The sequence below is a fragment of the Rhea pennata genome, chromosome 1 (genome assembly GCF_028389875.1).
Source record: "Rhea pennata isolate bPtePen1 chromosome 1, bPtePen1.pri, whole genome shotgun sequence".
Lineage (NCBI taxonomy): Eukaryota > Metazoa > Chordata > Aves > Rheiformes > Rheidae > Rhea > Rhea pennata.
In genome coordinates, this window is record NC_084663.1 from 194612819 (window position 1) to 194756997 (window position 144179).

At 39.3% G+C, this 144179-nt stretch overlaps 2 protein-coding genes across 4 annotated transcripts; one reads left to right on the forward strand and one right to left on the reverse strand.

Annotated features, from left to right (window-relative positions):
* The first annotated feature begins 2729 nt into the window (after positions 1 to 2729).
* GPR12 (G protein-coupled receptor 12) lies at positions 2730 to 3734 on the forward strand. The gene has a single exon (XM_062577068.1). The coding sequence runs from the start codon at positions 2730 to 2732 to the stop codon at positions 3732 to 3734; it is 1005 nt and encodes a 334-aa protein (XP_062433052.1).
* A 37896-nt stretch (positions 3735 to 41630) lies between these two features.
* WASF3 (WASP family member 3) lies at positions 41631 to 112016 on the reverse strand. Of its 3 annotated transcripts, none has more exons than XM_062577089.1 (10): positions 111925 to 112016; positions 91810 to 91903; positions 65988 to 66130; positions 57896 to 58030; positions 54893 to 55046; positions 52490 to 52607; positions 48668 to 48843; positions 45407 to 45670; positions 43624 to 43994; positions 41631 to 43000 (listed from the first exon to the last, which is right to left on the reverse strand). In XM_062577089.1, exons 3-10 carry the CDS (start codon positions 66118 to 66120, stop codon positions 42843 to 42845), a joined length of 1509 nt encoding a protein of 502 aa, XP_062433073.1. In that variant the 5' UTR covers positions 66121 to 66130; positions 91810 to 91903; positions 111925 to 112016; the 3' UTR covers positions 41631 to 42842. The 3 variants fall into 3 exon arrangements, with proteins under 3 accessions (XP_062433073.1, XP_062433082.1, XP_062433064.1); XM_062577098.1 differs by lacking the exons at positions 48668 to 48843; positions 111925 to 112016 and adding exons at positions 46558 to 46724; positions 102912 to 102986; XM_062577080.1 differs by lacking the exon at positions 111925 to 112016 and adding an exon at positions 102912 to 102986.
* Between the last annotated feature and the right edge of the window lie 32163 nt (positions 112017 to 144179).

The following is a 144179-nucleotide window of genomic DNA, read 5'->3' on the forward strand; positions in this document are numbered from 1 at the left end:
GAGTGAAACCTGTGCCAATGCTGTCTGCCCTGATGACCAAGACAGTTAACCATTTCACTAAGAAAAGTGACAAACTGGCAATCCCAGTGATACAGGATACAAATGTTAGCTTGTTTTCAATGTATTTTAATTGGAATAGTAATCATTCACAAATTAATTAAGTGAATAAACACAGGTCTTTGAAGTCCTAAATTATTTAATTGAAAAGCTGGTCTTCCCCATTTGTGGAACAAATGTTAAAACAGGAGGAAAAATAGCTTTTGCATTTTTTAATGCAACTGTTCTAAATGATTGACAGATGAAACACATCAGACACATTCAGTTTAGATCATAGCAAAGCATTTGTTGCATTGTCACAGAAGAAATCAGCAGATAAATCAAGAAGATAATAATCAGCAACACAGCAATATCCATTTTTAATCCTTGTTATAGCACAGGAGGGCCACTAGAAATAAGAATAAATCACCTTGAATCATCACCTTGAGCAAGACCTCACAAGGCTTAGTACAATGACTGAGGTAGATCTGAATGAAGCATGTGTGCCATGCGCTCACTGAGTAAGTTACTCAACAAGGAAGGAGTTCTTCTCTCCAGACTTTGGGTCCCCAGGGCCTGATTTTCCTAAGTATTTTAGGTATCCAGTGGTGCAAACAAGGACAAAATATGATCTTTTAAAATTGATCAGGCTCTTCCACAGACCATTTTAGCCCACCTAGCTCATGCCACTACTTTGTAAAAGGCCTGGAGGACACCTCTCTCCATTGACAGTATAGGGCATCTACAGAGACCAGCTTTTGCATTCAAAAACCTGGTTGCAGTGTGGACCCTCTGTCGCAATGGCTTCTATGGTTTTTCAGTACCTAATCAACTAAAAATCCTACTGATCGACCTGTACTATACAACATATAGCAGCTTTGTGAATCTGGCCATGTGTCCCTAGTATCTTCACCCTCTGCAGATGGTAGGCTTGCCTGCTCGTCTGTCTGCTCTCTGCATGCTGGCAGGTGCCAGTTGCTCTAGCCACAGGGTTGGTATCATGCAGTTGACTTCATGGTTCCTTTGTTATCTTTGTATTATATATTCATTTTCCTATAGTTGTATGATACAAAATGAGAGGATCGTTGAGGTTGGAAGGGACATCTGAAGATCATCTAGTCCAACCCTGTTGCTCAAAAGTCAGTTAGAGTACCCATGACCACATCCAGAGGGGCTTTGAGCATCTCCAAGGATGGAGACACCACAACCTCTCTGGGCAACCTGTGCCTGTGTTTTACCACCCTCACCGTAAGGATACTTTTCACTTTAACTGTTTTCAGAAGGAGACTTGTCTCCTTCTAAGAAGGAAAGAAAAAGGTCAAGACTTCACATCTAGTAGCTGTATGACCAGGAAGGGATATGTTGGGCTCAGTCTCAAATCATCAAATCTCCAAAGACCTCTGAGCGTCGCTCTCCGTGAGGTGCTCCAGTCCTGTGGAAAACACACAACACAAAGTAAAAGGAAACAAGGGCACGAGGCTCGGTAGAGAGATCCAAGTCGACACCGGGGAGATCGGCGGCGAAGAGGAATAGCCACAACGGCGTTTCTAGTAGCTCGCCTCGAAAGGGGGGGGGGCGGCGAAGGGCGGCATCGCCTCAGGGCAGGGGCAGGTGCAGGGGCAGAGGCGGCGGCCGCGCCGCTACCTCAGGGGCGCGCGAGCAGGTGCCGCCCCGGCGCGCGCGGGGAGGGGGGGGAAGAGGGGCGGGGAGGAGCGGGGGGCGCCCGCCCCTGCGCGCGCGCTCGCTCGCTCGCTCGAAGGCAACGGCCGTTCCCGCGCGCGCTGCCCACGTGGCCCCGCGCGCACCGCCCCTCCCCCTCGCGCCCGCCCGGCGCGGGCGCGCGCGCGCGGATGGGCGCGCACCTGCGCTGCCCCCCTCGGCCCTGCTCAGCTCCGCGCCGCGCCGCGCCGCGCCGGCGGGAGAGCGCGGCCGGCCCCGCTGCCGCCTCGAAGCGACCCTCCCTCTTCCTCCTCCTCCTCCTCCTCCTCCTCCTCCTCCTCCTCGCCAGGAAGCCCAGGTGACCCGCTGCCGCGTGTGTGCGGGGGCGTCCGCGTTTCGCTCCGCGCCTGCATAGAGTTTGTAAGTGCTCAGCGGAGATCGCGGCTCCCTCTCCCTTCCCCCCCCCCCCCCGCCCCCCACTCCAGGGAGGTTTCTCAGGGAAGGGGTCGGCAGGGCGGTGCTGGTGAAAGACCCCCCCCTTCCCTCCCACACAGAGCCCGCCTCGCCTCACCCCTGGCCAAAAGAAAAACAACAGCAACAAAAAGAAAAACCGCTGCGAACCTGCAGCTCCGGATGCTGAATAACGGTTTTTATTCCGTGCCACAACCCGCTCCCTCCCCCTGCCTTCCCCCCACGAGCTGCCGTGCTGTGGGGTTCGGGCTGATTTAGTGCGGTGTCGTGTCTCCGTGCCTTCCGTCTTCTCAGTGCAGGTGAAGGAACCGCTTTGTGGCCGTGTCGGTCCCCCCCGCAAATAATTTGGGGGCAGTTTTAACGGTTTGGGGGTTTTTTTTGTTTTGGTTCCCCCCCCCCCCCCCCCCCCCCGTATTTATTGCCACCTTTATGTAACAAGTGCCTGCCTGCGTATATGAGGTTGGTGTTGCTGTCTTAAGGTGTTGCATGTTCTTGGGTTTGGTGAGTGCTTGTGTCCGAACATTAAAAAAAATGTCTTTCCATTGAAGAAGACAGAGGTTAAAATGAATGAAGATCTGAAGGTTAATTTGAGCTGGCTGCCTCAGGACCATGTAGAAGCCAGCTCCACAGAGAATGTCTCAGCCGCAGGCTCCTCCCTGGTTCCTGTCATAGACCCAGAGCCAGAGCTCTTGGTCAACCCCTGGGACATTGTTTTGTGTACTTCAGGAACCCTTATCTCCTGCGAAAATGCCGTTGTGGTTCTTATCATTTTCCATAATCCCAGTCTGCGTGCCCCCATGTTCCTCCTAATAGGCAGCCTGGCACTTGCAGATCTCTTAGCGGGAATCGGATTGATCATCAATTTTGTTTTTGCCTACCTTCTGCAGTCAGAAGCAACCAAACTGGTTACAATTGGACTGATCGTTGCCTCTTTCTCTGCCTCTGTCGGCAGCTTGCTGGCTATTACTGTTGATCGTTACCTCTCGTTGTATTATGCTTTGACTTATAATTCAGAAAGGACTGTCACTTTTACCTATGTCATGCTTATACTGCTCTGGGGAGCATCTATCTGTATTGGACTGCTGCCTGTAATGGGCTGGAACTGCCTCAGAGATGAATCCACCTGCAGTGTTATCAGACCACTCACTAAAAATAATGCAGCTGTCCTTTCAGTTTCTTTCCTGCTTATGTTTGCCCTCATGCTGCAGCTCTACATTCAAATCTGTAAAATCGTGATGCGCCATGCCCATCAGATTGCCTTGCAACACCATTTCCTGGCCACTTCCCACTATGTGACCACCCGAAAAGGAGTGTCTACTTTGGCCATTATTTTGGGGACTTTTGCTGCTTGCTGGATGCCTTTTACACTCTATTCCTTAATAGCAGATTACACCTATCCTTCTATATATACCTATGCCACCCTCCTGCCAGCTACGTACAATTCCATCATCAATCCTGTAATATATGCTTTTAGGAACCAGGAGATACAAAAAGCACTTTGGCTCATCTGTTGTGGCTGTATACCTTCTAACCTGTCTCAGAGAGCAAGATCACCCAGTGATGTCTGATTGACAGCTAGGAGGACGCTCGTTGTCATATTGTTTTCCAGACGTTCTTGCGGACCTGTTTTTGGTTTAGATGCATTCATTAAATGGTATGTGTTGGGTTCGTATAAAAACCACAGGATGCACTGACCTTTTTGTCTTTCCATTCTGTAAACAGAAAACCCCAGTGACCAAAATGAATCAAGTGGTTTAAGGGAGATTTCCATAATCAAAATAATCAGTGTTCTTACAGAGTTCTAATGTTGCTCAGGGTCTTTTGTTATAATAAAAGTATTTAACCCAGGTTTTGCCATGTTTGCCATGGTTTTACATTAATTTTGCTAATTAAAATTAGATTGAAATAGCATACCTGCTTTGAAATTGTGATTGTGTTCAGTCATAGTCCATGTTTTATTTTGTTGTCAGAGTTCTCTTGCCCACTTTAATCCTTATTAAAACAGTAAAAAAAAAGTTTTTTTTTAACCTGTTAGCCTGTTACCACAAACTCCTTTGCATATCATCAGAATACTCTTCAAAATAATGGCCAATAGTGCTGATTTATATGATATTTATGGTAATAATCTCAGCGTAGCAAATATGCTCTAAGTGAGGAAGTACCTGCATAGCTTTTTATTTTAGGTCTCAGCATGAATTAGCTTGATCATTATTTTAAAGTGTTACCTGTTCTCTCTTGAGTTCTGACTAAATGTTAAAATGGAAGATATGCTTTGCCTTCTTGTTCAAAAGTCAGGCTTATGTTTTCACTTAGATATGGGACATCAGAGCTCATTATAATGTTAATTTTAAAAAGAATTCCCCACTGAATTCAATGGAGAGTTTTGAAATTGATGAAACAATATGGCTTCTTCTGGCTGTGCATTTGTAATAGATACAGAACGTTAAGCTTCTCAGACAAGTTAATCTTTTCAGAAGTGTACAAGGGAATATCTAATGAAATAACCTACAAAAAACTTAGAACACATATTTAGCATCTACGTTAAATGGTTCCCCTTAACTTTGCTGTCAAGTCACAACTATTATTGCTTATTTTTCTGCTATACTTTAAAATTCTGAAGTTTTGTAAATTCTCAGAGCATATCTGGTTCGTAATTGCATGCAACCAAAATTGCAACATGAAACAGTATTTTCTCCTTTTCTGACAGTTTCATCCATCACAGATCATGATTCTTCACACTGTGTGTGTATCATTTCACTTCATTATAGGATAATAGTGCTGGTCTAAAAGACTGAGCTTCCTCTCATGAATGGTTACATTTAAAACTGTTTCTAAACTTCTAAACTGAAGCAACATTAGTGCACAGTAGAAGTAAAACATTGTTTTCTAATAAGAATACTTGATTAGCAGAGTGAAAATCTTCCTGAAAATCTTCTTCATGAAACTTAAAGTGTATCCTAATGTTAGTGCATGGGAGTTATTATTACCACTTCCATTAGTGTTAATGGGAACAATATGTGTTAATGCCCTGGCATCAGTATGAGGTTATATTCCTTTGAATGTCAAAGTCAGTATACTGTATTGTTGCTTCAGTATCTTCCATTGCAGTTTTTCAAAAAAAAGTCACAAGTGTAAAAATAGCAATATTTGAAGTTCAATGAAAAAATATACCTGTATTATAGACAGTAGAGACAACTGTATTGCTGATATGGATTTTTTCAAATGGAATCTTTCCTTTTCACATGGATGTTTGGATGACTGTAGCTTTTTGTGGCAGAATTTCTGTGACGTTAAGAATCATATGGTATACACAAAGCTGAATCTCAAATGTGAATGAATTTTCTGTAAACAAAGCTCTGTAGAGATTTTATCAATCAGCAATAATTAATTTAGTTGCAATGCTGGGTTCAAATTCCATTGTTCACTTGGTTCAATCTTTATGATATTTGGCTCTTTCTTTGTAATTTGATTAGTTTAAAAATTGCATGGCCTAATCCAGTAGAGCTGTGAACTTGCAGCTCCCTTGGCTTAACTGCAATTTATAGATCCTCAGTGCAGTTAGAGTATGGTCCCTACACTGTAGGATATTGGTGTTCTTTATCTACTTAAGAATGCTAATGAAACTCTAGTCATTACCATGTTCCTATTTTGTTATGATTTTTTGTATAAGAAATAATCACTTCATAAATATCCATGCTGTGTATGCATGCAGTTTGCAAGTATGCAAAAAAATGGTAATAAATGATAGAAGTCACGAACTGAATAATACAGAGAGGCTGAGAATAGCACCTTTCAAAAGAACAAATAAGAATTGTTAAAATCATACAATGGGTACCTCTCTCTATACAATTGTTCTTCTGTATCAGATTGCTACAAAGTGTGATGAGAATGAGCTGCTACAACTGTGACCATAATTCAGTCCTGAGAGTGACTGTGTTGCTGCTTGTGCAGACCTGTTCTCTTCCTGGTGGTCACCTCATAAACGCTAATGTTTTTCTCTCTGCAGCACCTGGGTGGTAGGGAAGCCAGAAGAAAAACAGTGCAGGGGGAGGTAATGTTGTCCCCTATTTTCATGCTGGTTCACCTAGTGTCCTTGTCATCTTCCCCGCTCCACAGGCTGCCTCAGTCCCCAGAGGCTCTCCAGAGTTCTGAGGGAGCCGACCTTTTCCTTGTGCCAGAGCAGAGAGATTTGTAATCGGAAGCTTCTCTCCTGAGGAGCAATCTGAATCAGATGGAGGAAATAAGGATTAATTATAGAAGTCACACAAAGCTATCTCGTAAGGATGTGATTTGCCCTCGTTTGAGGAGTAACACATGTCTACCTTTTGGGACAAACAGAAGAGAAACACAATTTTGCTGCTAGAGCTACTACTGTGACCTCTAGTGAGGATGATGTATTTTACAGAAATGTTCTTAAATTGAGACAGTGCAGCATAGGCCAGAAAGTCTGTCTGGAAGTCAGTGACATTGGTTTGTTTACAGCTGCCAGACCAAGCTTTAAAATGATTTACGATTTACAGTATTGGAGAAATGCTATATAATACATCTGTGAGCAAACTCTTGTCTTCTGAGGGAGGAGGGGCAGAGCTATGAGTGCAAAGCTACCTGCCTCCCTTCTGCAAGAAGGTAGCTGCTTCTCAGACCCTGCATAATTAAACAATTCTCTGCTCTCTGCTTGGAGTATGTGGGCAGTTGCATTGTAGGCCCCAGTCCCCTATGGGAAGATGCCAGTATCCGTTCAAAATCCCTCTGAAACTGGTGGAACTCCAGCCAGCTTGCAGGATTACATCATTTTATTGTCATATTAAGCAACACCTGTGCATAAGATTAGGGGTGTTAAATTACTCTTTAAAGTCCAGTGAAGTACCTTTCCTATCTACATCATAATGACATCTTTTTTTTAAAAAAAAAAAAAAAAAGCATAATTTAAGGAATTTTGAATTTGTTTTTCATGCTTGACATATAGTGAGTGACAGGTTATATCTTGATAGGCAACATATACTCTAGACAGTTTTTTCATATACTCAAACCTCAAAGCTTATGTGTGTGTTTTTCTTTTTTTTTTAACCATTTCTCCTAATAGTAGGAATTTCAGCAATAAGGGAAAAAATGCTTTTATCATAACAGCAATAAAATCCTCCCTGTTGCAGGTACTATAAATTGCTGAGTAAACTCAGAGCAATAGAGAGGAAGCAATATATTCTTTAGACAAAAAAAATAGTAACTTGCATAAGGACTTTAAGCAGATGTCTTCCTTTGTTAAACAGTTGCTGTAGGACTGATGTGATGCATTATTTCTGGTTGGCTTATGTTACTATCGTTTGAGTTACTGAATATAATTACTCAGCAATAACCATTTACCTTAGTTTTTGGATCCTGAGTGCTATTTGCGAGAAAATTATGTACTGCAGGAGGGGTTTTTTTTGTTTTTTTTTTTTTGTTTTTTTTTTTAACTCTTTTCATTGTTTGTCATTTAGTCGTACAGCGATACTTGGATAAATTCATTGTGTTCAGAATTTCTGGTTGTAACTTAATACTGAGAATACCCTTCACCAAACAAAACAAAACAAAACCCCAACCTGAGAATACCCAAATTTGTGATGTCCATCAAGCTGGATATAATAGGTGGGGTTAACCAGTTCCAAAGATGATTTGACTTTTGAAAGATGATGATTGTGGCATCATTGAAGAAAACACCTACCAATACCCAGGATATTTGGAAGCAAGCTGAAAGGTCTGTTGCAGCTGCTGTCCATTCCCACCATGGCTGTTCAAGTGACATAAGGAGCTTCATCTGTCCATCACGTTCAGGGGCCTCACTCAAAGGATCTTGAAGCCACTGAAGCCTCTCTACAGGCAAGCAATGAGCTTTGGTTTGGGCTAGCAGCCATTCTGTCCTTTAAAAGTTGTATTTCTGTTGCCTTATTTTTTAGGAGTTATTTAGCTGTTAAGCATACCTATCCTATGTTAAACATAGGACACCTATGGATTCATTTCTCAAAAGTACTGAGCATCTGCAATATCAGTGGAAATTGGGATAAACTACCATCACTAATAATTAGGCTACTGAAACATAATTGCATATTTTTGATCTAAAAAATGGAGGTTCTGTAACATTAAGACCCATATTTTGAAAGTGTTGACTTTGAGCTTTCATGCAGAGAGACCTGTTTGACCTGTTTTTGTATGTACAATAAACAAAAATAGAGGTGGGGAGAGTGGTCACCATTTAAAAAACAGCAGCTATTCTATCATTTTATTTTGGATACTAAATGGTTCCCTATCCTTGCAGTAGAAATCAACTCAAGCAATATCCAGAAGAACCTGAATGCCCACAAGTAAATGTAAAAGCATGGTAGAAAAGTAGGAGATCAAGCATGACTGGCAGTGCAGTTTGAAACCACAGCTCTGTCTTTAGTAGGTATAAGAATGGTATACCTAGACCCAAACCATAAACAGATCAAGTCCTAGGTGTATAGAATAGCATCAGAAACAGCTGAACAACATCTCATTAAGTCTTACTGCTGCAAGAAAAGAGTATCTGGGAGAATCTCACTGGAAACAAATTGTGAATCGTAAGAATTTTGAGCGTATTATAAAGTGTTACTGGCCACCTATTCAGAAAAAGATTTCAAAGCGTACTTTGCTGGGGATAGGAGTGCAGCTAGACCTTTGAAAGGAGTGAAAAGGGGGGATGATAAATGCCTGCATGCAGACTGATCACATCTCTTTTGGAAAGGGTTTGAGAATCATTTCGATGTATTACTTGGCTGCCTTCTGGAGCAGCTGGTTTGAGAGCAAGAGGTTTCTCCCACAAGAAATTTGGGAAGTACCTATAATTGGTGCATTACAGACATTGAATACAGTAAATAATCTGTGTCTCTTTACATATTTATCAAAAGAAACAAATAACTATTTGCAGTGAGAAATGTTTGCAAATAGACAGTGCCTTTTTAATAGGACAATAACACAGGAAGCCACTTTAGGAAAACAGTTTGATAATGTCAGTGATAAATTTGAAAAAACAAAATTTCAAGACATAAGGTATTGCATACTATAAAATTAAGCCCTAATACAGGGGATCATTGCCTGTTAGCAAGAAGTCCTGTAACTAAAATGGCATTAGGCAACAGGGCTGCTCAAAAAGCGTGTGAAATTCAATGTTTAAAAATAGGTTACTACAGATAATGGTGCATTACTATTATTGTGAAGGATAATTTTAAATAATTTTTGAATTTTGTGAATTTTTGAATGCCATTTTGAAAGCAGTGATTTACCATCTCTAGACTACCACTAAGCCAAACTAAATGTGGCATTGAAAGAGATGTGCAATGAAAATAGATAAGACCTCTCAATCTCTACTTATAAAGAAGACTAGAAGGAAGGAATGTGCTTTATATATAATAATAAAAACTAATTTAGGGAAGATAAGCCAGGCATACTTATCTCCCTCTACCTCACAGTACAAGAAGAATGGGACACCAAAGAAACTTGAAAGGCAGTATGTTTCAAAATACTTTTTTTTTTTTTTTTTTTTTTTTTTTTTTTACAAAAGGAGATTATGCCATACAACTGGCTGCTCCTGGTTTCTTGAAACCAAGAGTATGTGGGTCCTTTTAATGGATCAGAAATATGAATGAACAGTGAGGATGTCTATTTTAGGGTTAGGTGGATGATGAAAGATGAGGCGATGCAAGTCTTCATGGTTTGGGGAATCAGCCAGGTGTGTGATGCTTGAGCTCAGATAGGATGGGTGCTCAAATAAAAGCATCCTCTGTGATGCTTTTATTCTGAACCACCCCTTTTGAAGGTTAGTGAGCCTTCCCTGATACACGTGGGGCACCTGAGTGGATGCTGTAGGGTTGCAGGCATTCGTGAGCTCTATGGAGCAGTCCCAGGCCATGGAGCCTCACTATGTTGCTGTTACTGTGAAGTGGTGTCTGGTGAGCAAAAAGCAGGAGATCTGCAGTAAGAAATATGATCAGAAGTCACGTATTCCTCCCATGAAAATATGACCGCATAAGTTTTAATCAGATCATTACTTGTCTCAGCAGCACAGTCTTATATAGCCCCAGTTGAAATCACACATGACTTTTTTCTGAATACAGGCTGAAATTATGAAAGTAGAGCCATCAGCAGTTTATTTTACCTAAGTTATATATTCTTTTTTCTTCTGAGAAGTAGCTGGACCATTAACATCACAGTAACTGTTTCTTTGAAACCAAGATGCCATTGCACTGAAAATGTCCTTACTGAGGTTTACTTACAAAATTGTTTTAGATCTTCTAAACCTGACAAGCGGAAGAAACAAATACATGTTTTGCTGTGTTACACAGACCTCCTGTAGAAGAGAAGAAAAAAATACTGAAAATAGGTTAGGTGAAACTATATTACAATTAATTAGTGTGAAACTGCTGTTATGCAAGCTAATTCAGTTTGCATTCTATTCTAAGGCAATTTTTACAAATTCTTATTGATGCACTAAGTATTTAACTGGACAAGATAGTGGTAGGACTTTCCATTAATTAATTTTAAAGTTCAGTTTCAAGGTAACTCAGGTGGAGAAGACTTTTATGTCCTGGAACTAGTCAAGCTGTTTGGTTTTTATCTGTTTAGTTAGTTTAGTTTTCAACTGATATAAAAATCTTAGGAACAGCTGCACATTTAAGGGCTTCATCAAATTACTAGTGTAGAGTAATTCTGATGATCACCACAAGGTTACTTTTTTTTCCTCAGTAGTAAGATAAGTAAATCTGGCACAGTCCTCTGTTTAAACAACTTACCTTTCAGCAATAGTATTCTGTCATAAGTACAGTGTTGCATTCTTATAAGTAAGCTTATATACTAATATTTTAAAAGATTATAGTTAGTAGACAAAAAGAGGAAAAAATGCTTTAAAATGAATTCTTAGCTTTCTGCAAGCTCCCTACATATGTCTCTTAACTAAGAACATCTAGAAAGTCTTCAGTAACTCCATGTGACTTTATAGTTTGTTATAGCTGTTTCAAAAAGACCTGCAATTTTTTTTTTTATTTATTTAACTTCTTCAGTGAGCACTGAAAATCTATCTCATTTATTTGCAGGAAAGAAAAAGAAAAAGGAAAAGCTGCTGGTATATCAATGATATCTTCTATCCTCAAATCATTTAGTCCCAGCCATGGGATATACCATCGTGTTTAGGTACAAACCTAGTCCTGGTTTCTCAAGGAGAAGGCAAGCCAATACTAATTGCAAGTGCCGAAGACTCCATCCTGCAGAGATGGAGGAGCTTTATACTTTTGAGGAATAGACTGCAACAAATAAGATTTAAAATAACATGTATAAACTGTTATCATAACTAGACTAGTTCTTAAAAGGAAATAGATTTAAGTTAGAGAACTTAGGTAGTTCTAGGCATTCTAAGCATATTACATGCTAAGTGGAGAGAAAAAGTGTCCTAGAACTGTTCAATATCCCATCAATTTAAGTATTACAAAATACATAATTAAATATCATACATAATTATGATTATTTAATACATATGTAGTAAATATGAAGTGTTGAATATCATACTCCAAGTGTTCAGTGTTATGATCCAAGTGCAGCTACTTTGCTGAGGCAGAGTGAGCGAAAGACGAATTCTTGTATCTTTGATTTGGACAAATCTCACTACTAGCTTTGAAATTACAGGAGCATCTGATATAGGCACATTTCAGAATATGAAAAAGATAGATATCACTAACATGAGCCAATATAATAATCATATGTTCCTATGCACACTGTTCTCATTTCTCTCTCTCTGTCTCTCAGGTTCTTTGATAACAAGACTCCACAGATCATGGCCTCCTAACCAGGAGTCCACATACGCCTATAAAGCAGGTGCACATCTTGCACTGGCTATTGCTAATCTGGAGGATATTGCAGTATCTAAGAATTCCTATACATTTAAAAGGCATGCCAAATATTCATTTGCTTCAGGGAACACTAGGGAAAGGGAGAGGACCTGTCAGATTTGGGGTCAAGAGATAGAGATTTTAATGTATGAATTTACACCTGGTGCATAAAGAGAAGATTCATCTTAAAAGCTCAACATTTGCTAAGATTAAACCCACCAAAACAATAGGGAATTCAGTTTCTGCTGCTTTCAGGGAAGAGAGAATTTTCAGCATGTAAATGGATGCAGCATGACCTGGCCCTCTTAAAATGGAGATATCCATGCCCTGAAAGGGATGTTGTGTGGCATCCCCGTGGGAGCGCAGTGAGTCTGGGTGCTCCATCCATGGAATTTTAGGCTGCTTTTTGGTCCCTTCTGATATCTTAGCTTATTCGCTTGATAACTGAGCAGCCCTCAGTCCCCCCCACCTCACGAGCTGACAAGGAAATGTCAGCACTCAGGTAAGGAGCAACATGGAAGTCAGGCTTTTGTAACAGTATTAATCCCAGGGTCAAAGCATGGGGGCTTTGGAAGGAAGCTCTGCTCTCAGCAGGGAACTTCCTGCAAACTAGGTAGAAAATTACAAGCCTGCTTCAGTCATGTTTCAAGTGAATTTCTACACCTTTGTTTTTCAATTCCCTGTTGATGTTAGCAGAGGCTGCCTTTAGGCCTTGGAGGAGGGGGTAACTTGTTGATACATTCAAGTATGCAGGCTTTTGCACAGCAGCTGTTCCAGACCATAGTGGTTGAACATACAGTTGTCTGCTTCTGAGCTCAGCTTGGTCTCACAGGTTAAAATATATAAGAACGAGATGTGATTTTCCAGAACTTGAAAACAATGTGAGTGATTTGTGCCATAAGTGTGAAATGGATGTTGCAGCTGAAGAGGCGGGTCATTTGTGTAGATTACATATACATCAAAATGTTCATGCAGTCTCTAGTCCTGCTTGCCTATGCTCAAATATATTTTGGATTGAAGCTGATAGCAGCCCATGTATGTGCTGAGGAGGAGAATATGGGCTCTTCTGTTCGGCCTCAGCCAGAGCCCACTGAAGGAAATGGACTTTCTTCTTTTTCTCATCATTAGAAGTAGCTGCATTAGACCTCTATCCGTTTTGTATGCCTGCATCTCTTTAAGTAATTTGGGGCTAAAATCTACAGTACTGTTGTCCTTTGTTTGGTCTCAGCTTTATTGTCACAGCCAAACCTACAAAAGTTGATTGTGAACATGCTTATAAATGAAAAGAAATTCAGTAGAATAAAAATGTTACAACTGTGCCTCTGAAATAAAGCTATAAAATAGTGTATTTAGCTCCAGACCATGAAATCAGAATACCATGGTCTAGTAGGACAATTCATAATTTTCTAGATTTACTAACCAGACCCTTACTTTCTTTTTATTGCCAGATAAGTTAGGTATAACCTATGATTTATCATGCTCATCTCCTCATGAAGTTCTTGGAGAGAACTTTTCCTAGGAGGCATCATACAGTTCATATTAACTCCTGATACTGCTGACTGCTGTGTGGTCCCATCCTGAATTCCAAAATGTTTAGCAAAAGCAGCTGCATGGGGATAATTTTCACTCTATATGTCTCATTAGAAGCCAGACAGCTTTAAACTAGGAATTTGAACTCTGCATGTAGTGCTTTTCAAATAAGAACCAATTACCAATTAGTAGATAAAGGCCTGTGGTTATTTCTTATACTAACTATTTAGGTTTTTTTTCACTTAAGTGGGTTGGAGTTTGAACCATATACCAGTATATAAAGTAATTTTAAAAGAAAGTGAAATATCTTTGCCTCAGTTTCCCTTAAGATTAAAGCTTTGGATTGCAACTACAGAGCTTCTTGTTGTATACAAGATTGTCATATAATGCACTTTATTTGAAAAAGGCACAAATTATTGTGTTTATAAAATGTTAAAATTGCACTATGCTGTAAGAATCGGTTACTAAATATGAACTGTACAGTTTTGTAGTCAACATTGTGTTTCATCATAAATGATTGAAACAATTACATGTTTCAGTTAAATATGAATTTTATATGTGGTATATGTAACTATAAATAAATTTTCCTTTCTAAAGAAGAATGATTGTCCATTTCATTCCATCGACCTTCACATTCTATTTCAAATAACAAAACAGTATTCTTTTTTTTTTTAAAAAAAAAAAAATATGTTTCAGTGCAAAGAAGAGATAGAAGATGCTAACTAAACTCAGGGGATTAAATTCACATATGCAAGTTCAGCTGAACTTCTGTAGGTCTGCTGCATCCTCTAACACCACAGAAGGATTTCCCAGGCAGTATAATTTTCTGCTAAAAGTCTGAAGGAAGAGTTAACGCAAATTCTTGAATGTACAATTGTAAGTGAAAGTTAGAGTGCTCTTTTAAATCTATATTTTTTATCCAAATTAATTTTCCTCCACTGTACTTCTCTTCTGACACATTATCATGGGGGCAGGTTTAGCTTAGTGGATTAGAGCATGGTGCTGCTAATGCCAAGGTCGCAGGTTCAATCCCCGTACGGGCCATGCTGAGGGTTGGACTAGATGATCTCCAGAGGTCCCTTCCAACCTTACCATTCTATGATTCTGTGATCATGCGTTGTCACTGTATATGCTTATATTTGGTGAACAGATTTCAAGGGGGATATACAAGAGGGTCTGAGATGGGTCTTGGAAAATATTAATGCTTGAGTTTGAGTTGATCATATCTACTGGGAGAGGTAAAAGTCTAAAGAAACTGTTAACTTAAGTCCTTTTCTTGGCTAAGTTTGGTTCTCATCCTACAATTAAGTAACTGCAAAATCAGTTGCATGATCAGAGTTCTGTGTTTCAAATTTGACTGTTAAACTAAATTTTAATTCTTTTGAATGATTTTCTTGAATACTCAGCTTATTTTCTAGGCATATTAGTTGATGAGAGTGCTACATTTTTATGTAACCCTAAAACTGACAGTTCTGTACTGTAGTCAGTGAAAACATGACTTCTGAAAGAAGTTGGCCAGTGACTGACAGATACTCCAGTAAGTAATGGAGATCAAGGCTTGTTTCCTTTGTAACTGTAGTCCTGCAGCTCAGGTGTATGCTGTGAATACTTAGCTGGAGGAGATCTTCATGACCTTCACCCAGATACAGCTCTCCTCTCCAACTCTCACATCAGACTTACAGGCACCAGCTGCTTAATCTAGAGACAAAGAAAGTGGTGGTATCAGTCAGGGGTAGTGCCCCAGTTTGTCTTTCTGCAATAAAACTACAACCAAAAGGCTATACAATGGACTTGGTGATCAGGATGTACTTCATACAGTATATACCCTTAAAATCTACCAGTCATCCAATCTGCCAAACAGGAAATTGAATAAGAAATAATGGGAAGAAATACCAAAGAAGGGGGAGAGATGCTCCATCAAAGAAGTCACAACATGTTATAAAGCACATTAGAGAAACTAGAAAAAACAATATACTAATATAGTAAACTGAATTTGCTACTCCCATATCCCATGCATTCTGTAAAGGTTGGGTCCTTGATAATTTCATGCTGCTTTGCAATTTTTGTCTCTCATAATGCAAACAGAGACAGCAGGACAGGGGAAAAGGCTGTGATTTAGCATATGACTACAAATGCTTTGTAGTAATGACTATTATTTATTCAAATTCAGCACTGTCGTAAGAGAAGAAAAGCTGTAATACCCACTACAACATTAGTAACATTAGAAAGGGTAACAACAAAAAGATGATGATTGCTTCCATTAAAAGGAGCAGCTAAAAGGGTGAAATACTGGCAAGCAGCAAGGATATTCTTTAAGGAGCCCTGCCAATAAGATATGCAAAATAAATGTACTTCTCCCATCAAAAAAAAAAAAAAAAAAAAAAAAAAAAAAAAAACTGAAAGGATCTCAGAAAGAGTGAGAGATTAGATAGAGATGAAGAAGATTATTAGAAACAAAGAGAGAAATTATGTCCAAAATGAAAAGGCCTTTGACTAGTTAAATATATAGTCATCATAAGGCAAATCAGAGAATGCTTTGAGGAGCAGTTTGTGAAAGTGTAAAAAGCCCCTGATACAAACTGCCACAAGCAGGAAACTTGTTTTGAAATGATCTAGGACCATATGGATCTAAATAATTTTTTTCTCTAGAATTGCTTTTAAATCTAGCGGCTCAAACTCAGTTCTTTGTTTTGTTTTGTTTAGAATTGAAACTTCATCCTCAGATTAAAAAACAGTGCCCCTGGGGTTGTTACTCTTTGCATTTCACTGACTTAGATCAAAGCTGAGCAAACTCAGTGCTGGAAAGCATATAACATCCAACACCTTAATGGTACTTTGTTACTGAATACAGTAACAAATCAGGTCTTCAGCATCCACTTCTGGTTAGGGATTTTATTGGGTTTTTGTTTTTTCATATCTGCCAAACTCTTTCATCCCACCCTACCAGTTTGTGCTAAACGTTAAGATAGCACCCTTTAAACTCTGGGCATCCTTTATCTGAGAATAAAGAAGGTTGTTCATGTGCCAGGACAGTGTCTTCCCATCTGTGGCCTAGCAGAGCTAGTTTCATCTTTATAATGATGTATGGCTCTGAATGATGCCTGAGAGAGACTCTATATAAATATGTTTTTGAGATGCCTCAAACTAACCTGATACTCATGTCTCACATCTCTGGGTGTTGTTACTCTTTCCCCTTAACAGAAGAGAGGTGGCAAGGCAGTTGAACTGGTGTTTAGGAAGCCTTAAGGTTTCCCCCATTCTCTCTTAAATACCTCCATCACTGCAGTTTCCAGTTCCCTTTTACCTCTTTCAGAGCATTGGCCTTTATTGGTGGTGCTGCTGGCTGTACAGAACAAGCATGCCCCTACAAATTGCTATGGCCTAAATTCCCATCCTATTAACTGAATCTTGCATCTCAAAAGATGTCAGGCAGGGGACAGAAACATTTGCTATCTGCTAATTTGACCCAAAGAACAAATAGTTCCTTCTTGACACCAAAGGAAGCAGTCAGAGAGACACACTGCTCTAGAGAGAAAGAAACAAGATCAAGCTCCTGCTTTGATTGCAGTGACTGATAAGAAGGGGATACTATCAGAAAGGAGGAGCCAGTCCCTGCATGCCTGTGGGGCCCTCCATTGGCACTGATATGTTGCAGATGTGGTCGAGTTTACTGCCTGGCAAGGTAGTATATGCTATACTGAGCCAGGGCCATGCAGCAACAGATCCTGTCTTGATGCTTTGGCTCTGTCTGCAGCCTAATTTCGTATTGAAATGGATTCCAGGATTTACTACTAATACTGGATTCCCAATCCCTTCAGATGGCTTTCTATGCGAATTAATATATATATATATATGATTTCATTTTTTTAAAAAAAAATGGTATTTGAAGTTCTCTGCACTACAGTTTTGGGTTTTTTCCTTCTAGGGAGAAGTTACAGAAAAATGTTATGGCTTCTTTATGCTGGGTCCATTTCATTCATCATAGTCTTTCTGGGCAGTGTTAGTTTGCCTTCAGTGCAGCATTGCTTTTACAGGACTACAGCCACCCTTGCCAATAGATGTACGTGGCCTTAGATCACTGCAGACCCCTGTGCCTTCTGCCACAGCTTTTACAGAATAGTTCAGGCTGGCCCCATTTCAGTAACTGCATGGGCTGCATGTCAGTTTGGGGACCTCTTTCAAGCTGCCTGCTCCCCCGGAACAGCAGCACTCCACTGGCAGCAGCAACCTCCCTCTACCATCTGCAGAGACTTTGCTGAACTTGGCCTTTTCTATGAGCAGAGTGGGGCTGAGAGGATGTTCCTGGAGCGGGGGTTACTGGCACTGTGGTTACCGCTCGCGTCCTGCCCAGGGAGCATGGGGCAGAGAGGCTGATCTTCCTTCCTTCCTTTGCGACACCAAGTTGTGAAAGAGTGCAGGAACAGTCATTCACCTGCCCGTGTTGTGTTTGTTACTCAGACAGCCATTTTGTATGTCCTGGAGGGAAAAGTTGTCAGGCTATATGGACATGTGTCATAGGCTTTTCTCATGGATATGCAGCCAGGCTATGCAGGCAGGAGTACGTACACTGAAGACCCTCAGCTGCTTTTCCATTTCTGACTCTAGTCAATTCAATATCATCTTCACATTTACACTTTTCTTACTGGGAATGTTGTCTTCTTCAGAAATGAGATAAAGAAATGAGTTAGTCAGAGCCCAGTAATTTTCCATATCCTGTTCAGCATTTTTGTGCTTCTACTTGATTCTATTAAAGGTTGTTTAATGAGCACTCATTAAATATATGCGTCTCTCTCCAGAGATCTAAGCAGCAGAACCTCCATCGTTTCTGCTGCTTCACAAAATGATACAACACTTTATTTTAGTTAAGTTAAAAACAGAACAAAATGCTGCTGTTTCTCTTTCAACCATCTTACCTTCAGTAGTGATTTTCAAAAAGACTTGCTTTTTCTCCACATAAAAGTTATTTTTACATCATTTAAATGACAGATTAATCATATGATAAAGGACTTTCCTAAGTGCAGGTCTTTTTCTGTGTCAAAATATCTGTGGATGCTGTATTTAACATCAGACACAGCTGTGTTGCAGCAGTAGGCGAAGTTTCCCCTGTGAGTAGCTTGCCTGATAGTGTATCGCTCTGGAGAGCACTTCCTTTTAGAAAGCTGTTCTGAGATAAAAGTCAGCAGGGCTCTGATCCCCACAGTGTAATCAGCAGCAAAAATCCTAAATAGCATCTCAGCACCTTTAAGGATGTCAGTGTATTTATAGAAAGGTGAGGCCATATTTAGAACAGTTCATTTATGATAAGGTAGCAATATTGTTTTCAAAGATATGGAAGCCCTAGTAGGTATATGTATAATACTTGGTAGCAAATGGTGATGTGACTGGAAAGAGGTCATGTCAAGTGTGCAGGAAATACTGGTATCTTCTGTTCTTCTTTCTTGCTTGCCTGCATAAATGCTCACTGTGAGAATGGCAGGTGAGATTAGTACTCTGTCACTGTGCGTTTGTGGCATGAGTGCCTAAGAGAAACTATCATCACATTGAATTTTATTTTAAAATTCAAAGCTATTTTAAAGCTTTGACTCATTTCCAGTCCTGCAAAAAAGACAGGTTTCATCACATTACCTTTATGCCTCCCTGTCAGTAGCTTACATAATTTAGCAGGGCACATCAACATGTCGTAGTCATAAAACTTAACAACTTACAATTACTATGTTGTCAAGCTTACAGTGTAAAATAGGCTGGCATCAACCTTCTGGTGATGCAGAAGCAGATGTCGGTGTAAAAAAGTGTCAGTAACTTGAAAGGCTTCCAGTAATAACGTTTGAGAAAAATACTGATGTTTCACAGATTCTGTAAAGTTTGGGGGGTGGGGAGGAGAGAGAGGCTCTGTGCACCATATTCCACTGTGAACTAGACATGCCTCAAGTCTGAGCTAGCGAAAATCCAAGTGAAGTCACAGCAGTTGAGAGTTTCTAGTCAGTGTGTCAGGTTAAAGACTCTAAGCGACCTGTGGTTTACATTGACCAATTAATTTATATAAACATTACAACAAGCCATGTCTCCAGTAAGGTTTTGCCAGATGCTTGCTAAAGCAGATGAGGAATGGCTTAATTTTTTCCTGGTGAGCCCAAGACATGTCTTGCAAACAATTGATTCATCTGCAGCAGAAGTAACATTTCCAGTAGAAAGGTCACAGGCCATTTACAGCTTTCTGAGTCAAAAATAATCCCTAAAATCCAACTAGCAACTGCGTAAAATGCTGTAATTGCACCTGGCTTGCAAGAGCTAACTATAGGAACTGGAGCTGGAAACAAAACCCTGCTCAGGAGAGTATGGGTTTGTGTCTCATGGTTAAACCAAAAGTCCAGAACCTGACCTCAGGCTATTTTTGGCTCAGTGAAATTCCACTGCTGTTCAGAGAGCAGCTGTGTGAGTGGAAGGGCAGGACTGTACCAAAATGTCTACATTATTGTGGCTATACTTTTATAATACGGAGTTCAGAAATAAATAGGGTTATTAGACAGTGTGTGTATTATGTGAGAGCCGGTGCTCTCAAGAGAAAACATCACAAAAGAAATCAGGAAATAACTTGGAAACCTCTTGAAAGCTCTGCTTTTACTGTAGTTCTCCATCTGGAGGCACAGAGGTCTGGGTAGCTTATAAAGTATGATGATGGCATTTGAACTGGCTGAGGTGAGAAGATGGGAAGTTGCCAGAGCAGCTGGCAGGAGCAGGAGCCAGCTTGGACTGGAGGAGAGGAGTTTGACCTTGACACCTATGCTTTGAGCTGGGGAGGGCAGAGGGATGATGAAAAGGGGGCACAGTCCTGGAGGTGCCAGTAGCTCCAAGGCACCATCTTATAAGTGTATAGAATCAAATTTAGCAGCAGAGAGAAATAAGGAGGAAGTGATGGAAAGCTTTGGCATTTGTATAAAATATACAGACCTCTGTGCTTTAGTATACAAGGGCTTTATTACACCTGAATTTTCACCAAGATAGTTGAGATCAGAATCTGATCAATAAATAAACATCTCATTGTACTGTCTTTTTGTGTGAAGGAGTTCATTTTGTAAATACACAAACATACAAGAAGTTTAACAGTACAGGTGAGTTACAAGTGGTTCCTCAATAGGCTGTGAGCAGTGGCTGAGGGAGGTGGGTTTCATAGAATCATAGAATCAGTTTGGCTCAGTTGGTTAGAGCATGGTGCTGCTAATGCCAAGGTCACAGGTTCAATCCCTGTATGGGCTATGCTGAGGGTTGGACTAGATGATCTCCAGAGGTCCCTTCCGACCTTACCATTCTATGATTCTATGATCATCTAGTCCAAGCCCCCTGTTCAAGCAGGGTCACCTAGAGCATGTTAGACAGGATCACGTCCAGGTGGATTTTGAATATCTCCAGAGAAGGAGACTCCACAACCTCTCTGAGCAACCTGTTCCAGTGCTCTGTCACTCTCACAGTGAAGAAATTTCCCCTCACGTTCGGGTGGAACTTCCTGTGGGTTTGTTCACCAGGAAGGTAACAGGCACAAGTGAAAGAAGACAGTGTCAGACTAGACATAAAGGAGAAGATTAGTTAAGCATTGGCACAGTTTGCCTAGAGAGGTTGTTCAGTCTCTATCCTTGGAGTTATTCAAGACCTGACAAGATCAAGCCCTGAGTAACTTTATCAGATCTTATAGGTGACTTAGTTTGAGCAGAGCTAGAGACCTCCAGAGGTCCTTCCAACCTAAACTATCGTATGGTTCTTATGGAAAGTGAGGCACACCTGTGGCTGTCCAACCATCTGACCCATCAGGCTGTGATAGCCAGATTGAAGTATAAAATGGGAGAGGAGGCATCCTGAGTTATCTTTTGTTGGGCAAATCTGATCCAAGTTGTGCCACAGTGCACTAGTAATCATGAGTCAGAGACCCAGAAGGTCTAGACCATGACAGAGCAGTAGTTCATAACAAGGAGGAAGAGAGCAAGTATGTCCAAGAGTCAACCTCAATAGTCCTGGCTACAGCATCATAGAAAAACTTAGATTGGAAGGGGCCTGTGGAGGTCCTCTAGTCTAACCTCTTGCTTCAAAGTATGACCTAAGTCAGGTTGCTCAGGGATATTCCCATTTGTTTTGAGGTACTGATATACTGGAGCGAGCCGAGGCCCTTGCTGGAGAGCCAGCAAGGTGGTTGAGGGTTGGAGCACAGGACAACAAGGAAAGGCAGAGAGAGGTGAGTTTATTTAACCTGGAAAACACGAGGCCAAGGGAATGTCTGCTTGCTGTCTTCGACAGCCCAAAGGAGGTTGAGAAGATGGAGCCAGACACCTCTTGGAGGTGGATAGTAGGATGAGAGGCAACACACACAAGCTGGAACACAGAAAATTTCAACTTGATGATACAAGAAAAAATTTTTTTTAGAGTGAAGAGCTTTGAGCAGAGATTGAGCTAGATACCTCCAGAGGGCCTTTCCAACCAATGTGATTCTGTGAAAATCACCAAGAATAGACCCCACAGGCTGTCAGGATGGCCAGTTCCAGTAAAATTATTTTCCCTTTACCCAGTCAGAATTTCCCTTGTTACAACTTGTGACCATTGCTTCTTGACCTTTTCCTCTGCACCTCTGAGAAGAGTTTGACTCTTCTCTGTAACACTGCTTTTCACAGTGACAGCAAGCAGTTAGATCCTCCCTTATCCCTTTCTTCAGGCTGAACAAATCCAATTTTCTTGGCCTCTTTCTATGCATCCTGCAGCCCTCTGAACATCTTAGTGGCCCTCTGCTGGCCCATCTCCAGTCTGTCAGCCAGTCTTATCTGGACAGCCCAGGGCTGGATGTAGTACTTCAGATGCATTTTCATGCATGCTAAATAGAAGAGAATAATCATTGCTCTCAGCCTGCTGGCTATGCTCTTTCTAATGTGGCCTGCTGTGTTGTTAACTTTCATCACTTCAACTTGCTGTCCACTGAGACCTCCTCTGCAGAGCTGCTTTCCAGCCAGTGAGCCCTACAGCATGTACTGATACATGGGGCTGTTATACCCCCGTACATGTAGGACTTTGCATGTATCTTTGGTGAGCCTCCTGAGGTTTCTGTCAGCCTATTCTTCCAGCTTACCAGGATCTCTGTGAATGGTAGACCTGTCCTCCAGCATATCCATTCCTCCTCCCAACTCAGTATCAGCTGAGAGCTTGTATGTATCCTGTCCCATCATCCAGGGCGCTGATGAAGATGCTATATGTACTTCCTCTCAACCTCTGAGAAAAAAACACTTGTCATTAGCTGCAAGCTGGACTTTGATCAATGACTCTTTGAGCCTGATGATATTCTTCCTGGTTTTTTTACCTACCTTTCACCCACCCTTCATCCCTCCTAGTGAGGCTACTATTATCCCATTGGGAAACTGCATAGAAAGCCTTACTGAAGTCAAGGTAAACAACACCCACTGCTCTTCCGTGGCCACAGAGCCAATTATTTCATCACATCACAGGTCAGGCACTATTTGACCTTGGAAAATATGTGCAGGCTTTTCCCAGTCACCTTCTTGTCCTTCATGGGCCTGGAAATGGCTTGCAGGAGGACCTGTTTCATAACATTCCTGGGGCATGAGCCTGTAGCTCCCCAGATTCTTGCCCTTTTTGAAGATGTGCATAACAATTGTCTTTTTGTAGTCGCTGGAAACCTCCCTTGATTATCATGGCTTTACAAAGGTGGTATGGAGAAGCCTCACAGCAGCAATGGCCAGCTTCCTTGGCACCCTTGGTTGCCTGCTGTCTTGTCCCACAGCTTTCTGTATAATTAACCTACTTAAGGAGTCTCTTAATTCAGAGTCAGTGTGAGCATGGCAAATACAAATGGTGCCACTGGGCACAGAGTGCCACATCAATAACATGCAGGTGACTAGCAAATTTCTGTGCTACCCGTATGACTGCAGGGTGTGTGCTAGTTCATGGCCCATGTCTGCCTTCTGAAGACCATGAGTAGCCTGAGAAGTAAAGCTTGCAATGCCTGCAGGTTCCCCTGGGGTGCCTGATTGATTGATAGACACATCTGATCAGACCCCACTCTTCCCACCGTGCTTTGAAGTCAGGTTTCCCTGAAAGTGTGAAGATGCAGAAACTAGCCCTGGCTTTTATCTTGAAGCCACATTTTGAAATTAAAAGAACCCCATGGACTCATAATAGAGTAGTGCTTTGGTCTGATCAGATACTCATTTTCCAGACAAATGCAAAGAACCTCTTCCCCATAAACTAGCTGAAGTGATCACCAGTGAGCAATATAGCATCACCAGACTCTGCCAGATAGGCTGCAGCCCTATCAAAGCTGCCATATATAATAGCATCAGCTGCATAACACCTTCTGGCCCGCATTCTAAAAGTCAACTCTTTGAAGCTGTCTATAATACAGAGCCTTTCACAGAGGTTTTATAATCTGAGAGTGACCTTTAGCATAAATCTCTCTTCTGTCTTTCTCTTTTTCCAGCACAGCTACCCAGCTTTGACAGGAGGTGTTTCTGGTTAAGGTGACCCCGAGTCTGCACATTTGGTACAGTTCTCTTGCTCCTGTAGGGCAAAATTCAATAAGGCTTTTAAAGAATTTTATTGCCTCAAATCAGAAATTCAGTAAAATTTTGAACAAGGTGTCTCGACAAAAATACAGGAAGGGAGGGTTGGCCCATTTACTTCTATCCTGTTCATCACCAGGCTGCCAGGCCACCCTCACGTAGTGATGCTTTGGGCTGTCTGGTTAACATTCACCAGCACCTCTGGCTTGCTTTCCATTTCACCAACAGAGGAGACCTCAGTTTGGGTCCGTAAGTCTAATTCATACAGCAATATTCAAAGAAGGACAAACCTTGGGAATTCTTGGCTTGGGAGTTCAGACTGCTTTTTCATAAATTTAATCCTAAAATGAGAGGTGCAGCAAGTGGAGCTGGGAGATGATTTTTACCTTTCTCTACATGTGAGGTGGGATCAGCACAGAACATTGCATGTCAGTCTATTTTCATGCTTATAGAGGTATGTTGAAGAACTGAGGAGGACACAGAAAAGAGTCTGGAAAAGAATGCTTATCGACAATGGGAGGCTTAAAAGTTATTTTGCTTACCCAAGGAAAGTTAAAAGATGAAGTAGCAACTCATATTTCAGTGTCCAGATTATTGTGTTAAATCATTTGCTAGGAACCATATTCACAAAATGCTTCCCCCCCCCCCCAAATTTTAGGCATTTGTACTGTTGAACAGTTTCTTTGAAAGCCTTGAACCTGCAACGAGAAATAGCTTGTGACTTACTTACACTTTAGATGCATTCTTTAAATTTTCACACTCAAAAAATCCCGATTGAAGTCTCTATATAAGCCATCTGGGTTGATTACAATAGACCCACTACCACCTTGCCTGGCCAAAACCTGTTCACACAGAGCAGCTTCTATTCCCATCACCTTGGAGAAAAAAAATTTCCCAGTTATTTTACCCAGTCTCAGGCACGGGAAACCCTAAATATTAACTCCTGAACAACATAATAGATCATTTTTATCCCTTCACCAAAGTCTAAGCAACTTGCTTGTGGAAAGGTATGTGGCTGCTGGTACAGGTTTACCAGTTCACTAGCTTAGTGTGAATAAAGCCAGAGGAAAGCTTGTCTGAAGGAGAATATGGATTATAAACGATGTGAAGTTTCACTTTAAAAGAAAAATATTTCCTCACTTCTTATGTTACCTCCCTTAGGAAATAATGCAGGAACTGGTTGACACAGATCACTTCCCTTTCTGAGGATAAGGAAATGGGTCAGACCAAGGCATGCTCCCTGAGATGCCAGCATATTGCTTGGGTCAGGTTGTCCATGTGCAGGAAAGCATTGCATGTAGGAGAGCAAACAGTGAACTTGATGGTATCTTGGCCACAAAATTGAATTATTGTGCCCAACTGTTACTCCTCTTGCTCTCCTATTACTACTCTACTATTTTCAAAAGTACCATTGCCAACATAGTTTGATGATCAGCAATGCTTTTTGGCCTTCCTGCGATTACATTTAATTAGAAGACACAATTGTTTGCTTTGTTTCCATTCTCCTGCATGACAGAGTGATTTGAATTTCACAGGCAATTCTCAGACCTTGTTGTATCTCTTCTACCTGAAGTGTGCAGCACATCAAACTACTTGACGGCGGCAGCTGTGGCACAGCCAGAGTCTACAGCTGGAGCATCACCTAGAAGGCCCACAGGATGATTAAAGAATTAACAAAAAAGGCAAAATAACAAATGTATTGCTTATAAAGATCTAAGCTTGAGCTGTCAAATGTCAGTTCAGATCCGGAGAGCATTGTGACTAGGTGGCACATATTCTGAGAGGTGCACAGTCTCACACTAAGATATGGTAAAGATGGGGACTTTTTCAGTTCCTTTAAAATCTCCTGACACCACTCATCAGCAGTAGTATTTGCTCTTTCAAAGCACTAGACACTACTAACTTCTCTGTGGGAGGCTTGAGTTTGAGCCACACTGGCATTTGGACATATATGGATATGCTGAATGCACAGCTGTCCCATCCACATGTTTCACACTGTGCTCACTGTTCAAGGTCCCATATATGGTCTTCAAGCCAGCCAAATCCCTCAACTCCTCTCCAGTTTAGAGCAATAAGACTTTCATACGAGTTGTACACACCTATGGTCTATGCTCACTATTATATATATCCTTGAAATAACAATTGACAGAGAATATGGTTTTTAAATGATCTTTTCTTCTTTGAAGAGAGCAGCAGTTGGACAATAATTCAATATCCCTGCCCCTTCGTTTTCGAGCTTCACACACTGTTGGTAATCAGAGTGAGACCTACTACCAGGTCTAGTGTCGGCCTTTCACATGTGGCTGTATGGCTGCTACAAGTGTACACCAAGGAGGCATCAACCCTGTTTTCTAGTAAAAAATATTAGGCATTGAAGATAAGTCTGCTCTGTGAAAGTGGAAAAAGACTTTTAAAAAATAAGAAAAAAGTCAACCATTATTATACGTATGTGTAATGATCCAACCTGAAAACACCAGTCATGAATCTAAGGCGGGTTAGACTCTTTCATTGACTATAGTGGTCCTTTAGAACAATCTAGTTTTGTTTGGTTTCATCATGGAAGATCAAAGTGGCAACTTCATTTCTATTCATGAACCTACATGAGTATTAAAAAATACTGTTCTTTCTTTTTATCTTTGTTTAGTATGTGCATCACCAACATCATAACAAATCTTATGCTCTTAGAGACCTGATAGTTTTGCAGTATCACGCCCCTTAAAGGGAAGTTAATAACACAGCAACTATTATGTCCTCAAATGAAGAAGATAATTGAAAAGCTCTTGTAACATATGAAGTGAATCTGATTTTTCATAAGTATTTAGCTTGTCAGTAGATATTGGATGCTAAGTGCTTTTCAGATCTTCACTGTAACAGTGCAGATTATGTTGTATAATTTGAGATTTCTCCTGACTTCATTCTTATTCTAAAGCCATGTTTCCATGACTCAGAAACTTCTAATTTTAGCAGTTATAAGTGATGCAAGATTTATAGAAAAAGGTGACATTTTACTAAACAGACATGTCTGGAAAAAAAAAACAGATAAGCTTTGATGTACATATGCTTTTCTTCTGGTTCATTCTTAAATCAGTCCTGAACTATAAAGATTACTACCAGGCCAGGAACAATTGCTATGGATGTGTAAAACGCACTCTGCGCTAACCAAGCGTACATGCGTATATGCAGTGTCCAGCACAGGGAAGCCTCTCTCATCGGAGAGGGTGGATTTTCTCTAGAAAGTAATGAAAATGCACCAAAGCATGTACACTCTTGACAGCAGCAAACCCTAAAAAGGATCCATTATTGGCAAGATAACATAGAAACAGAATGATGAAAAATAGTCCTTTTTTGCATTTTTTGCCACCTGTCCACACGGGGATTTTGGTCTATTTCGCTTAAAGGAAGTGCAATTATCTCACAGAACTGAAATGCAAACATAAATTAAAATGTCAGCACTTTAATTTGTTTTGGCTAAAGATGTACAAAGATAGGAAGATACGATAATTGTACAATTTACACAGTCTAAGCACTCAATGGAATTATCTGTGAGTAAAATGAAGTAAATTGCTTTGAAAGAAATCATTCATTGAAGTAAGTAATTAAATGGGCTGCATCCTTTAAAAATATATCAGAATCCACTCACTTTCCTGCAAAACGTTGATCTGTTTAATGGCATTTGCAATAACTAAAGTTTTTTTCTGTATTTTATTTGTCCAGATATAGAGCACAAACAAAGAAATCAGAAAACTTTCCCATAACAGCATGAGAAACCAGGATTGCAAAGTAGAAAAATAGACTTTAAATGCTGCAGAATGGAAAGTTTTACACAAGAAATAGCCTGCCTATACACATACCTACTGCAAATGCAAAAGCTGTATTTCAGAGGGTTATTAACTGAGCTGGCTCAATACTGTAATTTCTGTTTGACAAGAAATTCTGGAGAGAAAACTATAGTCCAGAAAGGTCATAATTTTGAGTACTTTATTTGACAACCATTATAATGTACTCTGAAATAGGTAATTTTTCAAGCTGTTAAAACAGCCAGCATTTTTCCTTTGCCTGCCTTTTCCCAATCATGCTTGCTCCACTTGGGGCTTGTTCCTAAGTTGACTATTTCACTACATTTCTCCACTTCTGATACCAGCAATCCTACCTTCATCCTTTCAGACTGCCCAGGCACTCCTCTGCCAGCTGCAGTCCTCTTGCCTAGCTGTTCCTCATCTCTGTCTTCTTGAGCAAACAACCCTCTTTCTCCCATCGTATCATGGCTTCTCAATGCATTTTCTCCTATTTGCCTTTCACATTTGTTATCTTCCTCCATCCTTCACTGTTCTTGCACCTGCTGGTTCTTCTTTCATCCGTGTACACTAAAGTATGGCAGATTAAGACACACCTAATTTGGTCGTGCAAAGCTGACCAAAATGAGAGGAGCAAAAAGTGATATAGAGTCCAGATACAGTTCATGCTGGCTATTTGTATTGTATTCAGATGATATAAAGTCAGAGAGAGTGTCTGGTGAAAAATAAAAAGTGAACTGGAACAGCAACTCTGACTTGGGCAATGTGCAGAGCTTCATTCACAGGGTGGCAATACTCTGCCACACCGTGTTCACTCTGCTCTGCTATTGAGAATCATCACAAACGGCACCGCACACGATTCTATGTACCTACTGTGGGTGTTCAGTCAATTTTAATTGTATTTCATGTTGTGACTAGCCTTTGCAAAGAGACGTTGTTCTGATGAAAATGTTTTCTTTCATTTTCACCTTTTACTTCTATTCAAGATCAAAGCAAATTGGTGGAAAACAGAGCCTGAAGAACAGAACCATTGAAGCAGATTGTTATATGGTTCCTATCAGCTGTAAAGCAAAGAACAACAAAATCAAGAGAAAGCAATTCTTTTCCAAGCCATGGTGGAAACTAATGCTGTGGTTACTCTGTGGTCAGATCTAGACCAGACTCTGCTGGGAATCACACATTATGCTATATGAATGCTTTGACAATATGGTCTTTGTGGAAATGAATTTGTTTTAATCTGAATCCACCCCCTACTCAATATTATTATACCATTTGGTATAGTTTGATCTATGGCAGATCTCTGTTCCTAGAGTTAAGAAATGGCCAATGCTCTTGTTGAAATAACTGTCAGTTATCTCCAATTCAAGTTAGATTGCCAGGATCATTTTTTATTTCTGTGTTTATACAATACCTGGCATCACAAGCTGCTAGCCATATCACAGAATCACAGAGTCATAGAATGGTTGAGGTTGGAAGGGACCTCTGGAGATCATCTAGTCCAAACCCCTGCTCAAGCAGGGTCACCTAGAGCACATTGCACAGGATCGTGGCCGGGGCGGTTGGGGGGGGGGGAGGGTTGAATATCTCTAGAGGAGACTCCACAACATCTCAGCAACTTGTTCCAGTGCTCTGTCATCTGCACAGAAAATAAATTTTTGCTTATATTCAGGTGGTGCTTCTTGTATTTCAGTTTGTGCCTGTTGCCTCTTGTCCTGTCGCATGGCACTACTGAAGAGTCCAGCCCCATCCCCTGAACACCCTCCCTTCAGATACTTTTAGATATTAATAAGATCCCCTCTCAGTTTTCTCTTCAGGCTAAACAGGCCCAGCTCTCACAGCCTTTTCCTCACAGGGCAGATGTTCCAGACCTCTGATCATCTTTACACTGGACTCTTTCCAGTAGTGCCACGTCTCTCTTGTCCTGGGGAGCCCAGCATTGGACACTACTCTAGATGTGGCCTCAGCAGGGCTGATTAGAGGGGCAGGATCACCTCCCTCGACCTGCTGGCATCACTCTTCCTAATGCACCCCAGGAGACCATTGGCCTTCTTGGCCACAAGGGCACATTGGTGGCTCATGGTCAACTTGTCCACCAGCACTCCCAGGCCCTTCTCCACAGAGTTGCTTTCCAGCAGGTCAGCCCCCAGCTTGTACTGGTAGATGAGGTTATTCCTCCCTAGGTGCTGGACCCTGCATTTCCCTTTGTTGAACTTTATGAGGTTCCTCTCTGCCCAGCTCTTCAGCCTGTCCAGGTCTCTCTGAATGGCAGCACAGCCCTCAGGTATATCAGACACTCCTCCCAGTTTGGGATCATCAGCAAAACTGCTGAGGAGGCACTCTGTCCCCTCATCCAGGTCAGTGATGAAGAAGTTGAACAGGATGGGATCCAGTACTGAGCCCTGGGGGACGCCACTAGCCACAGGCCTCCAACTAGACTCCACGCCACTGATGACGACCCTCTGAGCTCTGCCTTTCAGCCAGTTCTCAATCCACCTCACTGTCCACTCATCTAGCCCACCCTTCCTGAGCTTACTTACAATGATGTTATGGGAGACAGCATTGAAAACCTTGCTGAAGTCAACACAATGTCCACTGTTCTCCCCCTCATCTACCCAGCCAGTCATTCTATCAGAGACTATCAGATTGGTTAAGCAGGATTTCTCCTTGGCTGACTACTCCTTACCACCTTCTTTTCCTCCACATGCTTGCAGATGACATCCAGAATGAGCTGTTCCATCACCTTTCCAGGGATGGAGATGAGTCTGACCAGCCTATAGTTGCTTGGGTCCTCCTCCTTGCCCTTTCTGAAGACTGGAGTGACACTGGCTTTCTTCCAGTTCTCAGGCACCTCTCCTGTTCTCCATGACCTTTCCAAGATGATGGACAGTGGCCTAGCCATAACTTCAAATACTAATAAAAACTGTAGATATGTTAAATTTATTGACAAAGGAAAACCTGATCTTTTTTACGCTGTTAGCACTATTGGTTTGTAATCTCTTGATGCAGCTTAGTTATTACGGAGTTCCAGATTTAATATTCTGCCCAGAGGATGATATAAAAGCCACTATTGATTTCCATTCACTCTAAGCAGGCTTCATCTCTATGTAAATTAAAAATTCTATAATATATTTTACAATATAGACTAGCTGTCATTCAAGTGCTGATCTATTCTTATAGCAAAAGGCTGATTTACTGACAACCTCCAGACAGTAACACAACTAAGTCAAGCCTTTGTGCATTAACATATGCACCTATGGACACATCATCAAATATCCTAGGGAAAATGTGTGACAGATTTTTGACCAGAGAAAATGTGATGTACATTCTGATGCTACAAATAGCATAAATCACCTTCATTGTTTCAGGCTATGATGTATCCTCTTTCAACGGGAGGTAGGGGAAAGATGCCCATATGTCTTCATCTACCAACTTTTCAAGTCCTTTGAATATTTGGAAAAATTCCAGAAAAGAAAGATTAAATACACTAGGATCTTTCACACAAAACAAATGATGATATGCTTTAGAAGAGAACATACCAACTGGCTTCAATGGTGGCAGCATGGCCTAGAGAGCAGGAAACAGTCACTCTGCCAGAAGTTCTGAGCACCCCTGAGAGACAGTTTCCCATATGCACTGCCTTTGGAGACCCTGAAACATTCTGCTCTTTTTCAGGATGATGGTGGGGACAGTGGCAGGATACAGAGGCATCCACAACTAATCCACAACTTTGGGAAAGGAAAGCTCAGACCCATCTTGAAGATCCTTGTGACACTGGAAAAAAATTCTTATTGGAGGCACCACAGATGGGCTCAAGCCCTGAGCACCCTGGTCTGATCTCACATCTGACCCTGCTGTGAGCAGGAGTTGGACTAGATACCTCCAACCTGAATTCTTCTGTGACCTGATGAAAGAGGAAAGGCTCTCTGCTAGGACTCACTCCCACCACACAAAGAGATACTGGAATTGAAGGGAACAGAAAACATTAACTCCTGCTGTTAGACATAGCTCCTTTCTTGGCTAAGAGATGAGTTCCCAACTACTGCTCCCTCCAAAACTGTGCTTGCTCAGTAAAGAAATGGGAAATTAGACTAGCCAAAACTTCACTCTGTTCCTCAAATCATTTTCTAAAAGGCATCCATGGAACTCTCTCTTCTTTCCTTCCTGAAAAATGGTCTTGTCAAGTTGAACAAAGCCCCTCAGGATATTTCTCAACAGGCTGCCAATGGGAATCAGATCTCTCAGCATGGCAAGACTCACAACTTATTTCCCAAGTCATGCTGGAAAGGAGTAACGAAGGTTTTCACATTTAGGCATCTTAGGCTCAAGCATAAGCCCATCAGAAGTCTGACAATGAGACCTGCTCTGCAAATGTAGTCTGTACAACAGTAATTATTTTAATGAGAATTGTGATTTTTTATTACTTGGTAGCTGAGAAGCAGAACAACATATCCATTGCCAGCAATACAGATTTCCCCTGTTAGAAAGAGAGATTTCTACCATTTCTAACTCAAGCACCATGTTTATGGCAACACAGGCTGTGAACATAGATGCTCAACTTCCCTAGGGATCAGACACACGAATGAATGAAAAGCTTAAAATGTTCAACACTAAGCTGTTGTAGTTAAGCCCACTCTCACCCCCAACTCTGAGATTTAGCTTAAGCTTTAGCTTAAGTCCCCTTTATGGGGGTCTTCTCTTCATATGTGGCCAAAGTCACATCACATCACAACCAGGGCAGGCTCAGAGTATTTGTAAAAACATCTACTCGCAGGAGCTCAGCAGAGGTGCAGTAATTTCTTTAGCTGCCATATCTTGTCACTTCAGAGCCTTTAGCTTCATTCTTCGTTTACATTTCAGAGATGGCCTCCTGCTTGTGCCAGCTTCATCACAGACCGGAGGATCCTGAGCCTGCAGAAGCCAGCACAGCTGCACGTGCACTGAGATTTTGCCATTTCTTTGCGTGCACGCTTTTACCACAATACCTACTCAGTTACTGACTGAGGATCAAACAGTTAAAATCATCTCCCGATGACAGTTCCCAGTGACAAATTGTTTCTTTATCCTCTTAGAGCTATCAAATTAGTTGAGCATAGCTCACATTAGAGTATGTCTTAATAGCTGTATTTCTTTTACTTCAGAAAGCTTTTCTGCACTGGTCAGTGCTTCCACAAAAGACAGAGTTCCTCAGAGGAAAAGAAATTAAAGAGATGCTGTTTTCTTGAGACAACCGGCAATTTTGAAGACACTGAAATCTCACCAAGTTATGTAGGAATATGTAGTGTCTGGTTGTATAATAAAATTCAATAAAGACATTGAGAATCTGGGGAGTCTGTGAAGTACATGGATCTCTATCTTTAATTTCTTTGCCTCTTTTCTGGATTCTCACATTAATTAGAATAAACTTTTATGATTGCCCCATTTGTCCACTGGAGGTCAGTATGTTTCTATAGAAATACAGTTCCTCTCACCTGCCTATTGCAGGGGACAGTCTTCTTACAGCAGCACCTGATTTTTCTGTCACAGAATTAAAGGCTTCTGGTACAAAGGGCTGAAGACAGATGACAGGCCACCACAATCCAAGGAAGATCTACCATTGCACGTCCATTCCCAACTAAGCTAAGGACTTAATGAGATCATATGAATAATTGAAAGAGCCTCAAGTTCAGTGTTTTCCCAAACATTAAGCAAGCTCCAGCAAGCGGAGCAAAGACTCCTGGGGCCTCTCCCTTAGCCTTCCTGCCTCTGTTTTAGAGCTGTAAATATCCTTCAGGAGTCAAATATCTAGCTCCACTCTCAGGTAACACAAAATCTAGTCGGACAAGAAATTCCGTAAGTGATGAATAAATGTGCTCAAGTATTTTCGATGCCTACCACAATATTCAGCCTTGTATTTTAATCAAATACTAAAGTGTAATTGCTAGATGTTCGATTTTTCCTATCTAGTTAATCCTGCTTGGCTCATTTGCTAGGATTACCTCCAGAGAAGCTGCCTGTTTAGGCTGCTACACAAATTGTGTAGCAGAGCTGTGCTGCACTGCTCTGCTTTTGGAAACACTCATTAGTAATATTTCTTCACCAAATGCCAGTTTGCTAGACACCCAGTACATCATCTACAGCTCTGTGCCTCTCCCTAGTGACATATAATGGCCAAAGAATGACATACAAGTGGATGAGTGAATGAGTGATTGTGTAGGCAGAAGGGTAAGCATGCAAAATCAGAGGTATTTGGTAAAGTCACACATTCATCATGGTTTAATTATTCTTACTAATCAGTGTCCATATCAGCATTTAAGTTCAGATCAGAACTGCACCTTTGAAACAATTTCCTGCACATTCCCGCTTGCCATGCTTTAATTTGCATCATGGAGCAACCTCAGAGTGCCTGAACTAGTTTTCTTTCAGAAGAAACTAAATGGAAGATACGTTCTCACTGTGAACAGGCATTTAGTTCCAGGACAGATTTAGGACCAGATTAAAGCCAGCACAACGCATAACCCCTGAAATATGGAGAGTAGCGATCAACACTCATTGCTGTGTTCGACAGACCCTCTCTCTCTGAGGTGCACTTCTTGCTAACACAGTCATGGTCTGACCTACTGATACCATGGCTGTGTAGATAGCAGTTTCACCTATTTCCAGTAGTACACTGGTCTTGCACAGATCTCAGAGCAATTCCAGTGGAAGGAAAATAACATTATACACAAATCTTTTTGCCTTTGTTTCTCCAGGTTGGGTACAAAATGGAAAACTTGAGGTATGAAGTCTGATTAGGTGACACAGAGCACTGGAGCAGATTGCACAGGGAGGTTGTGGAGTCTCCTTCTTTGGAGATGTTCATGGCCTGCCTGGATGCAACCCTGTCTACCATGCTCTAGGTGACCCTGCTGAGCAGGGAGGTTGGACTAGATGATCTCCAGAGGTCCCTTCCAGCCTTACTGATTCTATGAGACAGTCCCCATGACACATATCTAAAGACCTGAGACTTTCCAAATCTACATTATTTTCCTTAGCTTCTGTGGTAACAAATTAGTGATGACACCAGTATCTTCAGTTCTGTCCTGCCAAAAAGACAGATATTCTAGGGGATAAATTTTGCTCTTAGCTTCCCGTAACATTTCTGTTTCCATTCCACATATGCCTCTTGAGTCAACTAATTTTCCTACATTTTCTCTCTTATACAGCATCTTGTTAGCATTCAGTAAACAGATGGCTGAGAATAAATGGTTGCCCCAAAAACTAGGGAGAAAGAATACCTGCAGCAGGCTGGTAGTTACAGCAACTCTGCAATGCTCACACTTGGAAGCTTAAAATAGAACTGCAGTTTGCAAGTATCCTTTACCCATATATTCCTTAAGTCTTCCACTATCCTGAATATCCATGCTTTATTTTCTGAGCAGAAAACATTCTCAGTTCTCCAATTTCCTTTTTAAAATTCATGAATACAAGAAATATTAACAAGATCAATGTGCTATTTAAATGTCAACATAAGTCTATTCATCCTTATCAGGTAGCAAGCTCAGCAGCACTGCCAGTGCTGTTTGTACTCTCATGTCTCTTCTGATCAGTGAAGGAAATACCAGCTGAAACACTGAATAGAAAAGAAAGGCCATTACATACTGGAACTGTTAAGGTGAAGAGAATAATATAGCGAAGACTATCTTCAGGAAGAAGGCTAAAACTTAGCCTCACCACTCAGAGGGTATCTCTATATACAGATAAAATAAAGCATAAATACAAAGTGAAGTATCATCAATTATTCACTGAAACACTTTATCCTATTGTTTAGCACAGTAAAAAAAAACCCTAGTCTTTCTCATCTTTCCCATTTCTGTCCTAAAGCCGCTATTTTCCTACCTCTCATGTATTAAAGAGACAAAAGAACTCCACGGATATGTGCTGTTATTCTCTCCATTTAAGTGAGGTATCCTGTACTTAAATGGCTTTTCTCAGGTAACACAATAAGCAAGAAGCAATGTTACAGCTAGGCAAGCCCTGTATCTCTTATTTCACATAATGCTAGTGGTTAGCAGCTGCCTCACAATTTGGTGTGTTTTAACTAGCTTTGAATATCCCCAAAGTGAGGATTTATTATCTCTCTCAGCAAAGTACAAAGTAAATGTATCACGCCATATAAATAATTCACATAAATCCTAGAAACATAGCAAGCAATATAGGTCAAGAGGGGCACCACAGGAGAGGGATGGAACATCCTTTACTTAAAGCACATGGTGGACTTGAATTCCATTTCTTAGACAAACTATGTCAATTTAAAGAATGAAGATGACTCTTTAAATCATTTATAAAACAAAGAGTGACTTGACAATCACTGGAGGTTTTGAACAGAATACAGATCAGATGACCCAAAACAAGTTTTTATTTTTTTTTTTTTTTCAGATAAGAATGTCTTACATAAGTCATTTGGATACAAAAAAGGGGAAAAATAAAGGGCAAGATAAAAAGAAAACAAATTTGTGAAAAGAAACATAGTAGTGATTTTCAGCAATGAAGGCAAATCAGTCATCCACTACTGGGAGAAACAATGAGCTAGAAGCAGGATCTATAGATTTAAGTAAACTCCAAATATTCCCAGGAACTGTTGACATTTTAGAAATAATCAAGAGCTGGGTATACGTCAGTATTTCAATGTAAACGTTGAAACAGCACATACCTGAACGCAGAGAAGTTCTGTAGTCATAGTCAGATTAAATATTTTGATGAACCTATTCCAGAGATCTCAGCAAACTAAAAATTCACTAACTGCTGAAAGCATACTTCCAAACCTCTATTATGGCAAAATTTGCTATAAACAGAAATCACATTAAAATAATTTGAGGGAGCTTCTCTAGCCAGCCTAGAAAGTATTACTTTGATGGTCATTCTAAGAGTATGAAGCACACAGGAGAACATCCTTCATACTCAAATCAGCAAACGATATAATGGACATCAGAAGTAGTTTGAAGGGATCTTAAGAAATTTTGCAAAAGTACTCCAAATTTGGAAGGAAAACCAAGAACAGAAAACGGAGCACATCCAGGTTAGGAAACATCACCAAAACAGGACAGAGGAAAAGAATACAAAGAAATCTGAAAGACTGTCCCAGGTGAAGTCAGTGTAAGGCCTTACATTGCTGGAATAAGCAGTAACTCTGGAAAGATTTATGTTTCATCGCTTAGCCTGGGCTAATTTATCCTACTACTACAGAAATCATCCTTGCCAGTGGAGGAAAAAGGCCCTTATAGCTGGAGAGGGCACTCCTTGTAACATCCACTGTTACCAGCACAGCCACCGAACAAGAACCCATTCAAGGGCAGAAACCACAGCCAACCAACCAACCACACTAAACTGAAAATCCTGCTGAAGCGGTAAATGGGAAAATCCTTCGGTGGTAACATGCAAATTATCTATTAAAAGAAAGGAAAGTTTTTTTTAAAAAAAAGAAAAAAAGGAAGTAAGAGAACCAAAAGAGATTAATGTAACAGGACAGGCTACAGCTGATGAAAATCAGCATTGGGTTATTGACTTCAGAAGGCGTTTTTACAGTGACTGGTGACTGCATCCAATTTGTAAAGAGAAAAAGCAACGGACCCAGGCAATTTAACAAATTAGAAAAGGGTCATTAATAAAGAACTAAGAAGTTATATTTGCTAGAGAAGTAGAACATTAACAGTAACATTACTCATAAACTGAATAAGGAAGTCAACACTTATTGACACTAAGAGACTGTCCGTTTTTTAAGAGAAATGGAGAAGACCTATTTAGATGAGTTCTGCCATCTCCCTCAGTAATACTTAGTAGGGTTCCAGTTTACTAGCGTTCTCTCAAAGACAGACTGACAGACTGCCTAAAATTAGCATTAGGGTAACTTTGACAGATCTTTAGCCCTCTCTTCCTTCCTCTAACACCTACATTGCACTGGCACGAGCGACTGCTGAATGTGGCAGACAGATGTGCTGCCCTTCCAAGTCACTCAGCGTTTTCAATCACTGCCATGCTGTCATACTGCATAAAAACAGAGACGAGCTGTTGAGACATCTCAGGAACAGTTGCCCTTGGCTCTAATCTCCAAAGCACTTTGCATATGACCTCTCACCAAGAGAAAAGCAAGTACTCCCAGCTCCAGCTAATCAGATAAGAACTTCCTTATTTAACTCCAACATTAAGAATTAATCTCCAAAGAGACTACTATATTTAGCTAAGAACCTCCTACCACTTGTTTTTGAGGCTACTTGTTTTCTTAAGTAACTGAAAAAAAGCCCAGTCCAGCATAAACATACGAGAGGGCTTTCCACAGCTACGGGCATTTACCTACGTCACCCACAGACAAGAACACATTTCTCCAAAGAAATCTACAGATATTTGAAAGAACATGCAAAACCGCCCTTTGCTTCTTCCTATTACTAGAGAAGGCAAAACACAAGACTCCTTCTCCCTGTTTTGTACTTAAAGGACATTTTTCTTCAGGGTTCCTATTATTTCTGCTCTCCTCTCTAATAAAAGACAATGGCTGAGTGGGAACCTAAAGTCCTTCCAGGGTTCCCACACTTCTTTAAAAGACCAAGAGAATAGAGCTTGTCATTGAACAATCTTCACAAATCACTCCTGTTTTGTGGCAGATGCCACGGCCCGAGGGATTTTAGCAGGGATTGTCATTTATTTTCATTCCCTGTATATCACTGAGCACATTGATGGAGCTTAGGAACGTGAGCACAAAGCTGCTTCAAGCTGCTGAAATCCTTGGACTTCTGTGCACTGTTTTATACATATAAAACTACTAGTACAAAAGGTACTTAAAAATTCACACTTAAGATTAACAATGCAGTCAGGTTGGCTGCCCTCCACGGGATAAAAAACTCTTCCCCAAAGATGATCAAGTTGAATTCTTGTTTGCTTCCTTGTTTTAAGGAGGAGGAAGTACAATTCCATCTTTAAAAGCCTCTGTCAAAGACATCTTTGGATAAGTTGTTCTGATATTTATTTTACACAACTGCTAGGAAATAGTATCTGAGTTCAAGACTGAATCTGCATAAACTTCAGCTTCTAGTCACAACATTTTCATAAAATTTCCATTATTATCATATTTATATTCAGTGCAGTTTAATAGTGACATTTTAAATATTTTTAGAAGTTAAATTACACATTTGTCATAACTTTAGCTGCATAGCTTCAAGTGGAAGGCAACATTTCTTCATTATTAGCATACAATGCCTAGCACAACAGAGAAATAACCCCTGCAACATGCATCACAAGAACAGATTTCCAGCAGAGTAATTTCCCGTCCTCTCAACCTCATTTGCAAAGTGCAAAACCTAGTTCAATTTTGAGCTTGTTCTAAACAGCATACCTCTCTTGTTAACAGTAAGACTTTTTTTCTCCTTCATTTGGTTCATCTTAGTTAATAAGGAAAAATCTGAAAGACCTAAAAATCCAACTGATACGTCAGTGTAGATTCTTTAACATTCAAGAAAATAATCATTAAAGCTGTAGAAGGTAGTATGCTGAGTGATGTCTTCAGTATAATCACCAATCCTAACTCCAAGCCCAAATGATGAACGAGCATTTACATTGCTAAAAAGAAGAGACCAGCTTGCTTTACTATAAAATAGCCTTTGAAAAAAATTGCCAATTCATTTATTCAGTCGGTATTTAGAATTGGTGTCTTTGTTCTAACTACCTGAATTACGTTCATATCACAGATGGAAAATTTCAGTGAAAAAAAAAAGAGCTGCATGCGAGAGAGACAGACATTTTCAGCTTAACAAAATAAAGATGAATTCATTTTCCCAGGGAACAACCCAGCCTGCCTAAGGTGCGTTAAGTAACCGTGTTTAAGTTACAGTTAGGCTGCTACATTTCGCCGCTGATCTGTGAGTTCTTCCCAGTAGGATGAAAAGTCTGTCCTATTACCACATGAAGTTTTAGCCTAAGCTTTGGCACTATTGTCACATTTTGCAAATAAGGTTAATTAAGAGATTTTTGTAGTGAATAGATAGATAGACATGAGCTTGCATTTTACAAAACTATGCTTGGTGTCATTAACCTACAAACATCTCTTTCTTTAAAAAAGGCTTATCAGCTAATACAGCTGATAAATAATTTTCAAGTGAAACATATTAAGGAAGTATGTAGGCTACGAGGAGAGCTATAGAAGTCTGGTTATGCAGACCAGTCTATTCCACAGTAAAATGGTGTTTCCTGGGGTCACAGATAACATTTGGAAGTGTTAAATTTTCAATTCTCTTATTATTCAATAAGGGGTAAAGAGTAATAGCACAATCTTACTAATCTAAGAAAAGAAAGACAGGTTCAAAAGTGAGTTTTTATTCATATTTGTTACTTATTCACAACCCAAAGTAAGATTAAACTGATAAAATGGCCTAGAATAATGTTAGTTTACATCACTAAATTCAATTCACATTTTTATTGATAAAATACTGAAAGGAAAATGACAACAATCCAGGTTCAGAAAAACAGATTGGCTACTATGACTGAAAAATCTACACTATTTTAGCTGGTCACAACTGATCACTTATGTTTATTATTTAAAATTAATGCAGATTACAAAATTTCAGACACACTCAGCTTCTATGTTCATAAAATATATTTTCTATCATATCAAATTTCAGTAGAATGGAAAGGGTTTTCTGCTGAGATATTTCATTTCAGCATGTATCAAAAGGATACTGAGAGTACTCTCCCCATTTATATAGCAATGTAACACTGTAGTCCGAGTTGCACTTTTATCTGACTTATCCAACAAATCCTTTTGGAAGCCAGTGTGTGAGTGTATCCTTATAACCAAAGCAAACCACCCCTCATACATTAATGAAAGCCACCATCAAGCTCTAGCCTAAATTCTGTCCTTTGCTGTGGATACACAAATCTCAGACTCCAGTGCACAAAATAAAGCAGAATTTAGCTCTGTATTTTAAGGCAAAGACAAAAACAGATCAAACTGAAAAGGAGATGAGTACCTCTAGCTGGCACTCATTAATGAGAGCTGCAGTTGCTCACCATTATGCAGAGATCAGTTACACTTCATATGATAGATCTTTAACACAAATATGAGGTAAGCATTTTGCCACACTACCAGAATAACAACTGTCATAGACTGAAATAACATATGCAGATTAAACAGCAATAAGTAGCCAACAGTTTGCATGCAAATATTGCATTAGACTGGTTTTATTCTCAGGACTAAAACGGTTTACTGTGTAAACGCAGGTTAAATCTTCCATTCCTTTTTAAATTTAATACATTTTTTAAAAACAGACAGGTCATACAGAACAAAGGAGCTTTACCAAATGTTAGACCTGGAATTATATAGACTTCTGTTACAAAGATTAAAACTGTAATCTGGTAGGGAAAGAACTCTTCTCCCTCTTATGAATACATTTTAAAAAGCCTCATTAGGCAAAGCAGCAGCCTGACTCACAGTCGAGAAGAAAAAAGAACATTTTAATACTGCACTGTGAAAAAATTCTGAGTTATTTTTAAAGAAAATAGAGATAGCAAACTGGATGGCAGCAACTTTTGCTGGAGAAAGAGAAACAACTGTGTGTATACCTACATATGTGTATGTGTATACATATATATATGTATATATGTACACCCACACACATTTTATTCATATATATATATATATATATATGGAGATATATGGATATATATATATATATATATATATATGGAGACATATACATATATATATATATGGCACAGAACCTAAACAGCTGGTAAACTGTTTTAATTGCAAATATTACATAAATGGGAAGTACTGGCAGAGAAAAATGTTCAAAGTAACAGTAATTCGAGTAAGTGTGCTACAGCAAACTGAAAATGATCTTTCATGAATGTGTGAATATACACAAATCAATCAAAAACTTATTCATATCATTTATACCTACAAGCATAAAAACCAAGTTTAATACTTGCGAAATGTATCTCACCGCTAGAAGTGTACTGACCTGAATTAATTCTTTAGTAATTGCAGAGACACTTGTCTACACTGCTACTATGGTATGGCTTCAATCAGATCTACTGTGAAGTCTCTGAATCTAGCTGATCCCTATCATAAAACTGAAAAGCTGTACAGGGATTTTAACTTTCATTTGTAATATGGACATATATTTACTACCTACCTGAGACCTCTTGGGATTCTACCCAATAAGCAGCCAGCAACTGAGAGCTATTACTGCTACAAACTTTTCCAATCTGGTCAAAAAATTAACTATGGGATCACATGGATTCAGTCCTCAAAGCATACATTTCATCATCTGCTACCTTCTTAAGGAAAAAAGAAAGGTTAAATTCTACAAATCCAAACCTGTTTGCTAAGCTAAGCTAAAATTCTAAGACCAGATGTGATCTAAAATAGACTAAATAGATATTTAGTTGCTATCTACCGTATTTTAAGGTGGACACAAGTAGCATCTAAAAAAATAAAGCTAAAAATCATGTATTTATGAATCTCAACATTTCACCCAGTCATACAGTTAACTCTCCTCAAAGACTAACAACTGGACCACTTCACAAGTAACCTAAGTTGTTTGAAAAACTAAAACAGTAAGATGCAAAGTCAAAAAAATATATCCTTTACACCTTATAGACCAGGAAAGTAAAATAAAATGCTGGTTCTGTAACAGTGCAACAACTGCAGCATATTTTGCATGCAGCACATGATTTGCTACATTTAGTGGCACTTAAGTATGTGGTAAATACTGAAAGTAATCAAGTTTCAGATCGGCACAAGCATAATCACATCATTATTACCAGAGTTGCTAAGCTACAGCATTCTGAATAATACCAACTCAATTTTAATGCTTCAATTACTAGCCTTAATGTGTACCAACGTCCTGCTTTTACATCTTGCTAAGAAAGTGATCATTGAAGCCACGTGTTTCATGAATTTGCCACTGTGCTTGTCCTAGGCTTCAATCTGACCAATCATTTTCATCAAATTCTGAGTCATCATCAGAATCACTGTATTCCACAGCAATGCGTCTTGAAAGGATGGTTGCCACATCATTTCCAACAGGTTCTCGCTTTGCTTCTTGCTCACGTTGCTCTTGCACCTTTTTCAGCTGAATTCCTGTAGAGACAGTTATTGTCAAAGTTCTCTGTACAAAAAAAATTTCAATCCACATTGTTGTGAGTTTTATATTCTAGTAATATACCCAGGAAGAAAAAAAGAAATTGCTAAGTTAGCCTTCCTGAGCAATGAAGTGTGGTAAAGAGAAATGGACAAAAAAAAAAGTAGATTGAAATTCATAATCAGAGACTAAGTGCTTTTAGTCTTCTAAAACTACCAGCAATAGTTAAAACTAAATATTGAAGACTGTACAATTTCTTTTGAGCTGAAGGAGTACTTGAAAATTGTGTCCAGAAACACTATAAAAACTACAGCTTTAGAGTCTGTGCAAAGTAAGAGATAGGCATTAGTCTCTGGTTAAGAGAGCTACCTTTCAAAGCTACGTCCACTGGGCTGAAACCTGCTTTTGGACAACTCAGTTCTTCTGAAGAAACTAAGAACCCATGTTCTTCTAATGTACTCCATTAGATAAAATGTTAGAATACATCTGTGATACCTGTGGTTAACTAATTCTCAGGCTGGAATTCTGCCTACCTGGGGACAGGACCCCTGAACTCAGATCTCTGGAAAATATAGTTCTTACACTGAAGAAAAGGACTTGCTAAAACTCCAAGTCCACTTACCCATACGAATGGCTGCAAGAAGATCGCTTCGTGCATCACTTATTGGTTGCTGTGCAGCTTCATGACGCTTCGCCTCAGCAGCTGGAGGAGCATGCATTGGGGAGGAAGAGAGGGATGAACCTGCAGCAGGGGGGCCAGGAGGGGGAGGAGGTGGGCCAGGAGGAGGAGGAGCCGTGACAACAAGCCCACTAGAAGGAGGAGGATGAGTAGCAGCATATGTGGAGCCAGTCACCAGTCCAGAATGGGAAGCTGGCACAGGGAGCTGGAGGGGACTGACAAATGCAGTTTGTGCTGAAGGAATCATAGGAGGAGGGGGAGGAGGAGGAGGACCTGTAGGATTGTAATATTCCACCATCTGAGCTGGAAGCATCCTAGGTAAAAGAGAATATAGAAAATTGTTGCACTGAAAGTTAGGACTTACAGAAACCATCCTTTTAAACAGTTCTCCAACCTCAGCTAAAACAAAAAAAAAAGGAAGAAATTTAAACTACTGCATTAAAAACAAAAATGATCACAAATATATGAAATACCAAATACTGAGGTACATATTCTGATTTAAGGCAGATGAAATATTTAAGGACAATCCCTTTTCAGCCCTATTCATATCAAACCATTCCACAATCAAAGTAAGATTCATCTTACTATTCCTATCCAGTTAATTATACAGCCATATGTTACTAAACACTACTGTGTAAGCATATAAGCACAATGCCTATGATTTGAAAGGGAGCAATAAAACTATTAGACTATGAGCATCACTTCCACAGAACACAGGGCTTTAGAACAAATGTTAATAAATAAAAAAAGATACTAAGTTACTAATGATATTCAGTGATATAAAGTGAACAGTCAGGTACCTGGGGATTAATCACAAGAATTTCTGGTATTACTTGAGAAATGACTAGCTGGAAATAACCAAAAGAAAAAACAGACTGGCACAGTCCATTGTAACATAACTTTGAGTCATCGACAGCATGATACAGTCATGAAAAGGGCAAATACTACCCAGCATGTACCATGTGAAGGTGAAAATGTTTGGCTAGCCTAGCTTAACAAAACACAGCCAAGAATGGATGCAACTGCACTAGGGTTACAACTGGAAAGTTTAAGCTATTTAAGCAAAAGGACGATCTTGGCACAAGAATGAATACGTACGGACTGGTTAGAAATAGATTCAGGATGGAAGAGAAATGTTTTCTTCCTATCAACAAACCAATGCTATGGAGCAAACCTTCCTTCAAAATTTCAGGCAAAACATCTACATAGTAATCTGACAAATTTGTAAATGGAATTATGGAGATGTCTGTGACAGCAGGGAATTAGATTTAGTGTCTGAGGAGATCCCTTCCTATCCCATTATAAGCTCCTTTCCAAACATTTCAAGGATGCAACATAGAGACTGCCACGTCAATCACACTCAAAGATCCTTTTTCTACACCTTTTTTGCAGTTTGAAATATTATTCAATTAACTATGCTGTAACTACTTTTCATTACAAAGGAAAAATGTCCCTTTTTAGTATTATATTAGGAACCTTTAATATTTTACAAGCATATTAATTTCACTGCATTCAATAGCCAGTTCATGACTTCTGCTTTCATCGTTATCTCATCCAAGTTCAGTTCATACTTAAAGATCATATTAAATTTCCTCTGAGCTCCTCAGTGAGATAACTAGAGGGATTTGTTATTTTTGTACAATGTATGCACTGCATGTTGTGATGGCTATGATAAAACGCATCCCTCTAATTTTGTCAAGAATGTGCTGGAGTAAATCAATTTTACCCATATTCTGCTGGAACCACAGGTACTGAACTATGCTGGCCATCTGAAGGCTGCGGTGGAGGTGGAGGTGGCTGCTGAGGTCTGTTTAAAGTAGCATGTCGTACTGTGGTAGAAGGTGGCCTGTATTCAGGCTCATGGCTTTGGGGTACTCCCATATACTGTGGACCGTCTCCTGTTCCATATGAAGGCATTGCTATCTGCTGATGGAGGGAATGATTCGGAGTAGCAGGATAAGAATAATCTGTAACATCAGATGCATGGGACCTAAAATTAAAGTAAACGGATGCAAAAGAACACATTATATCGAGTGTGGCAGAATATTCTCTGAATAGCTCACCAGTTAAGCTAAAAATGGGATCACTTTTCTTGCAACATGACTCCCCAATTACGAAGCACCATCCCCTTGTCAGCCCATGGAAGACACAACAACAAAAAAAACATGGTTCAGTTTCACTGGACTTGAAATTAAACTAGTCTGATAAACTAGCATAGGAAGACTAAAATTGAATCGTGCAACACTTCGGCACGTTAACTCTGCAGCAGAATGTCCTCTTACAGCACAAACTTTAAAAAGGGGAAAAAATATATAAATAAAGAGTTTTCTCTGGGTTTTAGAGTTCTTTAGTAGCCATGAGGAAACATATTGTTTTGGAGGACGGTTTTGACAGACCATTGTTTGAAATGATGATATTTATCAGGTTGACCTTAAATTAACGATGACTGCAGAAAAATAAAAGCTACATCGCAAGCATTCACAATTACAAAGAAGATCATATTTCACCAAAGCAGAGAGAACCAATTCCACCAAAGCAGAGAGAACCAATTTCAAAAGTTAGAAAATGCTTTTTATTTTGTTTGCACAAATAGTTTTGTTGGAAAAGCTTAAGAGAAACTGAGAAATGTAAATATTAGTTGAGCAGAGAGTTCATAAAGATACAAAGTTTAGGATGCTCTGTCAAATAAGCCCAAGAGAGGGAGCAAAAGGATCTCTTCATCCCATTACTGCACAAAGCTGTATTGTATTAGTAATGAACAATCGTGCAGCCTGGCTTTTAGTGAACGGAGTAAGTAAACTGATGCACTTATCTGTAAGACTGGAAGCAAGGCAAGCAACAAAAAGCCAGGGCTTTGAGTAAAACAAAATGACAAACCCTTTGGGCATTTTGTCCTCTTTCATGCTTCCTGCCTGCTCCATTTTCTTTGCGTCACTCATGAACTCAATGCCCATTTTCCTTCTCTCCCACTCTTCTTTTCTTGTTCTTACTTTTCTCACATTAATTTGCTGGTTTCTGTTTGGATTCAGCTTGTGTTTCTCTCTCTGAAGTGCAATAAGTATAACAAATACATTGTAAATGCCAGTCTAGAAACTTAGGATTTCAATCTTTAATGCTTAAGTCCTACAATTATCAAACTAGGAGGAATATGAGCATTTTTTGATTTGAACATAAAAAATCATGATGTAACTGCAGATATTTCCTTAAGACCTTATTTAAAACACAGTGCTCACACAGTAACTGTCAGTGTAAGAATGTCTCTGAAAACAAGACTTACTGCTACACACACCACACTCTTCAGGCTTTTTATAGCTTAGCTCGTACAATTAAGACTGCACTAAGACAAAAATAGAAAATCTTCTCTCCACTAGTCGTAAAATTAAAAATTCTTGATGCATATAAAATACAGAGTTCAGGGTTCAGTCTCTGGTATTTGATCCATTGAGATTTAAAATTCTTCACATGTATAAACCTTTGAAGTTTTGTAATAAGTACAGTATGTCTGTCATACCATAAAATTCATAACCGACACAATTACACATCTTTACAATTTCTGCTTAATGAAATGTTACACATTGCTATTATTATGGGTATCTGCAAATAACCAAACACATTTTGACACTGCAGGGAGATAAAAAGACAAATTGCTTCAGTGTGACTATTTACACACAGGAATCCTGGAAGTAAGGTGTTAAGGCCAGAAAAATGCCTTGAAATGTTTTAAAGGCAGAGATCAGAGATGAAAAAAAAAATCCACATCTGGCATTTCATAGCTGGACACCAATGTCATCTTAGCAGATCAACCTTTGGAAAGCAGTCTTAATGAGACATTACAGACTGACAAAGAGGAGATTTGCATTAAAAAGTATAGCTCACTAAAAAAAACTGCTAGTGAAGTACTTTAGGCAGAGAGGGGAGGGTCTGGACTATTTCTATTGAAACAGCAGCAGCAATTTCCTTTAAAATTTATGTTTCAACTACAAAACAATTACTGTTCACAGAGACTGAACCATTAATTATACAAAGTTCTCAACAGATTTTTTCATTAATCTTGACTGGACGGTAGACTGAAAATATCAGTCCTCCCTTTTGCCATGGTGGTTGTTTCCTTACCCTAACTATTCAACAATTTTAATACAAACTAAATTGTGAAACAGTTTTTCAACAGATTCTGTTTATTCCTTACCCTTCAGCTAGCAATTAATAAATAGAAAAAAAAAAAAAAAACAAGAGGGAAAATTTTCCAGTGAGATCAGCTTAGTGAACAGACTCAGATGTGCTGTGTAGAGTGTATCTCCTACTGAGCTCAGAGAGAATCAGTAGGATTCTTGGAGCAGAACGATGAGGATCAATTCTGCTGTGTGTCTCTAAGCAGAGATTTTCATTCAAAGTGATCTATTTCAAGCAATAATGTTGCATCTGGATCTGCAGCTTGCTTTACAGAAAAGCAGAACAGTGATGAAGCAGAACTGTTCCCTGCATACCTGCCTGAGTTGATTACCTGCATTATTTCTTGTTTATTTCTTGTATAAAGAAAAAAATATTTGAAGAACCCCAAGAGGCTAAATTCTGAAATGATTATGTCATTGTTTACAGAAAAAATATTTATTAAGCTATCAGCAGCATTAACATACGACAAACCACAGTTGAAAGAAGATGTACTTATATTAACCAGTAAAGACAGATTTAAATGCTATTGCATCCATAGCTACTCAAGATCAAATACAAAGTTCATGTCATACACTATAGTGAAATAATTGTTTGCTAAATTATGATGACAAAATGCTCATCTGAAGAAGAAAAATTTGACTAATTATATAAGTCATTATATATGCTTTAGGAGAATTTTGAGAAGACCTGTAAAACATTTATTGTATATTTTGTCTATTATAATTGTTACATTCCCAACCTATAAAAACATCTAAATCTACTCAGTATTTCTGAATATACAACTGCGATGTAACAAATGGCTTTATTGTAAACAGACCTAGTATCTGGGGACAGTGATCCCTCGGAAGATGCTCCATGGTACACATTTTGAGACAACCTGTTGTCAGGTCTAAGCTCTTTGTCATATGCCATCATATTCCACTCCTGGCGTCTGTTCCTGGCTTTTCTAACCTTTTTCACCTCACGAGTGGTGCCATCTATACGCTTTTGCTCCTAATGTTCAAACAGAAGAAATATAGCATGCAAAGAAAGAAAAAAGGAAAGGAAAAAGCAGGTTAAAATGCAGTTAGAGCGCATGAAAATAAGGCTAGGTTTACAGATGAAGACAAGTTTAAATAAAATTTCTCTGCACTAAAAATGACTCCGTAAGTTTTCCTGTCTCCTTTAATACCATTTCTTCATACCAAAATTTCCCATTGTAGGAATCGGAACAGAAGGGAAACAGATTCAGTCATGCTTTGAGTATATGAAGTTTTGCTGATTTCCATGGCTGAACACATGCTTCCTAAATGCTTTCCATCTTTTTTGTTCGATCACTGCAAAATTTAATTTGTTTTAATTCTGACTTCTATCCTGGTTCATTTATTTAGATTTTGTTACCTACTGAATAGATTAGAAAGTACTAATAATCCTTTAATTGAAAGTATGTTTTAATTTTTTCTTCTCACAGATTAATAAATCCATCCTCTAAGATTCATTCATATCACGTATTTCTTGTAAGTTTTCAGAAAAAGTAAGTATCAGTCTTTTGAATGATATACATTGCTCTCTGGAAGATAATGATTTTGATACAACTATGGCACAATCAAGAGTGCTTATGCGACTGTTTATATGTAATCATCTATTTAAGATCTTTTAAAGCAGTAACTATGTTTTTTATGGAAAAGATAAATACATATATCCACATATTTGTGTATAAATAAACAAAAACATGTAGGTAAGCAAATGAATAAATATGCCCTTTTTACTTGAACAGTACTTAACCCTACTTTTCAAACTTATTTTTAATCTACTTTTTTGTTGTTAAATATTATATAAATACATCTCTAAAATGTTTCATTTATTTCAAAATAATGAGGCAGGCCTATTACTAGCAGCAGAAAAAAAACTTGTAAGCCTGTAACAAAATAGATTTACCTTGTTTCAGTAACAGTGAAGGTTTTTATTAGCACTTGTATACTGGACAGATAATTTCATTACCTCGGCAAACAACAGCGACAGCTCTAGTTCTAAGTACTTAGGGCAATGAAAACAGAATCCTAGGGGAGCTGAAGCCTTTAAAAATAACCACAATTGGAAATATCTTTCTTAGGAAAACTAAGTGTAAAACATTTACTTCCTTATAACTGACAGATAATAGAAGCTGCGGTAGACAAATGGATGCTGTAGGTTAGGCTAGAAAACAGGTACATCGTTCAACTACCGGCAGGAAACGGTATCAGTAAACACAGCAGACAGAGTTAGAGTTATCAAATGGGTAAGTTAATTTTACTTTGACATTTGCATCAAGAGTTAGCAAATGATACTTAAAGCATCTTAATAAAGAGTAAGAGCTATTAACAGAAAGTAGCTTCAGCAAGTATTTGCGATACTTTCAAGAAACCGGCAGTGCGAGCCCCGTGTATCTTCCTGACTTTCCAAATTTCCCATTCTACCAGTCACAAGTCATCAAGAATGATTTTTGAAATGCAAGTAAACAAAAGCCCAAAATTTAAAAATTTCTGTTTACTTAACTCAAAATAATAATTTCTCAGGAAAAACAATGGGGAACAATAAAAAGCAAGGTGAACAACTCTGTTTTGGTTAACAATTGGTCTAAGGTTATTCAATTCAGAATACTGCTGATACCCGTAGAAGTCAAAACCGACCACACTGAACTCTTACACATTGACCTACTAAAATCTTATCAGTAAAGAACAGAAGATTATCCCAAAGTTTTAAATGAATAAATAAAATTGTTCTTCTTAAATAAAGAATGAAAATTACATTTTTCTTTGGAGAAAATGTTCATCTGAAAGATCCAACTTAGAGAAAGTCTGGATTAAATTTCTCCAGTTAAACTGAATACTGAAACAAAAAGTAAATATGATATTTAAAGATGAGAGAATGAAACACCTCACAAATTTCCTGTTGCTTATGCACTTAAGGCAAATGAGCAAAATGACACCAGAAAACAAATCCCCTAAGGCAAGGAGTAGTCTTAATCTTCACTGACTACACAAGAAGTTGAAGCTAAAAACCAGCTATATTTGGTCAGTAAAGTAGGACTGCATTTGGATATCTAGTTGATAATACTCTAAACAATACAGATTACTTCATCGGTGCACAGCCTCTCAATGACTTGTGGTTTTTGTGCTTCTGTAAAATACAAATTATTTGAGGAATTCTCCATTAGTAGATTCAAAATGTATCCTTACCCACAGAAAAACATAATAGATGCTCCAGATTTATTACCAGTAAATGCTATTGTAAGGACAAGAACAAAAGAAAATGAGAGTCTGTTAAGCAATCTATGGAATTAACAGTGTCTGTGAGATGTTTCATCCACCTCCCTCCAGCTCTCTACGGCTTCCAGATGACAACATGCATACTTGTGCACTCCAATTTCTGCAAAGCTAGAAGACAGATTTCTACCTACCACATAAAGTCACATCAACTTATGCAAATTCTGTTCTTGTTAAGTGTTTTTTTCCTATCCAACCAAATTCTGTATGATTGGGATTGAGTGTACGATGATAAAATTATTAAAAATCTGCACAAAATATACCATGGAGGGAAACAAGTGAGATGTATTATCTAAAACATAGTCTGAAAACAAGTTTATAAAAAAAAGTGCTTTTATGAAAATCTCTCTAACTCTCTATATTAGCATATTTATAGTTACCATATACCACAAAACTAAGTAACTTTCTTCTAATTCCTTTAAGCAGCCTGTTTATCTTCTTTGCAATCCTTTTATTTTTAAATCATTTACTTCTCATTGAACCTCTAGCTACCCCACCTAGAAGGGTAGCTACCTGCCAGATAAGATAGGCAGTTGTTGCTTCATCAAGCTTTCCTTATTCCCTTTCTCTTAGAATTATCTTCAAGAATCTTATGGCCTATAATATTTGATCAAAAAAAAAAAAAAAAAAAAAGAAGAAGAAGAAGAGACAGAGACAGTAAAAAAGCTGCAGAAGTGCACAGAAACAAATTTTTTATTCAAAATTAAAATCAATTTTTAAAGTATCCTCAGAGCATCAGAATATACATCACTGATCAAACTGCTGAGCAGACTGCAGAAAGACTAAAGACACTTATCTATGAAAAATATTTCTCCTAAAGTACATCTGCTCCTGTTGCTGAACTGCATAATAAATTTATTATCTGTTATCTATTACTAACTTCTACAAGGTTTAGAAAAGCAAAGAGTTACTGTAAAGGAATTAAAACCCAACAGAATATGCATTGCTGAGTAAGTCCATGTTTTGCTACAGGAGTTGATGATGCTGGATAAAAAATTATGAAAATAAAGAAAACTGTAATTGAAATTCCCTTTTTCTCAGAATCATACAGTTTTCTCTTTGAAGTAGAGCACGACTATTTTGCTAAGTATTAATAAGCAGATACTGACTGTCAAGGGATTAAAGAAATTATACTGAAAGATAACTACAGTTATCCTAACATTCAATTTGCCAGCTTCTTAAAATAGAGAGCATAAACTATAAAAACTGAACCAACTCTAAATCTACAGCCGTGTCTAAAGAGGAACTGCCTTTCCACCCATATGAACTAAGTAGGGCCTAGCAGTTTTTATGCCTGGACAAGTGTACATGAAAGTGTAATATATATATATTTTCTATTACGATTTTACTTTTACCTTCTGTCTTCTCTTCTCTTTTCGCTTATCTTCAGTATCTTGTAACATTTTTTCTTTCCAAAGATCAAAAAAATAGGAGGGATCAGTATAGAACTTCAATCCATCTTTCTTATCATCCCTGCAAATACAGTAGAACACAAGCTAAGATGAAATGAATTAGTATTTTTAAACTAACAAAGTTCACTTTTAGGGGATCATTTAAATTTAACTTTTTGCACTATAGGATGACAGCATGGCAAGTGTACTATATACCACTCTTGGTAATTACAGTTCGTAGTTTGCTTGGTACGTGCCAAGGATTTCGGGGAAAAGGGCTGGAATTCACTGCCTTTTGGGAGGCACGCTTCCAGACTATGCCTCAGCAGATCTCAGCAGGAGCTGGCTGGGCTCCTGCACAGTCTTCCTCACTGGAGTAAAATTCCCTGATGTTGCAAGAGTATCAGTGTCAAGACAGGATGTGCAGGTGATGGAGCAGCCCCAGTTACAAATGCAACTCAACTGATTCAGAAGGACTAAAAGAGAAGGAGTTGCCTAAATCCAGACAGGTTTAAGGATCTGAATTTGGAAACACGGTAGGCTTGAGAACCTTCATCCTTAGATAATCTCCAGAGATCCCTTCCAACCTCAGCCATTCTGTGATTATTACAGGAAGAACAGGATAGCACTACTCAAAATGGGCTTTTCTACTCACTACTCAAGAGGAGGGCTAAGAAAGGGGTGGAGAACAGATGACTGAATTCCACTGCACTGTCCTAGGAGAGTCTGGGACTGAGCTGATTTGGGCCTGCTGGCTCCACTTAGCAGCAAGGAACCACCTGGAACCAGGGTGGCCTAGGCTAAGGAGCCACTGAACGGGTATGCTACCAAATCCTAATTTGGGGTGGAGTAAGCACTTGATGCTATGGCCTGGAAATAGGAAATCTTCTGAAATCCTACATGTTCATGAAGAGATGGGCAAGGGGACTCAACACAGCCAGGCAGCTGGCATGGTCCAAACAGTACATGACAGTGATCTCAGTCTAACTTCCTAAATTGGTGTCCTTTAGCATCCCTTTTGGCTGTGGATCCTAATTTCTTCCTACACAAATTCCAGTGGCAGCTGAACCCAAATTTCTTCTTGCAGGATCAACAGTGATGGAGATCCAACACGTGGAGACCATGCAACTGCTGGAGCAGAGTTCAGACAGCAGTTCCAACGTACTGTCTGATCATACGCCCTAAGTGCCTTACACTTGGGTGCTAGATTTGTCTTCTACAAAGGTCTGAGCTATTGAAGGTCTGAGTTATTCTTCCACCCCTCCAGCTTTGGTCAGACTACAGTTTGAGGTTAGTTTAAACTTAGTACTTTTTTCATAGTGACAGAGCAAATACAAACAATTTAGCTTCAGTAGATCTAAAAGATTTACCAAGAAATCTAATTTAAGTAAGTATATTTCACTACTGCATCCCTAATAAAACTGGAAAAACACAATGAAGCTCACTGCTGCTGTCATCCATATACATGTTAGGACATAATTGTGCAGAATAGCTGACTGATAAACAATTCGTGTTAACTGGCCAGCCATAAAAAACCCAAACACAATCGTATGTAGCAGTAGGGAGAAAAGTATACTTCAACTATAAATCTAACAATTTTACCTTCAAAGTAAAAGCTGTAGAAAAATGCTCTGCAAATACATTCCTATGTCATTCCTGAAAAATTTTTAAACATGTTACTGTAAACTGAGTCCATGCTTTACAGATACCTCATAAGATAAATATCAGACTTCCTATTCAAGCTGTAATCAATGTTAATTATGTTGAACTATACTCCTTAGTCTTGCAATCTAGTACCTCCTCAAATTTAAGGGATACAGTCAAAATACATTGTTACACCCTTTAGAAAGACAAGTGAGACTGATTTTGCAAATAATTATAAATTTAACAGAAACCAGAAAATGAAGTACTGCTTGCTGTTGCTTTCTTCACCAGTCAGTAGCCAGGGAAAAGAAGGGTAAAGTGCAGGTGTGGGTATGTGCATACCCAGGGAAGGAGGGAAGAAAAAGGAATAAAAACCAGCCTTCACGATAAATAAACCAAAGGCAGTGTTATTTACTGTATTTTTAATTTTCTTTACACTTTTTATATAATCAGTGGCACTTGCCTTCAGCTCCTGTGCTTCCATGTAATATTATTGTGCTGAAATATGATGGTTTTTGTTAAGACTGCAGTGTTAGGTGTAACTTATGACTGTAAGTGTGATAATAGCATTTGTTTCCATGAACAGAGAAATCACTGAAATATTCAACAAACCAAATCTCAATAACTAACCCAACTTTTTCCCTTCTGCTGTAATAATTCTTCACATATAACTAAGAGATAGAGAGCAAAGTATAAGAATGTATGCAATTAATGTTTCCATACCTGTAAGGTGAAAGAATATTCAGAGGTGGTGGTTTGTCACTCTGATTATAAATATCAGCCACGGGGTTAGGAATACTGTTCTTTGAAACCACCTGCTGATCTTGAATCGTTGAACTCTTGAATGCTTTTTTCATGTTGATATCTTGTAATGATACTGTTATAAACAAAAATAGATTTATCATAGGTCAGAATTTTCATAAATGAAAAATAAAATCCATTCTATGCTAGATATTTGAAGTATTTTCAGAAAAATATATAAATAGAACTGAAATATTTATTTTAGCTTTCATAGATAATCATGATATTTAAGCACACACATATATATGTATACACACACACACATATACATAGTTTAGTAACAGATTTTTATTATATGTGTTCATGTACATGATTCTTGGATAAATAATGCCAGTCTGCTCAATCATTGTTCTCAAATGAAAGATTTAAGCTACTCTTAAATTGTTCCTGACTATTTTAGCTAGTTTTGCTTTCATTTTTAATATAACTTTCCTGAAATGGAGTGAACATTACTAGAAGAAAATCCAGATCAATCACTGATTTTAAAGCGGCAGTAGGCTCTCCTGTTTTTAGGCAACTTGCATGGGTTCTTGAGGTGGAGAGTTGAAGTTTTCACTGGCTTGTCTACAATTTCTTGAACTGCTACAACTGTTCTGGAACACTGTAAGTCACAGGAGTAGTATAAACATTTTCCTCCCAGATGCCCTGCTTTGCTTGTTTTCTTTTTATATCTAATGACATTTCATCTAATATTACTTGCCCACTCATCTAACTTATCAAGTATCAAGAAGAAACTGTGAGAATTTAGCATATTAACTGAACAATGACAGGAAAAAGTTAATGTATAGATGATGTGTAGAAGTAAAAGGCATCATGTTTTATGTAGACCCTATAAAATACTGTTATCCTTTGTCATGATGAAAGTTGAATCCCCCTGAGACTACTCTTCCAAATATCTTTTAGATCTGTGGTGAGGCCCTGCTTCTCATTCCAAAACCACTTAGATTCTTCAGTAGCCTTTAAAATGATTAAGAATTAGAAATAGAATATCTCATTCCAAGCCTTTTCCCCGTCTAGTTTCTCTGAAGTACGAAAACGTATTTTTTGCAACTATTTTCTGCTTAAATCTGTCTGAAAGTGAATCAGTATGATAAACTGAGGCAGTTTTTCAAATGTACATGTTTGAATTGTTACATTTTCATTTGAAGGAATACATTCAAAAGAACACAGATTCTACTTTTAAGGGGGCTTACGAGTGTAAGTTTTTTTATATTCTTTTTAGAGCTTAACTTCAATTATTTATTTAAAAATATTTTTCAACTGCAGTACTAGTTAAATGAATTTGCTAAGAATGTTGGAAATCGCTGATGCAATTAAATCTGAAGGTTTTTTTTTAATTGGCCTAGAGAATTATTTTTTACTTAAATGACTAAGCTACTCAGAAAAGTAAATTCAGAATTACTGACAACCAGCCTGCAATGAATTATTATAAAAATTTCAATTTCTAGAGCCAAATTACTAATTAGATTTCCCACTGACAGTAAAACCACATCAGTTTGTGTATGTAGCTTATTAATATGAAAGATAATTAGCAACAAAGGAATAATAACAGAGGTCAATTTAAAATAAAATCTTACAAAAAACTCAGTCCCTACACATGCTCCCCCTTCCAAAAGATTGTTTTTAGTAACTCACCAAAATCTAGAAAATAAGCAGAACGTATTCCCTAATTCAAATGAGATGTTAAAAAACCAAAATCACAAAAAACTCTACTGGGGACAGCATTTTCAAAAATGTTCTATTTCAGAGTCAGGAAGAGTGACTTCATCCATCTCAGCATGGAATAAGTCTAGTATGATTATCATCCATTTTGCTTATGTTAAAACCACAATGTGCCTCAAAACCTAGGCTGAACAGCAACCCAATAACAGATTAGTTTCTGTTCCCATATAGTTCTTGGTATCTTTTCTAAGGTGGAAAAAAGTTGCTAGTACTAACCACAGCACTCTATCAGTTAATAACTTTTAAAATAGGAAAAAACAACTATTGTGTAATGACTTCGGTCAATAAAAAACTAGAAATGGAAAGCTTAATATGACACTATTGAATATTAGTAATAATAGAAATATAAAAAGTATATACATAGTAATTAAATATATTAGTAAGACAATTAAATATTGATAGTAAATATGACACTACTCTCCTGACCTAACAAGCTTTTTACTTTTTGACATTTTACTTAGTGTCAGGAATTGCCACTTTCTGAAACACAGAGGATTTTATCTAAACAGATTATGGACAGTGACTAGCTCAGGCATCAACATGTAATTGGACCTGTACACAAAGGTGCACCTTACAGCTTTTAAGGCAAAACAGAGATACATTTTTTACTTATCTGAATGAAGTAAGTGCTTTCAAACTGTGTAATGACCTTACTTAAATTCGTTGGTTTTATGGCATATTTATGAAGTGAATGACCAAACACGTAAGCAACAAAGGATGTAACAATAATCCAAGGAAATAATGTTTCTGGCTAGAACCACCTACAGAATTTCAGCTAGCTGATACATAGCGCAGTGCTTTGTTTCGGGAGAGTATTGTAAGAGCTCAGACCACTGCAGTCAGTGATCCTAGAGAAATACTACTATTATAGCTTGCTACCATCCTATTCTGAAAAACAATATCTCAAAATCTTTTTCTGATTTCTTTTTAGTATGGTTTAGTATGTTTTTAGTATAGTTATGATTTACTCATTTCTGATTTATTTTGTTTACAATTTAAGAGTTTGTCCTGTAAAAAAGGTAAATTGATGACTTCTTGATGGCTTCAGTCTGCTAACATGATTTTTTCCAACTCACCCTACTAAAAAAGCAAGATTAAATATCAGCTCAGAATTACTTTGAAAAGACAGAGGTTGCTGTGTAATTAAATAGTGTGGCCTTATCAACATCACTTCTGGCTCAATGCTTTCATGCAGTTACCTACCCTCTTCTACTGTTGAATCCAGCTGGGTAACTTTGACAGCAAGGCGATCAATTCTGTCTTGAAGAGAATTTGCTCTGATGTAGAAGCTGTTGGCCTCATTAAACAACTCACCAAATATGTCTTCAGCATGTTTGCCTATGGTGGAAAATAGATAGTGCAATCCCTTTGTTAAAGACTTACAAACACACAAGAAATGACTGCAGCATCATGAAGTTATAACAAAACACACTACATAACGGATTATAACAACACAGCTCTTCATTCAGCAAAATTCTGGGCAATACATTCAGACAAAAATCTCAATGTATACCCTAAGTTCTGACTAAAAGTTATTTCCTTGAACATCTTAGTTGGTCTTCTTCTTAAAAACAGGGAGACTTTCAAGTTCTAATCCTTAATTTGCTGAGCTGCAGCCAACATACATACAACTATCATTAAAACCAATGTCAGTGACTAAACTAAAAACTCATCAAAGTTACTGCTGTCTATGACAGCTTCTGAAGTTAATTCTGAAAACTATAGTCTAATGATCCATAGTTGCTAAGATTTACTTAATTATAGGCATGAACATAAGCTGACACCAAAACGAAGACAAAGCGAAACAGGTGATAAAAACGGATCCTCGCAGCAGACTGACATCTCTACAAATGCTTGCTAGAGACGTTGCGCTGTCCCTGAAGTCATTTGTGAGATTGGGTAAGACAACACTGACCACTCTTACCCAGGGCTACTCTGGATGTGACACAGCACAGATGAGGAGCCCACAGCCTTTTCAGCTGCCATATTTTCACAATTACTGCAAGGATGGACAGTCCAGTGCAACGGCAGGCTCAAATTATAGTCAAAAGGACTAAAATGGACAAGAGTGCCACATGACAAACCCAGTCCCCTCTTGGTCCAGAGATCCTTCTGCCTGCCATTCCCTCCCTACAACTTGCTCTTCCCAAAGTACATTACCTCCTCATCCACCGCTCCATCTGTCGCAGACTGAATCTCTCAACCACCACAAATACAAATCCCCAATTTAACACTTCTCCTGTCCCAAAACTTCCCCTAAAATTTCAAATTTCACCCAAATTCATTGCTTTGGGTCACTAAAATTGCTTTACCTCCATCCACTTGTATCTCAGTCATTCCTCCTTCTACTCTACCTGAATGTTGCTGCTGCTGACTTCATTTAAGATCTCTCCCTCCACAAATGCACTGCTTCCTGCAGCCCACATCTTTCGTACAACATCTACACATCTTTAACTCTCTTTGCAAACGTAAAATCCTGCCTCCTGCATCTAACTAAGCTTTTTAAGCAAAAACAGGTTTTAAAACTATGAATTAAACTTATCTTGGTATATGAACTATAGAAAGATGAGTGTAAAGAGCAGAAATGGAGGAGAGGGGGAAAATGAACCTTGTCTGATATTAGGAACAATATGGAATTATCTATTAATCATTTAAATGGCAGTGAATTCCAAAAGAATAAAATTTATGTTGAAATTTTAAATCACGTCTTGTAGCCACCTTAGCATTTTTGATGGAAAAGTACAGACATAATGAAAATTTCAGTCAAAATCACACCCTTTGAATATTTGGAGATCGTAATACAAAGTAAAAAATACCCACATTTGGGAAAGTAACAGGATATTCCTCCTTCCTGGATCATTTATTGGGGAAAAACATCCACTAAAAGAGCATCTGAAAATGCTGTTTCTGAATTAGGAATGAAAATAAATTCATTTAAAATTTGATTTGATTTTCTCACTTTGAGTGGAGGACTTTTCTAGTAAGGGATTCTTCACTAAATATAAAATCAAGTTGGTAACTAATCCAACAGGTTAGATGCTTTGGTGCATCTAAGCCCTGCTTTGTACATATGTGGAAGGTGGAAGGGAAAAGTGTGCTGCCAACTTCCTCCCAACCTCCTGCCCCTCAAAGCAGCAGTTGCTGACTGAGATTCAGTTATAATCCCTGTTTGATTTAGCTGCTACAAATGAAAAGGCTATTGTCTCTGAGCTATGGAACAAGTAAGCTCTTTAATTCTTCAGCTAAAGCAAGCAGGTATTACATTCTTCAGCCACCAACGTTCAGAGTTCAACAAATTTTAATGGATTTTAGTTTACATTAATATATTGTGATCAGCATGCCAAGCCGAGGAATGCTGCAATCGAGGATGAAATGTTACCCCTAGAGAAATCACATAGTGCAGAAGGGTGCTTGTCAATTATCTCACAAAAGGCAAAAAAAGTCACTGAAGTTGATTTGTCAATATACTTCTTTTAATACTGTTTTTTTTCAAAAAAAATACGTGCTAAAACAAGTGGAAGGTGGATTGTTAATCTCCTGTCAGTAAAAGAAACAATGACACTGTATAGCCAGGCTATTCAGATTAACATGAGCATTTACATTTTAGAAAAAAGGTAGTACTTCTCTAGTGTTCTCAGTATTATTACCTTTTAAATTGGATTTTTAACAATGCAGAAACAAGCAGAAAAGCTATCTGAAGTTACAAGATAATATCTTTCAACTTATGGAATGATTTTGGTACAACAAGACAGTCATTTAAACAAAAATCAGCTGCTGCCCAACATATAGGCAATCTAAATATTCATTTAAAACCACCAAAGGAATTATGCATTTCATTATTCTAATGCAAGCTCCAATCTCCTATTCCACAGTTGCTATATCAGGATCAAAGTTTTTATAAGCAGAGGTGATATAACAGTTTTTCATTCTAAAGCTCATTCCACCAACAGAAATAGTTGAGGGAAATCTGGTCATGATACTGTCTCCCCAAATCCCTGCCCCCATTAGATTTTGGTATCAATGAACAGCAACACATTCATCTAGCACTTTCACAGATCACCTTCACAGGACTCTATGCCTGATTGCTTGCAAAATCCATTTCCAAACATTGTGAGACATTTATGGAGAGAGCATTTCACAAATAATTGAAATAATAATACCTCTACTCAAGTTCTACAGTGACTACATGGAACATCATCTTGCAACACCACTTACAACATCCCTAGTAAAGACCAGACACAATCTGAATTAATTACAATTGATTTTCACATACTGCACAAAAAGATCTGCATTAACACACTGAATACATTGCCCCGAAGCTACCTTTTGTCAACAGTGAAAACACTCAGAGCTGAAACAGAAGAGAGATCAAACAATGGTGCTGTTTTCTAATGAAGATCAGAAACCCAACTGTGTTTGTTACGTTGACTATTTCCTTTCAGCATACTTGAATCTTAAAAGCACAGCATTCCTTTGCATTGGTTAAGGAGCCTGGCATAGCACAAGGACAAGGAAGAAGAATTTCAAGTTAACAGAAGATTCACAGTGCATTAAAAGGGCTACGATTTTTCTCACCATGAACATGCATAATCAAATATAAAAGGTAAGCAATGTGAATATCTGGCATTCAGGTGCCAGCTTTAAAAGATTCTGAAAGAAAGATTACACTAGGGCTGTTCCCAAGTAAGTCAGTGCTGCACAAATGCTCTCCTCAATATCCAACATAAGGCTCTGAATGGCCCCACAGAGCCAGCTGATGTTTTGTTAGTTGGAGTTCATCCAGGACATGACCATTTCATCAAAATATGGAGCAGAAAACAGTGATCCAACCACCCATCTGTAACTAGATTAATTAGCATTGCAATGACCTAACTTCAAAAAGAACCTAACTTCATAACTTGGTCCAATTTAGCTGCAGTAAAAAGCAGAGTCACACAAAGCAGGATGCCGTATGCATCAACTCAGGTCTCAGAAACTCTTAAGTCAGTGGCCAACCTATGGAACAAAGCTGATGCACATGGCTCTTTGCAAGAAAGAAATAGAGACTTCCAAATCCTTACATATCATGCTTCCTCCCTTTTTATGATGAACAGTTACTGGTGGTGCAAAAGACTTTTGCTATCATTTGCACATGAGTCAAAGGCACTCTGTACCCACACACTGGATATAGTTTACATCCATTTAGAAATACAATTTTAACCTGACAGCTAGGATCTAAGGATGAGAAACCTCAAAGAAATAAATATATGAAAAGTAAGAAGTCAAGGACTGGTTCATTCAACAATTTGAAATGATGAGTATGTTAATGTACATGGACCATGTTAATGTACAGGCTGAAATCTGTTTAGGAAACAATCAATACGGGAGTACATTCACAGTTTTTAAAATGTAATTTTCAAAGATAATCAGATGGAACCAATTATTTTTCTCTATATATATGCATATGCAAAACTCAGGAAAACAATAAGGTGCCACAGATCCTGTTGCAGACACTATTTTTTTTAATCAGCTAGAGGTCTGCCGTCATCAGACTGAACTCCACTACCAAAAATTATGGAGTATTTGTGGAAGCTGTTGCTTCAAAGCCTTTGCTCCACGAGTGTGTTCAGCACATAAAGCATCACGATACTTACAAGTAAGGGACGCAAAAGTTTTCAGGCTTCCCACACTGTAAAGTCTTTTCTTTTAAGTGGAGGTAATGCTCCAGTTAATACTTTGCTTTATATAGAAGTGTGGTAGGTCTGCACAATTTCATACAGATCTCTGCTTACTCTGCCTGCACTGCAAGCCAGCTAGCTGTGAACAAACCCAAATCTGAAGAAAGCGAAAAGAGGAAAAAAAAAAAAAAAAAAAAAAAAAAAAAAAACAAAAAACAACTCACTGACAGCACATTCCATTTGGAGAGGAACTTGCTTGTGTCTCCTGTAAAGGCGGAGGCAGAAGCAAGCCAAATTTGTATGCAACGGTCAGATTTCCAGTTTCAAAATCCACACCAGACTTACAATGCAACTGAAAGCCCATATACTGCAAGACAGACCTGTGCTTGCTCTCTCTGTGCTTCAAGCTGTGGGAACACCAGTCAGCTCTGATGCTCTCAGCAGGACGTACTACATTAGCTGAAGCACAGCATTTCTCTGTCAGCATTTCCTTGCTTCCAGTTGGCTTGAAACACAGGCAAAATAAGGGCTGTCTAAAAAAGCTGTGCAAACATGACAGCTTTTACTGACAGACTATAAACAAGACTGCTGGCAGACTTCACTCATATGTTAAAAATATACAATTGTATATTTTTATATACATTCTGTATGCAATTTAACATACAAATGTTAAAACAAAGGACACATCATTTATTTGCACAGATCTTTAACTTCTGATGACCCGCAAAATCTACTACAGGAAAAAAAGTAGGACATAAATTGGGTAAGTAGTCAGCTCCTCAGCAACAGTCATAAGAGGATGTGAATATGCAAAGTAATGCATATATTTGCCTCGAGACCCAACTGGGGAAAAGGAGAGGCATTCCTAGCAAGATTTAACAGGTCAAAACAGACAAAAGGTGTATTATCCATACTTTGGTAAATGTTGTGTAATATCAAAAAGAGGTTTTATCAGATATTCTTGGCTGAATGTAAGTAAGAGATACTAGCCATGCTTCTCAAAAACATCCTGAAATTTGAAGCAGGATGTCAGTACTGAGCAACTGACTGATAAAATGGCAATTAAAATTCAATGACACAGTCATACATGTGAACTATAAATATCTTTAAATTCTAAATTAACTAATCAAGAAAAATCTGAAAATCACCTGGAAACTTCTCTGAAAGTGTCAACTCAGTAGCAGCATTACTAGCAGTAATCAAAAATCAAAATTTTATAAACTCTTAGAGAATTAATGATAAAACAGAAAATGTCACTGTGACACTGTATTTTGCTTATGATGTGAAGTCCTGAAGACTCTACCTCAAAAAAAAAAATCCAAGTTAAAGATCCAATGCAGAAATATCCACAACCAGAAACACAAAATGGTTCTATCCAAAAAGAAGTTTTAATAGATCAGGACACTCCAGCTTGGAAAAGATATCGCTAATAGGACACAATAATGATTTATAAAATCGCAGATAATATAGAGAAATGCAGAAGGAAACCACCTTTAAAGAACTATAAGGAATCTAAAGAAAGAAACAGAGTAACTTATACTGCAGCACACACTCCCACAGCATGGCCATCAGCACAGACAGCGACAGCTGGTTGTCCAACGCTCTCTGAGGACCTCTCTTCTTATTCACTGAGAAATAGTATTCTTCTTGCAGGCACTCTACACTTGTTTCTAGACTGCTAGTTTTTCAATTTACTGAAATGTGTACCACTGAGGCTGTTTTGTAAGGAGCACTGGAGTGCCAAAGGCCACTGATAGCAACAATATCACTGATGCTGAAGCTCTCACCATACTGGATCCACCAGAACCTCGTAATTTCCAAAAACAGAGAGCCACAGCAGGAACTAGCCCTGGGCAATGTCTTTGCAGGCGAACCATGCTGCTGGAGATGATACTCAACTAGGTTCCTAGACTGCATCACAGAACTGGGCTGATTAGTTTCAAAACAGGATCCCATCTGAACTAGACATGAATATTGCTTTAGTTTGCATACCAATGACACACTGATTCTCTGCTAAATAAATACAGATATATATTTTTGCATTTTGTTAAGTCTCCTCCTTCTATTAAGAGGAATTAACCCAACAACTCAAAAATTTTCCTGGAAAACTTTGCTTGCCCAGCTTACACAAATTTTAAATAAGAGTCATCAAATTATGAACTTTGAACAACACAAATTCAAAGACAGTCTAGGTATAAGGAGTTACTTGCAAACTAATATTCCTAACAGCAATATAATATAAGCAAGTTATGCCAATCTTTTCTTTGGCAGGAATATTAATTTAATCTCTGCCACCGTCATTTTTCTCAAAATTTAAAATAATCATCTTCGAGACTTTCATCCTTCCAGCGTAGGGCTACGAAGACGATCAGAGGGCTGGAGCATCTGCTCTGTGAGGAACGGCTGCGAGAGCTGGGCCTCTTCAGCCTGGGGAAGAGAAGACTGAGGGGGGATCTTATCAATGTGTACAAGTACCTGAAGGGAGGGTGTCAGGGGGACGGGGACAAAGTCTTTTCAGTTGCCCCATGAGACAGGACAAGAGGCAATGGGCAGAAACTGAAGCACAGGAAGTTCCGCCTGACCGTGAGGGGGAATTTCTTCACTGTGAGAGTGACCGAGCACTGGCACAGGTTGCCCAGAGAGGTTGTGGAGTCTCCTTCTCTGGAGATATTCAAGGCCCGCCTGGACGCAACCCTGTCTAACATGCTGTAGGTGACCCTGCTTGAACAAGGGAGTTGGACTAGATGATCTCCAGAAGTCCCTTCCAGCCTTACTGATTCTGATTCTATGATTCTTTTAAACATGGTTGAAACCGGCCACTGCAAGACAAAGCAGTCAGGAGATCCGTTTCCCGAAAAGAGGAAAAAAAACCAAAACTCTTGAACACCAGGCAGTTTGGGCATTTCCTCTCATGTCAATAAAATAACCAAACTGATTCAGATACCCAGTCCTTCACACAGAACCAATGTTACTGCCCTAACATTAGGACACTTGAAAAAAAAATACCTCTTTCTATCAAACGCCACAGAAATAACCCTATGAAAAAACCCACAGAGTATATTACACTTAACGAAAGTGTAGATGTATACTACATTCAAGGCTTGTCTCCAATAAAAAACTTTTAATACCTTAGCATTCACTGTGTTCAAATTACTTTTATGGAGAACTCAATTTCCTTACTAAGTTCACTTTGATGTGCTTAATTTCATTCATATTAATGGGTAATACATATACGAAGAAAAGAACCAAGAAACAATAACATCTTAAGATGAACTGAAATTATTTCAGTCAAATGTGTCATTTGATGCCAAGAGGGAAGAGCTTGACTCATCTCGTACTGGAAGGTAAGAACCCACAGCTCAAGTGCTAGGCTTGTTCCTGCATCAATTACCCTCACCTTAGAAAAATCACAGTTTTATATGCCACTTTTTCAACTCCAGTAAATCACAGAGAATCTCTCTTTGTTTAAATACTAAATACAGAATAGCATAAAAACAATGAAGTAACATCATATTAGCATATATGTAAGTGGCAGTGACCTGTATTTTTGTTTGTTAAAAGGCAGCTATCTTAAAGCCTTCCATTTATTCAGTTTTTCATTAATAAAAAAGCATTTGCAGGAAATTGCAGGTACTCACTTAAGCTGCTTAGTTGGCGTATGATAGCAGCAAGAGTACTATTAGTTACACATTCCAGCTCACTGGTAATTCCCTCAGGCAGAGCTCCTCGGCAGAGGTGCCTCGGTTCAATGTTCCTTTTCACCAAAGGCATGGCTCACAACCTGGAATTTAGAGAAAAAGGTGCGTTATATTTACAACAGAAGTAAGAAGGTCTGACCACAGCTACTGGCCAACTCCCCTTGCATTACAGTCCCGTATCTACGTCAAGGATTGACCAATTCTTGCTTCAACAAGTTTTCCATCCAAATGGTAACTCATCTGACAAATAAGGGGCTAGCATCTAACCAACATGATGAAGAGGAGAAGGAAACAAGTTACAAACTCAATATTGCACAAGTGATTAGTTAAAGGCATTACTACCTGCACACCCAAAAAGAACAAGTTTCAGTGTTGTTTTTTTAATGGTGTGAAGAAGATTCCCAGAAGATTCCCGCAAGTTTCCGTGAGATGTTGCTGAATGACAATTTGAATTAGGTAAGAGTGTATATTTAACATATTTTACAAATATATGCCAAATTTGGGAAGAGATAGTCATCAATAAACGCCGTTAGGACTGGTATTCTGGGAAAAATAAAGACTATGATAGGGAAAACAAATGCAAAAAGAAATCTTAATGGATAACAAATGGGAGATACTGGCATTGAAAAAACTACCCTGAGTAAGCCAGCTCTGTAAGCAAGGATGCCAACTTTGGATAGAATTCTCCAAAAAAAAAAAAAAAATGTGTAAGATAAACAGGTTTTAATGTCATTTAAAAAGAAAACAGCTTAACACAATTATGAGACAATTAGATTAGAGTTGTTTTGAATATTGACAATTCAATACGCATGGACTATTTGAGAATGATAATCTGTTTAAAGACATTACAGTACCAATATATCCTGGAATGACAAATTCATGGTGTTGGCATTTGGAAGACTTAATTGAAAATTTATTTTTAATTGCACTAAAGAGATTAAAGTAACCTTTCAATTTCTCTAATTAAAATCATATTAGTAAATTAAAAAGACCTTTTTGCTTTTCAGATGTTATATAATGATTTTAGTACTGACTTTTTCCTAAAGGTTTAAAGTATTTTCTTTTCAAGAATAATTCTAAATAATATTTGTGAACTCATAACTAGTTACTAAAAAAAGCAAATTATTTAACTTTAAGATGATTTCAGAATAAGCCAGGGAGAAATTGGCTCACAACATCTAAACAGTAGTCTTGAATTTTACCTTATAGCTTTTTTAATCTGAGACAGCTTATTTGAATATGTCGTACTTCAGAGTCAGTTGAGTCTGATGATCTTTAAATAATCATCAGAGGTAACAGAGGAAAAGAATTTTTTTATTCTGCAGTAGACCACTAAACATGCTTTTTATTTCTATTTTTTTTGTATTCCTCTACAAACAGAAATATTTTTAAAATATTATGTAGTATCCAATACAGTCAGCTTTTTTGAACTTGATCAAAAAATAGGTAACAATGGGAAATTTATAATTATTAAAAAATACTGTAGCAACACCACACTATCAACATGGTACAGAAATGCAATTATGGAGGAAATAAAAGTTATTATGGGGAATTACTTAACTATGCAAAGAAATGCCCATAAACCTAATTAGGGAAAAGTAAATCAGTGGGAGCATAAAACAGTGCTGTAACAGCCAACTCTAAATCTTACTATTAGTCCAACACACAGGATACAATTTTTATGTTCTCTGTAACAACATTAATAACACTGCCATAAGACTAGAGAGATAAATACTGCTCCACAATCATGACAACAAAATTTCTGAAATACTGATGGGTGATTTAATATGTCTCATAAAATTGTTTTTCCTAACATGCACTTCATCAGTATAATGCTTTAGTGAACCCAGCAACCATTCTCCTTTTTTTTTTCTTTAAGGAAAAAAAGAGAAACCACTAGGAGTTTGTTTTGCTATACATCTGTTTCACACTCTGGGTGTCTTCTTTTAACTGAGCTTCCTTAAATGACTGTATGAAAAGATTAGATCACCAGCAGGACAAAATCTGCTGTTCCGAGGCTTTCTGCCTAGCCCCTCTGAGCTGCGCCCCCTCCTCCCCTTCCGCAGGACACCCAGCTTTTCCCATGGCCCCATGCAGCACTATGGGGCCAGCTGCCTGCCCCCTAAAACACCTACCCCCCCCCTTCACCAGGAGCACTGATTTGCGTCCCTTCTCCCCATCATGTTCCTCCACCCTCTAAGCCAGACTCCCACCTGCAGAAAACATTTACGTGTAGTTTGAGTGCTCCATTTTCTCCTCAGTTCTTCACTGAATAATAGTTCTAAGAGTATGGAAAAAAAACAAGTTCAATTTTTGAATGTGTGATTTAAATTATTAATTACATATCCACCTCATATCAGTGTGAAGTTAAATCCTGAAATGTAAACTTAACACCGATCGTTAAATATATTCAACAGATTAAGTAAAGCATTATGATTTAATGCTTCAAGATCAAAAAAGGCATGAAATAGAGATTATAGATTTCCTCTAATTCAAAAACTACAGCTGTTTGAATCAACACTCACAAAGTTATTCAGTTTTAAAATACACAATACCGTATTTTTTAAACTTCAGATAGTAATAATTGCAATTATCACCATATTGCAAACTTTTGTACTGTCCTACTAGAATATATATATATATATCTGGCTTTCATATTTATTTACCATCTCAAATAAAAGCGAGGTAACACACAATCCATTGGTAAGTGAAAAATCTCTTTTATTGTTTCCTTGCCATTAAAGCACTACCATCCTTTTCCTATTGCATACAACTCAAAGAACAGTTTAAAGAAAACCTTACAAATTCATCAGAAGTGGGGCCAAGAGCTTTACAAAATATACATAACAGGAGGTATTAGATGAAATAAAGACAAAATAAGCCTCTGAATTACAGGGGCTCAATTTAGACTGGGGTGAGAAGTACGCTGCCAGGTGCAGCAAGAAAAGAGAAACGTTTCAGCAATCGCGTAACTAATTCTTTAATGCAGGATGCCAAGTCTTTGCATAAACAGAACCTGTACCAAACCATCCTCAAACCAAAGAGAATAACCTGATGGGGGACAGAGATCCAAAGACAAGACATTTTCTTCAGCTCTATTTTATTGTTGATTCCAACCTTCTAGAACAAAGCTTGCTGGTAACTCTTTTTACACTTAACAGAATTAGTCATTGTATCCAAACAAATAGTAATAAGATTATTCCCTACAAATTTGTGTATTAGGAGTCACTAAGCAGGCTAGGATATCACGTTACTCTGGAAAACGGAAACCACACAGGATTCTTTGCAAAACATACTAGGGAATTAAAAAGAAACTGCCTTTGGTCTGTGTCATGCAGCAAATGAGGTGGCTACAACCACAGCTCTAGTCTTACAGTTTCTTAGGTCTTATGAGCTGTCTTCAACTGCGTTCCACATTTCTCTTTCACTTAAGTCACCCTACAGCCTGAGCTTATTATTAGTAGCAAAGACATCCCTAATGAAACCTACCCTCTCTGTCCCTGCATTAAATACACTGATTCTGATTTTTGATAAATCTTAAGATTCCGTCACACGGAGCTTCTTCCATCCCATTCCCAAATAATTAGAAAAAACAACTATTAATCATGCATTTACAATTACTGTCAAAAGCTGTATGGTTCACAAGACCGGGCCCAGTCACAGATGACCAGTGTCTTACCTATTTTTACTCTGCCTAAACAGACCGTACGATCATAGACTTACAGATAGGATTAACAGGTCAAAGCTTCAGTCCAAATCACGCAGTCCCTAACTCAGAAAAGCAGCAGCATGCCAAACAGTGCACACAACGTTAGTCACACTGAAGACACGAGTTTGCTCATCTGCTTCAAGCTAAGCCCCCAGGAGCAGCCACACGAGGATGGGACAGGCTAAGATTCAGACGCCGGGGCAGATGTTCCCGCCTTGGGCCACCTGTGGAGAATCCCTCCGGTGTCCATGGGCGAGGGCTGCTGCATCTGAGGGCCATGTCCTCGACGAGCAGGCAGCTGCATCCTGCGACTGGTCACTTCCGAGGTGGAACCGTATATGCTAGACAGAGCTGGCCTGAAAGCCACCAGCTACATCTGGCACAAGAGGTTAAGGGTCTGGAAAGGAGGACTGCACCAGAAGCGAACCAGGTGTTACCACCACACGTGTAGCGGTGTGTCGGACCAGATGCAACACCTTGTTGGACTGAGTTGTGATACTCTGGAGGGTGGTTTGGAGCAGAAATGGATGCTGCTTTCCAAACCTTCTCTCTTCCTTTTTTCTACTTTTTTCTCCACAACAGTTTGCATAACAGCCTTTTGTTTTAAAATTATAAGGTACTTATCCAGCAGTTACTGCTTGAATGTAAGAAGGGTAGAAAAAGAGATAACTGATGAATTTTTTCTTTTCCTTCCATGCTTTTTCTGCTGTTTAGGGGTACCATTCCAAAACAGCTTACATCATCTTTCTGTGGGAAACTGTAAAGTACACAAACTGTTAAACTGCATGTAAAAAGTATGACATTGCCTTGGCAAGTCAGATTTAAAAATCAAGGAGAAAGCAGATGTGCAGTAACAAACATGGAAGAAGCTGAACGCAATGCGCAACTTTTCTAAAAATCAGTAGACCATGGCTATTAAAAGAGACAAGCTGAGTTTTCAAGGATTTTCAAGTATTTGACCAACTGTAAAAACTCTGATCAGCAGCTGTTCCTAAAATCAGCCTTTTGCCCTTTCCCTTCCCCCCAAATGCCCTATGATTTACACTAAAAACGCTTCTCTAGCTAAACATTTCTATAGCTAAATTCCACCATTTTTGTAACATTAGAGTTCTTTACACACTCATTAATACTACAAAATAAATTCCAATTCATCATATAGCCCCTCTACTGTGAATGTTTCCTTATGACATTTGCTCAAAGATTTTGTTCAGTCTCTTTTTTTAAACCCTCAAGAGGAAGTTTTGTCTGTATATCCCCTAGCAGAATATACCAAAGCTAAACAGATTTACCACAAACCAGAGTTTTCCACACATTAATCCTAAATTCTCACTGTATATACTCTAAGAATGATTATTTTCAGGAAGTTTTAGAGTTTTTTATTGATGAATCTCAAAGACCTCTATAAAAAAGGGTAACTATCATAATCCTCTTTTCATGGAGAAGAAAAACAAGAGAGAGGTTAAATATATGACTTGTCAGAAGTGATGTACTGGATGGGATTCCATGCTAAATTTATGTGACTACACAAACATGAGTTTGGTGTCCCTCATGAGAGCTTAGTAGAAGCCCAGAGAGTAACAAAAACTATACTGACTACCTCTGTATGAACAGTAAGAGAAGCTCAAATACTTAGATCACGTGCAAGCACCTTATGTGTTTTCCCAAATGCAGATGTCTGAATCTAGAAGGGAATTCCATCCCCATCCATCCATTCTCTATAAAGATGAAGAAATGTTACTCCCTCGTCCCAAAATCAAATTACACTACCTCCAACTAACGATATTCTCTCTTTACCTGGGGTATTTCACTCTTTCAAATTTTTGCAGACAGTTAAATTTTCCCATACTTCATGTCTTAACACTCACATCCACACCCTATTTTTTTCATCTCTGAACCACACTCAGTTTGGTATTATTGCCCATTTTCCTATCCCACATCCAACGTATATGTATGCAGCAAACAGGAAGAGAAGGCAAACGTAAAGCAAGAAGACAGAAAGACCCATAACACTGATTTCACAGATGTGGGTTTTTTTTTTTTTTTTTTTTTTTTGGAGTCATCATCAACTCAAATCTTCCCCTTCTCCAAAGGGCCTTCTTCCTCCTTCACTACAGGGTACAAAGAAGATGGTACGTGGACGGCAGACACCACGGTCGTCTTAGCTCAAGGGAGGAAAAGGCATATATGACCCTTTACACACGTCCCATTGCATTTTTTCTTTGTCTTAGATGATGATTAGGAATCTGATGTTTGGGAATCTTTCCTATTTATGATCATCTGTGAATGTCATCTACTTCTATCTCAACACAGAAAAAGTTAAAAGTAAATAAACTTGAACTAGCATAGAATCTGGAAATCATTATTTTAAGTTCATGATCTGTATAATGTCATAATCTGTATTTATAAAACTTTTTAAAATGGTCTCATTCTAAGCCAAGTTTAAAGCACAATTTCACTACTGCAGAAGAACATAAAATATTTAACATCCAATTAGTGTATACCACTCCTGAAAGCATCTAAAAAGCATATAAAAGATTATCTGGAGTTGTCTTATTTTGATAGTGTCTTCTAGTTGTTCATCGTTCTAACAAGCATACAATTATTCTCTCGTTTTATTATGGAAAAAATATTAAAATAAAATAATACATTGTTTCACTAAGGTTCATTACTAAACTTTTATTAGAGATATCAATTTATAGTTTAAGAAAAAACAGGGTATTTATTTCTGAACTGCAGCTTATTGTATTAATTAGTATACTGTTTTCTTGTATTTCGTCTATTTTTTAATGAAACTCCCTCAGATTTTTATATTAATTTTTTGAAACAAGAGCAGGCCTTTGCCAAATATATGTACAACATCTAACACAATTCTGTTTCTAACAGGTAAGTAAAAATCAAGAACAACCAAAATTTTTTTCTTATCCCCAGCAAGCCACATCTTTCAACAAGACAGTACTTATCCAGAGAAATGCCTAAAAAATGCTTGTCTCAAAAGAATAGGTAAATATTAGTATCTAACCAACCCTTTATTGACAGCATTTCCACAGATCTTCCTACTGAGTAACAAATCTGCCTGAAAAGAAAAGGTATGACAATCTAGGCTGGAATGAAAACTTTTTTTTCCTTAGCATTCATCCCACCATTTCTGAACTTCGTTTCATGTCATATCAATCTGACTATTAGTCTTCGTGAAACTGGCACTGATATCCTAAAGCAATTTTGTTTCTTTAATAGAATCTTATGTTAAATTCTATTGCGATAAACTATTTCTGAAAGTTTGTAAACTTAAGACTTTTTTTTTTTAATTTGGCTGGGGTTTTGTTTCACTTGAGCTTTTCCGTGTAGATTTTACGGTACAGTGATATTATGAAGGAAATCAAGACATTAAGTAATGCACAAGAGAAAAAAGAACAGTGGAGGGGGTGGTGGCTGAGGTTTTCTCTGCAACATAAGTATGTCTTATGGGCTCATGTCTCCCTAGCCAACCCTCTGCATCTCCAAAAACCCCATAAAAAGTTTAATAACAAATTTAAGTTAGTAGCTACTCCTACTAACACTGTAGGTCAACAACACAAAAGCTTCATAAAACCATTAATAAAAGTGAACACATTAATTCAGAAATATCCTCTTATTAAAAAGTCTGGGGAGAGAAGAGTAAATGGGTCTCCACAGTGCTGAACACTTTATGTAATTAGTTAAATAAACTTAGTTCCCATGATGATTTCATACTAACATTAATTCTAAAGGCGTGCAAAAAGATGGCATTCACTTATGCAGAAAACAAAAGCCCTAAGGATGATTTAACCTGAACTTTATTAGACAGTTTTTCCTTCCATGAAAGTAAAAGTTATGAGACAAAAGAGGTTTCAAAACACTAGCAACAACTTCAAAGACAAGTTAGAAATCTGCCTTATTTTCTCTCTTGTGTGTTGGATAGTATTTTTTCTGCCTTTGTTCTAAAACTTCATTTTTGCATTACCTGTTGACTGTGGTTCAAAAAGACACTTAAATCATTCCCATTTTGTAACAGCATCAAAAGGCTCATCAACTTCCACTTCATTGCTTGTGTTTACAGTTCCCCAGTAACTAAACATGCCTCAATGAACAAGGTTGAGAGGGATGATATTGCTTTAAGTTTGGATTTCCTTCCCAATAGAAACTGAATATTCCAGAACTATAATCCTAATACCAACTTTTCTCCATCACAAAATGTTTCCCCCAGCAGTTTCCAAGGAGATAAAAATCATGTATTATGAAGTGCACACAAAGATTATGATAAAGATTAATCCTCCAGAAAAAGGGTAATACAAATCTCCTTCAATTAAATTACTTCACCACTACTAAAGGAAGAAGTTATTTCTTGCTCTCTGTTAAGTAAGGAACCATACAGTCACTAGTGCAAACTGGGGCTAGCGCACTGTTTACCTCCGTTTCTGCACAAATGCACTACATGCAAAAGAACTGCAGAAATGCAACCACCATTGCAGTTCTTCTCAGACTCCACTAGAACATATTTATGGAAAATCACTATTTCTGTTTTAAGTTTTCTCATTGTCCACATTAATGATTTTTACAATTTATGTATTTATATATGCAATTTTGTCACTCTGACTCCCACACAAAATACTTTGCTGATAAATTACTTGGGATTATTCTTAAATCTTTCTAAAGATGCTTTATTATGCCTGTGAAAATACAGAAAAATATAAACACATTATTTCTTCAAGTTGAAGTACAGTTATTTTTACAAATTTAATACAGCAACCATTTCAGAGACCTTAATTTCATCATTCTTTTCTTTTCTGCAGGGATCAACTTTCCCCAGAAAACCTGTAAATATCCCTCAGCTAGTTTGAACCTTTCCTTTTCTTGCATGCTTATCTTTCTTCTGAAAGCTATCAGAGGTATTTGTTTAGCTATGTCACCTCCTTCTGATTCACGTTCTCACCTACAATAGCAGTTTAGGGCTTTAAATCTCTGATTTTCTAGTGGCCTCCCTGAATCTAATGTCAGATTCCTATGCCTAACAGTCTGTTCAAAAAAAGAAAAAAAAAACAACTGAAGAAACATCCTGTAGTCCCACTGAAGGCAGTTGTTAAAACTTTTTAAAATACTACAATCTGTCCTTTGTGCACGCATTTTAATCTTTCTTGTTACATTCAACGTTACTAAAATGTCTATTCCGAGGAAACAAAAAATGCTTACCTGAAATTTAATATAGCTTCACAAATTGCACACTAGCTTGCTGCACTGAACGCAACCACTCTGCCAGGACCCGTTCCACCCACCCCTTTCTTCTCATCCTGCATCAGAAAACAGATGATCCAGGACACCTTCACACACGACTAGATCATAAGCTGTCCTGTCTCTGATGGACCTCTTATTCATTAAGTCAAATTCCTTCTCTCAAAAGAAAAAAATTCTTGAAGGTACTAAAGAAATCAAACCAATTAAGATATGTGGCTTCTACACTTGGCATATTTCTTGCTGGTAAAATCAGGGCAAAAAATAAACCTGTGACACAGGACACCAAGAGCGTGCACCGAAAACCTCCAGAAAAATGCTATAGATGCGGAGCCTAAATAAACAGGTAAGTTCAAACCTGATCTAACAGAACAATATGTTACGCGACCAAGTGCTGAAGGGCGACGGGCTGCCCGTCACTTCACCGTAGTATGCTAGAGGGGGAAAAAAAGTCAAACCGTGCCTGCACGGGCTCAAACGCAGATCGACCACCACTAAACTTGTTAATTGCTCTACACAGGACGAGATTTCTCTTCTCTTCTTCCCCTGCCGCTACGGAGAGGCACCCACGACGGCGGCGCGCGCGGCAGCTCTCTCCCGCACGAAGGGGGGCGAGCTAAGCGCTCCCGCGCTAGCCTGGCCCTTCCGCGACGGCCGCTCGGCCCGCTGCGAGAGGGGACGGCGGCACGGGCGAGCGGGAGCGCTCCATCCGCCAGACTGCCCTCACGCATTACAGCGCAGGCGCCCTTTAAGGCCGCGATCAGTTCTACTATACCAACCTAACAGTACTATGCTAGCATCAAATAAAGTATAAATGTTATGAGAACACAAGAGAAAGAAAAAATGTTTTCTCAAGTAACATAACAGCCCTTGTTTAGTTTTTGCTATCTTAAAAATGGAGTGTTTCAACAAGCAAGTACTTACACTGTGCTAGAAACCGTTCTCTTTCCTATGACCTTTCTCAAAATCTTTATTATATTCCAAGAATTTATTATTGTTTCTTCACTCACACAAACAGAACTGAACTGAGCCACCATTTGTTTTCCTTTGGTTTTATTTCTGTTTGTCTTCACTGACAAGATACACACTATGCATTTCTTGGAGGGTGTTCGAATTCTATCCTAGCAGTTTTGTATAGTAGCTCAAAATACCTTCTTTGTGCCTCTGCAAAAAAAATAGTGACAGCTTTTGGGGGGTTTTAAGCACAGAGTTGAAGGAAATAAATGCAAAGATAAATTCCCTATTATCACATACAGTCGACATCTCAAATAACATTGACCCTTCAAAAATACCATGTCTTCAAAGGGAGCACCCAGCCAGAATAAGGAGAAGGAGCTGCAGACTGCGTTAAGCAGCACAAGTGCTTTGCCCTACAACACAGGAAAAAAGACTTAGATTGATAATCTACCCCCTTTTGTATCATCTTTACATGGGTGAACCATACTGCTGCTGAATTAAAGTTATTCAGTTCTCTTCTAACTTTGACTAATCAATGATTACGTACATGAAAATTCAGAAGTACTGAAAAGAACACTGATTTAAAAAATAGCATCTTGTAAAATCTGATTTTATTTTAACCTTTATACGGTATTCTGTTAATTCTAGAGGGGTAACATTCAGTGACGGGTATAAGCTGGAAGAGGTCAGAAAACCTAAAATCATAAAGCACAGGAGAGCTAATTATAAAGCCAAGCTAATTAGGTCAGAAATAGTCACTAACAGGTCAAAATTGTTTTCAGGTCATCAGGGCTTGGATCTCATCACACTGGAGTAAACTGCAGATACAGCCACACAGTTCACACTCCACTGTCAAACACAGCAGCCTAGATTTTTGGAGAAGTGACTATACCCTGTCCTTCTTGCCCCAGCAACCAGGAGAAGTATTCCCATGAAACAACTAAGATGGATCTAGCCTTTAAGTAAGGTATGGTTCAGACATCTTGCAGTTTACTCACACTGATGATTCCCACTTACCCAGTACCTCTCTAGCATATGCTGTTGCTCTTAGCACAATAGGGCAGCACATTTAAAAATGGACCAAGGGAAAAAAAAAGAAAAAAGAAAAAGAGAGAGAGAGAAACTAATACTATTATTTAATTAGCAGTCAACCATACCGGGATATTTTCCACCTAGAGGAAGTTCCTTTCTTGTTCAGATAGAGTCCAGGCACCACCTGCCTATCCCAGGCCCCGACAAGACTACAGTCCCAAAAGCATCATTACAAACACACAAATTCCCAGCTCATTAATCTGATGATTAAAATTAAGAGCGCATACAGAGTGGCTTATCTTTTTCCAATTTAAGAGACTGTTATAATAGACATCTTAAGCATCCAAAACAGATTCAAAGCAAGCACTCTCATGTATATTCTTCTAGTAGTTTAGTTCAAATTATGAAAAGTTAACTTTTTATCTACATTACAGAAATGCAATAATTTGCAATGCAATGTAATACAAGAAAATAAGTAACATCCTTACTGTATAATGCATGTTTTATGCTACACTAGACAATTTGATGATACAACTTCTGTGACAGAGAATATTAGAAGTCCGCAACTATAAATACCTTTTCTTAATGTTTAAACTACAGTAACATAGACAGTAGCTTTTAGAGACTATTTAGAATGTATTTACAACAGTTTTCCTCCTTCACAAACAATAAGTTTATCAGAAACTAAAATCCCTAATTATTTTTAAAAAATGTAAATTGCAGTTACTCCTTGCTGACTTACATTGATCCCATTTAACAGAGCCTTACTGGATTTAAAGTGCTTGAAATATCTGTCTGGGTCACAGCCCATGTGACAACTGCCAATTGTTAAGGCCTTCAGGATCCAGCCTGCAGTAAGAACACGCAGTTCAAATCCTCGAATGACCCTTAAGCTAAAACAGAAGCAAATTCAGTAATTTGTTTCTTGGAACTCCAATTAACCTTGAATTGAGGGAAAAGTGAGCAAGTGATGAAGGATCCCCTTTGTGTCCAATAATATCAATTTTGCGGCAGAGCGCAGTGTTCCCTGTTTCTTTTGTCATCTAATATTTATTCAGTTAAAATCCTTCAGAACACTATTTAAAAAAAAAAAGAAAAAATGCTGTGTTCTTGAACTCTTTATTTCTTTCAGCAATTACTCTAATATCCAAAGCGTCATGGTAAGCGTTTTCTTATAGTTCTCCATAACAACAACAACAAAAATCCTATATTATATATACACACATATACATACTCACGTATATGTGCATGTGCATGCATAAATATATTTTTTATATATATATATATATAAAACCTTCAGGAATGACTGAAGAGAGCAATAGTCTAAGTCAAATCCTTAAAGAAAAACATTTTCTTTCACGACAACCCAACATTAATCTTTGTCTCCCCAAACTCCTAATGTGCCTCCTGGACTCTCAGTTCAAGTGTCCTCATTCTTCTCACCAGGACAGACTTTCCCACTGGGAAACAACTGTAATGATACTTTGTCAGATTAGCCTTGGTTGGGCTACCACAGTACATCACTATCCATAAAATACCTTGCAGTCAAGCAACTTTAATGCCTGTCTGAACAGCTAGGTTCTTTGTGACAGAGGCATAAACTCCCTGGCACACGTCCCCAGCACACAGACAGCCTGTAAAGATTTAACTGAAGCCAAAATAAATCGACACCCCTGAAATGCTTCAAGTTGAAGCTTCCCCCATCCCCAATGAATTACAGCACTGAACACAGGATCTCCCTGAGTCTCCGGTTTATGAAGCTTATGTCAAAATTTTATTTTCCTTATATTTTAGAAAGCCAAAAGATGGAGTTAGCCCACATGGGAAAACACACAGATATTTTGCCTGCATTTTAAGGAGAAAATGAACAAAATATTTTCTGTTTGGACCCAAGTATTAACAGCTGAGTCTAAATGAACCATCACAAAGCTTCCCGACTACTGTCAGCCTGAGCCAAGCATGCCATCTGTTCCCGTGAAGTCCATCTTCTGGTGACTAACGTCCTGCAGCAGCCCACGAGGTGCCACGCGACCAAGGCCTGGTACTTGAGTCAGCAAAGTATCCTGGAGTCAGGATACTTTTTAATAGATCTTTCCTATATGTATTTGCCATGTTTGGTAACTAAAGCACTAATGCTGCACCTGCTCTCCATCAGGCCACCCCCACTCTCTTACATCTGGCTACCATCTTCAAGATAATCACAGAAACCATTCATCTTCACACACACACACAAAAAACAGAAATTTAAAATTTTAACATGTTTAATGGTTGCATACAAAATGAAATTCCTGCAACATTAATACTTCCTCTTTCAGGTGGTTGGCTTTCTCTGGTAAAAAAAGCCTGTGTTTGTGAATTTTCAATCCTCTCTCCTCCTCTTCCCAATTTGGCCTCTCCTCTTCTCACCTACAAATTTGGCAGAAACTAGCTAAAAGTAGCAGAAGAAAAGAGGTGACCTGATAACCATCTAAATCAGTTTTTCAAAATATTTAAAATATCCTTACACACACAGTTGAAGATACTGAAGTAACCAGTAGGACTATTTATTTTTGCATTCTCATTCTAAGAATGTAGAGCTTTACATTTATATTTTTTAAATTTAATAAATAATAAAAAATAAATTTACATTTAAAGTACAGCTAAAAGTAGTCATTTTTTGCAGCAAACTAATTATGCAGTCATTCTGTATTTTTATTACACAAAATAAGTGTAGCGTAAACTTTAATTATTTCCCAATTTAACATAACTTGTAGGTAGCATGATAAAGTGCTTGCAAAACTCACAAAACAACCTGCAACCAGTTCTGCACAGCAGATACTTTTTAATAGTTCTGCACAGCAGAACTGGTGAAATAAGCTGAATACTAAAAAGTCTACTAATGGTCTTTATGACTCAAGCCCATTTCCAGTTTGTAAGCAGTTTCAGTACAATTCTGTGAAGTCTATATCTATTAAGAAATTCGGAAAAAAAGGAAGCTAAACTAGGCCAAGTCAGTATCCAAGCAGCAGAGAATAGAGACAAACTTCTCTCAAAAATGTCCGCATATCAAATCATTCAAGATGGAAATTACATCAACTCAATTAAAATGGCTATAGTTACAGATGACATGGCAGAACATCAGTTATCAGAAGTACACAAGCTCCATGCGCCCCTAGAATTAAATTATGAGCAAACACCACACAGGGCCCAACAGAAGTCAAATTGGATAAGGTTCCTTTCCTCACCTCATCAGTACTCGAGACATTTTTCAAAGTTATGTTGTTCAGTTACATGGCAGAAACCCACGTCCACAAGCACAAAGGAGCAGAGCGAGACACCAGCATGTGGGGGAACCCGAACAGCACCTGCCCCCACTGCTCCCAGCCCAGCTCAGCCCAGGAGAGCGCACAGCCCAGCAAGGGCTCATCCCTGCAAGTGCAGAGGCACATGGGGAACCCGAATCACCCACTCAAAGCAACAGGTGCTCTGTCTGGTGGCCTCTCAAGAGTGTCCTAGGTGAGTATCACCCCCTGGGCCAAGGTGCAACAACCAGTACAATGAATCAATGAAGCAACACTCCAAGGCACCATGCACAGAGGCAGAGGTACCGCCTAGGTGTGCGGGATGCTGGGGAGCAGTCTGTAGCGATCGCACAAGAGTTGCCATGGGATGTGTAGGAAAGGAACCAAATGCAGAGAAAGGTAAGGATCTAAGTGATCTGGGGAGGAACAAACACAGGAAACTAGAGGCATAAAAAGGACCTGTGCCTGACCAGCACAGTCTGCCCCATCTCCTTATTAAATTCCTTTCTAACTATGTTCCTAGGTGAGGGACACTATTTTCTGCACGCAGGTGCGTATGCATGGAGGTCTAAGGGTCAGCAACTAGAGTCAGACCACAGGCTCATGTATCTGTGGTATCAGGCTCCCTTGCACACCCTTACTTGCTCCAGTTGCTGTGATCACAAGCAAACATCAAGCCAGACTAGCCAGCAGGCAGGTGAGGTGACTTGGGAATGAGGCACGTGTGCGTGTGTCACTCAAGGTGAGACCCCAGGGGAGCTGGTTACCAGAGAGACCAGGCAGTCCAGTCAAGGGCTAGGGAGACCAGGGGGTCTGGGCCTCTACTAAGACGCGCTAGCGCATATATGCCTCTAAAGGTGAGGGACCTTGAAGAGTGAGGATCCAGGACCAGCTATGGCATGGACGCACATCCACATCCAAGGCCAGCTGCTGGGGCACCTATACAGAAACAGGGCTGCAGGCATCAAGGGCTTATAGGTCCAGGTGTCAGCAATGAGAGAGACTACGGATGCCAGGTCAGCTACTGGTTGAACTGAGTGTTTAAGCCCAACTGCTGGATGGATCAATATTGTACATATATACGTATGTCCCACTAATGGACCTTCCTCCCGATCAGCCAGAGAGGTGAAGAGGATGAGGCTATTGGTGGTGTTTGTGCAAGTGCTGAGTGTCCATCCATATTGATCTGTGTGGCCAGCAGTGTATATGTATGTTGTATTTGTGCGTGGGGGGTACCTACTGGGAAAACATTCTCAGCCTTGCTACTGGTTGGATCTGGGGACACAGAGCTGCGGCAGCCTCACCCCACTAGCTTTGACCTCCTTCACTAACTTAAGTTACAAGCACAGATACTCATTCATATCTTTCAGCAGGAAAAGAAAACCACAAGAAATAAAACTGCAATAAAAAACAAAAAAAACTTTGAAAACATTTGAAGTATTGTTTATTATTTTATTAATATATGAAGCACATAAGACTGAAAGCAGCCACATCTCACCAAATATAAAACATTACTTTCCCCTGGTATTTCCGGTTTGTTTTGTCATAGATTCCCCCTTTTACTAGCATCTCAAATTCAGATGTCAAAGTTTTGCCCAATGTACAATCCTTGTGTCAGAAGTTTTTGAAAATAAAACTTAGACTGAATGTCAAGCATTAGTAAAAGTAACATGTTTTGATAGCATAGTGTTGTCTTACAGTGCCTTACTTGCAGCATTTAAGAGACTTCATCATTACACAGACAGTAACTCCCATTATGAGACAAATAAGCTTCTATAAAACCACAGTAAGTCTCGGACTGAATACAGCAGTTAGTCTTCTCTAAAAATCCCTTTTCAAAACTTGAAGCCCGAAAAGCTTTGTTCCAGGAAATCTGGCACTGTATCAACAGCTCTCCATAGAGCTGGCAGGGGAGAAGCGTTCCAGAAACCAGCTTCAAGGAAAAAAAGAGAAGAAAAAAAATTTCCACTCTATATAATCAATCACTAAAAAGAGGCTTAAGCAACATTTTCTAGCTAAGATCATCAAATCTTGGCTGAGATTATTGGAGATGCATAGCTTACCAATGATAACACTGAAAATTTTTAAAAGTCAACTTTCTTCTGGTATTTCAAATAACTGAATTTAAACATACTTTGCAGAACATTTTTAGATACATGGGTAAAGTCTTCTCTTCTTTAAAAAAAATCAGTTTTGAAAATGTAAACATCACTTTTTAGAGTATGACATTTCAGAACCTAATACTGAGGAGTTGGAAGATTCATATTGATTTACAGCTATCTCTATAATTCTGCTCTTTAAGTCAATGCCAAGTGCAGGTAAGTTAGAAGGAAAAGAGAACAGTAGAAAATCGAATAAAAGCAGAACTGAACTAATTAGATGGACTCCACAAGAAAGAAAACATCACCATCCATCAGTGGTTTTCCACTTCTGGACCACCAGGGATGTTCTCAAGCTTCAAAAGGAATTAGCAAAACAGTAATTAAGGCTAAAACTACATTAGCAAATTCTGTAGTACAATGAGAGCAGACAGACTTGTAGAGCAAAATAGCTGGTGCTGATGATTCTGTATCACTATTACGCACATTTTTTGGAAGATGAGAGAAGAACTTATTCCAAACTAGCTCCAGTCTGGCCTCATGAACTGAATGTCTATTAGAGGCCGAACACCATCAGCTATGCTGGCCAAGCACCACTTGGTTTTAAATTCATCGAAACAGAAGACAGTTCACATACTTGACAATTAGGAGATTTACATCAGAAACATACACTCGAGCCAAACTAAGGTAATAGTGCAATGCACCCTAAAAGGCCTTAGTATGTTTTAATTCAGCATATAAAAGTCCAGAAAGTAGGGTTTTAGTTTGTTTTGGTATTTTGGGGACAAAGTAGAGGATAGGGACAAACACTGGTTGAAAACCCAGTCTTTTCAAAGGCTGAAAACCTGTCACAAACTACCTCTGCATCATGGCTTCCTCCAAAACGCATAGATCAAGGCCCCACAGGGAGGGAGGGAATAAAGACGCTCTGCTCTACGCACAAGAGTTGCAGCTTCATCTATTTGCTCTTTTCCTTTAGTGCACTCAGCAAGTAAATACTTGGGAAAGAATATATAGCTAAGATATCATCTTCTCCACTGGCTGGCACTGACCTTGGCAACACGGCCAGTGAAAACACTGAAGCTGCAGTGGCTTGCCTAAGCCTAACAGGGTTACAACTGCAAAACAGCGTCAGAACACCTATTAGAGTAGGGCTGGAGAGCACCTGAGTTACTACAATACCTGTACACCTAGGCATCAAATTTACCCGCTGAACTTGACAAAGGAAAGTAACATCTTAATTTTATAGTCGAGAGGCACAGAACTCTTGTAATCATACTTAAAGGCTCACAAAGCCTGTGGAAGGACCAGAAATTGGACCTAGATCACACCAATACCTAGCAACAAATGCTTCCACCACAATATGAGTTATGTTTCCTTCTTGGAAGCAAAACCCAGCTATCGCCTTAGGACTGGCTCCACAAAGTTGCACTTTTTAACTCAGCTGTAAGTCAACCACTTCCTGATGCAATTAAATGGACTCTTTTCCCTATTCCCTGTTTCAGCATTTCTGCTATTATAGCTATTGGCCCTGGCTGAAGTACTTTCAGGACTGAAGTTGTAAATAAGCAGAAATATAATCCTGAGGACAGAATTCAAAGCTTATTACGGAATTGCTGACCTTATAACTGAGACCATGTAAGTGACAGCAAAAGCATTCAATCTGCTTCAATGCAAAGGAAGAATAATGGTGATTCAAGCTAACCTCTCGCTTCACGTTGAAACAAACTAGAGGCATTCAAATAGCCAGACATAACCTTTAGTTGTGTGGGTGACCAGTTAGCTAAGCAAAAGAAATTACTTAAAATGAGGCAACCAGATTTGAAAGACACACTGGCCTGGGACATTAACAGCTGCTTTCCACAAGAAAGAGCATCAGTCACAAAAAGAGGCTTTAGGTCTAGCCCATTTTATTGATAAGAACACAAAACTATGCTAAAAGCAGTTCATGGTCATGGCAGTTTTCTTTGTCATCCTCCCCAAAATCACCAGGAAGCCCCGGTAAACTCAGAAAAGGCCTAGCAAGCTCATAAAACAAAACAAAGAAATTTCATATATATGTATTACTCAGGCTCAAAGAAATCTGTCATGTTTCAAGCACTATATTACATGGCACTTCTCATGCATGCATTACAAATTATATTTGCCTTGTTAGCCACCTAAGTGATTTCTGATTGCATTATTTCCATCCTTTTTTATAAAATTGATACTTTTGGTGAATGCTAAGTTGGTATACATTAGGTTTTGTAGTTTCCTTTCAAAAGGAAAAAGCAGCATATACAAACATTTAAGATTAATTTTAGTTAATTAAAACAGCATAAAGTATTAAAAATTATTTTTAGAAATATACTGTACTCAAAGAAGAGGAAGAGAGAAATAGCAGAAATTGCAGTGTTCTGCTCCTCAAAAACATGTCACTGACAAGATGAAAGGCAGCATCACATCCCAAGAAGGTCTTTTTCTTTCCTTTTCAAATGAAAGAGACCAAATCAGTGATAAGCCACACCAAAAAATGCAAGGGAACCCACTTCCTATATGCTTTGAGATACATTTCTCAAGTCTTAATCCTTACAATTTATAGAGAGCAGAACATTTTACATTTATTTCTAAGCATAACTTGTTTCACATTATTTTATCTTTAAACATCATAAAATAGCGTATGGATCTATTAAATGTTGAACTGATCGCATCTTTCATATTCTGTACTTTCAGACGGAAATGCCCATCTATCTAAATTCAGTTACTGAACACCTGAGAAGTAAGAAGCCAACCAGCTTTACACTAACACCTGAACATACGTGTTTTAAAGTAGTAGTCCAATCTTTCCTCCTTTACAGAAGCACTGCTGACAGCACTTTCTCTTCTCCTTCCCTTGTACAACTACTGCCTTCTTTCTGCGTGCTCCTCCTCCGGTGTCCGATACAAGAGAGGCTGCTGCTGTGCCCTACAGCTTCTTCGCTCTGCCGGCAGTTTACCAACTTGGACCCTGCTCTGCACGCCTCACCGTTGGCAATGTCATGTCTCACTACTGCTTCAAAGTTGCTGTCTGGTGCCCCAGATATTATCTGAAGGCAAAGGTGTAACTAATGATTCTCCCTATCTTCCCTTTCTCCTGTTCTCTCTCTCTCTCTCTTTTTTTTTTTTTTTTTTTTTTTTTTTTTTTTTTAGTATTTTTGTACTCCAAAGTTTGCCTGCAAGGTCCAGTTGGTTCAAAACCTTGTTCAGTGCATCGTATATGACTAATTTTTATTAGAAATGTTTACTAATCACAGACTGACTCTAAATTATTACATAGGTAGTTGTTCCTTTCTTTCTCTTTTCTATCTCCTCCCCTACCTACTTCAAACTCCCTTTAAACCATCTAGGCTAAAATACCTTGTTCAAATACCACGTTCTTATGCAGCCTCTCTCCAAAGTCAGGGCATATGAATCCAGCTGAGTACTGGCAGACTTCAGTTCAAGCAGTTGCCTGGGAAGCTTTTCAACGTTAAATTAATCCTTTTTTTTAAAGGACTCATTAATATCTATTTTTAAAGTGTTTTAATGTATAGCTGAAGCTGCTACATAAAGCAGCTTTGCAACCACAACCACATCAACAGAGTTTAACAGTATCTGCTTAATCCTATAAATACAACACAAACTGCACAGGAAAAAAAGAAGAGGAAGTTTTACAAGTTAATGTTTTATCCACAAGAATATTGCATTGCATTCATCTGACTGCAATGAATTTCAATGAAACACGTTTTAATTTTACACATTGCTCCTGAAGTTAAAAAGAAAAGAGCAACCATCTAGATCTTAAAAATCACCGCAAGCTCTTGAGAACTTAATTAAAAAAAGCAGTTTAAAATTAATTTCAAACAGTGATCCCCAAGAAAACTGTCTGATTATCTTTCCATGCTCCAGATCCACTGTGGTTAATTCCAGTTTGCCATGAATTTACTTCAAAATATTTTCCATATTAGACCAAAATATTTTTGATACTGATCTGACATTTAATTGTTTTAAACAGGAATTTTCCTATTAACAAGTGTTCATTCTTAACACCAGCAAGTAGATTATTCTGAAGCCAAACATGCTGATACACTGAAAAAAAAATAAAGAAATCAAATCCTACAATGTTGATGTCTAGGACATTTTTGTTTTTCTTAAACCACCACTCTTTGTAAGAAATAAAAACAAAGGAAGACAGTGAATTCTGATGTGTGCTTGCTATAAACTTGTGCTTCAAAACAGTCTTCCCATGATAGTTACCCACTTCTTCATTTTACAGAAAATGCTCTCATTTAAGATGTTCAATCATTTCAATTTGATTTGCAACAACAGAAGTTTTATTGCTCTGTACTTCGGAGCTGATGCAGATTTAGGCATTACAGTACAAAACACCTGAAAATTAGGTATGTCTTCAGTACTCAATACTGCAAGCAGTGAGATAAACTTTTATAAATTATACGTTAATATTTTATACTGTATTAATTTTTAATAAACATAACTAACACTTAAATAGCAATATAAGGCTTGCCAAAAAAAGCAATTAATGGAAAATACTAACCTTTCTGTAACTCTAAGCTTCGTATCACCTTACAGTTTTCTTCTCACAGCACAGAAATATTTAATCTCTGCTCAATCATATCTGACATGATATATCCCAGCTTTCCTTTACTCAATTGACCTAAACAGAAAGTCTCCATTGGATGCAAACAGTACTCAATCTCATCTTTATGGCTTGGGACACTATATAAATCCCCTAAAAGAAAATTTGTAATTAAAGGTGCAGAAATAGCTTCCCCTTAAAAGTGAAATGCATGCCTTTTAAAACAAAAATTTCTCAAAAATAGTGCAACGTGCTAATTGGCACCTTCCCTACCCTTTTCTTCTTTTTGTATATCGTGTCATGGACAACCACCACCACTTTTTAACTGTATCATGCATCTTTGCTCGCTTCCCCCAAACTATTCTCTCATCTTGCCCACATTTCAAACATCTGAACAGCCACTTTTAGTCACTGCTTGTAACAGCAGTGTATTTCCACCTTCACAAATGGGTAAAACATGTATTACACACATCATGTCTCCCAGTCCCATTAGAGAATTTCAGCCTTCCGCTCTCCTTCAAACAGTTTAAGAAAAAAAAAAAGAAAAAAAAAAGGGGGGGGGGAAGAAAAAAACGCATGAACAGTCCTAGGAACGGAGGGCAGAAGCCAGGACTCCCCTCATCAGCAGAGTCAGGTCCTCCTCCTCCCCTTCAACCAACACATTCCTGACTTCTCAGCCTCGAAGTCTAGAGAGTGCCTCCATCCCAAGAGTGCTGTTACACTGCAGAGTAACCTGATTTTCCCATGGGAAATGCTCGATTAGCCTAAATCCCATTGACTGGAAGAGGCCCCATGAGCCAGGAGGAGGAGATTTCAGGACAGCGGCTCCAAGCCGCTGGCTGCAGCGCAGGAAGACGACCGCAGCAGCCACAGCTGTGACGAGGCTCCACGAGGCAACGCTGCGCTTTGCTGGCGCCCTGCCTAGGAGCCTACTCGAGAATCCCATCAAACTGAGCAACGCTTGCGCACGAGCAAGCAGAGTTTTTATGGACTGCTAAGTTAACATTAGGCATGCAGGCACTGACCCTGATTCTCAGGGAACGTTATTTAAATAAAGTTATCTAGGATTACCTCAAAATTATGTAACAAATCAATCAATACTTACATTGCTTTAAATTACACTTTAGAATAGTCCGTCAATGTAATCTACAGAGACTACATGCTGCATGTATGCAAAAAAAAATCAAGCCATTAGAGACTAATCCACATGCAGTTCAAAAAGCAATTTAACTCCATCAGTTAAATTTAGAGACTGATTTAGTTAATCATTGCAGGAAACCAAGACTTAAACCTCATCTTCAAACGGATTCCTACACACTAACTGCATAATTCAGTAGGGAAATTACTACTATGCTAATCACAATCTCAGAAAAAGTCCACGTAAGAGGTCAATGACTGTTTAATTGCAGTATCAAAGTAGCATTGAATTGCCCATATAGCTTCAGACAGTCATAATAAAGACTATTTCTGTCTGCATTTCCATTGCTGTTTTGAAAAGGATGGACACACTAAATCTCTCACTGCACAGATGCCAGATTTACTAAATTACTCCTCTCTGTGTACTAACATCAATTCCATTTCACCAGGCTGCAATTTAAAATTATAAAGTCACTCAACCCCTAGCATCAAAATTAAACGCAGACTGAATACAGTTCTTATCCAATATAGCCAACAGTTGAACCCAAATATTCGGTCTCTTCTAATATGGAAATCAGACAGGAAACAAAGGACACTCAAGGAAAACGCATGCACCTCTCAAATAACACAAGAATCAGACACCAGGCTTCTCTATCAAATTTTGAGTCCGTCTCTCTCAAAACAGCTCCACCGCATTTTGACTTTACTACTCATAAAATGCAAGGATTCTGGGATATTCTCTCTCTCATATGGCTTATTTTATTTTTTAAAAAAAGAACACTGTTTGGGATACCCTGTGCTGCTTCTTCCACCCACTCCCATGAAATCAGTGTTCTTCAGCTTTTGGATGGCTAGACAGTCCAAAAACCTCCCACCATTCTGTAGAAGCCTGTTTCTCTCTCCTGCCTCATCTTTCTTTCACATTTAGTCTAATTTTGAAAAGCTGCTCTCCCCTTCTAGAAAGATCTAAACCTTAGTCCTCAGAAGAAAATTTGAAGGAGAAGTTCGTTTTAAATCAAGGATGCAAGTTAATGAATCGTTCCATGGATCTGTCAACCATTAAGGATACAGGTTATATGATTAAACAGTCACATAACACAGAAAAACAAAATCTACAAATAAATCTGGCATAATTACGACTAAAGATATCTAATTTGCTTTCATGACAGAAGTATTGCTTTATTTGCTTTCATGACAGAAGTATTTTTAAAGATTGGAACATTTTTATCCACACAGCAACCACAAATTTAGTTTTAACTGAGTATGTGAACGTGACTCTACAGGTATTCCTTCAAACTGCTTATGTGCAATGACAAAGGAGCTTTTCAGCCAGTCTAGTACATTGACATTTCAGGCTGGTAAACACCAGGGTGCTTTTCCAAGCCCTACATCTGATATTTTTCCTGACTACAGGCTCTGTAACATTCTTTGAGGTAAACATTTGCTGTCTAGTGTTGTACGGTTACAGTAGCTATGGTTTAGAAAAAGTAGTGAGTGCACGTGACATACATAAGATGGTATAGTAAAGAATTAGTAATTTTATATTCATATATACCAACACACACTAAGATATCCAGAGAAACAAAAAAAGACAAGGCAGAATTATAATCCAAAGTGACAAAGACAATGGCGTGATTTAAAATGAAAATGCCTTAATATACATGCAAAACAAAAAAAATAAGTCATTAAAATGTTTAATTATGAACTATAAGTGATATGTTTCAAAGCATAAATTAAAATCAGATTATTTTCTGTAGAATATAGCAATTAATTCGAATATAGGTTTGTCATTTTATTGACTAGGTAGTTTGCAAATTGTGTGACAGATTAGAATACTGATCATTCATGTATGACAAATGTTCAACTAAAAGTTACAATTTACTATGTCCACTACAATTCATTTTTAATGTTCTTTTGTTCCTTTCCATCTAAAGCACCTCTTTGAAGGAAATACTACAACAAAGCTCATTCTCCAAGATTATATTTTTGAGATGTTTGTCAAAACAAAGTATTTCAGTACATCGTTGCTTGCAATCAATCCCACCAGGGATGAAAGCTAGTAAATATAGTGCTACATGATCAAGGGTTAATCACAACAAACACTAGGCATTGGCAAGCAACAGAGGAACAAGGACAGGTAGAGGATCCCCAGTAACCTCATGAGGGCCATAAGTGCACCCAGACTCAGCTGCTCCCAGGGTTGTCACAGAAGACATGGGTCTTATACCCTAAGGCATATATTCCCCTAGGGAACTTTAATCTGCTCAGCGTGTTTATTTCACTAATGAACTTCAAGCCTGGCTATCTGACTATAATCAAGTTATCTTATGATTTAACTATACACACACGTACGCACACACACACACACTATATAATTAAAGAGCAAGCAAGAGAGTAAATGGATTTTCTTCTACCCTTTTCTCCTCAAAGTTGTTGCCTACATGACTTTTCACATGCCAGATTGCTTCCTCATGCTTTCATCCCTCAAAATAAAGTTTCTTTCAGCACGCCCACAAAAAAAGTTATTTGATATTGTACATACATACACTATAGAAGAGTTTCAGAGCGTCTTTCTTTGGAGTTTTCCCTAATTTAAGCTGCAGCTTCTTTCGGGGAATATATTGATTTGCAACTAGATCTGCACTAGATAGCATCAAGTGTACAATCAGAATTCAAAATCAAAATAAGCAGATGTGAATTTCTAATACAGCTGGGGGGACAGAGCACGACAAAAGGCTCATAGCCAGGGTCAGCTCTCAAACACAGAGAAAGACAACAGTATCCTGAAGTACTGCACACTTTGCTTATTTTGGAGAGCTTGAAAGTACGGCTGGCTGTTGTTACTGTCAGTGAAGGCACCGTAGTGCAATGCAGGAGAAAAGTGGTCCCTCCCACAAGTAGCTAATGTCACTTCTAACCTTCTCATCCTCTCAGAAGCAAGAATAGCAAACCTGCTCTCCAGGTTCTCCCCTGCTTACAAGGCTTCTCCTCTGAAGAGGAAAAAAACAAGCAACCCACTTTACTAATGCTTCACTAAATTGTCTGAACTTTGGCAGTAGCCTCGCATTAACACCGTCTAGGGCGATGCACATTCTTTGTCACACGATGACGGAAGCACTACATAGCTGTTCTCATTCTCCTACCAACACTAACTGTTATTCCCCCCGTCTAGAAATCTCTGGTTTCCCACACAAAGCTTCTTCCCGATCACTGATTTAATATCAGTGAATGTAAAAAGTATAACTGATAAGAGATTTGAAGCAAACAATCAAACATTTAACCTCAGCAGATTTAGTTTAAATCTCTCCCTAAGAAGAGATGTCAGCAAAGTACCGATTACACAGGGCAAAAGTAATTAACAGATGCAGTTTTTAAATCCAGTATATTATGAACATCCAGGAGTAAAACAAATTTATTTCTGTTTTCTGCACAATAAGATTAGTGTTTCAATGGATACTGGTCTCCTAGTCTAGCAGAGATTTTGACATCGGTTTCAGAGCCTAAAACAACAAATCTTCAACTTCAGAGAAATAGAATTCTCCTTCCAAATCTTAACTCAAAACCCTCTGGACAGTTTCCAAACTTCATCATTTAGTCTTCAGTTTAAGGACTGACCACAATTTTCACAGTTATTCCTGACAGATTCATAAACGTGAGCTAAACGACAAGGTATGTTCAAAAAGAGTAAAAGCTCCCTTGAACAACTTACCATAAAAAAGGGGCGAAAAGAGAATATCTTTCCTGTTCACAAGTGTGAGAAGACAGCTGATCTATAACTTGCCAGCAAACTCAGGTGGCCTTATCTGCAAACAGAAAGACAAAATCATCAATGCACAATTTTAAACCTAGCTCCTCAATATCCTCAATAATAGAACAACAAACTAAAGAAATGCATTAAAAAAAAAAAAAAAAAAAACAGGATCAGTGGCCAGTTAAGAGAAAAAAATCTAAAAACATGCAAGAATTTGTACACATATTATAAACTGTTTTTACCTAGAAATTAATACTGTGTTAGAGCTTAATTATCATTTTTGAACACAAGCAAAAAGCTGCTTTTCTCTGCTTTTAACTAAAAAAAAATCCACAGATAAGGTAGCACTCATCCACGTAAAAACCACGGGGAGGGGAAAACAGAATAATGGCCTACGGTACAGCATAATAAAATACCAGGTTTGAGTCCTACTGTGATACTTCACAACAGATCAAGTATTACTAAACACCACAAAGTAAACCCACTAGAAAAGTGAAAAGAATCTCTGAGAAAAAAGTATTGAGACAAGTATCCATAAAAACGTTACATGTACTACAGCAAAGAGCTGTAATCAAGAGAGTAATTATTAGTAGAAATGAATAGTCATATATATATATATACATATATATATATAGTTCTATAAACAAAGTCCTTGTGGTAGGTTTAAATACAACAGTCCTTTCTGCAAATATTTGCACAAAGATGATCTCCAGAATACAAGTTGTTTGATCTCGTCAGACCAAAGGCACAGCCATATTTTAAAAGGCTGCAGCTATATATTCCTTGACAGGAAGCGATTTGGAGCCTGCTTTGGTTAATACAAATTTACAAAAAGGGGTTAAAAAAGTTCTCTGCTATTGCAAGGACACATTTATTAAACAATTTTAAAACAAAGTCAAAGCATCTAGAAGAACTCTTTAAAGTCACCACACACAGACTTCTCAAAGGAAAAGATCAGGGTCCTAAACACCACCTTATCAGCTGTCACCACGCTCCCTAAATTTCCTTTATCCTCCATCAAAAGAGCACAACTCTAATGTTACAGCACCCCCACCCCAATTCCAGAAAGCCCCTGGTGCAGTGGTCGCCAATCCCAAATATCACCTTGCCCTCAAATGAGCCTGCTACCAAGCTTTACCAGTTGACCAAGGGCTTTCTCACTTAAATGCTTGCATAAGGAACTGTTAAGTTATATTTTAAGAGGCTCAGGTACATTAGGTCACTCACACTCAGCAGGCTGCCCTTCCTAAAACCAGGATAGGTGCACTGTGCAAGGAAGAAGGCATCTGCCAAATGCAGCTTTACAATGCTGACTAAAATTATGTCAGACATGATCCTATTAACATAAGTGATTTGAATCAAAGCTCTGATTTCTCCAATCATACCTGTGACTCTAGAAACAGCAAGTCTACTTTAGAACAATTAGTCTATATCAAAAATACTACGAAAAAGGTATCACAGAACATTAACCTAATACAAGATGACAGAAGCCTGATAAAGAACTCAGACCCTTAGTAGCACGCTATCAGGATGCTGAGGATGTATTTGTTTGTTACATTAGTCTCGGCAGCAGAGTTAACTTACAAATTTCTCAGTTTATCACCTCCAAGAATTACATGAAAACAGCTATAGTGCTGCACTATACAATAGCTATCCTAGATGTACAGGATCACTGCAATAAAGAAACTCCAAAAGAGACACTTACTCAGATCAGTAATATATATGACCTGTACATGGGATGGGGAAAAGCCACAAATTGCAGCATGCACGAGAATCTTGCACAGTTTTGGTGGCGAAATGAGATTAACCACTCTGACTTATATTCCTGGGATTAATCCAAATCCTTACATGGTTAAAGAAAGGCATCAAGACACGGCCAATATCAAACAGCTTTATATCTTTGGGAGTTTTTCTTGTTTGTTTTTTCTAGGGGAAAGTAAAATAATAAATAAAGACCATGGATAGGCCAGAGAACACAGAAATAATGAAAAGAGAAACACTGAACTGTCCCACCACATTTCTATATTTATGATGCACAATGATAATGAAAAATATATTGCAGATGCATGCAGCATGACAGAGCACTGGAACAGGTTGCAGAATCTTCTTCTCTGGAGATACTCAACACCCCGCGACACCCCAGACACAATCCTGTGCAATGTGCTCTAGGTGACCCTGCTTGAACAGAGGGGGTTGAACTAAATGATCTCCAGAGGTCCCTTTCAACCTCAACCATTCTGTGATTCCATGAAAATAAAATCTCAGTTCATCATTAACACTCAAGCAATGTCAATTTTTGATATAATTGTGAATATACACATTCCTTCTAAAACAGATTCCTTCTTTCCATAAAATCATCATGAGGAAAAGAATCTCACAAAAGTCATAATCAAAAAATTCTCACTTGTTACCTACTATTTCTCTGACTCCTCTCCTAAGTGCCCCATTTGATTCATAGTCACTGACTAAACTACAGGAAGTGCTAGACAGTTTCCACAGGATAAGATTACAGAAAAGCAGAAAGCATAACACTTATCTCTGGTTAAAAATACATAGCTGTCCAAGTTTTGTTTAAAAATAATGTTTTGAAACTTTCTAAACAAGACTCCTAAAAAGGATACAACATGCAAGCAAATTAATGAACAAACTGTCTAGCATGAAGAGGATTACTTCAGAAATCCACAGGAGAAAAAAAAATACAGAATTCAATGCAAGACAACTTTTAGACAGACTGAGGATTAAAAATATCCAAGTACGCGTTCTTCATCAAAATAGTGAAAAAGACTTTACTTATTTGAAGGTCTACTTTCTCAGTTTGGAGAAGGGCTTTTAAAACATGGTTTCAGATACAGAGATCCAAAGCTTACTACTGTAGCTCAATCTGTAGCTCAAACTAAAAACAGTAACTCTTATCAATACCCCAAAAAAGGAAGCATTTTAAACCCATAATACTGATTTGTCTTGTTACTTTCCTGCATACATTCGATCTCAAAAGCATGATACTAGTATCTCGCACACTACTGTAGCACTGCAGCAGTCATCTGGGGAACACAACGCCGGAGGCCTTGAAGGCCAGGACCACGTGCCGATTACCCGTTAGATCCCACTTGCAATCTTTGGTAATTCTGTAGTGGGACAAGGGGCTTTTGGAACACCCTCTTCCGTAAAAGGGTCATAAATCACTCACTCAGAAGAAAGGGTTTCTTGGTACTTTTATAATACGTAAAAATGAAAAATAAATAAAATGTATGAAGAAATGCAGCAGAAAAAGGCAGCAACAGGGTCTTACTAAATGGTATCTTAACATAACACTATTCTAGAAGACAGCCTGTTTCAACTCCATGGAATCAGGATCATGCGGATGGTTACAGGCTGCATCAAGAAAGCAGCTGTTCTCCATCCAGGAGCAAGACATTTGCACATCTGGTTTTGGCTAAAAGTTACTGCTCATATCACTCCATGGCTAACTCTCCCACAGTCTGGAAACAAGAGAAGAAAAGCATGCAGACTTCAGCAATGTTTGGAAAATAGGAGACACCCTTCACCCTAGCAGGCACAAAAGTTATCTACACAAACCTTACAACTGGATTTATCATCAACATGAGTATGCAAGAGAACAGATCAGAAGAATAAGCATGTTTTCTTTAGAAGAAAACCCTTTTCATTACTCTTCCTCTTTCTCTGTAAGTGCCTTCTAAAACATTTCTTCCTTGACAAATCTCTGGAAATTCCCTCACTACATTTATTCTACAGTTTTAGTAACAGTGGACATTGAGACCAAATCAGTAGGAGACACACTGGAAGATATCTGAAAAATGCAGTTGTTCCTTTTTCTGTTTGAAAATTTCAAAAAAAAAAAAAAAAAACAATCACTGCTTTTAGACAGACTTAGACATCATACTTATTAATCAGTAAAGAACCACCATTTATAAGACTGTATCTCAACAGAACAAAATGGTTAGTGCCTCACTGGAGTGGAGCTCTGTGTCTCAATTAAGGGGATTGCTATGCAAAGTAATAAGGAGGAGGAGGGTCGGGAGGAAGGAAGAGGAATGAAAGCATTTAACAGGTGAAATATTTGAGTAGTTAACTTTTCTTTTTACATCCTAGCTAGAAAGCTATTCTTGAAATAATATTAGGGTGTGCTAATCTCTAACTGCATGGTTCAAGTTCATCCTCATTTGTCAAGGTTTTTTCCCTTATTACTACTGTTTTTAAAGGTCAGATGAACCCTAGTTTTTCTTTATTTCTGTCGGGTCCTTTCAGTTATCCATATTTCTGCCTGTAAGTCTGTTAGGCTAAAGAAGTTTTACATGGATCTACAACATCATGAGCCTCACTGAATGCAGAGGAGCTTCACAATTCACAAAGATCAAACAAATGTCAGAAATTCAGAAGTACTTGAGGTTAAGTTCATTTTTTCTTTCAATAAGACAACTGAAGTGGCTCATAAACCAGGTATGCTGTTAGCATATGATTTTATGGTTCTAATAAAAACTTGTTTTCATGAAGATGAATTTTAAAACTATTTCTGCTTTACATTGCTTTAACCCAATCAGGATTAATTAGTTGGAGAAGTTTTTGGGTGTTTTTTTTTTAATTATTATTAATAAAGAATCCTGTGGCTTCTGTACAAATTTTGAATAACCCATGTGCACCAGTCACCCATGTCACCAGTAACATCAGTGAAGATTTCCATTGCCTACATATCCCTCAATACCATCAGCTGACTGCTAACATCTTAAATCTAGATAAAAGCTATTACAGCAAATGTTATTCTTTCATTCCCCATTTCAACCATTTTTTACAAAAACAAGTTTTTCAGGTGCCTGCTTCAGCCCATATACCAATATTTTAAGTACCTCAAATACTAGAGTAGACAATCAGCTGCTCCAAAGTTATTATTTTAACAAAGAGATTGTTTAAAAAAGAGATTTAAAATAATGGGGTAACAAATTGATATGACATTGAAATCTGATGTTCCACTGCTGGAAAGAACACCTAAAATGTCTTACTCCAGAGCCCTCCTCACAGCTCAAATACTAACATGAATGCTGTCCTGGTCTCCCTCAGCATCTTGCCTATGCCATTTTCCCTCAGTTCTCCAACCACTGCAACAATTTCCATTTTCAAATCCTGTTCCCAGTGCACGTTATTCCTCTGCTGCACATTTTTAAAAGGGCAAAAAACATGGATGATTTTCATGAACTAAAAGCAGATCTACATCATGTAGAGATACAGACATCCCGACTTCGGGAAAAAAAAAAAAAAAAAGCTTTAAAAGTTTTGCAACAGTGATGACTGGCTGCTAAAAGGCATGCGCCTTCAAAAAAATCCACATTACTTTTTATCATCTGAAGAGCAAAAGCTACTGTCTTTACCACCACGCAGAGAGGAGCGGCAGCACAGAACGCATCCTGCGAAGTCTGCAGGTGCCCAGCGCAACACCCATGCCCGCCCTCGCTGCGGCGGACAGGTCAAAGGCAAGCGCGTGCCTCATGCTCGGGAATGGAAGCGAGCAGATGTTTTGGTTACTGCTGACCACCCCACGCTGGAGGAGGGAAGAGTCAGCAGGGAGCCCAGCATGGCTCCAGCTGCACGGGAGAGCAAAAGCTGCAGGATGCCTCGGGGCTCGAGCCCCGCGCCGCAGGCAGGGCCGGGGACACAGCTGCAGCCCGCTGCTTCCTCTTTCTCCCTTCGTTTAACAACTGCTCGGTGTTGGAGGAAGAGCAGCAGAGGAACAAATAGTTACAGAAAAGAAGGGAGGTGCAATCAGAAGTTTGGGAACTGCTGACATCAACTGTGCTAAGCCTTTGTTCAAGAATATTAGGCATGCACACCGCATGCAGTCGTACCAGATTAAGCACTCGATGCTTTAGAAAATCTTCAGCCTTCTGCCCCAAGTGACCTTGTTTGAATTGTTTAAAAAGCTCCTTCTAGGCCCAATCTGTGACCAAAATGTGGTGAGGTGGTATTACCACCACAGTCATCTGGGCTGATCTCATGCATCACTGAGATTACAAAATCTCTGGCAAATTCTGCACTGAGTACAAAGTACTAAACCAGGAGTTACGGAACCTTATTTTAACTTTTTATTATTATTATTAAAGCTTTCAGTTAGTATTTTATAAGGCAACCACTGTCTCACCTGAACCCACGTAATACAATTTTTATTTTAACAGATTGTAGAAGCATACTGGCTGTATTTTAGCAGTCTTGTTACAGATTCCTTCAGCAATTCTACTTTTCTTTTTCCCCTCCCTCCAATGTTACTGCCCCCAAAGCTTTTAAGATTACATGTTTTCAAGTTGCTGGCAGTAGAAATAACAGTATTTTCACACAAATGATTGGCAGCACATTTTTCTCCAGTTTTACTCCTACAATTTTACAAAAATTTCCAATTAGGTTTCATTAATGATTTTTCTCTCCTTTTGACACACAGGAAGGATCCAAGTCCAGCTCCCAGAACCGCAAACCAAGGTTTTAATTTTCCACCCTTTAAATGTTTGGGACATTCACACCAACGTAAACTACAACTGGAATCTCTATACACTTGTCTGGAATTTTTACTAGTCAACTAACTATATATTTGATGTCTTTAAAACATTTTTTAAGTGACTTCTAGAAAGTGAATTTTATTCATGCTGCAGGCATACACAGAAGACGACTGAACGGAACAAAATGTTCCACTGAGTTCACCTTCAGCATGACAGTAATACAGAGCTGCCCTGCCCTTGAGAGACTGTTCAGGAGTAGCCTATTATCAGGTTAGTACATAAATATTAAAAAATATGAACCAAAGGTACTACTTTAGAAGGGTATCTTGCGACTTTAAAGTGAACTTAAAATAGGATAATAACATATTATTAGTACAAGCCAACAGACCCACATCCAAATGTTTAAAGAGCAAATAATCATCAAGACTAAGCAGGCAATTTTGCCGGAGGGGGGAATCTTTCCAGTAAATAATCAGGGTAACAATAACTGGTATCTATACAACAATCTTTGAACTACTGCGGATCACTGGAAAACTGAGGTTTAAGTTTTTACAGTTTGGATCCCAAGACAACTTTCTAGATATACTCTTAGTGCAAACTGAAGTAGTGATATCTCCCCTAACCATAAAAAAAACCAAAAAAGTAAAATTAAAATAAAAAAGCTTTATCACCCACGAGTAGCAACCCTCCACTAGTTTCACACTTTTGCTTTGTTTTTCATGCAGATAAGTCACAGGTTAAAAGATGTTAGTTTGAATTATACAACCAATGAAGCAAAGTCTAATCTCAAAGCCCCTTCTCCACTATCTTATGCATCTCCCTGCATCTTATCTTTCTGGTAAGTCTCTCTTTCTGATTTTGTTCAAGTAATTAATGACTAATAATGGACATTAGCCTTTGAACAACAGCAAAACAGTAATGCAATATGACAAATTTTTGGATAAAAAGGCAATCTGATTCCAGGTACAAACAAAGCTCTCTCTTCCCCACATCAGTTTCTTGCTGCACAAAAAATTGAATTTGCCAGGATGGTCAGGTTTTGTCCTTGTGAAACTTAAACCCAAAACAGAGGCTATTGCACATAGTGGCACTGAAGTGGCAACGGGAAGCAATACAACACCCATCCGCACAAACACAAAACTGCTTCCCCTCCCCTTAAAAGAAAAAAAAAAGAAAGAAAAAGAAAAAAGGCTCACTAAGCTAAGATACAGTTAAGTAGTCCAAAGATTAAACTTTCCAAGTTCCTAGAACAGCAACAATACAGTTGATAAATATTTCTCCATCACTTACTACTTTTTCATTAAATGATACTAAGCAACTTACAAGCAACAAGTTTACTATTTAATATTAATACCAGATGCACTTCCAAAGAACAAGGAAGCAAAATAAAAGGGATTAGCCAGAATGCAGACAAAAGCATTTAAGAACACACAAAAAGCATGTTTTAAGATTGCATGTCCCTTTGCAGCTTGTAGAAGAGTGGGTATAAGGAGTGAACAGAAACTATTACAAGCCCAACTGAGTGATTTATGAAGTCTTTCTCCAGCTACTAAGAAACCCTCTGGCAGAGACTACACTGACAAAGTAGGGAGCTTCACCTTCCCCTAAGCCTGTAGGGTAACAGTATCTGTTCTTGGATAAAACTGCTGCAAAGTTCAAGCTTACATAGTACAACTAAAAATAACAACAAAAAAAATTTGAGTTGTGCGGGAAGTGGTTGGCTAGTGAAGGATACCTGCAGCTACTTGATCCTTAAAGCCAACTGCTCTATAAGACATTCTCTTCCGTTCAAAATCATTATAAGTTGTTTCAGAAAAACATAATATCCAAGCTTTCCAGTTTTAACATCCTGCAAGAATTAAAGTCCTTCATGAACCACAAAACAGGACCAGCACTTCACGGTACACCTATGAAAATGACCAAAAAATGCACTGAAGTTTTGTAATTGTAAAACACTCTTAATTCATACAAACCTTGTAATGCACAACAGAATTTAGTCTTATCCTTCCTATCCTTCCTAACTAAAATAAAATTTGGGTTATTTAAATATTTTGTTCAAAGTGGATTTAGAAGATTCAACAATACACGTCTGACAAAAAGAATACTAGTTCTTCAAACTTTATATTTCAGTCAGTTGTTTTAGTTGCAAGATTTCCATCATCCATCTTAGCTTTTATAGCATGAAGTTGAACATCTTAAAGAGAATATAATCATTTTCTATAACTGAGAATATAATCTCAGTTAACGTCACTGTTTTCATTCCTCCAGATTCAACATCTACATTCCCTCCCCTATTTCCTCTCCTCGCAGTTAAATCTCCCTAATGTTCCTATGTAGTGCTAAAGCGTTTTATTTTTCCTGATTCTCACCCTACTGAATAACCTGAATGAACCTAAAATAACTTTTCTGGATATCCAAGACTATTGCATGCTATATCTATGGATCTGCAATAAAGCATAAGGAAAATTGTTCAACATACCAAAGCTGTTCACTGTTTAGACAGCCATCTTTTAGTACAACACGTTCTTCAAGATACATTCTAATGCCTCATTTTCAAAGGCATTAACAGCCATAGTTTTAATCAACAATAACAAAATTGGGGAAGAGGGGCTCAAATTACAGGTTTATAGCCATTGGTTTTCAATTAACAATTAAAACCACCATAAAATGAAGCTTTATTTGTTTACATCTGAACCTTAACACAGTAATTTTCAAAGTTAAAATTAAAAAAAATTACTACAGACTGACTGTGTTCTTCTCCAGACACCAGGAACTTACCTGAGGAAAACTCTTGCCATGCTGTGATGAGCACTTAGGAGTTTAAGGGCTACTCATGCTTGTGGTTTCTACCCTAACAACTAACTGTAGTGTCACACCATTAAATTTAAGCTTCCAAAAGCATTTAACATTTGATTCTGCTGAAAATACAGTTTTACTACATGTTTTGATAATAAAAATCACTTTTTCCCCTTTTAGAAATGCATGATGATGCCAGACATATGCTTGTTTTCCAAACAACAACTGTTTAGAAGAAAGAATACTCCTTCTGATGTCCTTGCCAAACATAACATTCTGTGGTTTAAAGAAATCTGATAGTAGGCATTTCACTTAGCTGAGAGAATAAGAGGGGTTTACAGTTTGCAAGGCATTTTGTCTTGCATCTACTTCCCTCCATTTTAAGTTTCTTTTGGGATGAATGTGGCAGGCAGAAAGAGTATTTTATATCCCTGAGCATTTCCAAAAAAAGCATCAATGGGTTTTAGCAGGAATTAGGTGAAGTAGAAGTTTATCATAATGCATTTTTCCTAGGGGAACACTAGGATATAAAAGTAAGTTTGAAAGAGAAGTAAAATAAGATTTCAGAAGAAATACATAGGAGAGACTTTGCAGAATGAGGAAGAGAAACAGGAGATCCAAATGAGGAAATAACACAAAACAGAACAGCTTCTTTTTAAAATGTAGGACAGAGAGGAAAGGAGATTGTATTTGAGGTTTTTTCAGTAGCTGTTGCCACAGGAACAAAAATATTATTTGTCCCCTAAATGTGCTTATTTCACTGATGCCTAAATAGTTTCAGATTAAAAGCAGAATAGTAAGATTCACAAAGATTGAGCTATATACATCATAAGACTATCATTTCTGTATATTTCAGCATATCAAAATTCAAGACAGTATTTCAAGATATCAAAATATTTTACGTTATCCTTCATTAGTATTTTGGGAAATTAACTACTCACAGAAGTAGTAATTGGACCAGTTTACTAAGTAACATATTCAGTTGTTTTGAAGTATCTGCTAAGACAATGGAAGTTCTGCAATCTTCCCTAAATACAGAATTTTAGCTATTGTTTTCCAGCAGTTCTTGCAAATGAGAGTTGTGAATCTCATTGAACTGAATCTTGCCATTACACACTAAGATACAAAAATTTCTGAAGGCTGCCAAACCTGTTCTAGCATCAGACCAACTAGTAAGACAACAGTTCCACCAGCTAGGAGTGACCAAGAGAAAAAAAAAATACATACACACACACACACACACACACACAATTCTTCCACTTGACAGCAAGATGCAGATTGCTAAGAATTGAGAGGCTCTCAGAATTCACAGGATGGCAATTAGAATAATGTTATTGCAAAACTTTATCTTCTCTAATATTCTTAATATAGCACTGAAACAAGATGGCAAACTTTTTAAAAAAATAAGGCCCCAATCCCAAAAATCTCACAGTAGCATTTCAGATATAGCTATTTCAGGCTAATAAATATCCTGAAGATAAAAACCCAGCTGTTCGTTAGTCTGCCAAAATGAAAGTTTTTCCTGTCATCAATAGTGCAAATCCAGCACAGAAATTCAGCAATTAGGTCTGTCTTTACAGCAGCACTAGCTTGAGATATAATTCAGTGTTGCTCCTAACCCAATCCACATAGCTGTACAGAAACACCTAGCCTGAGTCAAACTATCTTTGAAATTTCTAGATAGCCGGTTCCCCCAGACTATAAGCTAAAGCAGAATATCCAACAGTTATAAAAGCTAGAGTTCATTCAAGGACTGGAAGACTATACCCCTCCTCATGCCCAGATGTTCCTCTGCAAGGCATTTGTATCTCATCACTTCGACATTCAGGCGCTTCATGTTTGTCACACACAAGTTCCAAGTCTTTATTTGTCATAAAGCAGTTACTGCTACGAAACCATGCAAGACTTAGGATCTGCAGAATGGAGCTTCTCGTACAGCACCACAGAAGCAAGCTGGCCAAGACGAAGAAAGACTGGATTCCTCATCTAGAGAAAAACCCAACAGCAAGAGAAGCACTAGTTGTCGATTCTTCTGTAAGGAGAAAGGCAGGCAAAAAGGGTCGTTTCTGTATACCTACAGGTCTTCTTGTCTAGGATAGCTGAGCAAATATCCTTCTCCTACCACGCACTAGATAGCCTGAAACAGCGCCCCAGATCATTCTACAACAGTGAGTGCTAAGAGGTCCTGTTCAAACATGATTCAGAGCTAACTGCCACCCCATTTCAGCACCCAGGCTGGCACACAGAGAGTTGGAAATAGTGTCAGTACTCAAACTGTGTGCAAGCAAGCATTAGCACAAGTCAGAAAATGCCTCAGTATACGCTCAGTATAAAGTTGAAACCACCAAATACAGGCTTCATATGAAGTGATGTGTTATCTCCTCCATGCTTGCAGCTGTTTAAGCATTCAAAGCAGCAGTCAAACTTCAAAAACAAATGAGGGGGGAGAAGTATTTTCCCAGGAAACTATTCTACAATAAGCCTCTGCTGGTATGAATTTCAGAACCCAAAATTCTCTAGAAAACACAGCAGCCAGCCTTGACTGCCATAGAGCTAAAAAGCCACATTTTCACTAAAGTCCAACTTTTAATTCAGAAGTTTAGATCCCTTCATTCACATGCAATGATGCAGAAGGACTTCTCCAATAAATGTTTCCAAGGCTGTTTCAAATTTCAAAACAAAACAAAGCTTCCTAGGCCTTTCCTTGTAGCACACCAGTCCCAATGGTGCTTGCTGTTGTGTTAGCAGAGAATCAAGTTCATGCCGGATGAATGTTTCTCCTCAGCATCATGGAATATTGACCTCTTCCACAAAGGGTTTTCAAAACAAACAAACTCTAAAAATCAATAAATCAATCCCAACATTCACTAGAAATACTATTAACACATTCTGGAACATTACTTCTTACTAATATAAAGGGGCTGCCAGTAGGAAAATATATAAAATTCCTGGGATCCATCAGCTAATGAACTGAGAGCTCAGGTTACGAAGAAAGCACATGGTCTACCGCAATTTAATTTTCCATGTCATAGGAATGCTGGAGAGATTATCTTTCATCTGTCCTGATTCTTTCAGAAAGAGAGTTTTGCATACAAGGGTTATGTACTGCTTACTTGCCTTAAAGGGATTCTCTGCTCTACTGCACACCATTGACCAAAAAGATACTAGCCTTACCAAACCACAGAGCATCACAAGCAGAAGACAGAAAATGAGAGTTAGTTAGCCATTTGGTCAAATGTTTATCTTTCCAACCTCCAAAGGAAGATGTAGCAACAAGAAGAGCAGTTCTAGGCTGCAAGTGAGAATTTACTGGAGAGGAACAAGTGTGCAACAGCTGCATACATCAATTGTGACTGCAAGATAACTACAATTTACAACTATTGTAACAAGTTGAAAAAATTACCAAAGTTTAAAAAGTTTTTTTTAAAAAAATAAGAGAAACATTCAAATAAGGAGATGCTCAGACTCCTGCTGGCCATTACAGCCATCAGCATCAGCTCAAACAAGTTGCAGTCCCAGATTCATTTGGAACTTCAGCTTCTACCAACAGCCACTGCCAGTGCTATCTCACTTTAACTCAGTGATAAGCTGGTAACTGCTCATGGTCACAGTTTATGTAACATTCTCTAGGCATAAACATGACAGTGCTCCAGCAATTCTCAATTTATGCTCTTTTTTTTACGCACAGCTTTACACTATGCCTGCTCTGCACTGGCAACTACACTTGCGTAGAATACTTTTTGATAAGATTACATAGGCTTTTTGCAATCTTCAGTGATGTGGTTATTAGTTCAGTTTTAGTTTCTATGAATAGACAAATAATAAGAGGAAATATTTTTACACATTTTTACTACAGGCAGACAATTTTTTGTCATATTAGCACACTGTACTGCTTCAGGGATCTAAAAACAACCTCACAATCCAAGGATATAAAGACAAAAGCATCCATTAATTCTTCAGTTTGCCATCTCCTATAGAAAACAATTTGGCTACCTGTACTTGGCTTCTAAATACATGGGATCTTCATGTACACTGTATGCAGCACAGACACAGCAGCGTTTAAGAAACTCTTACTGTCTTCAGTTGGCCAAGTACAACTGAATTTTCTTTTGTTGGGTACTCCATTGCACAAGTGAGACCAGCCGACTGTAGAGTCGTCCTTCCTGCTGAAGACGAGTACTTCGCTAAAACCCATAATACTGGGGAGAGGATTCTAGTATGACCCAGATCAGAAACTTCTGATTTTCAAATTATTCTGTCATCACCCATACTGCACATGCTGCCTCTAAGGCTTGCCCAATGATATTATTACATAATACCTCTAATACTATACATCCGCTGTCAGTGTATTTATTCCATCAACGACCACTGCACAGTTCCAGAAACCTCTGCCTCTAACTCTGTTCTCTATCAACATATTAAGAACATTAAACATGCTTAATAAGGAAGAAAGCAAGCTAGTTTTACCCATAACACTGTTATGGTATGAGCAAATTAATTACCCAGCAACCTAAAAGGACAAGACAGTAAAGCAGCCAGCCTTTTCACCATTCTGACAAATGCTGCCAGCAGCTGGTGGATACTAGCAGAAGAGGGCAAGCTCCTCGCAGTTCCTGAGCAGTGCTGGTCCCCACAGGAACTCCAGCCCCACTGCTGGCACTCCTAGCTATGCATGATATTAATATGTGTATTAAGGCCCACTATTAAGCACCTGTGACCATATTCTTGAAATTCCAGTCCACATAGTGCCATGACAGAACTCTATTAAATTTTATCATGCATCATCAGTCCACAATCTGTGTATAAGCTGCAAGCAGAGCCTCCTCAGGAAAGTTCATTACTACTTCCTCTGGGTTACTAGTTGCTACTAAAAAAAAAGATAAATAAATAAAAAAAAAAATCATACCCTGTACATCATTTCTGTATTCAAAAGTAACACATTAAATATATCACTTCGTAACTTTTTTGGTTCAAAACAGATAAAAAGAAATTCTCAAAGAACACTGACAAACATGAGCAGAAGTAGCAGATTACCATGCCAAGAAAATACACCATCAGCCCAATTCCTAACGGGCAGGATCTTGTTACCAAGCTAGAGGAAAAATTTTATCTATCAGTTTCATTTAGATCATGCATTAAACAGTATTTTCTCTATTTACAATATACTTTCCTTCACAGTTTTCAAGTCCTACCAGCAAACATCACGAGGCTGGCAGAGGACTTGGGAACCAGTGTAGCATCTAGAGTTCTAAAACAATGCATATTCAGAGACCAAAAAAACATTCATGGACAGAAATTCATAATTACAGCAGCCAAACAAACCTTAACTCTGCTGTTACAAGAGGAAATGCATAACCATGGTATAAGTGTCAAAAATTTGCCTCATTTAAACTTAACGGTGATGAATATTTATCATTAATGTGAATTTATCTGTACATACCACTCTGTAAACGAACAATGCTTGAGATGTTCAAAGAGTGAAAGAAATTACTTTAAAGTTTCTGTATCAGACAAGACTTCAGCAATTGGGATCTGCAACAAAAGGTCATGCTGAAGAAAAACCAATGAATAGAGTATTGATTTATGGAACTAGAAAGAAAACAAGTCAATGTTCTTGTCTGCGCATATGAACATCTCTCTTTTTCTTCTTCTCTCGTCCTAGAGCAGAACACATTTAAGTCAACCTAAAATTTTGGTTTTGATAGATTAATGGAAGTTAAGGCTGCCTTAGCACAGACTATTTTTATCAACCACAACTACTACAAAATATAAACTTAGAATAGATTCAAATTATCACTGATATCTATACATACTTTATCTATGCCACTTAACAGCACTTTAAATGTGCATCATATTCTGAAGACTCTTAAAAAAAAATCTAAATATCTACAGAACACAGAATTTATTCAAGAACTCAAGCAAAAGTATCTGTACTATGGCTATGTCCAAGACAAAACAAATGCTTAGCCAGTTTCTAACTTAGCACTCAATAGTCTTTGTGCAAATTCTTTCCAGTACTTCTGATTAAAATAAAATGTTTTGCAATAAGAGTTGCAATTATGAATGACCAGAAGAAAACATACACATTTTAAATGTAATCTGTTTGGTTAGCATGTAAGTGATGAAGAAATATTCTGCTTTACAATGTTCTTATGTTTTCAACATACGATTCTCTGCATAAAAAAAAAAAATATATAAATCAAGTTCCATTTGAATGCCCTCCAATTTAAAACACAAAAGATGATTAACTCAGTTACAATACACCTTCAAGCGGCTATTAATAGCTATTCAAAAAAATGCTTTATAAGTTTGGCAATAAATACACTTAATAGAACCACACTTTGTCTTATATCTTGACCCTTATGGCCTTAACTTGGCTGTAATACACGTTGACAGCAAGAAAGAGATAATATTTATAATCAACGGGTAAGAAAGAACTCCAAAATTTAATTTAAAAAATTCCAGCAAATGGAGAGGTCTACCAAAGAAAAAAATATATATATATACACACAGTGATTGACTCTAGACCCTTGGCAAACACCATAGATATAAAAGAATACATCAAGCAAAAACAGTTTAATGGCAGAATATTTTAGTTTATGTCAAACAAACTGATTTGTGAAATTTGTAAATGAAGAATAAGTTAGGGGTTTTCTTTTTTTCAGAAAAAGATGCATAGCTACCAAAATAGCAAGCCTTCAACAAAAAGTTCTCCAGCAACCTCACCTGCCAAAAATAAATAAAGTACACTGAGCTCCTAGTTTACACTTTAAATGAGCACAAAGACTTCCATTTTGATCTTCAGCTGTCTCTGTTCACAAGTTGACAAATTTTCTTAATTTCTTCTCAAATGTGTTGTTCCTTCTTTTGGTAGAGAAGAAATGACATCTATCAGCAACTAAAAATATTTCAGCCATCTGAGTTTTAAACAGAGGGAGAAAACACACTATTTCTTAATCAAAACAAAATGCTGTATTTCAACATCTTGGATAAAAGGCTGGTTTCTGAACTGTCAGATCTACCACTTTCTAGCAATTTTTAAATAATAGTAAGTGTGAAGGAAAGGATTCACAAGTTAAAGCAAGTCAAACAAATCTGATGTAGCTTCATATTATTTTCATTATTCTCTCTAAATACACACTAAATTCTCAGAGAGAACATAAGTACTGTAGATACTACAGCAGTTCCACACAGAGTTAAGACTCAGGATGCCTCAATGTAATTCTTAATCCAGTCACTCACTCATTTTCCTTCACTACAGGTACTCTGTATCCGAGTCCTCCAAATAGATCAGAAATTAATACTCATCTACTACCTCTTTCTCTGCCTGTTTAATGTAAGTCCTGCGGGGCAGTTAATATCTATGACTCATACCACTCCTGGCACAAGGAAGCTCCTGAATGCAATACACAATTGCACAGACACTGGAAAAACACATATTTGTAAGGTGATCCTATTAATGATCTTCACACACACTTTAAACTGGAAAACTAGAACATGACCATGAAAAAAAAAATCACTTTTCCCAATCAGTACTGGGAAAGGGCACCTTCCTGCTATTGAAGCAGCAAACAAAACAGTATCACTTATAAAATTACCCATTGGTCATGCATCACCTAGTTAGGAACTTAAACTAGCAGTGTAATTCATCTAACTTACATCCTGTCGCTCCTATGCGACAAAAATTCCCTACAGCTATGGCCATGAGAAGTTCTGATACCACACATGAACCAGGGAGGTACTGACCTTTGAAATAAGAAAGGCCAAAAAAATTGTGTCACACAACCTATCTCAAATTTAAGTTCAGTTAAAAGACCATATTAAGTAGATACCAACTAAAGATAGGCTTGCAAGAATAGAGTGCAATTAACTGAACTGCAGCAACACTTCTTGCTCATTCTTTGCTAAAAGCAGTCAAGGGAGCTTTGGAAGATGGTACAATTGGAGGGTTTGAAAGAGGAAAGATTTAACTGCATATGTATTTTTTCTAACTCATGCCTTCCACGCAGATTTCTCAAGGCTCTTTCATACTCCAATTACTACAAATTACACTAGAATCTAACTGTTCATGCAAGAAACTTATTCCAAAAGGGAAGATTTTTAAAGGCATGAAAACTAGTTAACTACCTGGTTGTCACTGTTCTAATAAGTCAAATGATCAACCAACATTAGATCTTTTGGGCATCTTCTCCAACACATCTACTCTTCTCTAGTTTTTTTTTTTTTTTTTTTTTTTTTTTTTTTTTTTTTTTTTTTTTTTTGGAATATTGTCCTACTAATCACTATACACAAGAAACTTCAAAGCACTATGACTTACATCTGTTACATGACAGCTTTTCTTCCACAGAGGAATATTTTTGGAGATGCTACTATCCTTACTTCATAGAAGCATATAGCTTGTTCTTCAGGCAGAAAATGCATGCTATATAAACCTGAGCTAACGTAGTCACACCAAGGAGCCACTGGTTGGTAAGTTTACATCATCACTCCTAAAATCCTAATGCTACATTACATGTTGTACAGACAAGACATGCTCTGAAAAACAGAACAGGTTTATGCTGCTATCAACCATAAAATGTCATAAGCATTGAAATGTAGAAAACAAACATAAAGCTTGGCAACCTATTGGCAACCTGCTATGAAAGTCCTTTCTTAAAAGCATAATCAATTTCTGACATATAAATGTATATTTCTGACATACAAAATCATATTGTATTACTTGTATGGACAAACAGAAAGATTAACAAAGGACTATTTCAGTAACTATTATATATATATTCAAGGCTACTGTTTCAGAACCTGTTTGATTAAAAAGTGTTTTCTATTTTTTCTTTATTTAAAGAAAATTGCTTTGGAAAAGGAGAAGAAAGAAGATTGCCTCAATTATATATTATGTACAACAAAACCTTGTGTTCACCACTTAATAACTATATTCACATTTCCACTGGCCACAGAAACACAAAATCAATCTTCAGCGAGCAATAACTAGTTTGCTCTGTACAACTCATCCCAAGACTTCTGCAGGAAATAAACCTAGCTTCCATACTGCCATTGAGAAATACGGCAGTTGATGTTCTGGTCTCAAACTGAAGAGCTGCAGATAAAACATCCTTCTTACTGGACTTACTGAAAACCACCTTCTTACAAATTAACAATGACACAGGGTCTTTATTTTTGGGTAAAAAGAGAACTGTCCTTCCATCTTAGCACATTATCCTCCTCTGAGAAGGAAATGCAAAGTGAGCTGTGACTGAATGCAACACCTAACAAAATAATTCATTGACTCAACTATAGGGTTTAATGCTTGAATCTGGAAGTCTGCAAGCACTGTAATTTGTAGGTTTATGCTAAGAGGTTTCCAACTGGGATGTGCATGCATCATGTTAACCTCTATGTTTCAGAAGCCACACACAACTGAACATCTGAGAAACAGATTACTGTGGTCTGGGAGACCAAGTTGGAGAATCAGAAATACAACCTGGTCCCATTACTTCATTCCCTTCATCAAGCACATGCCAGCAGCTACCACAGGAAATACAGTACCAGGCAAGGTCAAAACAACAGTCTGTCTTGTATAATCATAATGTATTTTTTGATTTGCTGTGTAAAGCTTTTTTTTTTTTTTTTTTTTTTTAAGTCAGTCTTACACAACATATAGGGCAAAATTACCTTCTCTTCACCCTCAGATTTAAGTCTGTTAAACTTCCTGGTTGCTTTCATGTATCCCCCACCTTTTCTAACCATTTCCCCTCAATGCCTATAGCTTACAGAAAGAGCACAAAAGAACTGCAGCTAGTCTGTCCTTGCACAACAACAAAGTGCAAAAACTAAACCTTCTGTCCAGCAATCTCTTAACTGCATCCAAACCCCAAACTACTTGAGTACCGGCCGCACGTCACAGGTTGCTGCTCAGACTGAAAACATCAGTCTCCCTTTAGTCATCTGTAGTGATTAGTAAGCTGTATCAGAAACCAGAAGGGAAAAAGAGGGGAAAAAAAGAAAAAGAAAAAAAGAAGAAGTCGTAGTCACTGCTCAGCCTGCGCTGGGCGTTCAGGAGTTGCGACACAGCCCTGCCTCTCCACGCCTGCAGCCACTCAACGTCCCGTTTTTTTTTTTTTTATCTGACACATTCACTAAAAAAGAAAAGGAGAAACAGTTAACAGATATTTATCTGCAAGAACACAAGGAGGAGGGGGAAAAAAAGGTTTTAAAAGTTCCCGAGCTCCCGCCGAGGGAAGGACTCCCGGCGTCCCGTGAAGCCGGGGACGACGATTTTTCAGCGCTTTCAGGCCACGGGACACCGGCGGAGACGGAGACGCGCCCGGCGGCCGCGGGGCGCCAGGAGAGGGGCCACTCGCGAGGGGAGACACGCGGGAGCGGGGCGGGAAGCGCCGCCGCCGCCGCCCCGCCGGGGCTCGGGCCCGCCCAGCCGAGCCAGCGACCCGCTCTCGGCAGGACGGAGAACTGCCGCGGCCGCGGGAAACCCTCCTGCCGGCGCCGAGAGCCGCAACCTGGGGCAGCCGCCGCCGGAGCGGCGCGGCGCCACCCGAGAGCGGCGGGGCCCTGCTCGCCGCCGCCCGCAGCCCGGAGGCGACGGGCGCCAGCGCAGCCCCGGGGGGCTCCCGCCGGGCGGCCAGGGCGCCCGTCGCTGCCGGCGGGGAGCGCCGAACGGCGAACGGCGGCCGGCTGCCCCTCGGCGCCCCTCCCGGCGGCCGCCAGGCTCCCAGGGAGGCGGGGGCCGGGGCACGGAGCCCCGAGCGCCCCCCGCCCCGCCACCCACCTGCGCCGCGCTCCGCTCCGCTCCGTCCCGTCCCATCCCGCGCCGGCCGCCGCCAGCACCGCCGCGCGGGCGCCGCGGCGGGCTACGCCTCCGCGCCCCGCCCCCGGGGCCGCCGGCCCCGCCCACTCGGGGGTCCCCAGACCCCCGGGCCGGGAGGGGCGGGGCAAGGCCCGCCAATGGGAAACGCCGCCTCGCCGCCAGCCGCTCCCGATCGGCGTGGAGGGTGTCCAATAGGAAAGCCAGGAGGGCGGGGCGGGCTGTCAATCACCGGCCGCCGCTCGGGGTCCGCGCGAGGCCGGGCTCGGCGCCGGGGGAGGGGGGAGCGGAGGTTCCTCCCGCGCCGCCCGCGCGGCCGCTCCCCGCCCTCCGCGGGTGTCCGCCGCCCGCCGGGGCAGCCCGCGGAGCGCTGCGGGCGTTGCGGCCGCCGCGGGGCTGCCTCCCCCCTCGGCACCGATCCCCTTCCCCCGGCGCCCCGCGGCAGCAGCCGCCTCCCGCCCCCGCCGCGGCGCCACGTCGGCCCCTTCAGCGCGCTTGCCCCCCGAGGCGGCGCAGCGCCGCAGCCCGCCCGCGCGGGCAGCTCCCCGGCCGCCCCCCGGCCACTGCGTCTCGCCCTCAGGCCCGCCCGCAGCGCCGTGGGCGCGGAGCCGAGCGCCCGCTCCCCTGTCCCGCCAGCGCCCCCGTCCCCGTGGGGCCGCGGCCGGTGCTGCCGCGGCGCCCACGCGCTCGGCGGGGGCCATCTTGCGCCTGGTGGTCAGCAGGCCCCGGGCGGGTTCACGCACGCACTCGGCCTGCGGCGGGCGGGGAGCGCCCGCCCTGCTGGGTGAGCGGCGGCGGGGGCGGGAGGCCCGCGGGGCCTCTGGCCTGGCGGGCGGATGGCGGCGGCGGGCCCGGCCCGGGCTGAGGCGGCCTTGGCGGCTCGGCCCCGTGACCGCGGCTTCTGTTTGCGGTCCCGAAGCCTTTACAAGATAAATCGGGGCTTTATAGTGTGAATACGATTTGGGGGGACCGGGGCGGGGGGACAAAGGAGCCTCAGTGGGCCAGGGCACCGCGATAGGAAATCACAGCCGAAAAGAGGTCGCAGAGTGCAACCTTAAGTCAATAGGTGCCCGGTGGTGCCTGGCAGTTTACTGAACTCAGAGAGAGTCCGGTAAACAGAAATTTTACTGAACTCAAGCCCAGCTGGGTTGGCTGATGGCTCCGTTCAGTTAGGCACACTTTGCTTTACAGGGAAATGAAGCAAAGGCGTAGACTTGTTTGCAAACGCTTCTTTTTCACGAAAAAATTCAATATGGCTATTAATTTTAGAAAAATGATTTGTATTTAAGATACCAGTATCAACAGTGGTAAGAAGCAGCAGCCGTAAACCACTGCAGTAACGGTTCAAGGTTCATGGCAAAAAGGAGTAAGCAGAGTGGTTTTCTTACACTGTTAAATACAGATGGTGACAGTTTTAAGATCACTACCAGAACAAACAGAAAAGTAGAAATCGTTAAACAACACAACCCTGAAAGAAGGAAGCAGCAATCTTTTCTTTGACATAAGAGCCTGCTAGGACCAAAAACGTAAGAGAGAATAGTCTCTAGATTTTGAGAGAAAGCCATTTTAATCAAAAGAAGATTATTTTTCCTAACACTTGTATGCAGCAAGAGAGAAGAAACTCTTCAGAATGTAAAGCAAAACTGATGGAAAATGACCTTGCATTATTAAAACACTGCTGCATACTCATTCAGCAATACTTTTTCATACTGAAAATGAGATCCTGAGGTCTGAGAAATACTAATTTAAAACAGACCTATTACTACCAATATTTTTTTCTTGCTCCATCACTACCAGTATCCTATGTGATACAAGGTATTAATGAACATTTATTTTATTCTACCTGCCTTCCAGTCTCTTGGATCCCTTTATGTTTCTCCTCTATATTTATGACATTGTGACACCAATAGCTATTTTAATAACCTCTAAATCTTGTAGAAATGGAACTCAAGCAGACTTTTATTACTGCTATTTTGACCTTGCCGTACAATTTGCAAATAAGGCAAATCTGCCAAGCCATTTATATTTAATCTGTTTTAAGTTTACATTAAGAGACAAAAAAGTGCTTAAGTTACCTGCAATGAATAATTCAATCAGCTTTTATCCTAACCATTATTATTTTTAAATGAAATCATGTCTTAGAAAACCAGTGGATTCGGGATTGGACTGATGCACCAACAAGTGTCCAGGATTGATCTCTCTCCTATTAATTTCACTTGGAGGCAGAATCAAGCTTGAGAGGATAATGAAAACACAGAGTTATTGGAGAATGAAGTCAAGATGAATTGGCAGAAGTCAACATGAAATTTTCATAGTATCTGCTCATGCTATCACTAGCTTAGATAAAATTTAAAAGACCTCCTTTTTAGAACAGTTAACTTCCTACCAGAAAAATACAACATCAGAGGAAATAGCATTTTGAAAGTATATTATACATATCATTACTGACTACTGAAGACCTGATTTCATAGTATCGAAAGAAAGCTTTTTGTCTTTCAGGAAACACAGCATTGCTGAGTAATGTTAAAATAAATAGTCTTATGCCAAATGATTTACAATGCCACTGATAATCATTACAGCATCTCTGATTATTAATGGAACGTTGATAGGTCCGTGAAGAATTTCTTGCTGAATCAGCTTTTGAAATAAATTGCTTTTCCTCTAGCCATAGCCGCACCCTATGTAAAGGGCCTCCATGTCTTGACGGAGGTAATTGATTTAGGCCAGCTAGAGAATACACGAAATGCATGACATAAGATGCTTTATGGATTACTACATTTTTGTTAATGGAGTTTCTTTTCCATTGCTGACGAACTATTTACCCTTCAAAAGTCTGTGTATGTACTTCTCATAGTATTCATATTATTAATATTATATTCATTACTGATATTTTCATAATACTCATATTTTTCAGGAATATTTTCCTGAGACTATTAACTATTCTGCATTTTCTTTTCTTTTTAACACTCATGTTGTTGGAATACTAAAAAACTAGCAAAGTTTATGAAAACAAGATGCAAGTAGATCCTCAAAGAAAACATTCAGTGTGAGTTCAAAGAGGCACTCTGTGTAGTTAATCTTGTAAAAAAAAACACAAAAAAACAAGAACAAAAGGAAGACTAATGACTTTTCAAGGCAGCTACTTTCATCAACTAAACAAGAGTTGTAATTCTGCCAGTTAGTGGTAAGGTCCATTGACTGTAAGTAAGTCGTAAAAAGTATTTGCCTTGTAAAACACTCATTTTTCTTTGCTGGCTCTGACACTTTGGTACAGCAGTGTGTTAGGATATCATAAGAACTGGTGATCTGTAGCAGGAGTGAACATAGAATCTTAATGGTTTTATGGCATTGTCAATTGAAGAAGCTCCCTTTTAAAAATAAACACACAAAAGACATTATTCCACGTTCATGGGAATATTTAAATATAGAAAATTATAACTAGTAATGAGACTGATGCTTTAGCAGTTGTAGTATGCAAGCTACAGTTAGGACTAATGGGATGAAACTAAGAAAGGAAGAAGACCAAATAGCTAGTCTGAAAATGTAGAAGGGAAGGTAAACTCACCAAAATAGTTGGGACTGTGAACTGGATTGGGTGGATTGTTTGAGAGTGTACTGTCCAGAACACTTTTCCATCAGCTAAGGATGAAGTAAATTCTATTTCTACTCTCATGTCTGGATTCACTATACAAATAGACTTTTCATAGACCCAGCGGTCATTTTTTAAACTTATAGACCTTATTGTGTTGTGACCACTAGTAATAATGGAGATATGATGTCAAAGGAAAAACGAACAAATCTATTACTAGGTAGAAATAGGTTCTTCTCTATAACAATTAAAGAGGGTAAGGGACAGCAACGTGTTGCTTAGTGTTACAGGATTTATGCAGCTCAGTTCTGGGAAATCCCTAGGTAATTTTTCACTCTATTGAATGAAAAAATGACACAGGGATGATACGTGGAACTGACCCCCAAAAGCATATTTCAAAGCTGTTTTCTTCTTGGAGTGTTTTCCGTAGAGCATCAGTACCAACTCTCTCTGCATATGCAGAGAGTCATCTCATTCTATCACAAATTTTCCATTTCTCTCTCAACTTCCTTTTTATTCTCCATACGGACAGGTTTGAGTTTGCCATGGCTAATGAAGTTATTGGTCAAGTGAGTCAAAAATTGCAATATTGCTATTTTTTAGGGTTCAGAACAAGAGCCCTGGGAAGGTGCTGCAGAGAACTAGAGGGATCAGTGATATCTTGGTTTGTCCAGCAGGATTTTGGACCCAGACCCTTGTTCAAGATCCTGTGGTGTCACAGCAGAGTCCAAGCTCTTCGGATATTAGATCCAGTTTGTTGTGTAAGATAGGCTAAAAGAAGGGTAGTGAGGGAGAGAGCAGTGATGGCAGAATTATCTATGTTAAAAGGTTTTCCCTCTCCATTTTTATTCAACTGTAAAAATCAGAGTGGGTACCAATACAAAAAATGTTTGTGGAATTGTTGGGAGACATATTCTTCAGCAAGGAAACTCGGAGAGTACCATGAAAAATTTTTTAAAAATATATAAACAAAATGTGAAGAACTAAATAGTCATGTTTCAACCATAAAAATAATCATAACTCATCAAAAAAAAAAAAAAAAAAAAAAAAAAAAAAAAAAAACTGTCATTGGAAAATCTTAACTACTGACCTCAATGTCTTCCTCATAGGAATCAAATGGTAAACATGCATGGTCACTTGTAGGATTGCCATTGTCATGGCAGGGGACAAATGTGTGTAGTAAGTTTGCACAACATCTAGCAAAAACACTACTAAACTTTTCCTGGCCCCATGCAGGAGGCGCCTTAGGAGTCCTCTGAGAAGTGCACATCCTGTAATATGACAGGAGAGCAGCAATGACACAAGCATGTATGCTTTTACAATAATAGTATGACACTGTTGATAAATATTCAACTTGTGAGTTGCTGTAACTTCAACATCTTTTTCAGAAAAAACTTCTGCCTAGTCAGCTGTTTCCCATCTTGTATTAATGCACTTGATTTTTACAGATTAAATGCAGACATTGCATTCTCCTTTTTGAAGTTCATCCTATTTTCCGGACCAGCTGTCCCATTTATCAAGATTATTTTGACTGCTACTCCACCAGGTTTGTGACATCTGCAAATGTAATACACATACTTTCTATTTCATCATCTAGATCACTGAAGAAAATGAAGTTTAAAAAAAGTCAATGCAGGACACATCCCAGCCAGAATCTCAGCCAACAGTTTTCCAGTGTAACAGTGAACCTTTGATAACTATTGTCTGATTACTGTTTTCCAACCAGTTTTCTCCAGCTTGCTTGGAATATCATCTAGTCAGGTTTCCTCCAGCTTGTTTATGTCACATAGCAATATAAAAATCCTCCATTTATGCATGCATTTTCAAGGGAACTGAAGTTAAACACTTTTGTATTATTCATATAATGTATTTCATATATAAAAGTTGATTACTTTTCTCTTGCAGCTAGTATACAACACATGCTTGTACAAGAGACACAAAATGATGTTTTAGAATTGCCAGTGAAAGAGCCAGGTAGTTTGGACACCAGGAAGGCAAAGGTTGATTTGCATTCACATAAGACCTTTAGATTTTGAGCATGCAGTAAGTAATTGAGTGTTTGCCCACAAGACCGAGGATCAATATACATAGACTGGAAGGCCTCCAAATTATCACTCCCCTATGCTTCTTCAGTATCCCTCAATAATGTGTCTAGCAATATTGCATTCACTGAAAATACTGGCTTAGAGATGAGCAATGAGTTAGTTGACCACATTTTGCCCAGACTTCATAAGGAGTGTGGACTGGCCAGTGATGTCTGTATGAGAGAGAGGGACTTCAGCAGACTTCAGGAAGCTTCAGTACTTCCCCACCCCTTTTCAAATGGCTATATTGCTCTAAGTATTCTTTCCCACCACAAGTCTCCAAAGGTTTATTTCTTTGGCAGCTCCAGACACTATGGACACTCTTTTGAGCAGCTCTGGTGAAAGAAGATGCCTCGAATAGGGAAGGGCTAAATGAAGATCAAGACTAACAGTAAAACTATTTTCTGCTTCAGCAGTACCAGTGATTGTGTTTTGATCAAAAAACACGCTAGATATTAATTTTGGAACATAATCAGAATGAAAGTTAGATCTTCGTCAAAGTATTAAAATAGTTGAAATGCTGTCAGTTTGAAAGAACAGCTTACTAAAAATAAAAGGAGATGAGATGAGTATTTGAAAACCAACCAACTTTTTTACAAGGCAAGGCTTTATCCATAATTAATATGTCACTGGGGATTTTTTTCAGCAAATGAATATAAAGCTAAACTGTTTAATTAACAAGACATATTTCAGCTACTTACTGTTGCTTCTTCTAATAGGATAGTCCTCTTCTGCAGTAGTCTGGCATGTTGCTGAAATTAGCTAAGGTTGAAATGAAGCTGATGATAGTTTAAAATGTAGAGCTTGAAAATAGGGAAAAGGGGGCTTATTTTCACAAATAAACACACTTAATCTTCAAATTACAATCTTTCTTTGCAATAGAGTTTGAGAGTGCTGTATTGCTCAGATTTGTTTTGTGAAGTGTTTTTTGAAGATTTTTAATTGTCCTTAACAACATGGCTCGATCATTTAAGTCCTGTACATTTTATGCCACTTTTTGGCTGAACCTAATACAATTTAGCTATGTTTTACATTAGAAATCATGCTCTTCCTCAATACACAATGCACATTTTAATATAAGGAGCTGAAAATAAATCACTATTTGCTCTTTAGCTTGCACATTATATCCCAAGCATCCCATTGACTCCAATTATACTTGCATACCCACAGGTCATGAGGCATCAGTCTCTTTAGATTCATGAGTTCACTGCAAAGCTTCCTTGCCCTTCTGTTATCTTAGGGCCTTTGGTCAAGCTACTTGTGGGATTAGAGTTCCCCCAGTACTTTCTGGATTGATATGCTCAACTCTTTGTAGGATTAAACTTCACATTAAAAAACATGAAAACAGCATTTTCTGTGGGTCTTAACTGTGCCTGCGAGCTGCACGGATGCCTGCATTTTCAGGAAGGATAACTACGTTCCTAACTCCATTCCCAACCCCATTCCCATATACAATTCACATACAATTGCTCCAATGCACAAGCAAGCCCTACCCATGTGCATTTAAAAAAGAATAGGCAATAGGCTTTGCAGTGCACTCCAAGAGTGCTTAGTGTGTCAAAAGGAACATGAGCACAAAACCCCCTACGGTAATTAAGGCTTACTGAGAAATCGAGCATATGTCATATACAATACGCTGTCTCTTCTGTTTCCCTTCACCCTCCCCCCTCCCATTTGGGGTAGAAAGGAATCCACAATTGGAATAAAGGGAAGATTTTAAGAAAATCTTAACAGCAAATTTTCAACCGTAGAAAAATCTGTTATTTGGATAATAACATTAGAGGAGATAACATTGATACAGGAGAGAAAGAACTAGCAACCTCAGCAAGACAGAACAAAAACCTGCCAAAATAAAGAAATCCTGGTGAATCCCCAGAAAGGGTTGTTGGGAAGCTCTACAAGAGAAAGAGAGCAATGACATGTAGATGCTCAGGGAGGCAAGGCGGAAGGGAGGAATAACGGCTATTTGCTCATTTGGTTTTAAGCGGAATCTGAGAAGGCTGTCTTTCCTACCATACATCAAACTGATCTCCGGAGCTCAGGAACCAAAACGGTTCAATACAGACTGTCTGCAGTTATGTCTTTTTTTCATTCTAATTTTTCAACCCATGCCTTATGGGAAACCTTACTCCTTCCCCCCAGAAAAGTCAGTTCAGAAACAACTTTCATTACATAGTGTATTTTCCTTATTATAAGGCACTTGAAGAACAAGAAAAAGCCATCTGCTGTAACTTGGCTGCCCTTTCCTGTTTAGGTTAATCCACATTTCTGGCTTTTTCATCATCATTCCCAATTAAATCCTTCTCCAACACAAATTTAGACAGTTTTACAATTTTTATTCAAACCTTTATATTCAATTCCAGTTCTCCTGGAAATCTGACAAATTCATCGTATCTTGTATGAATTACTTCCACCTAAACATTTTAAATATATGTACTTTTCCATCTTTAAAATAATCTCTGGAGGAAATGTCTGCAAACTCCCATGTGACTAATAGCCCCAGCTTTGTGCTGGATACTGAAGTACAAAAGCATCATAGCGTATCTTGAATTTTAAAAACCTCCTTGTATGCTTTGCACTTATGGGAGGCTGCGGGAAGGAGCTGTTGCCTTCTGCTTTGCGCACTCAGAGAATTGCACTGTGCCCTGTTTCTTGGGGAGACATTCAATTTTTGTTCTGCCTAGTTCTATCTCTGATCCCTTAATCTAGTACAAAAGTATCTGTGCAGGGAGCAGTATGATGGGAAGTGCTTGCCCTGGAGATCTAACACTGCCTCTCCTATTTCAGTCTTGTTAATGCACAGCACACACACACACACACACACAAAACAAAAAACAAAAAAAAAAAAAAAGAGAGAAAAGAACAAAAGAAACCCAACAAGTCTGAGCTTCCTTTAGACAGCGCAGCAAGCACATGGCATGGCTTCTCCCAGGCATGCTGATTGCTTTTACCACATTTATAGTACTCTCATAAATGCTTGTTGGAGCAGCTCCAGGCAATTGTAATTAATTCTCAGTGGGATGCTCATAGTGGTCACCCTGGATCCGAAAGGTCAGGACTTTGTCTGTGCCTTTACAACATCAGTAAAAATTAAATACCCACTTTCCCCGAAGGTCATCATAAGCCAAATACACATAACGATCAATCTCCATCAGTTGCCTGGTCCCTGCTGTTTCTCATTATTTCTGCAGTTATCGCAAAATAAATAAATACATAAATATATATATATACATCGAAACAGAAGCCAATTTTTCAGTGTTGAGGTAATGCTCCGATCTGTGCAAGCGAGCGATAAAGATAAAACAGCAGAAGAGAGGTGAAGAGCCGTTCACCTATGGGGACTCTGGCTTTAATTAATCTCCCCGGCTTCTTAGGACGGCTAAAAGAGGAACGTCCAGGCTGGCAAACATCTGTTGCGCGGGGATGCCCGGTGAAAGCCCGCGGCACCCCGCGGAAAATGTGCCTCCAGCGTTTTCTCTGCTGGCGACCAAACGCGCCGCGGCGGCAGGCGGCGGAGCCCGGCCGCAGCCCCGGCCGCCGCCGCCGCCTCAGCACCACGGACAGGGCGCGCGCCGCCCGCGGGGAACGGCCGTTAGCGCGGCTCGCGGGGCCCCGCGGCGGCCCCTCACGGCGGCCCCTCACGGCGGCCCCGTCACGGCGGCCCCTCACGGCGGCCCCTCACGGCGGCCCCGTCACGGCGGCCCCTCACGGCGGCCCCTCACGGCGGGGCGGCCTCGTCACGGCGGGAGGCGCGTTCCCGCCCCAGGGCCGCCGCCGGCCGCGGCCCCTCATGGCGGCGGCGGCGGCGCAGCGCCGGGCGGGCTCGCAGCGCGCCGCGAAGGCCAGCCGGCCTCATGACACGCGCGTTTGTTTACTGCATCGCTGCTACATCCATTTTATTCTCCATGCCCTTTTCAAAGGGCAGTCTGGAATTGCTTGTGGGCTTTCTTTTTTTTCTTTTTTCTTTTTTTCCCCCTCCTTTAATGCTGCGTGTTTTGCAGCCTTGTGTCAGCTTCCTAAAGGGGGAGGAAGAGGTAGGAGATGTGAACATGGGCAGAGCACAAAAATAAGGGAAAGCAGTGGGGCAGTGTGCACCCAGCCAAGCAAAGCGCCTTGGCCAGCGATATGCGCAAAATGAAACCAGGCCTGGACTGCTCGGACCACGCAGTTGCTCAAAACTGCGTCTCTGTGGGGGCAGAACTTCAAATAACAAAGTCAAATTTTTATTTCAGTTATACTGGTGTAAATCCCTAGAAGGATCCCTTTGGTACCTCTTTGCATAACACTAGTCTCTCTTTCCAGATCTACATTACTGCAAGAGAGGTCTAATTTGAACCTGGTGGCTTTATAAAGATTTTTTAATTTTATGGCAATTTTTTTCCTGCTTCTTTCACTGTATTGTTCCCTTATCTGACAGATGCTCAATTTTTTCACTAGCCTGGGAGAAAATCTTGAACACGATTTTGCTCCTTTGAAAAACCATGTAATTTTGCATGTAAATGTCAAGTCCTGTTGTTCAGCATGGGAAGTGCCAGCCTTGAGGACAAGAAACCTAAGGTGCCTGAAACAAATGCAAGAAAGAGTCTCCAAAGAGGGTCAGATATTGGGGGTCATTATCCTGCTGGTTTCCCTTAGGACATTCTCCATCTCTGCTCACAGGCCTTTCACAACCCCCTCCCAAATCTTCACCCCAGCTTCTCTCCTTACATGACTGTCAGCCTACATTCTCTCCTACCCTGTCCTCTCTTATATATGTATCATCTTTCTCAATCTTTTTTTCTACTTAGTCATTCTGCACCCCAATTAAACCAGCCAAGGATCAGAAATTTAGCAAACCTATTAAGCTATTCCTCAGTGCCTCACTTCCTTCAAGAATTCTTGGAGCCAAACTAAGGTGAAAAACATCACATTTTCATGGTGTTTTCAAGGTCCCTCTGTCTGACTCATCTTGACTGCAACTCACTGAGCTGAGAACATCTCCAAACAGCACAATCTCTGTAGAGTTTTGGCTGCTGCAGAAGTACAAGTGAGAAGAAATTGTCTGTCTTCAACGTGCACACAAGATAATTTTGTTTTATATCAAATAGTGATCTTGCAAGACATGTAGATAGAAGATGGGCTCTGGTTGATGTTTATTATAGGGAGTGTAACAACTGTTAGGATGCACCCCTCCTACTCTGCTCTATTTATCTATTGATTCCCATCATATAATTAAATTGTGAACTATGAAAGGGAAAGTCATCTTTACTTTCAAGTACTGTACAATGTCTAGCCCAAGGCTCTGATCCCTCACTAGAGCTCTGGTAATACTGCAATGCAAATAGCAACGGAGCTGAATCTGCCTGCTGCCTTTCCCAAAGACTCCAAGCTAGCTTAATGCTGGGAGCTTATATATCCAATAATACAATAGCCCGAGCGACAGATCATTACAATGCTTTTGTGCCCTGCCAGAAGTGTTGTTATGAGTATAACAGATTGTGTTGGTTATTAATCATCTCAAAGCATTTTTACATGAGCACAAATATAAATCACAGCATTCCATCCAGTTACATGCTGCCACAATAAATTTTTTCTGAAATTTCTACCAGTAACAGTATTCTTTGCTTCCAGTCCTAAACTTTGTGCTTCATTGCTTTGTACTGTTAAATAACAGATACATTTCTCTTGTGAGGTGATCAATTTCCTTTTATGGAAATTCAGAGGTACAGAGAGCTGCATTATATGCTTCATGTAGCTATCAGAGAACTCTATAAAGCCCCTTTTCATATTAATTTATGTATAAATGCTAAATTTTCTTACTCTGAAGAAAATGCGTTAATACCATTAATTGAGCTCTTAGGGCAGCATTTTCAAAAGCCAAATAGTAAACATTGGCTTCTAAGTCATATTTATCCCATGATGTCATCAGAGCAAAAAGCAGACATTAAAAGGAGAAAATAATCTCTTCTTAATGCACCTTTCACAATTTCCAAACAATTTGGAGAACTCTGAATATAAAATAACAATGTAATTTCCAACTGGTTATTTATTATTTATTAGACATAGCTATGTAACTGTGCATTCCTTTATAATACATGAAGGGAGCTTTAAATTAGTAAAGCATGGAAGATTTGGCCCTTTAGACAGCCACACTTTAGAACATTTGAAAAGCAATTTCTTGCTGAACCATAGTTTCTGAAGACTTATATCATTATTCATAGCTACAATTTAGGATTTGTTCCTCAGAGCAATTTTATTTTATCCTCTGACAACACTAAAGTTTCAACAGCTTCGTGTCCAAATGAAAATGGCTTATCGGATGAATCCACATTGGTGGCATTGAGGATCATTTCCCTTATTCTAAAAAAAAAAACCCCAAAAAACCAAAAAAAAACCACTTGCCAGTAGCCTTACGTAAACCTCAATACACTTTTTAAGAAAACTTTAAAAGAGAGAAAATATGCAACATCTTTTTAAAACAATATAATAGTCTTGAAATTACGTATAGCATCTGATATCATCAGTTGCACAGCTATTTTTGGAAGCTTCTCTGGTTTAGCAGCAAACTAGAGAGATAAGCAAACACATACAAGGATCTGCATCGTTGCTTGGAAACAATCAGTTTGGGAATGGTATAATCATATTACTCTAAAGAAGACCGAAATATTAATAGACTTCATGAAATTCAGATGCAAACTCTTCTTCTCAAATTAAATTTTGCTATACATTCATCATGAGTTCCCTCTTCTTTTCTTCTTCCCCACCAAAAGGCATGCATTAATGCCTCATAGTATCCCAACAATGAAAAATGTATGTACTCAACCTTTATTGATTTATTTGGCATTTCCATAGACCCCCTACTCCCAAAACATATGCATTCCATTATATGCTCCATGTTTGCAGTATGGAAAGTAGATTACATTAAAAAGAGAAGACTGAAGAGCTTAAAGGACTGGTTATGGAATACAGAGGCCCAGATTATTCAAGCTGGGCTTGGCCTGCAAGTGTGGCTGGGAACACAAAAGTGTGCTCGCAACCACGCAATTTTAGGCAACGCATTTAGTTAGCATGTCTAATTAGACTCAGGCTATACTGAGTGGAGAGACACCAGCTTCTCCCAAAAGTGAGCCTGAGCAGGAGTCTAGCTTATTGTCCTACTCTTTCTCCACTGATTGCGGAAGAAGCCTAGATAGCTAAAAAGATGGCTGAAGTTGCATATAGCAGCCTCAGGCCTACTCTGATTTATTTTCAGCTGTTTCAGAGGCAGTTTGGCACTCTCCGATTGCTACAACATAGGGAAACCCTAACTACATACTGAAGTTGCCAGCCTGGAGGGTGCTGGTGTATAACCCAGCTCAACCTCTCTGAGATTTAGATAGTTCTAGCTGAATTTCTGGCTCAATTTCCAGCTTTGAAGTGGTGCAAAATGTCAAGAAAGAAATTGAGTCTTCTGTAGCTAGAATTCCACAGAAAAGTACTTAAACATATCCTTAAATCCATCCTTATTCAAAGGAGCTGTCATATACAGGCAGAAATCCCATTGGCTTCAGCAGAACAGAAGCATGTGTAAAGTATAACATACACTTAAATGCTTTCCTGGTAAGAATGGCTTTTGAATTATGGTCCTGGTTGCTGGTTTAAATCCAGCCAAGGATGATGGACATCTAATCTTACTATGTAATGAGTATTATTGTGAAATTAGGTTATGGGCCATGTGCTACACCCTCTAGACAGACAACAGTATCAGAACCACGATGACGATCCAAATTAATTTCATATCTGATCAGCAGAAAGACAAGGACTGGAGCAACCTTACAGACCAACCTGCATTTTCACTTCAAGATACTTCTTTTTGAGGTAGGTTCATGCATACAGAACAGCAATAATGCGGAGACCCCTACTAATGTTGCCTGCTCTTAATTCCATTCTCTTAGGTTGTCAAGCAAGCCTATGCTTTTAATAGATACAATATTTCTATTAAAAGGATGAATTGTGAAAGTAAAAATAGGAGATGATTCTCAAAACGGAGTCTCAGAGCCAACAGAAAGCTTCATGCCACTTGTTTAAAAAGCCTTTGAAAGTTTTCCAAGAAAGCACAACAGAAGTGCAGATTATTCCTACCAAATTAGTTTTATAACTGCCTTCCCTTTCAATACCTATTTTTATCTCCAGAAGACTGGCTCCCCCCACATTCTTTCTCACTGCCAGCATCCTTGAGAAAGGGCTGAATAGAGCTTCCTTTTCTACCCTGTGGACATGGCAGGGCTGTGCCATAGGTTGCTGTGGGCAGAGGCATGAGGTGGACTCACCCCGCCGTGCCTGAAAGGACTTCATGTGTCTCCAGCACAAAGCAGTAGCAAGGAAGTCCAGCTCTCAGGGGCAGCACAAATGACTGCCAGCTCCTGAAATCTGGAGTGATCCTGGAGCATTTGACAATTTCTGTTTTGCCAATGTGACTCTCATGAAATTTAACTTATTCTCTCATCCGAGCACCTATGTTACCAGATGACTGAAGAAAATATCTATGTCTCAGCCCATGCCTCTGGGTGTTCTGTTTTAATGAGACAGGTTTCTGCAAGTAATATGAATAAAAGATCATCTTCTAGACCCTAACACAAGTTCCCAGGGTTTCTCAGAAGCCTTTTTTTAGTGTGTGTAACATTTGTTCTGAGCCAGTGTTGCATATCCAATGAATTTTTGAATGCCACATTCTGATCAGAATTTTTCTAACTTCTTTGCTGCCATGTCTGTGCATTTTGCAGAAGAGTTAGTCTGATCTGAGTTCTCCGAGAGTGTCCAGAGACAGTGCTACATCTAAGCGCTGAGAAATTCTTCAGCTAGCTACTTCAGAAGTGTATATTGATGGACAAGAAGATAATAACTTTTCCTCAGTTGTGTTTCCTGAACTACTTTGTCTATTAGAAAATCTTATTTTCCCCTTGTCTTTGCTACCCCTTCAGCATTCAAATGACTAATCAACTTCTCATTTCTTTCTCTTTGGATATTTTATATATTACTAACATACTTTCATTTCAGAAATAGAAATTTTATTAACATGTTACTGTTAGCTTGCTATATTATGTCTATGTAGTATGCAACAGTTTGTACACCAAACTGGTCCTGATAAGCAGCTTTTATTGTGGAAAGGTTGATGCAGCATGAAAGTGATGATTTCAAAGTAGCTCTACACCAATTTTTACACTATCTTATCTTCCTGCTCTTGCAGGTCATAGCCAAAATCTGCAAGAGCCTTTTTATTCTGAAGATGTAGGCCACCTTCCAGTCCCTATCCCATGTAAGTGTAAGGAGTTGTGTAGTCTTTCCACTCCACATGTGATCTGAGCTCTTTTCTCTACTAACCCCTCAAAGGATCCAGGATTTGGGATGGCCATGAATGTAGTTCATATGGAAATGTCTACAGTCATTGCAGCTTACATTTTGGGAATCCTGGGCAAAAATAGGGAGCAGAGGGAAAAGGCTGACATCAGCAAGGAGATCAATAAAAGATAGCAGCCAGGAGCCCACTTGGGTGAATAGGGGATAAGCCAGAGAAATGAGCCTAGTATTACCAAGGAAAAATCTACCTTTTCAGGAAGGTTCAAGGCAGCAAAATATGACAAAAAGCAAGTGTCCACTTACTAATGAGTTAACAGCTTGGGGAGGGATTGTTTGTCACAAAGGACGATGAAAGCAAGGATGAAGAGTGAGGCACATACACGAAGCTTTCCTGAGAGGCTTAAGCATTTCTGGTACCACCACCACACGCCGCTGCTGGTAGCAGGCCACAGGCTTTCTATTGAGTTTACAAAGCCTCAGGACTGAAGTTTGTCAGGCTTACTTTGTATGAACTTGTCTTAATACATTTGGAACTTTGTTTTAGCTTGTTTATTGGCCTTTTTTCTGATGACCAGTGGCTACACCTAATTTGTTTTGCTTATCTTTGCATGATATAACCGTAATGTTTACATCAATGGTAGCAATAGGAATAACAATATGTCTGTGTAGAATTTATCATTATTTATCATTAGTCAACAATGATGAAGTGTAGAGGAATAGATGGCTGATGTGATAGCAGAAGTCTTGAAAGTCGGGATACAGCACACAGCATAGAGAAGTACGGACAAAGGGTGATGAAAGAAGGGCACAGGCTGACATGGCAGACCCAAGGATGATGAACTTACCACTGGTCAGCTAAAGAAATACAGACCTGGGAGTTGGACAAAACATATTTTAGGAGTAGCAAAGCGAACAAAGAACAAGTATCTAAAATATGCAATACATACCATAGACAGTAAATTCAGATATAAAGTGGAGTTGCAAACCAAGATGTAAAGCACGTAAGTAAACATACAAAAATGACTCTACCTGAATCCTAGAGAGAGAAAGAAGAAACCATCAGTGTTACCTTCTTTCTGGTAAAGGACTTGGGGATGCTGGTGACACCCACTCACCCTGAAGTCATCCAGGTTAGGACCCAGAGAGGCAGTGGAAGGGGACGCATAGCACTGGAAAGGGGGCTTAGGTTCTAGCAGTGTGTGTATTGTCATTTTAACTGTAGTGTTATTGTTAGAACCTCTTCTTTAACAGTGTTCTTTGCTTGCTTTTTCTTTATTTTTCTGTAATATTGAGATCTGCAAAATAAAAATTATTTGGTTAGGTTGTTAAGGTCTCAGTTATACTAGCAATAAATTCTTAGCTTTACATATAAAGTGTGTGTCCTTTTTGCCAATAACAAGATTTTGAGCTTAAATCATGTAATAAATCCGTGATGATTTGTGGACTCAGACAATTTCTGATTTCTCTCTGTTAACAATTATGCTTGCCAGACACCTGAAGGCACTAATATTGTCACTCTTCTACCAGAGCAATGCAAGGAAGAGAGGGAAAAAGACACTTAGCAGTCACAGAGCATCCACTACGTTCTCTCAGCCAGAGAAGCACCCTAACTGAGAGCCTGCATAATCACTGTAGCGTGAAGGATTGCCAGCTCCTTCAAGAAGCATTACTCTCTCACGTGACTCTGCAGTGCATGCAGGTAATTCCCACTGACTGTTACCAGCTCTGTACTGATGAGTTTTAATGTGCACTTCCTGTTTTTCTGAGTTTTGAGCATGACAGAGTGAGGTTTTGAAAAGCATGAGCTACAATCCAGCATCTTCATTTCTACACTATGGCGAAGTGACTGAACACTTTCTCAGGATAGTCTTCAGCCAAGCATGACAGAGCACAAGAAAACCCCAGCTAATACTGGACATAGAGGATCCATTACATCAGTTTCTTCCCCACAGAGGCAAAGTCAGTTCTTAATTATGCTAATTTTGTAGTTATTTTGCCTGAGTAAAGTCATTTAAAGCAGATACAGCAACACCAAGAAATGCAGCCAGTGGCCTGAACTTTTAAAGGTATTTGAGTATCTAGATGGAAGTACAGATTTACTGAAATAACCCCATGTTCCTTGGTATACTTCTTCCTGTACTACCAAATCTTTCGAGCTGCTTTTCCCCAATTATTTTAGCATTTCTGACATTTACTGAGAAATTTCCAAACTTTTGTTGAAATGAATGAATTTGGAAGATAAAATTCCAGAATCTCCTTCTGTAATTATCCACTAATCCACTAGATTTCCAAAGCTGTTACCTGCAAGTCGCACTTAATCTCAGGACCTCCAGTGGGAGTTTACTACCTCTGAAAGTCCAGCAATGAAAAAATAAGCTACAGACAATCAGGAGAGGATAACAGTAAATGAAATGAAAGAATAATTCTGAGAGCTAGAGTATCCCTTGGAGAAGAGGATGTAAGATGTATCTGCTGCATAAATTTTTAGGTTAGTTTGAAAAAACATAATTACTAATTTTTTAAACAAGTTTTTATTGGCAGATTAGCCTAAATTCTTTTCAGAAGAAGTGAAATAAAGATGAAGTTGAGTGAGGAAAGGATGGCTGTTGGCCACAGAGGAGCCAACCCCCTGTGCAAGAGGTATATGCCTCTGTGTTGTACATGTATTTTACTTGTGTTTCACATCTTTATGTCTGCCCTTTAATTTAAGGTTACATGTTCAAATAGTAAATAACTCACAGCTGCAGAAAGGACATTGCAGGCAGTCTATAATTTACTGCCAAACATGATTCTGAAGAGGTTTGCAATTTGTGATAATGGTATTGTTACTTCAATTCCTTTCTTGTAGATCATCCTTCATGATGCATAATACTTTAAAAAGCTTTCTGTGTTTAGCAGTGTTAGCCCCTCAAGCGAGAGATTACAGTAAGAATATTTAAAATTTTATTACTATAGCTATTTTTTATGTCTCCAGCAGCAGTAAATACAAGATATGAATGGGTAGTGCCAGGAAAAAGTCATTTTTGTTTGTATTAGGCAACAGATAAGCTACATATGTCTAATAAGATTTAACATAATAAACCCTCAGTGCAATAAGTCCTTAGATCAGTAGTTTTATAATTCAGCTGTTCAGCAATGACTCAAACCTGTTATTTGCTGTCTTTCAAATAACTACATAAACTGTTTTAGGGAGGAATATGGAGACCTGTTATTCATAGTCTCAAAATGTACTTTTCCTTTCCAGGTCTCAAAGCTTTGTCCTGATAAAGCTGTCTGGAGATGATTTGGATTAAATGGACAGTTTTACCTAAAGCAGTCTAAGGCTCAGCTAACAGTATATAATCTGCTCAGTGCCAAATGAAGTTGGAAAATACACCCTTTCACAACAATAGGTCATTTCTCTGCTAAAGAATTTGTACTTTACTGCTTTCACAGGGAAGATATGCATTATCTCTTATCTCTGAGAAGGGATGGGGGTATGCAAAGAGCATCATCGCCCTTTTGCAGACTGGATTCAGAGCAGAGGGGTTTGTTGTTTCTTTAGGCTAGAGGCTGAAGCCTGCTTCTAATTACCATACTGTTCAAATCCAGCTAGGATTCAGATCTGCCAAATCCAAGGTTTTCTGTTAATTTATTTTGATTTGTGATATTGGTCTTACTGAGTTTTCCCATCAACGACTCCTTCCGTAAGCATTACTTTGTGCTATCAAGGGCCTCTTGAGGAAGGGGAAGCGCTCAGCTATGCTGCAAGGCTATTATTCACAGACTGTACCCAATTGCTCAGGATCTGTGAAATTGTACTTGGCTCCCAGATTGTTCGTGCACTTCAGGAATGTATCAGTACCCAATATGTCGTCTGGAGTGTTATATTCAAATGGCTACACTTTTCCTCTTTTGCGCTCTGGTATACATCTTCCTTTTCCCTAACAGGAAAACACTTTTCCTCTATAGAAATAATTTCCAGTGCTTCCATTTTCTCTTGTACAATGGAAATGCACTATTTTGTTTTCGAATAGCCTGTGTTTTACCCTAACATATGATTTTATCCCCTGGATTTAAAAACACACTTTATACTGTAACCCAAACTCCACTGCCTTACATCACACATCTTTCTTCTCATCTTAGTGCTAAGAGAAAGAGGGGGTTACACAAGCTGCACCACTCATCTGACCTCATGGAGAACTTCAATGCAAAATGGCAGATAGTGGGTGGTACTCTAAAGCATGGCCTTTGTTCAGCAGATAAAAGCTTTGCTAACTCTTCTAATATATATCGAAAGGAACGGGGCTCTTGAGAGGCTGCAGTGGTAGAATCTGTATTAGCTGGTGAAACAGAAGCAGGAGTAGGAGTGATTTAATTTTGATGCCAATTAATAGCTATATTTAGCTGAGCAACAGGACAATAAAGGCTCCTAATGTACTAATTTCTTTGAGTGGAATGAACTTAGACTGGGCAATCAGACTGCTTCATATGACATCGTGACTTTGGGTTTATTTACCAAGACTGATTTTGCTAAGATATTGTAAAGTTAATGTGACCCTAATGATGTTAAGTATAGAAGTGATATAATTAGAAGAGCATTCATAGTTAATCAATATTATAAAAACTTCCATGTGCTTTTCTGGATAGATTATTATATATATATTTTTAAATACAAAATATAGATGAGATAGTCTCATTTAGAAAAATTCATATTTGCAGAACAATTCTGTGGCTGAAAAATTCTTTCAAAATGTATTACCATCTTGTTCTGCCAGGCCAAGAAGTTCAACAGCACAAAAGAGAGAAACTGAAAGCAAGACTGCGCTTTGTAAGAGTGCTTTAAAAAAATCTAGCAACAGAAAATCCTTACTTTGTCAATTCTTTTTAAAGAAACCTGTAACCTCTTTCAATAATTTTATTCTAACTGACCAGGAATAAATCTAGCAAAATGTTACTCAGGCCCTATCTCATTGCAATATAACCAAGGCAAGAAATGTACTCTGATTGTTGTTTTTTTCTTTTATTATTAATAGTTACACGTAAAAGTCATTTTATGAATACAATATACTTTATTGGACCTCTAACATATCCTGAAAACATAACTCTTGCTTTGATTTCTTCAGGATATAGCGCCCACAGTCTTCTAAATTCTGTGGCACATGCAGTCAAATATACCTCAAACATCTTCAGCTGGCCAGGTCTATTTCATAAGCCCCTATATTTTGGTTATTGCCAACCCACCCTTCTTCTGCTTGGAAAGATCTCAGAAGCAGCAGGGAATCACAGAAGAAATGTGGAACCTACATGAACAACATTTAAAAAAAGGAAAAAAAAAATAAAAAAAAAAAAAGCTGCAGCATAATTACTGCCCTTTCTTTTGTCCTTGGGTTCCTGTTCACAGAAGGTTTTTCCAGGGGCCAGCGAGCAATGATTTCCATCTCCTACACGAATAAAGCTTGTAGCTATCAGAGCTCTTCAGTGAAACAATAGCTCTAGGTGAAGGACAGACTGACCCTCACAGTGGCACCGTGCAAATCTCTGAGACTGGGAGACACTTCAGAGAAGTTTCAGCAGACCTTGTCTCACAAGGCTCTGGACTTAGGGGAGCACTGAATGCAGTTTACTCGTAGCATGACTTAATGTGGTTAGATAGCCTGATGCTTCGGGTTTAATGTTAACAGTAGGAGACATTTCAGCTACTAGCTCCTGGAAGGGGAAGGGAGGCTGGGAAAGAGGCTCATATCTACTAAAAGACAGTTTCCTCCCAGAACTCAGCATTAAGTGATACCAGCCCTAACAGTGGCTTTTTCCAGATATTTTGTCTGTCCTCAGGGACCTAATCACATGTCAGGGTCTTACTATGTCAGGGGCTTCCTCTCATCTGTCCTCTACCTCATTAAGTGCATTTGATATCTGCAAATTAGTGTCCCTGCCTCACATTGCCAACCCCACCTCAGCAGTAAACAGAGACAGCACAGATGAGACAAAGCAAGATTTAGCCAGCAAGAGATAAGGTTAGGTTTCAGTTAGAAGATCCTAAACTAAATTACCAGAAAGAATAAATACACTCCTAATCTCATCCCTGCAGCACAATGTGCCTCTGTTTGCTTTGATGCTCTTACCTAGGACATTTCTCAGCTGTTAGAAGACATCTTCATTCTCCCATTTTCAGCAGACCACTTCCCCAAAACAACTCTGATTTATAGACTGGAGTCAGAGCTGTAAAGGCAAATGCTGAGGAGAATATTTGAAAGGAGTCAGTCTGGATAAGAAAACCATATTAATTGTTGACAGACCATCTTTCCTCATCCCTGGATTAGATAACATAATGCATTGCCATTGTATATTTTATTTGTCATTGATCCCAGAAAAAAATTGTGAAGCTCATGCAAATTGCCACAAAATTACAACTCAGATCTCCATTTAAATGTTGTCTTATTTTGTTTCTCCTCTCTTCCAGTAAATGTTACAGTCAGTTTTCAGAGTTCCTGAAGTTCTTGGATTTTTTTTTTGTTGTTTTTTGTTTTTTCTGATGATATGAAATAGCCCAAATAATATAAATGTGCTGCAGCTAGAGAGCATTACTAAGGAGAAAAATCAGCCCGGTTGAATAAACGTGGATCAAATTTGGCTAATGCCTCGGAGTGAAATCTCTAGATTACTTTGGCTGAAAATGATAGCATGAAAAGAGTTGGCCATGCAGGTTTCATCTCCTCCTGTCTTCCAGGCTCTGAAGTCAGTCTTCATAGGCTAAGCAAGCAGTAAATGATTTTCTGACTTCCCAAAGAGGTTAACTGGCTCTGGGAGAGCACAGATGGGTGCTGCAAAGGAAAGGAGACATCCTTGCACCCATCCTTGTAGGAGGTGCAATGGCAGAGAACAGGCAAAGAAGAACAGGGAGTTCTTGTTTCAGCAATGGTACGCTATTATGGCAGCTCAGTTGGACCATCTGACTGTGCCCCAAGTTCTCCGCACAGTCAATAGAGAGAAATAGTAATGTTTTGAAAAAGTTGATTTTAACAGACAAAATAAATTTCCTGGCTGACACTCATGGTAAATGTGTATAAATTCCCATGCAGTTCAAAGAATTAGAGGCTCTGAGTGTCTGTATAAGTTTTACTACTACGATTTTTGTAGGTTGACCAATAGGCATGAAATTCTCTCCTAGCTCTTAGTTTGAGCACCACATCCACAATTTAAAAGCACTCACATATTTACACCTGTGTTAGAAAAAGAGATGCTACATGGGTTTTATAGAATATTATGTTGCTTGATGCAGCTAGAAGGGTTCCAGAAATATTGTTTCATCAGCACAGCTATAATCTTCAGTGAGTAGATATACAGGATAGCTTCTCCAGTATAAACCAGCCTAGAGCACTGGGAAGAATGAGGCTCCTAATCTTGTAAAGATATTAGCTGCAGCCAGCACAGCATCAATTGTTTCTGTACATAAGCTCCCTCCTGTATTTTGCCTCTCTTACTACACTAGTTTCAGGCTACTGAGAAACCCCTCAATTCCCAAATCACACTCAAACTTCTGTAAATCCTGGATACACTTGAAAGAAGCTGATTCTGATTTGTTTTCGTTCTAATATCTCAAAATTCCTTCCTTGACCTCTTGAAGAGATACCATTCAGACACTCTGAAAAGAAACTCTGACTTGCTGTTACATAAACTTCCAAACGGAAGTCATGAATAACTAGATCACCCCATTTTGTGCATTACCAGAACCCTTCTTAACAGAGAGCAACCCTAGAGAGCAAGGTTTTTCTTAACCAAAGCAAAATTACTCTGCTTTGAAACTTTATAATGCTGAGAAAACTTGTGAAGTACTAATCTCCGGAGACTCTTCTTGGTTTGGCTTTGTCTACAAACACATTTGAACAAGAACTTTATATAACAAAAAGGTAAGAAATAAGAACTGCCAATTCTGTGTAGTATTTGCTATGAAGACAAACACTCTTCACATACACAGAGTAAAATAGCTCTCCAGTGAAACAGCATCATCTAGGGTCATAGGGAGTTCACTCAGCATTGAATAATGACTTGGTAGTCCTATCTATTAGTGACGGAAATCTGTCACACTTAGGATAACACTAGATGTTACACTCATTTGCACAAAGTGAAGCTAAGGCTCAGATGAGGATGGTAATAATCACTTGGTTGCTAGACAATTGCTGTTACAGCTGAACAAGCTAACCCAGGCTCCAGGCAGACTAGTCCAGACAAAGCCTGACAAGGTCATTATTCCATTACTGCTAACGCCTCTGGTCTACTAATAGACATGGTGATACCCTATTCACTGGGCTACATGGTCATCATATGCAGTGGACAAGATCTCTTGCTGTTTCTTCAGGGACATAGGGCAGGTTGTCTCTCTATGACTCTCCTGCTCGGACAACATCAGGAGACACTGACACCACCCACAAGGCTAGTTATTGTCCAGACCACAGCCACAGTTAGAGGCTGTGAAAGACTCACACACCTTCATTTAGGAAAAGGTCCTCTCCTATGGGAAATGCGAATGGAGGCAAGAAAAACTGTCCTGGGGAGTTCAACTCAGCAGGAAGGATCCTAGTGCCTTTGCTCACGTACAGCATGGTGTCTTCTGTAGTGTCAGAGGGTTGAAGAGCATGTTTTGTTCTGGTCTTGTGTCATTTCAAGCACACAGAGCTGTTCAGAGTATTCTGTGTGAAGTTGTAGGTGCTCTGGATGTGCAGGTTGAGTTGAAAACACAGCTGGAATCAGACATATGTAATAACATGGCATGTTTAGTGTTGGGGGGGGGGGATGGCCTAGGATAAAGTGCACACCCAAATACAAGCCAAGATTTGCACAGAATGGTAGTAGTGACGTTTAGGTGTAGATCTTGACAAATTGTCAAGGAAGCAATTGCTCATCCATCAGTAGCTGTGCTTGGGTTTGGCAAAGCATTAGAAAAGGCTGCAAAGAACTTTTCTTTCTTGTCTTGTTCCAGACAAATGCCAGAAATCCTGATAGACCATAAATACAGTTGTCTGTTAGCTGCTGGGCACAGCAACCTGAAACATTTTCTCTGTAATGCAGTATCTGACCCATCTCACTATTACCCAGAGGCAACCATCAGCAGCCTTCTGCAGAAGCAGCTGCCAGGGGACAGGTCAATGCCAATCCCTGCTTCCGCCATGGTGGCAAAACAAAGATTTCATTGCTTGACTGTGTCAGGGGAATTTCTGGAAGTGCTTCATTTTTCTCCCTAAGGAGAAAGTGGAAATGATGGAAGATCACGTACCTGTAGTTTTGTCAAGAAGCTGGCCCCACAAAGCTCCATTCTGGGCAAGGAGAGTATTTTGTCATTCATTAAGATAACGCAGGTCCAAGAGCATAAAGGATCTCATGTAAACTTATGTTCAGTTACAGTGGTACAGGTAAACTGTGAAGTATTCTTCATAGGTCCTTCAGATTTTAATAGAGAAATCAAAAACTGCATGAAACACATGTAAGAACTGCCCCGATGAGGAGATGAATGACAATCAGGCTGCTCTGGAAACTTTCACAATAGGTTAAATGACTGGCACATTTCTGCTTCCTCTTTAGGTAAGAATCCCATTGAGTAAAATCTGGGAGCAGAAAGGCATCGTGTTTCATATGTGCTTTCTTCCCCACTATTGCAGCACTGATAGAGCAGTACTGGTGTACTCCAGGAACGGATACTGGGGCCAATACTTAACATCTTCCTTAATGACCTGGACAGCAGGACAGAACGCTTTAGCAAGTTTGCAGGTAATACACAACTGGGAGGAGTGGGTGATAAACCAGACAGTTGTGCTGCAAGTCAAATGCGCCCGAACATGTGGGAGAAATCAGCCAACAAGAACATCATGAGGTTCAACTATGGGCAATGCCAAGTCTTGCAGCTGTGCAGGAATAGCTCCATGCACTAGTACAGACTGAGGGCTGACCTGCTGGACAGTAGCTGCAGAGAAGGACCTGGGGGTCCTGGTGAACAAGGCTGTTCAATAGGATCCAGGAATATGCCCTTGTGGCAAAGGTGGCCAACAGTATGCTGGGCTGGATCAGGAAGAGGGTTTCCAGCAGACCAAGAGAGGTGATCCTTCCTCTCTGCTCAGCACTAGTGAGGCCACATCTGGGGTGCTGTGTCCGGTCCTGAGCTTCCCACAGCCCTGTGCAACCTTCTGTAGATGCTCTAGCAATTTGAGCAGGGAGACAGGCACACATGATCTTCAGAGGTCCCTTCCAAGTCAGTTACTCTGTGATTCTGTGATACTATTATTTGACAGTGGGATATTTGGAGCTGAGTCTTGAAAGAAGAGTCAAGATTAAAGATTTCATTTGGACATGGCTGACATAGGTTACGCCAATGTCTTTACTTTGGATACGGCAGAAGGAAGCTTCTCTACAGAAACTTTGACAAGCCAAAACTTTCCTAATTTTATTTTATAACATAGTGTATTTCTATAGTGTCATGGCAGCTTAAAGTTCAAGGTTGCTTTTGAACTTCCGCATGAGTACTTCCTCATACTGATTTTCCCTCCTTTTCTTGTCTTTAGCAGGCCAGTATGTATCTCTAGCCGAGAAACTTTCACTAGGGTGTGGGGAGAGGCTTGGTCGTTTCTGGATCCTCTTCCCTGCTCAGTGTGAGGCATCCACCTTTGGAGCAGAGCTAACCTGGGCAAAAGACACCTGGTCCCAGTGCATGGCAAGGGGGATTTAAAGCCTATTCCAGCTTGCATGACCCTTTCTTGCTTTGACTGGCACAACAACAGATTTGTCATGGCAATGCATTTTGCTTCTAGTGAGCAAAGTAGGACTTGTGGTATTTGGGTGTTCGTTCGCAGGGATTTGCCTGCGAGAAAGGTGCCTGATGTTCTTTACAACCAAGGTATTTCTAGCAAATACAATTTGTGGATATTGAGACCAATTCAACACCTCTTAAAGTAGACATTTAGCTTAGCTTGGCTTAGCTAGTTTAGGTGCTTAGTACCTGCAAAGGATGTGTCTACACTAGTGTTTTAGTTTGGATCTCGAATGAGCTTGATCAACAGTTGTGTCATTCCTAGAAAGCTGTACACTCTCTCCTGTGAACCCTGTGGCTCTTGACTCAAGCAAGGGCAGGGCTGACTTCTTCCTCATGCACATGAGACAAAGCCCAGGATCCGCAGAGCCCCAGTCCAGCTGACAGGTTATTGAGCAGCTCTCATGATTCCTTAACTGGGCCAAGGGCAGAGCTGGAAAGGGGAATTTGATGTAAACACTATAGCTTGCTGAGATAGTATTGACTTCACATTCTGTTTTATTTTTTGCATTAAAATTTGTCAACTCTCCTCCTTTTGGGCTTTTTTTGCCCACTTTCAGTGGATATTCCCCTGGATAATAACGTGAAAATCTTTTCCTCAAAATAAATTTCATTTCTTTGAGCTCAAAACATTATTGAAAATTAATATGCATTCAAGATGAAGATCATTATCAAAAGACAAAGGATATTGAATTTTAGATTTTTTTTCTGTGTGGGTGTTGGAGGGAGTTCTTCTCACTTTTTGCCAGAGGGAACTGATGCTGGGGCTCTACATGAGCGCTCTGACTATCTGCATCAAAAGGTCGGTCAGCCTCTCTCCTCATTTCCTCTGTAAAAATGATTCAATTTTGTGCAGCTCTCCCCCTCGCCCCCCCCCAAACAGTGCCTGAGTGAAGCAAGTTATTCTGTCTCTCATAGAAGCGTACTGCTTTGGGCTGATTCCTGCCACATTTTTGTACCAGTAATGCAATCCTGACCATGTGCCCTTGAAAACTATATGTTTCTGCGAAAGACAAAGGGCACTGCTGTTAGTTAGCAAACAGCTCCTTCTACAGCCTTCATCTTTCTGATTCTTCAGCAAGCCCCTTGCACAAACCCATGTGTTGTGCCTTTTCATGTATGCAGACTGTAAGCAGCCCAGAATATGGACTGTCTCCTTGTTCAATACTTGTATGATGCCTACCACAATGAAGTTCTGTTTTTTTCTTTTCAGAAGGTTTCCCCAAAAGACATACAGAAGGAAATAGAAGAAGAAAGAATGAAGAATTTGGTATTATACACCAACTGATACAAGGTCTTATTCCATGTTATCATAATAAATTAGTACTGCTGCATTTTTAAAAAATGTGAATTTTCTCAGCTAACCGTGGAATACAAATGTGAAGTCAGTATTATCTAAAGACTAATTAATCCTCATTTCCAGTGTCTTTCTTCTGCATAAAGTCTCTACTGTCTAATAAAAGGAAAGTTGTTAATTTTTCCTTCTAGAAAGGAAGGAAACTCACTCAAACAACTTTAGACCACTTCATCTCTGATTCCTGAGACAATCTGGGAGGGGCAGGTTGATCACCCTGCATGACTGACAAAATTACCCCAAAAACTTCTGGAGGAGCCACGGGAAACCAGCATACTGACTAGTAGTAGTACCGGAGCACCTCTGAGGAAGTCTAGAAATGCCATTTGTCTTGGGTTTTTGTTTGTTTGTTTGTTTGCTTGCTTGCTTGCTTTTTTCCTCCTGTGACTTTGTCTTGTTTAGAGGAACCATCAGCTCTTTAGAACAGCATTTTTTTTATTTGTTAAGTGCCTAAGTGCCTACCATAATGGAGTTCTGGTCTGGGCAGATGCTTACTTGAGAAACAGGGTGACCCTATCATTTGAGAACCTTTCTGCTAAGCAGCTCACTCAGTCACCGTATGTAACTAGGAATGGATCTGTCTTCCTAAGGCCAGTTTGTAGCTCTATGGAAGAAGTGTTCACAACTCTATGGCTTCTATGACTTTGTGGTCATGAAGGGAAAGCAAGTCCAAGTGTTTCCTTTTCTGATTTGTCCTCAGGGAGATGAAATAGAAACTTCTCATGAACTGGAGAGAGCCATGCAAGAAGATGACAACCATTTGGAGAGAAATCTCGTGAACTAAACAAATTAATAATGTTGGCTGCCAGGGACATGAGAGTGGTCCAGGTAAGCTTCTTTTCTTTGAAGCCTGTTGAACAGTCCTGCATAGAGACCTGATTTCTTTTCTTTCTTTCTTTTTTTCTTTTTTTTCTTTTTTTTTTTTTTTTTGTTTGTTGTTGTTGACATGAAGCCAAAGAGTTTTCTCTTGCCTTAGGAACTGTTAGAGGTTCTCTGCTGTGAAAGAATCTCCTTCAGAGGAGTTTCTTCTCTTGGAGAAAGGCCGTGTCCAGCACAGTTCACAAGCATAAGCAGAATCTGGAACAACTGAACTATGTAAAGCAATATGTATGCGTAAGCTTTTGAAAGGAGCTAGGAGAAACAGGCCAATGATTTCTGCAGTAACCAGATCTTTTCTGAAGAAGATGACTTTGGTCATTCAAGACTTGTGCAGAGAGATGGATTAATCTTGTTTCAAAACAATTTGTGATTGGATTATAGTTTCCTGCCTTAAGAGCCATGGGAAACTGCCAGTTGCTCTCCTGCCACAGCAGATGTCTCATCTGATGTCCTGTCTGGGGAGTATTTGTTCCCAGACCTTCCTAGAGCTGCTCTGCTCCTTTTGCTTTCTCTTTCAGAAAGAAGAGAGAGGGAGCAATACCAGAGAACTGCAAATGGTGCATAAGTCTCTTGTGACTGACAAGTTAATGAATAGTGAACTACTTGCCTTTCCCAAGGGGTCGAAGTGGTGACAGCTAAAGAGCTTGAGGAATATTTATAACTGATGGATCTCTCAGGAAAGATTAGACTTGCCTCAATCTTGCCTCAGGGAAAGAAAGAGCTGAAGTCACGCAGCCATTATTGGTTAGGTCCCTCTATCCTGCTGCCCCCGTCATCTTCTTGTTTACCGTTCTCCCTCATTTTTCTTTTTTAAGGTGTAAGAGGTGAATTGCAAAGTGCTGTCAGTGGCATCCTGATGTCTCTGGCCCACTGTCACTTCCATTACCTCATGAGTGAACTTCAGGGTCTTTTGAAGCCCCTAGAAGAAACCTCTGAGTATGTCTTCATTACCCTCAGTGAACTTGTTACCTGCTATGGTAGAGCAGTTTCCACTTCTTGAAAACTGGTAGATCAATCCTACTGGAATTCTTTTCTTCCAGTCCTACACTGAACTGCTTCTCTGCTCCCATCCCTCTTTGTAATGACCAGCCAGCATGCTTTTACTCTGGCAGGAGACTCCTTGCTTGTCTGCTATCTTTCTCTGGCAGCTCTTGATTTCCTCTTGCCCTTCTCACACATCCCCGGAGGACCTGGCAGCCTTGAACCACTGCCCAGTAGAGGTGCTACATGGTTTACTCTGTAGTCTTCTTTTCTCTCTGTCCTATCCTTTCCTGGAGCATGGAGGTGTATCCCTTTTATGAGTATGACATGAAATGCCATGCACACCATGCTGAGCCAAGCAGACAACAGCAAGATCAAAGCAGCTTTTTGTGCCTCCAAGTGTAAGCCACTAGTGCTAGGACTCTGCATGGGTGTGGGTGGAATAGGGATTATTGAGCTGCATTTGACACTGAAGTCTATTCTTAGGGCTGTTATGGGAAGTTCTGAGCTTGTACAAGCTCAGGTCCTTTACAGTTTCAAACAGTCTTGGCAAAAATAATGTCTGAAGCTCGGGAGATTGATGTGGACAGGAAGCAAAGGGAATTGATATAATTCTGCTACTTAACCTCCCGAGAAAGACTTGGAGAAGAAAAAAAAAGTGTGATGGGGAAGAGGAGGTGAGAAATAGCTCAGGAATTCAGTGAAAACTTTTCAAAACATCTCATGCTTTGAGCCTGAATCCAAATCTGTTCCAGAACTGAACCCTAATGAATGAGACAGGCTTGAGTGATAATGCAAGATACCCTCACTGGTATGTATTTTTTGCATGATCTTTTTTTCCACTTCTTTTGATGTAATTCTAAAAACATGGTCAAAAGACATAATTATATACTTCAGATACTGGAAAAAATGTTCCTTGCCAAAGGGAGAGGCTGAGTTTTGTGACAAAGTTTTTCATTCTTTCTTCTGTTGTGCTGTTAGAAACTGGCTTTACAGGGAATAATATGTAAAATGATTTGGTTGGAAGTGATTTGTAGCCCCTTTTGTATTAAAATATATTAGAAGACTTGAAAGTTTCTCTCTGATATAATAGCCTTTCTTAAACCTCATACCTATTGAAAACCTGTCTTCTGAGATAAACACAGCTTCAGCTTTCAGGGATTCAGAGAAGCAGTAGATTTTATTTCAAGAGAGCCAAATCAGGACAGACAGACACTCATACACACAACCATACAGAGTTCCTTTGATTCAGTAGCTGTTTGGCAGATACCCTGTTTCCAGCTCCATGGAGAGGCCCTTTCTCTGCCCTGGTCTGCCTGAGCTCTAGTAGCATTCTTAATAAGCGAGAAAGAAAAGAGCTGCACTAAGCAGACCTGAAGGCAGGATTTCCCAGCTCCATACTTTTATCTAGTAGCTGTTGCTCTCCTATAGCTCCTTCTACTTTCTTGCAGAGCTACTTGCCTCCCAGCCCACAGAGAGATCATTCATGCTCTGACCATCCCAGGGACTGGGCCTCTAGTCTGAAAATGAAACGATGCCATATGAAGGAGAATAACAGGAATGCCTAAAAAAAAATAAGCGTAAGATGTTTCTTATAATAAGAAACATCCTTGTAGATGTCAAAAAGTAACTAGCAGCCTAAAGAAAATGCTCTCTGCAGCTGTGTTTCCAGTGGAAGCTTCATCCACTGTAAGAATATCACTATCAATGAGGACACATTCACAGATTTTTCCCCATCTTAGTTTCCTGCTAGACCTCTACACCCCTCTATTGCCTGTCTTTTCCACCTTATCACTGACACCCACTGGTCAAGACAGAACTGTAGGTCCCCCAGAAAATCCACAGGGAATCATCTCCCTCTTATGGTGTGATTCTGTACTACAGTTGCAGTGCTTATTGCCAAGCTCGCCAACATTTACTGCACAGCTACCTGGAAATGTCAAGGGGAGAGGTGATCTGGGAGCTCTTGTTAATGCATCAGGGAGTAAGCAAGGTAAAATACATGTAAGCTAAAATGATGTAAGAATGAAGGGATATAAAACAAGTGTGGGTATGTATGGGCTGAAAATTAGAAGAAGCAAGGTCACCAGCGGGAGAAAGCTCTGAACAATTTTCTCAAGGGAGTATTGAGGACAAGAAGTTGATATCAAGACTGTTCAGTTTACGAGTGAAATTAGAGAAAGCAGTTGCCTGTGACATTGAGGACTGGCATCAGTGAGGCGAAGCATCCAGGCAGTCTTTTTCCCCTCAAATCTAGTATATTTCTTTTCTCTAAATTCATGCTGACTCTGGCCATGCATGTGTGTGCTGTCTCTTCAGGGTATATTCCCTTGTCCTGAAAAGATGCTGGGGATGTGAGCAGCAGAGGTCTGTTTGCCCGTAGGACAGGCGACACTAACCTTGCAGGCATCTAACTAACTCTGGAGGCACTGGTGTCACCACTTTTTCAAAACTCTTGCAAATGCTGTACACCCCTTCTCGGCAGAGCCCCTCTCTCCAGCAGCGATTGCTCTTACAGCAAGAGGGGCTTCGACTAGTGGAGCGGTGAGTAATAGCTGGAGAAACAAGATGTAGTGTCTACGGTCTTGGGTTGTTTCTGCTTGCTTAAATCTGCCACCAGGCTCTCCCTGTTGTGATCACCAAAGCAGCTCTTGTAGCTCTTCACCTGATGTCTGCTCAGAGGGCAACAGGTGGTCAACCAAACTTGCCAAAATAATCCTTAGAGCAGTAGGAAGGCTTGGTCAGGACTCACCCGCTGAGGTATGCTGGTGAGCCTGTGGCCATGGTTACCCAGCCACCCAGTTGGGAAGGTGTTGTAGCTCCCACTGGCGTGGGAACGTAGCCTCCCTGCTGCAGCACACAGGCTCCCCAGGGCTTGTCTGCACCCAGGGCCTGCCTGGCACCACCTACCCAAAAGGCAGGGATCTCCACAAGCTTCCTCTGACACACTGCTCACACAGAGCCTCCACCATGGCAGTCCCAGACCAGTCTTATGTAGAGGGTCAATTCTGGTCATGGTTTTCTTCATCAGGCTGATAAATGTGAAGCAATTTGTGTCATGTCAGTGTATCCATCTTAAAAATGGACTACAAGAGCTTTGCTATATGCTGATAAGTTGTTTGCAGAGCTCTAGGCAACTGGGAGAGGCTATGGTTCCTGATAAATAGTCAGGTTACAAAACAGAACTACCACCCTAGGTCAACAAGAATTCACAGTGAACGTGGCCACATTGATTTAGGT

What these genes read in the sequence shown, in the direction of transcription:
- WASF3 (XM_062577089.1), bottom strand. Translation starts at nt 66,120, where the DNA reads ATGCCTTTGGTGAAAAGGAACATTGAACCGAGGCACCTCTGCCGAGGA. An exon ending in AAGAGAAGAGAAGACAGAAG is followed by an intron (nt 48,844 to 52,489) that starts GTAAAAGTAAAA and finishes TTTGAACATTAG; the next exon opens with GAGCAAAAGCGTATAGATGG. An exon ending in GTGGTTCCAGCAGAATATGG is followed by an intron (nt 43,995 to 45,406) that starts GTAAAATTGATT and finishes TCTTTTACCTAG; the next exon opens with GATGCTTCCAGCTCAGATGG.
- GPR12 (XM_062577068.1), top strand. Translation starts at nt 2,730, where the DNA reads ATGAATGAAGATCTGAAGGTTAATTTGAGCTGGCTGCCTCAGGACCAT.